Source organism: Eleutherodactylus coqui, chromosome 3 (genome assembly GCF_035609145.1).
Source record: "Eleutherodactylus coqui strain aEleCoq1 chromosome 3, aEleCoq1.hap1, whole genome shotgun sequence".
Taxonomy (NCBI): domain Eukaryota; kingdom Metazoa; phylum Chordata; class Amphibia; order Anura; family Eleutherodactylidae; genus Eleutherodactylus; species Eleutherodactylus coqui.
The window spans coordinates 258953602-259097780 of NC_089839.1; the positions used below are offsets into that span (position 1 = coordinate 258953602).

Sequence of the window (144179 nt, forward strand, 5' to 3'; positions counted from 1 at the left end):
AGGTCTGAGTTTTCTCAGGTCTTCCTCCCCTTTTTATCCAAAATTCAAGGATAGCATGATCACTGCCTCCTAAGGTCCCAGCCACCTTTACTTCCTCAGCCATTCCCTCCCTGTTGGTAAGAATTAGGTCCAAGATAGCAGATCCCCTTGTTTTCTCTTCTACGTTTTGGAAGATAAAGTTGTCAGCAAGAGCGGATAAAAATTTTTTGGATCCATTACTTTTACCTGAGAGAGATTCCCAACAAACGTCTGGATAGTTAAAATCTCCCATAATCACTATGTCATGCTTGTTTGAAAGCTTGGCCATCTGATGTAGAAAGAGTTCATCAATATCTTCTGCTTGTCCAAGCGGCCTATAGTAAATGCCTACAATGGTGTCCTTTCTGTTGTTCTCTCCTCGTATTCTTACCCAAACAGTTTCTACAGAACTACCATGCTCTGAAGCTTGAATCTCTGTGGAGAGTAATGTTTTTCTAACATACAATGCAATAACCGCAATATTGTATCCTTCAAGCCTTGTATTCCAATCATGTGTATCATTCCACCAAGTTTCCGTGATGCCTAAGACATCATATTTCTCTTCCTGTGTTAGGACCTCCAATTCTCCTGGTTTCCCATACTCTGTGCATTTGTGTAAAAACATTTTAGTTTGTGATCGGTGTCTCTTGCTCCTCTACTTTCCTTCAGATTTTTTTGGCTTTGTTCTTTATTTCCACTTCTAATAGGAAGGTTCTCAAATGTATTAATCAGCTGTGTATTTTACCTGGCCTTTCACTTCCCTTTCCATGTTGTTCTATTTTAAAGCTTTCCTAATGAGTGAAGCAAAGCGCCCACCAAATATATGCTTACCAATTTTTGTAAGGTGCAACCCGTCTCTAGCAAGTAGTCCATCATATAGGTAATTCACTCCATGGTCTAGAAATCTAAATATTTGCTGGTGGCACCATGGACGTAGCCAGTTGTTCACCTCTAGAATCCTGTTCCATCCATCCTTATTCCATGGCCATCCACTGGGAGGATGGATGAGAAGACCACCTGTGCTCCTAGTTCCTTCACCTTCTTTCTGAGATCTTCAAAGTCTCTGCAGAAAGTTGCAAGATCCTTTTTTGCAGTGTCACTTGCCCCTAAATGTTTTAGTAGTAATGCGTGGTGTTCTGTAGGACTGAAGAGTCTTGACAGCCTATCAGACACATTTGATTTGTGCACCTGGAAGACAGCACACCTCTCGTTACGTGTCAGGTCTGCAGACAGCCGCCTATATTCCTCTTAATAGGGAATCCCCCACAACCACCACTTTCCTTTTCTTCTTCACAACAGTACTTCTTTTTCTCCATTGAATAGGACTCTGTGTGCTTACTACACAGTTCTTTGTGGGTAGAGTCATTTCTTGCTGTACCTCTCTGTCCTCTCCTCTGTTCTTTTGAAAGATTTTGAATGATCATTGGTCATTAATAGAGATGAGCGAACGTACTTGTTTCGAGTAATTACTCGATCGAGCACCGCGATTTTTGAGTACTTCCGTACTTGGGTGAAAAGATTCAGGGGGCGCGGGGAGGCATGGCGGAGCGGGGGAGCGGAGGGGTAGCAGCGGGGAACAGGGTGGGAACCCTCTCTCTCTCCCTTTCCCCCCCCACTCCCCGCTGCAACCCCCCACTCACCCATGGCACCCCCCGAATCTTTTCGCCCGAGTACGGAAGTACTCGAAAATCGCGGCGCTCGGGCGAAAAAGGGGCGTGGCTGAGTAGGTTCGCTCATCTCTAGTCATTAATTATTGTGACATTGCTGGTATTTAAAGGTGATGTTAACGAGGCAGATGCCAATTGGTTGCCTCAGTTTTGTGATGTGTTATTACTATGCATGACATCATAGTCGATTGTTGTATGGGACTCTGGAAACTGGTAAACCAAAAATTATTTAGGATAGGCAAGTTAATGATTTTAGTATCTTTTAAATTCTGGAAATTCCTTATAAGCTCATGACCATGAGTCATTGATTCTCCAGTGTTTAAATTAGGTCACATTCTACAGTTCTGGTATCCCCACTTTCAAAAAATCATAACTTTTTTTTTTCTGGCAACATAGCTACATGACAGCTCATTTTTTGAGGAATAACCTGTAATTTTTGTTAGTACCATTTCGCTTTACATATGACTTTCTTTTAGTGTTTTTTATCTTCATATTTTTCTTGGAGATAGGGTAGCCAAAAAAGCGCAATTCTACCATCGTGTATTTTTTTCTGAAGGGGTTCATAATTTAGAATTAATAATGTGATATCACTTTATGGACAAAGCAATAGCAACTTTTTTTTATTTTCCTGATGTGATGACTGGGAAAAGTGTTTCTTTTTTTACTTTTATTTTTTGTACATAATTAAAGAATCTTTATTTTACTTTCTTTCAGTTTTCATAGAGGACTTGAACTTACAACTGTTTGATCGATAGTACAGTATAATTTAATAATCTGGTGTTGCATTATAGTATATTTAAACAGGCAACTTATTAAGACGTGTTACAGGCACCTCTTGATAGACAAACAAATACTATGGTATTTCATTGTACTGTATTTTAACAGGTATCCTAGTATGATATGCCACAGGCACGTCTTAATAGGCAAACAATTACAGTAACCTTGGGAGCCTTCAGAAGACCTGAAGCCACCATGATAACTGGACAGTGCCCTGTAATCTCATTTGAGACATTTAAATCCCAAATCAATCAGGACATTTACATGCTGCTGTCAGAATCTTACAGTGGCATTGAAAGAGTCTACGGCCACAATCAGAGTTACCTCCAATCGCAACTGTTGTAAGAGGATATTGGCTGTTGAATATATCCCAAACCCACCATGTATGGAGTGGACGCGGCGCCTGAGCCTGCTCCATGTACCTCACATACAGCAGATGTTAATATACGTCCTAACTGTACAGGGTATAGGCAGTTAGCATGAATATAGCTACGTATATGTGTGTTGATAAGAAGTTAAGTGTTTTGTCTTTTAAAATATAGAACATAAGATTGTTTCTAATGATTATTAAAAAGAGTTGTATAGTCAGCGGCCATCTTTAGCAACTATACACAGGTGACAACAGCTCTCACTAGATGGAATTGAAAGCTACAGCTTCATAGAATATCTGATTATGGGAAGACAAGAGAAGTCAATACGTTCTCATGATCTAGCAGTATACCCTCACATGCCATCAGTGCACTCTGTACATTCTATATGTTTATAAATGACCACTGTCCTTTCGCCAACATTGTATTGTGATATTATAATTCCACAATATGGAACAATGGATACTTTAAACAATGTATCCACTATTGTTGTGGTCACAATTATTAATTGCACTTCTGTGACATGTCGGATTTTAACTGGTAGATACATGTAAAAGCACGACAGCAGGTGTTATAAGATCCGTTAATTGACAGGTCTGATATGTACACCCACAGGGTTCAACAAGAATTTCATTTTTATTCAACCTCTACATTAATCCACTTACTTATATACTCAGGGGACGGGAATGCAGCGTTATCTCAATTATTAACAGAAAGGTTGACCTTCTTTTATACCGAGATGATGCGTACGTTTTTTTCCGTTTGCAGTTGCATCCTGGTCCCCTGAGATAGTTATTTGTGTATTCCTCAGTGAGGGGCTGATTAGACCTCAAAGAGTATTTGGACTGGACAATGGCTCCTGGATTTGGCATTAGGGGGATTATCCGCCTTTTTCAGTAAAGTCAGAATAGATATTATAGAGATTTTTGGAATCTTTGAAATGGTAATCCTTACTTTATTATTACTGTAGTTACAAATAAAATACTCACACGTTTAGGTGTTTTAATTACTTTTATGTTGATGTTGTGTTTTACTTTAGCAAATTGTTTTCTCGCGGTTTAAAAAAAAACATTTCAGAGATTTTGGAAAATTCTGCTTATTTAGACACAGCCACATAATGATTGAGATGTGGTGAAGGCAATTTAGTGCACATGGTCACTGGTAACTATGAGGAATGCCGTTTTTTACTCTATAAGGGATTTGGCAATAGAAATATTCCCATATTTTGTTTGATTTTTTTATATAGTGCATTAAAATGTTATGTACAGCTGCAAGAAAAACTAAGTGAACCCTTTGGAATTACCTGGATGTCTTTTATTGAGCACAATGAATAAATATCCACAGTTCAGGGAGAATAGAAAGGGAACCCTTGAATTTCATAACTTGCTCATCCCTGAATACCAACAATCGCCATTTTATTTAGCTAGAAATACTGTAAGATTTGCACAGAGTTGGGGAAGGAGTTTGCAATCATTCCTTCTGCAAGTGTGTTTCAGTTCATCATGGGATGTCATAGCATGTCTTGTATGTACCGCATACATTCAGGTAATGCCACAGTGTTCGATAGGGTTAAGGTCAGGACTCTGAACTGGCCACTCTGAAACAGGCTTAAAATCTGCAGCGTTTTTCATGCACGCGGATCCGCGCCCTATAGGGATGCATTGGACACCCCCAGGTAGTTAAATACCTGTGGATGTTATTTCTCCCTTCAGGCGCAGATCCGCGTGTGGGAAAAAAATGGACATGCTCCATTTTAATGCGGGGCTCCCGCAGGGACGGCTCCCGCAGGCTTCTATTGAAGCCTATGGAAGCTGTCCAGATCCGCGGAACACCCGTACAATAATTAAACTCACCTGTCCTGGACGCTGCAGGTCTCCCTTCTGTTGCGGCCAGATCTTCTTTCTTCTGGCCGAAGAAAGAAGATCCGGCCGCGACGGAGGTGAGTTTATTCTTATTTTCAGGCCTCATGTCCCCAGGAAAGGAGGGACCCACTGCGGATTCCGCATGGAGAATCCGCGGCGGGCCTGATTTTCCCCGTGGACATGAGGCCTAAAGCACAAATATGGTTTTCAATCCTACTTTACTTCTGTACTTTGGGTTATTGTCTAGTTGCATCACCCAGAATCTCTTTAGCTTGAGGTCATAGACTGCTGCCCCTACATTATCCTGTAAAATGTTTTGCTACACCTTAGAATTCATTGTTCATTGAATGATCACAGGGCGTCCAGGCGCTGGGGTAGCAAAACAGCCAGAAAGCATAATGCTGCCTCCACTATACTTCACTGAAATTTATATTTAGTGGCTAATCAATATTTACTAATATTCTTCTCCACTATGCTTCAAAGTTAAGATGAGGTTTTGGAGTTGGTGTGTGGTGATTTTCCCTCCAAACGTAGCTAACATTTTTGTTTCATCTGTCCATAGATCCTTTTTCTGTGAGGTAATTAGGTGGTCTTTGACAAACTTGGCATGTGCTGCAATGGTTTCTTTAGACAGCATTGACTTTCTTCATGGTTTCCTTCCATGAACACCATTATTGTTCAGTGTGTTTCTGATAGTGGACACATGAACAGAAGTTTTTGTAGTGTCTTCTGTAGGACTTTTGCCATTACTCTTGGGTTCTTTCTCATCTCTTTCAGGATTGTCTGTAATTCTCTTGGAGTGAGAGTGATTTTGACAAGATACCAACTCCTAGGGGGTGTAGAAACAGTCCAGAATTTTCTCCATTTGTAGATAATTTATCTAACTGTGGATTGACATACACCCAGGTCTTTGACAATGTTTTTGTAGCTTTTTCCAGCTCCATGCATCTCTATAATATGCCTTCAGAAAGTTGTTTGCATAGGAGAATGGTTCACACAAACCAATCTTTCTTCAGAAAAACAGATATATCAGTAACCAGACTTTGTGTGCCTTTTTTTAATGGGTAAAGCACTTGTGAAACCCAAACTTCCAATTTTGTCTTCTTACTTGAAACTTTTTTTTGCCAATTAGCTCTTGGAGAAGTAATTATGAAGATTTTCATGGACAGCTCTAGTGCTGAAATGTGCAGAGCACTGAGCTAACATCTGAAATCTTCCGGGGTTTTCATTTTTCTTTTTCAAAATTGTTACAATGCATTCTTTCATTACAAAAAGTTGCAATGTGATTGTTCCATTCCTTAATAAATACTTGCAAGATTAAATTGTATTGTTGACTAATTTAAAAAACCTGCCCTGTGAGGCATGACATGGTAATAATAAACCTGCCCCTGAAGGGGTTAAACTTAACGACAAGCGAATCAATGACAATTTTTATATGCAGGCTGAAACTCAGCAATAAATGACAAGTGAGCGAATAGTGCACAACGGCTTCGCATTTACACGTAACGATTATCGCTCACTTTTGCTTGTTTGAATGAATTTTGAGCAATAATTGTTGCGTGTAAATGGGCCTTAACTGTTTGTGTGTTATTAGTTTAGGTGTTTGTTTATAATTGTGACTTAGATAACAATGAGAAAACATTTTATTGGCAATTAATGCAGAATTCCTGGTAGTTCGAAAGGGTTCATTTACTTTTTCTTGCAACTGTATGCATATCTTCTTTACCTACAATAGGTCCAAGTTTTATCCTCTGTGGAAACAGCAAACTGTAAGTATATCCTTGATCCTCAACATCCACTACCCTGGCATGATAGATTATATTTGCTTAGGAAAAATCTTTATTTACACTGCTGAAAGGAGTGCTATGCATTAATCAAAATGACTCTTTTTTCTAGAAACAATGCAATTCTTGTCCAAGGGCTAAATCTGGTGTTGCAGCTTAGCCTCTTTCACGAGGCTGAGCTGTAATTGTAGACACATCCCATGGACGAGACTGGTGCTAGTTTTGAGTAAAAGTGTAAAAAATCCTTGTTATTTCCACTTCTTCATAGAAACACTGGACACACTATGTAAACTAAAATTCCCCATATAGATATTCTTATAAGGCGGGATGTCAACAATACTTTCTTAAAATTTAAAGAAGTTCTTTTAGGTAACTTAGAAATCACTCCTTTGGTTTGATTACTGATCTTTGGTATGTTAATGGCTTGGATACAGTAGGGTATATTTATTATATCACTTGCGCCAGAATTGTGGCAACATAAAGTTGTAATTTTGGCGCAAGTGACCAAATTTCCACTGTTAATATGTATCTCAGGTCCTGCCTGTTTTCTTTTAAAAAAAAAGTGGACAGGGCTTTGTGTTAGGGATGGGTGACTATGTATGGGCAAACTGATTTACTATACTTTATGTCAGAATCTGGCATAAGTTATAGTTGAAACCTACACCAGCAACTAGTTGGCATAGATTTCAGCATTGATACACAAGTGGCTTGAAAGATGCATCAAATGTACTAAAAGGCTTGTGCCTCTTAATATATTTGGCACTCATCATGACAGCACCACCTTTACTTAGACCAGAGTGTAACACCAGTCTAAATATACCCTATAGTACGTCTCAGAAAGATAATGCAGCCAATAGTGGCGGCACTGAGTGTATCACTCTGCCGTTTGTGGTTGGGGAATAGCTACCCTCACCCATCCTCTTGTCTGAAGGAGCCACCAGTGAAATACATTACACTGCTTCTGTTTTTATTCATTGGAATTAATAATTTTTTTGACTTACCTTGGAGTCTTCCTGTTCTGGCGCCTAGAAAGCCCCCATTTCTATTTAACATCTGTATCCCCCTGAAGAGTCCTGGGAACAAGGCAATCACCAGTATAATCACCTATTGAATAATGTGTGATACCTCAGCGAGATGAGATGAGCAGCATTCACTATTCCACCAACCTTTGTAATACAGAGACACACATGAGGCTCTTCTCTTCCCTGTTTTATTAGTGGCTCTTCCCCGATCAGCAGAGATGGTTATGTGACCGGCAACAATGACGTTTGTCACAAGTGGCCAATCCCCAACCACAAAAAGTAGAATAATACACTCAATGTCAACACTATCGACTGCATTTTCTTTGTGAGACAGTCTATAGTAAGCTAGATGATTTAAAGAAATAACCATCGTTCCCTACACATGCATCCCAAACACTACTTTTCCTGGTGTGTTTATTCTGGCTCATATATTGTTATATGAAGTGAACTGGAATGAGCCTTGAAATGCTTTCCTAATACACTAATAAAATAAAGCAATTGTATCTGAAGCTCTAGGCCAATGGATGCTAAATATTGGAAGATTTCAAAAACTCCCTGGCCATTTTGTTTTCTTTGCACTAGAATGAAAAATTGACATGTTACAGTCAATCTTCTACAAACACATGCAAAAAAAAAAAAAAACAAAAACAAAGGGAAAATGCAAGCCGTGGAAATTTTAGTTGGACAGCTGTTAAATTAGACATTCTTGTCGTGATATGTTTATATAAATAGAATAATGCTGTAAGATAGATAGATAGATAGATAGATAGATAGATAGATAGATAGATAGATAGATAGATAGATAGATAGATAGATATTCTTATAGCATGGGGTGACTCTGCTACCTCCTTCGAGAACTGTTGTATGCTAGGAGTTCATATTGGTAAATGGAAGGGTCAATACCAAGTCTTCTTTTCTAAGAAAGGAAAATTGGTCTTCCCCCAGAGACAAGAGGAAGAAAAGAGTTCTTTCTGTAGCTGCTTAAGGGAACATTTTACATCTAGCTTTGGCCTCTGGCTCTTGACCTGACATGATTTCTCAATGTGAACCAGTTGTCAGAGCTATCATTAATCCACTATATTCTTTTATCAGCATACATATCTAAATATATGCCACCAGAAAGAATGAGATAGACAGTCAGAAAGAAAGATAGATAGATGACATATACATACATAGATGGATAGATAGATAGATGGATAGATATGAGATAGATAGATGACATATACATACATAGATAGATAGATAGATAGATAGGAGAGTTTAGTTTTAAAATAGGCAATTGATAATGATGATTGATTGAAGACACTCACTTTAATTGAATTGCTTTCTATTTTTGAGGTTTAATTTAAGAATGTATTGAAGTTCTACTTGCAAAAGGAGGTGGTGATATAAGAAAGAGGTATTTCCCACTGGGCTATGTGAATAGTGCTTGGAGCATGTAAGCCAGATGGCTGATGCAGAATCTTCTGCCGAAAAACATCTCTATTCAAGATGATGTTGCACTCTATTTTCTATCCAGGCTGTCAATATAACTCTTCCATGGTATTTAAATCACATTAAGCTTTCTTTTATTCATGTACCCCCATGTGACTTTGTCTGGCTACAATGAATGTGCTTGCTTACGACCAGTTGTAGGATATGCTAGAATTAGTAGGTGATTTTAATCCCTTTGGGGACCCTAGCTCCATCTCATGCATATAATGTCCAAAATTCTGTTTTATGTACAATGATTGATCACATAAATAATCTTTCTGATTGCTAAATTCAATTTATATTCTTTTACTTCAGTGTTAGCAATCAGTGCATTCTTCAGCGCTCTAGCTTGACAAGTAGAGAATCTGTAACCTTATTTAAATGAGGAAGCACCATGTTTTTATGAACTATATGATGCATAATTAGACCCTTTGTGCATGATAAAAACACCAGACCTTATGATAAGCATGTGTCTGCTGTACATGGCCTACATGAATGACAGAAATTCATTGCTTCGAGGCATTCTTAAAAAGACAGGCTTTTCTAAATACTTTTTTTAAACACTGCTTATTTTTAGTATGCTGCAATGAGACAATACTCATCCATATTGAAAATGCTATGCAGAAAAAACAGCAACTATTAATTAGTCAATGGGGTAGTGGTGTACAACTATCTTAAATGTTGAACACACCTTTTCACTTTTTTTTTTTTAAATCAATGTGTTTTTTTGAAAATGAATTATTTTGTGGTTGGTTTTCATTTGTGGTTGTTTGTATTCTATGCTTGCATTGCTTTTCCCGGAATGCTGCAGCCAAGTAGTGTTTAAGTTCATCACCAAATTTTGAGTGAAAAGCATACAGTGCTTTTTCTTTCAGCTAAAAGCCAGACAGCTGAGCAGAAAGCCAACTTACCCCATTATAGTCAATCGGGTCTGTTCAACATTGTTCGGTTCTGTCCTAAGACCATGGGGATTCCCCCATTCCTGCTCCTTGAACGAAGCCAGAAATCCCGAGGGCAGATGTGAACCCACTAGAGATGAGCGAACGTACTCGGTAAGGCCAATTTCACAATCGAGCACCGCGATTTTCGAGTACTTCACTACTCGGGTGAAAAGAATCGGGGGTCGCCGGGGGGCGGGGCGTGGCATGGTGGAGCGGGGGGTAGCAGCGCAGAACAGAGGGGAGCTCTCTCTCTCCCCCCCCCCCCTCTCCCCTCTGCAACCCCCCGCTCACCCACGGCACCCCCCGAATCTTTTCACCCGAGTAGTGAAGTACTCGAAAATCGCGGTGCTCGATTGCGAAATCGGCCTTACAGAGTACGTTCGCTCATCTCTAGAACCCACCCTTTGCGTTAGAAATGCATACATTTGAGTAGAAAGATGTTAGGATCCTATTTTAGGCTTGAAGAATGTTTATGCTAAAATATCTTTTTTCAATCGCTTGCGCTAAAATTGAGATAATGTGCATAGCACTTCGCGGATGTTAGGAGAGGAGTGTTTGTGACTTAAGATCAAAAGCGTTAGTGGCAAAACTCGGGTGACAACTGCGCTTTCATCATTTGGGCCCTGCAGGGAGCACAGTCGAAAAGTGCTGGGCACTCATCGCGTTAAGTGGTCAATCGCAGCAGCAATCGGGAAAATTAAATGTCTATACTGTAACTGAGTATATGGATAGTATTACACATTTATCTAATGTTACAGTAATGTTTTTTTTTTTGCAGATTTCTTAGAATCCATCACACCACATTTTCCTTTCCATTTATGTCACACGCTGCGCAGTATCCTTGAGAAAAACTAAAATGAAATCCTTTTATTTATAGTTAAAAAATGTTCTCTGATGCTTTTCTTGGCTTGGGACAAATGTCGCCAAAAGTACTGAATCTTAGCTTTTTAGTTACCTTATGTCGTTTTGATGATAGTGAAGGAAATAGGACGGGAGTTTCTGCAAACTGGAGGGCACAGCATAGCACCATAAATTACGTTTGGCAGCCTCCCTGGCTTCAATACCTCTGTTCTTGTCAGCGTTGTCATCGTGAATCCATGTCCTTGCGAAAGGCTTGTTTAGGCTTTGTTTTTATGAATTGAAGTATGAGCGTTTCAGTGTTGAATAAAGGAAAAACCAGCAAGAAAGTGGAATAAGAGAAAAAATACTAAATTATTAGAAAACTTCTGCCGCTAATTTAGGGTATCCTCAAACTTTTTATCATATGTAGTCATATGAATTCAGCAAAAACACTAATTACTAAAAGCAAAAAAACACAACATAGTTTTCAAGGTTGTCAAAGATGTGGAATTAAAATGAACTGCATATTTCATAGTCTTTGTCTACCGCCATGAACAGGAAATATTTTATGAGCAGCCAGATTTATTATCTTTCTAAATAAAATTGTATTGAATCTGTGGTCAAGAATAAATCCCATAATCATTGATAGGATGTCACATGATTAGCGCCTAGTTTAAGCCACATCATGTTCATCTTTTTTTTGCAGTCAAGAGATATAACTTGAAGTTTATATTACCGTTCAATAAATACATGTTGTCTCAAAAGTGTAGAAACACCCACATAGAAAAGAAATGGTTAGGCAGATGGTGATCCAATTTTGCATGCAAGCCGCTTGGGAAGGGGAACCTATTCGGCCTTATTAACAACAATATGGCTATTTCAAATGCCACCATCTTGGATTCAGCTCCAATTTTTCCAGTTAGTAAATTTCTCCGATTTATTGAAAGTCTTAACAATCATTTAATAATGTTTATCAACTTATTGTCCAAGTCTTCATTTGCTATACCAGCGTTTCCAATCTTTTCAGCCTTGGCGCAACCCCTAGCAAAAAATTTTTTACAGCGGGATCTGGACACCCCTACCAAATAGGGGGTGCGGCCAGGGGACATGACTTATCATGACATATGCTTTTTTACCTCCAATATTCCGGGCACCCAGTGGCCTCTAGTGAGTGGTGATAATGGCCATGTCCGCATTACCTAATCAGTGGCGCTGCACACACTAGGGACCACCAGGTGACCAATGAAGGAGGCACCTAGAACACAAAGACTTTTAAGGTAATAAGGAGCATGGTACCTTATGAAATCAGCTGCGGAAGCACAGCTGATTTCGAGTCAAAATGCACTCCGATTTGTGGAAATGCTGCAGAAAATCCACAGCAGTTTTGCTATGCTTAAAGATACCTAAAGGCTGGGTCCGCATGGGGCTGATTTGCTGCGGAAGAGCTAAAATGTGATATAACAAGGATACTGTCTCTGCATTCCAGATTGGTTTAGCCAATGATGCAACAAATTTCTACTGTGCCACAAGAGTGCGAAATTGAATGCGATTCCAAAAGCATACCTTGAGTCGGTGTAGACAATAACAGTCTTACCTTTAGCCAGTGCCATTAGCTCAGCCTGCTAATAAGGGAGATGGAATTAAACCTCCACAGTGCCACCTATTGGAAGGCAGCATTCCTTCAAGCCAAAGTCAGACTCTTTTTACAAGCCCTGTAACAATGACTGGGAATTAAAAGCAAAGCCAGAGTCTCTCTAAAGTAATAGCTAGTATGTATCTCAAACTGTTTTTTTGGAATGTCAGGGGCCTGAATTCTAAATTTAAAAGAGCGATGGTCTTCAATTTTCTCAAAATTCACTCCCCAAATATAGTACCCCCAGGGATAAAAAACACTGGCACTCAAGCGGGCCGCTATAGGTTCTGCGTACCACGCTACTTATTTTATTATGCTTGAGGGGTCAGTATTTTGGTGGTTAATTCGGCCCAGTTTGTTTTCCGACAAATACATATTGACCCTGGAGGACGGTTCCTGATGCTTCAGGGCACCTTTCATGGACGTCCACTCACGATGAATAATGTTTATCTACCACCCCCTGCTAATATTGAGATTCTTCACGAAGTGATGGCATGGGAGGTTCAGTTTGAGTCAGCTCCAATAGTATTTATGGGGGACTTTAACCTGATTTTGGACAAATAAATGAGACAAATAAATGAATCAGGAAATCACAATGAGGTAATTATTATGGGAGACTAGTTATTCAGATATAAACTGGAAAGCCAAAACCTGTGGACCTCCTAAAGGTAACAAGTTTCTGTGAATAACTAAAGATAATTACTAGAGATGAGCGAACATACTCGTTTAGGGCGATTTCGCAATCGAGCACTGCTTTTTTCGAGTAACTGACTACTCGGGCGAAAAGATTCGGGGGGCGGCGTGGTAAAGCGGGGGTAGCAGTGGGGAGCTCTCTCTCTTTCTCTCCCCCCCCCCACTCCCCTCTGCAACCCCCCGCTCACCCCCGGTACCCCCCGATTCTTTTTGTCCGAGTAGTCAGTTACTCGAAAAAACCTCTGCTCGATTGCAAGCTCGCCTCAAACGAGTACGTTCGCTCATCTCTAATAATTACCTTACCCAATCTGAACAGGACCCAACTAGTAGGACAGCAATTTTGGACTTAATATTAACTGACAGACCTGAAAGAATAGCAGCAGTGCAGATCGGGGGCATCAAGGAAATAGTGACCATAATATAGAAAACTTGAACTTGTCTTTCAAAAGAGTTTTATAGGCCAGCTATGAAAATGCTAAACTTTAGGAAGTCAAAGTTCTACCGTGCTTCCCCCAAAATAGGTCCTACCCTGGTTTTCAGAGGAGGCTTGAAATATAAGACCTCTCTCGAAAATAAGACCTAGCTAACCTGCATAATTACAGTCACTCAGTGAATAACATCACTGAAATTTTTCCCAGCACAGCATCCAGCTGTCCCCATCCCAGAGGGGGTAATGCGCACTAAGTAGGCCACAGCGTACTGAAATTTTTCCCAGCGCAGCGTTCAGCTGTCCTCATGCCACACGGTCGCTTGATAGCCACACCTCCCTCGTGTCTATTTATAAGTGCGTATTGGATGAGGAGGAACAGGAACAGGAGACACACACTGGATAGGGTTGGCAGGGCCTGACCGCGACCCTCTTTGAAATTGTGGGCGACAGCCCACAATGCTGATGAGAATTGCTGATAAATTAACGTATGATTATAATTCCAATCCCATGCCACCTCCGTCACAAAATTTCATGAGCCACAAACGTGGGCATAAAGGGGTCTCAGATGCCAGTACTTCTACACATCTTCACAATTCAACAACCCATTCTAAAGCAAAAGATTTTTTTACCCAGAGTGCAGATGAACCCCTGAAAGATTTGTTTACCAAGAGTATAGGTGAACCCCTGAAACATTTCTTTATCAAGAGTATAGGCGAACACCTGAAAAATTTGTGTACCAAGAGTATAGGCGAACCCCTGAAAGATTTGTGTACCAAGAGTATAGGTGTACCCCTGAAAGATTTGTTTACCCAGAGTGCAGGTGAACCCCTGAAATTTTTTTTTAACATAGAGCTCGTACTTGCTTAATGGGATCTAGGTAGCGGTCCACCGACAGGCAAGCTACCGCCTATCCCAGCCCCTGCCTCTCCCCGAGGGGCTTTTTAACCCTTTTTAACAAATACCTCTTGAGACACTACTTGGAAGTCCCCACCCTCATCACTCTGAAACTGTGAAAGGTCCAAATTTTTGGCATCGGTCACAACAAACTCCTCAGGTGGCTCATGAACCGTTGTTTGCGACTCAGGGAAGGGACCTGAGAACAGTTCCTGTGAGTATACCTGTTCTGAATCTCTCCTTTTCCTGGAGTGAGCAGGCTGGGAGGAAGGTCGGATCAGAGTGAGGATTCACAGGTCCAGTCCCTGGCTAGCGTGAGTGGACTGCGTGGAAGACTGGGTGGTGGATAAATTACTGGATGCGTTATCCGCTATCCACATCATCACCTGATCGCACAGTTGTGGTTTTAATAATGGTGCATCACGCGGACCTGCAAACTGTGAGATAAAGCTAGGGAGCGTAGATACGCAGCATTCTACTTCTCCCTCAGCAGCAGGCAGTGTTTCACCCCGCCCACGTCCTCGACCCTTACCCCTAGTGTTGATCATTTTATATAATGTATTGCGTCAAAATGCCATGCAAACTGCGAGATATTTTGCGTACGCTTTAAGCCAAAAATAGACAGTGTAAAATGTGTACAGTCTTGTTATATAGTGTGGATGGACAGGACACACACTTGGGCCTATTATGCAAAAGCTTTCAGCCAAAAACAAATAGAAAAATGAAAAACAAGAGTTTTGTTAGTTCTTATATAGTCTGTGTACACGAGTAGCAGTATACTGTATAGAACCGGCAACAGTATGCAGTATACAGCCAGGATGCTTGTGAATGCTTTGTGCGCACTACTGTTCCCAGGCAGTCAAACTTATGATGCACAAAAGTGGAGCTGTAGTCTTTAAAAGGACTCTTGGGTTCTTTGTAGATGGATCCCTGCCTAAACGCTCCTTCTAACCTACACTAACACTCTCCCTCATTTCCAGCAGCTCTGTCGCTTAGCTAATCCAGCCTCAGTGTGAGGCAAGCATCAGGTGACTTGAGTTTTTATGATCCTAGGTCACCTGATCCGGCCAGCCAATCACTGCTATAGACATGCACAGGGTTGGCATGTCATAGCAGGAGGTGCCAAAGCCTTCCCTGCATGTTTATTGGCTAAAAAAGCCACTAAACATGTGGGGAGGAGAGGGTGAAATTTTCTCGAACACCGCGTGGTACTCGCTCGAGTCACGAGTACTTTCGAGTATGCTAATGCTCAAACAAGCATCAAGCTCCGATGAGCATGCTCGCAATCAACAGCAAAAACAAAATGGTTAAACTACTTAAACAAGAATGCAGCGATGAAGCACTAAAGACCTATAAAGAAGAAAAAAACTATGTAAAAAGCAGATAAAAACAAAGCTGGAGACAGAGACTTATTGCCAAAGAGTAAAACTATCCCTAAACTGTTCTTCAGTTACATAAATAGTAAAAAGATTAATACTGAACCTGTTGGCCCTTAAATAATGTAGGAAAAATTGGAGAGTGTGGTGAGGGGAAAGCAAATTAAATATTTTTTTCTCCAGTGTATTCACAGAGAAAAATGGAATGTCAGATGAGATGCACAATTACAAACTCTCCACTAAGTATCACCAGTTTAATCCAGAAAGAAGTACAGAGCTGCCTTTAAAAGATTAAAATAGACATACCCTTTTTTCTTATATTTATGGATTCAATAGTGACAGGACACTGTTCCAATGGATCGCACATAGGGGTCAAAAAGAGAACCTGAAAGCTACAGGCCGGTACGCCTTACTTCTATTGTGGGTAAAATATGTGAAGGGTTTCTAGGAGATGTCATCTTGGAGTACCTCATGGAAAATAGCTGTATAACTCTATAACAGCATGGGTTTATGAAAGATCGTTCCTGTGAAACAAATCTGTTCAGCTTCTGTGAGGAGGCAATTTTTAGACTGGATCTGGCAGAGTCATTGGATCTTGTGTATCTGGACTTTTCTAAAGCATTTCATACTGTGCAGCAAAAAAAACGGTTAATATATAAAATGAGAATGCTTGGTCTGGGTGAGAATGCGTGTAAAGTGGGTAAATAACTGGTTCAATGATAGAAAGCAGAGACTTGTTATTAATGGTACATACTCTGATTGGGTCACCATAACTAGTGGAGCACCATAGGTGTCAGTACTGGGCCATATTCTATTAAATACATTTATTAATAACCTGGTAGAAGGATTGCACAGTAAAATAGCAATATTTGCAGATGATACAAAACTATGTAAAGTAATTACACAAGAGAGGACAGAATGCAGTTATAAATGGATCTGGATAAACTAGAGGATTGGGCAGAAAAGTGGCAAATGAGGCTCAACACTGGTCAATGTAAGGTTCTGCACATGGGCAGGGGAAATACATATCACCATTACACACTAAATGGGAAACTACTGGGCAAAACAGACATTGAAAAAGAATTGTGGATTTTAGTTAAATGTAAGCTTAACTGGAGCAATCAGTGTCAGGCAGCTACTGCCAAGGCAAACAGGATCAGGGGGTGCATCAAAAGAGGTCTATGGGCACATGACAAGAACATTATTCTTCTCTTTTCAAGTCATTCGTCAGACCACACATGGACATTGTGGACAGTTTTGAGCACCAGTATCCAAGAATGACATATTGGATATTGAGCAGGTTCAAAGGCAAACAGCTAAAGTAAAAAACAGAATGGGTGGACTACAATACCCAGAGAGGTTATCAAAATTGGGGTTATTTAGTTTAGAAAAAAAGACGACTGAAGGGCAACCTAATAACTATGTATAAATATATCAGGGGACAATATTGAGATCTCTCCCATCATCTATTTATACCTAGGACTGTGACTGTAACAATGGAGAATCCTCTGCGTCTAGAGGAAAGAAAGTTTCTACACCAACATAGAAGAGGATTCTTTACTGTTAGAGCAGTGAGCCTATGGAGTTTTCTGCCCGAGGATGTGGTGATGGTGAACTAGATAAAAGAGTTTAAGAGTGGCCTGGACACCTTTCTTGAACATTACAATATCACATATTACAGTCATCAATTACTTCAGAAGGGTTGTTGATCCACTGATTTTTCCGATAGCCAGATCGGAGTTGGGAAGCAATTTTTCCCTTAAATACGGAAAATTGGCTTCTACCTCATAGGTGTTTTTTTGCCTTCCTCTGGATCAACATTGGGGAAAAAATTGGCTGAACTGGATGGACACGTTTTTTTTTCAGCCTAACATACTATGTTACTATGCCCGAGATGTACCCGCATGCTGAGTTTTGTAGCAAAACAACAACTTCTTCTAGGTGCTTATTATTTTTTTCCACAATGAATGTAACTACAAAAAAAGTTCACTTATGTTTTCTCCCTGCACTGTGGAGGTTTATTCAGTGTGCTCAATAAAAGACATGAAATACACAACTCTTTGTATGTTACTAACGTACTTAGATGTGTTTGTCTATACTTGTGACTTCAACAGACCACATTTTATTAATAACCAATGCAAGTGGAGAGATTGAGTCTTGTGTTCAAAGCATTGAACATTTGTATTCCTATACTCTGATGCATAATGAAGAGCCCTAAGTAGTCCCACAAGCTTGTGCTATTAACAATTTCTTCTTGCCAGGTAAAAGGTATCATAACTGCAAGATTGTTTTGTTACTCTTACTAAAAGAAAGTAACATTTTGGTCTATTGGCTAACACAGTACCAAAGTTTTTCCTTTTTCCCCATGGGAAAACACTGCCATATCGAAAACAACATGTCAAACCTGTACATGTGATTGTTCCAGTAAGAAAATCTGTAAATGTGGCATAAAGGAGTATGCCCATTTCATAAAGTGATGGCATATTATTGGGATATGCCATCACTTTATGATTGAGGGAGATTTTGACTCGTTAGACGCCACCAATCCCAACAGTAAAGGGACTACAGCGCTAATTCAGGTGAATGGGGCCATGAATCTGAGGCTAGATGCCTGGTTAGCACATTAACATTGCACCACATAGTTATTACCTTCACGGTTACAGGTAAGTTGTTAATCAAATCTTACTTTTGTATGGATTAACTCTTGATTTTATAGTTTGGGGTTTTGGGGGGAAAGTGTATAACTCTGCAAGGGTTACAAACTGTCCCAAAATAATTACATAGAGCAGTAGAGGTTCACCCTGTGTGGGCATCTCATAAGCTATATTGAGCCATTTTTGCTGTTGCTGCTTTGTTACTTTGGGCCTTGGGCTTTTGGGGTTATTAGGGCAAGCAGTCTTTTGATGCATCATCGATAGCCACTTCAGCTAACCTCATCTAAACTTAGACAGCTAGCTACAGGTTAGGCTGGTAGCTATTTAGCACCTGGGGCAGCTATCAGAGATTAACCCCATTTATACCTAGCTAGCTAGCCATAGTACAGAGCAGTAGAGGTTCGCCCCGTGTGGGCATCTCATAGGCTATATTGAGCCATTTTTGGTGTCCATTTCTCATGACCAGTTCCGTTTCTGAAACCAATTTTGGTTCCTGATGAGTCATACATGACGAAACGCGTAGAACTTGTTATATAAAACGACATATTCAGAGAACAGAGCTACGTGTACAACAGCCGTTGTGCTAAGAGTATACACAATTTTACCCGAATATCAGTACTCTATATGGCAACCGGCATATTTCTATCGCAGCATCATAGACAAAGAACTATCACTAATGGGTATTAGTCTGGTCGTGCTCTATAGTGACTTAAATTGACACACGTTTATCACTCTAATACTAATCCAAATACACAGGACCGCTTTGCCCTGGGCGGTTCCATTGTGTATTTTTGGACATTTCTTACTGTCTTGTAACTTAAATTGGAGAAGTATATTTGTTTGTGGTCTTTTTATGTTTGTCCCAATATAGGACCTTGTAATCGTTAAATAAAATCAATAAAAGTTACTTTTTTAGGGGTCCCAACCAGTGATTATTTAATTCCCCCCCTGGGGCCTTTCCGCTTCAGTGACCAGTTAAATAAAATTTAGGTAGTATATCACATTTATGTCTACAGCTCAGATCAAATCACTGATAATCAAAGGACTTACTTTTGAACTTGCAAATATGGAAAAGGAAACAAAGCGATGGTGTGCAGTATGCTCTGTCTTGATACAAGTACACTAATGTAATCCATTATAAACGTAGAGTAGTCACATAAAATAGGCTTATTAATGCACAAAACAATAAAAATAATATAGAATGGTAATTATTTTGGAATGCATTTATCTATTCAAGTGACTCTGAGATTGATTTTACGTGACACGTAATTTATGTTAGTGATGAATCTCGGTTGACATGTTTTGTGTTTAGTTATAAGGAAAATGCTACAGTTACAGAAAAATTTTAAAAAATTTGCAATTTTCAAACTTTGAATTTTTCTGCTAGTAAAACAGATACTCCTAACTGGACATTAGTTTGCAAAAAAAAAATCCTAAACGCCTGATTTCAGTAAAAATTATCTCCCCTCTCCATCTCTTTCTGGTGACTTAAGGCCCATTTACACGTAACGATTATCGCTCAAAATTAATTCAAAAGAACGAATTTGAGCGATAATCGTTCAGTGTGGGGAAAAAAAAGCTTACTTGTCGTTTGCGGTTGTTTAAGCTGACTTTTCATTCAACTTAAGAAACCTTGTTGGCTCATTAGCTTGTCGTTCCGTGTAAATGCTCTCCACTTCCTATAGGAGGTGAAGCGCTGAGCGAGAAGCCCCTGAGCTGGTGAAAGTCTTTCTTCTTGAATACTCCGCATGAGCGCTGATGACATTACTGGTGACATCAGCACTCGTGCAATTGTTAAAAAGACTATCGGCCCGTGTAAAAGGGCTTTAAACCCTCTCTATACCAAGCTGAGGTGTCTTCCTGGTGCAACTCCTGAAAATGCTTGGAAACTGCTGATGCATTAACTGCACCAGTGTGAATACTGCCTGACAGATGTTTTACAGATCCAAACCTTAAAGGAACATGTTCTACAAACTACATAATGTATCTTGCAGATCCCACTTGTGATTAAATAAACAACAAATGTGGTGTTACAATTAATATAAGAAGTTATTTTATAAGTCATACCATCACTACAGGATAAAAAAAGTGTCAGTCTTTCCCACATGCTTGCACGCTTTACAAATTTTATGTCCGCACTTATAACATTATTTCTTTGATATTAATCAAGCTTTATTTTTTCATTCCCAGAAAATAGCCGGCGTCTGGAATTACGTTAGTACGACATGCGTTTGTGCTCCTGCTCTTTAGATTTAACCCGGATTATGGATCTAGTATCTAGAGCTGCTACAGGGGTATCAGGAATACAACTAGATCATCTTCCAGAATTTCAGGTGGGCTACAGTTAAATACACAAAAGAAAGATGTAGAAGATTGCATAGGTTTTTAATATTGACTCACCTGATGCTCAGAGTGAAATATTTTTTTAAAAGTTTGATGGACTTGGAAAAATATTTGGTTAAGGAAACTAAATTTGGTTGATCTTATGAGTCTGAAGAAGTATGTGGAACGGAGTATGATTCCCAGGGATTAAGAGTTAAAAACAAATTGCCTACAACAGTTTATTCTGAGTACTTTTTAAAAACTTGTAATGGTATTTTATCTTGTTCTATTGTATTCATGGAATTGATTAATCAACAGGAGGAGAAAGTGTTAATTGATTTGCATGAGATTACAAACATCCAGGATTTGTTGAAGCCATATGCGGATAAACAATCATTTCAGGACTTGAATGCTCGTATTAAAGAGAAAATCAAGCTGTTGGAGGCAACTATTATGGAAATAAAATGTTCTGAATTTAAGAGAGATTTGGATGACTATCCAAGAATGGTAATAAATCAACACCAAAATCAATATTAAAAAAGATTAAAGTCATCAAGGCACAAAATCACGTTTCAACTAAGGGGGAAAATCAGCTTCTTTGTCTGTGACATCGGAACGAACGGTTTATAATTCATATGATAATTTTGATGGGGAAATATTCTGCTGGAATTGGTAATAGGTAGAGATGAGCGAGCACCCAAATGCTCGGGTCCGCGTTATTAGAGTCGAGCTTTTCGGAAAATTCGAGAGCTCTACTCGAGTAACGAACCCCATTGACTACAATGGGAGACTCGAGCATTTTTGTATGTGGGACGCCGGGTGCCGAGCTTTTTTCCCCCCTTGGTTCATGTGTGTTCGTTCTCTCTCTCTCCTGCCAGACAAAAAATTTGCCAATGACGCGCGCTGCATCGTGACAGGGAGGGGCCAAAACAGGCACATCACAGTGGGGAGGAGCCAAAAACTGGGGCGGGGTCGAACACGATTTGATGCTCGTTCGAGTAACGAGCATCAAGCTCGGCAGAGTATGTTCGCTCAACTCTAGTAATAGGCAAAAAGACTGGGATAAAGGAATTCAAAAATTATGACAAAAAAAGCCGTGGCAGAGGCCATTATTCGCAATTTAACTTTTTTTTTTTTTTTTTTTTTTTACTGTTCATTCATCAATGGTAAAAAAAAACTTTTGGAAGATGGATCAGATATTGAGGAAACTATTCATATATTGAAAATGCAATTAACTATTTGCTTTTTTTTCCAGGATGAAAAAGCTCAATGTAATTTGCAAGATCTGAGTGCTCAGTCTGCACTGCAGAGTGGAAATATACAGGAATCTAATGTGAAGTTTAGCCGTAACGATCATCATTAAAACAAACAAACAAAGCGATTTAACAAGTAAAATTGCCGACGGACGGATTATCGCTGCGGAAATTGGTCAGACACCCTCTGCGATGTCTGCAGCAATGTCCATCCATAGACATGCTGTGTAAAATGATTCTCCCCATGAGTGGAAATCAGCTGTGATTTTACACTTGCGGGGAGGATTTGCAGCATGTTCTAATTTATGCGAAAAAATGCACGGACGGTTTCCATTGCAGTCAATCCACACCAGAATCCACGTCATACCCCAGCACCGGCGCATGATGCGCTGCACTGCGCGCCTGCCAACACTCTCACGGCGGATCCGGACAGTTGAGTATAGGGTCTCTGGGGGGTGCCGGGTCTGATTCCGCTGCGAGATTTCGGAATTTGACCCGGCCATGCGCATTATGCCTAACATGAGGAACGAAAACAATTTTTTTTTCATGGTGCCTGGAATTTTAGACCTTATTCTGAGTATTTTTATGCCGCTAATTCCAAAAAAAACCATCATCTATTTCTCTCTAGCTCTAGTTTTTTAGATATTCCTGACGTCATTATCTATTTTTGTTATATTTACTGTATTTTCCCACCAGCATTTGCTTACTATTAGTACATACGATACATATTGCTACGACTGCACATCACACTTGGGTTGATGAAACAATGTGTAAAGACATTAAAAGACAGATGGAATGTGTTTCGGCTGCAAATGTAGAAAATTTCCTGCAATGAGTATGGAGAAGCTAAAAGCAGGTAAATTCGATGGACCACAAATCAGGAAACTCATGAAAAACAAGCGTTTCCAAGATTCAATGGACAACTTTGAGGCACGTGTGGTTCTTGTTTTGTATGGTTATAGAGCATTTCCTTGGGAACTATAAGGCCACAAACTACGCTGAACTTATGGGGAATATGCTTAAGTGTTTTGGCCAAAATGCAAACGAACACCTGCATTTATGAGGGTTTTTTGCATGAAGAAAGCTATAGATGCTGGCGGAGCTCGGGATGCCCTTCCAGTGTGGCGCACTGTGGTTATACAGGGCAATCCACTGCTTTGCCAGTAAGGGTTGTATTCCTGTATGGTGTGTAGCACTTATATATGGCTGGCATCCTTGGTATCAGTTCACATGTGCAGACTATGTTTTCTGCAATCACCCCACCCTAATCTTGGGATGATTTGAGTGGCTGCATAGGAGTCTGCCCTGTACAGTTAGCTCCCTCATATTGCAATCTGCCTGTCTGCATGCGACTAGGGGATGTGGTGAGTGGGCCTGCCCTGTAGTATCAGGTGATATTTGGCTTCTTATTCTGTGAGTTATGGAGAATATGCTCACTTGTTTTTGAACACTTGGTTGTAATATGAGCATCAAATTGCAAGACCTGCGCAGTCATTTTGGATCAATTTCTCGATGGTCTTGGTGATGTAAGTGATGAACAGGGTGAATGATTTGACCAAGAAATAAGGACGATGGGATTCACATATGATGGCAGACTGATTCACATATGATTCATCCAGCGTGAATGGCCAGGAATATCTCATTGTAGGAAGTGACAAAAATGTAGTTTTATCAACATGTCTCACTGGAGAAACTTGTTTTATTTATGTTCTAGGCTTTTTAGGAGTTCTCTTTGTACCTCCAGCTTTTGATTGGCAGTTATTACATGTCTAATACAATACAACATGTGTACATGCATACATTTATATGGACATACATCATATCTTGATAAGCAGACATGATGGAGAAAAACGATCCTTTTAAGAATCTAGGACCTCAAAATGTTCCAACAGCTTAGTCATAAAAAATTGTGTTCCCCAGCGTAATTGTTTAGTTTAGACGCAAGTCAGTGACCGAACAACAAATAAAAATCATTCACTAGTTGGTCATCGTTCATTTTCAGCCTGCACAAAGATCATGGTTGGCCCGTGCACTTATCGTTACGTCAAAACAATCCCCCACAGACAGGCAGATCATTTTCAACGATGATCTGCCTATCTAGATTGTGCAAATGAGTTAGTGGTGACATCACTTGCTCGTTCAAACAAGAAGCGGCTCGTCTGAGAGGCATTTCCTTTTTTTTAAAGATTAAAAAATCTGTATTTTTATCTACTGCAGTCCCGCATGGAAATTTTAGATACTTTTCAAGATGTATATGAGCAGGATCTTATTATTTAGCAAAATGATTGACACACATCTGTTTGTAAATATAATCTGGCCATTAATCAGAATAAAGCAATTGAGGAGTTACAATGCAATGATATTATCATTAGACTGGCAGATACAGATAGTCCCCGACTTGCGAACATTCGAGTTACGAATTTCGCTAGATACGAACTATCTGTCCTGCACAGTATGATGTAATGCTATGGCATTACATCATACTGTGCAGGGACCGGACAAGCTTCTATCAAGCCTGATAGAAGCCTGTCCGGTCAGATCGCGGCTGCTAGGCAGCCGGGGACCTCCTGAAAGGCCCTAGGGCGGTCTATGCAGAGCGCCTATCAAGCCGTGCGCTTGATGGGCACTCTGCATAGGCAGCCATGGGGCCTTTAAGGAGGTCCCCGGCTGCCTAGCAACCACACAGGGCCCCGCGATCTCATCGTGGGACGCAGTAGGAGCCCCCTGAACGTCGGGTGCGGGCTGTTTCTTACAGCGGGCACCCAGCGGCAGCAGTTCCGACGAGCCGCGTCGCTCGTCAGAACTGTTAACACTTTAAATACCGCTGTCAGAGCGGTATTTAAAGTGTTAACAGTTCAGACGAGCGGTGCAGCTCGTCGGAACTGCTGCCGCCGGGTGCCCGCTGTAAGAAACAGCCTGCACCCGACGTTGTATGGAGCGGGATCCACCCGCGATCCCGCTCCATACTACCATATGTTCGACTTGCGAACAAATCAACTTGCGAACAGGCTCCTGGAACGGAACCTGTTCGCAAGTCGGGGACCATCTGTAAAAGGTTTATACAAACTCCAAAATGACTTATTAAAATTAGACTCTACTTACGGTAAATTAATAAGTAACCCCATTAAGAAAAAATATATATTAATTTGGGCTTGTAAATAGAAGAGGAGATATGGGAGTTTTGAGTGATAGTCAACCTGAGCTGACGGTACCGGAATTTCCTGTGACTCCAATATTCCATCCTTTGCTAAAAATGCACACGCTCCAATTTCCTCCACCTAGGAGACCGATAGTGGCTGGAATAGGCTCACTGAATGAGAACTTAGGTGCTTGGGTAGACGGCATGCTACAACCACTACGGAAGGAAATTCCTGTTTAGGTTAGGGACTCCGCGCACATTTGTCCTTATTACCAGAAATCAAGTGGATGTCCACCTATTTGTGGATTGTAGGTGATGTTTAATCACTCTACAAATCCACACCTCATTATTTGGCATTAGTACAGTTTTGGTGGGTTGCAGTGAAATATTTTCTTACCCAGGATTTTTTTTTTTGTATTTAATGGGCAATTTTTTATTCAATTAACCAGAGCCTTAATAGGTGCAAAGTTTCACCGTCCCTAGTAATTATCTGGATGAGCTATTGGGAACAGAATATGTTTGTTTCTAATTCTTGGTTTGCGGAGGCTCTGGTCTGGCTGTTTTAACTGACAACCTCATTATAATTTGGGGCGGCGTTGTGACGGCCATACGAGATTTAATCGAGTACATAAACCAAAATTATTTAAATCTCAGTTTCCCAGCAAAGGTGCAAAAATAGGCTTTCAGGATTTGTATTTTGTGAGGAATGCTGCTTCGGGTGTAGTGGTTTCTTCATGCCAAGTTGTGTCATTCAATGCGTGTAAAAAGAGTGTTACCCTTAGGGACATTTATAAGAAAAAGAAGAAATTGTTCCATTGAACCCACATAGAATAAAAAAAGGAAATAGTGAGCGAACATTTAAGGGAACGAGGATAGCCTAAGGGGTTAACAGAACAAGCAAAAGTTAAGGCTACAATGAGAGATAAAAAACCCTCTTTACTATTCAGTAAAGTATTTCTGAGCAAAAAAAAAAAATACTAAAATCAGGGTTAATTTTTTCAACTGCATAGAGTTTGGCAGAAAAATTGATTCAAAGTTTATATTTTGTGAAGAAAAGACGACACGGTTATCAGTGAAAGGATGTTATAAGGCTAGTTTCCCCATGAGTGATTGTGATATCGCCACAAGAAAATCGCGGCAGTATCACAATTTTGCTTATGAGAGGTCTGAGAGTCAGCGCTACTTTTTCTCGCAAAAACATTGCTGGCGCTTGTGATTTTCCCACGAAGACACTCAGGAAAGACATATCAGAGCTTGAGCGGGTACAAAGGCGGCAACTAAAGTAATAAACTCGTAGTTCACCAATTCGGTTTATCAAAATTGGGATTATTTAGTTGGGGGGAAAAAAAAAAAAATACGGCTGAGAGGCGACATAATAACGATGTATAAATACCGTGTTTCCCCAAAAATAAGGCAGTGTTTTATATTAATTTTTGTTCAAAAAGGTTTCCCTTTTTTTTTACATGTATCGCTGCTTGGACACTATTTAAATTGACTTTTTTAATTAACTGTTAGCAAGGCTTAATTTTGGAGTAGGGCTTATATTTCAAGCATCCTGAAAAATCATTTTGCATCGTCAAAAATTCTGGAAAATCATGCTAGGTCTTATTTTCAGGATGTCTTATGTTCAGGGAAACAGGGTATATCAGGGGACAATACAGAGATCTCTGCCAACATCTATTTATACCCAGGACTGTGACTGTAACAAGGAGGCATCCTCTAAGTCTAGGGGGGGAAAAAAACGGTTTCTACACCAACTTAGAAGGGGGTTCTTAACGGTAAGAGCAGTGAGACTATGGAAGTTTCTGCTGGAGGATGTGGTCAAGGTGAATTTGATGAACAGTTTAAGAGAGGGGCCTGGATTTGCAATATGTGGGTTGCCCAACATGTCCTATTAAGGTTTGGATCCGTAAACATCTGGCAGAGAATATTCACACTAGTACAGTTAATGGAGTAACAGTTTTGAAGCATTTTCAGGAGGTACATAGGGGAGACAAATTAGCTTGTCAAATAATTGGTATAGAGAGGGTTAAGTCACCAGAGAGAGGTGGTGACAGGACAGTTTCCCAACTCGCTTGCAAGGCACCCTAAAAGGTCAGGTTTTTCAGGATATTCTATAGTATAAACCCCTGCGGCAATTTCTGAGGCACTAACAATTACATCACCTGTACCATACTGTGGAAATCCAAAAAACCTGACCTGTTGGGGTGCCTCGAGGACTGAAGTTGGGAAACACTGATTTAGAAGATTTTTACTGAAAAGAGAGGCCTTTTGAATATTCACTTTGGAAAGTATCTGTCCAGCGGAATTTAATCAACAGGTATGAATTGTTATAGTATTAATCTGGTGACTTAAAGGGGTTGTCCCGCGCCGAAACGGGTTTTTTTTTTTCAACAGCCCCCCCGTTCGGCGCGAGACAACCCCGATGCAGGGGTTAAACAAGAACACCGGACAGCGCTTACCTGAATCCCCGCGCTCCAGTGACTTCTTACTTACCTGCTGAAGATGGCCGCCGGGATCTTCTCCCTCGGTGGACCGCAGGGCTTCTGTGCGGTCCATTGCCGATTCCAGCCTCCTGATTGGCTGGAATCGGCACGTCACGGGGCGGAGCTACAAGGAGTCGCTCTCCGGCACGAGCGGCCCCATTCAGAAAAGAAGAAGACCCGGACTGCGCAAGCGCGTCTAATCTGGCGATTAGACGCTGAAAATTAGACGGCTCCATGGAAACGAGGACGCCAGCAACGGAACAGGTAAGTGAAAATTTTCTTATAACTTCTGTATGGCTCATAATTAATGCACAATGTACATTTCAAAGTGCATTAATATGGCCATACAGAAGTGTATAGACCCACTTGCTGCCGCAGGACAACCCCTTTAAATCTCTCTTGAATAACTCTTGGATTTTAAATGTCTTGCGGTTCGCAAATGTAGCAAAATGAATGGCACGGTTATTGGATGTGATTTGTGTTACATCATTGCTTCTTTTTTGCATTAAAACGAGTCAAATGTGAAGGCACACATTTTTGGCTGTGTAACCAAAGTCATAGCTTTGACCTTACCTGATTTTCTTCATTTTCAACGGAAAAAAATCAAATGCATCATGGTGGGATCACATTATGAAATTCAGTGTATCAAGATAAAATAGACCTTTGGCCTGTACACAATACTATTAAAGAGGTAGATACATCTTCAAAGGATTAGTTTATCAACACACGGCTTCTTTTAACCATTTTGTGTTTGGAAGGCAAATGGACTTGGAATGTAGCAAACCATAGAGTTTTGGTCAGAGGGGGACGATGCAAGGAACAGTATGGAAATCAGGGCATCCATAGTACTTAAGTCAATCTCCCCACTCAATATCATCAATACAGCACATTAGTGGACTTTAATCTGTGACTTGCTGTAATAGGTTGCTTTAGACTTTAGTACTATAAACCCATTGATCTACAGATTTCCCCTAGTATCTGCTCAATAATTTCCAAAAAGCTGGCAATTCAGGTATATATTACCAATTCTTAAGATAGGTCGTAAATTTCAGATTGTTGGGAGACCGACTACATGAACCCTAGATTAGCTGTCTGAGACTGGTTCTTTTGTACCTTGTTTTTCAGTACCCCCTTCAATTTCAAACTGTTAAGTGACGTGATAGACGGCTATTTCTTATATTTAAGGACTCTACTGAGATCGGGGTTGTACCACTGGATCGGTGGATTGCTAATGTGATTCCAATATACAAAAAAGGGTCAAGAAAAGAGCCTGGTAACTAACGGCTGGTGAGTTTCACTTCAATAATCGGAGAAATATTCGAGGGGTTTCTGAGAGATGAAATTCTGGAATACCTCAAGGAAAACAACAGACTCATCATCAGCACGGGTTGTTGAGGGGGTCAATCATGTCTGACCAATCTGATCAGCTTCGACAATGAACTAAGCTCTAGGCTGGACCTGAGAGAGTCTATTGATCCTGTATATCTGGATTTCTCTAAAGCATTTGACAACCGCAGAATAGGCTGATATATAAAATGAGACAGCTCGGACTGGGTGAAAACGTGCGTATCTGTGTAAAGAACTGGCTCGGAGCAGAGGGTGGTAATAAATGGTTCACATGCCGATTGGACCACCGTTGCTAGTGGTTCAGTATTAGGCCCCATTCTGTTAAATTTATCAATAACCTGATAGAGGAAATACAGAGTAAAATATCAATATTTGCAGATGATACGAAATTATACAAGATAATTAATACAACAAAAGGACAATGTGAGGATGCAAATGGACCTAGATAAGCCGGGGACTTGGGTAGAAAAAAGGAAACTGAAGTTCAACATTGATAGATGTAAGGTTATGCACATGGGCAGGAGAAAGGGATGTCACCGATATACACTAAATGGAGTACAGCTAGGGAAAAGTGAGAGGGGAAAAAAACTTGGGGTACTAGTTGACTGTAGACTTAACTGGAGCAATCAATGCCAGTCAGCTGCTGCAAACGAAACTAAAGTCTTGGGGCGCATTAACCCTTTAAGGACCAGGCCGTTTTGTACCTTACGGATTTTACTAGAGATGAGCGAACCTACTCGTTTCGAGTGCTTCAGCACTCAGGTGAAAAGATTCGGGGGGCGGCGTGGAGGAGCGGGGGGGTAGCAGTGGGGAACAGAGGGGAGCCCTCTCTCTCCCCCCCACTCCCCGCTGCAACCCCCCACTCACCCACGGCGACCCCCGAATCTTTTCGCCCGAGTACGGAAGTACTCGAAAATCGCGGCGCTCGGGCGAAAAAGGGGCGTGGCCGAGTAGGTTCGCTCATCTCTAGATTTTACCCATGTGGTGGTTTTACTGCCCTATTTTGTTTTCTTTAGCTAACAAAATTATTTTTGCTGCACTTTTTTTTTCCTGTGACATATAGGGTGATTTTTTTTTTAAACCTTTTTTTACTTTTTTTTTGTTTTTTTGTTTTATTGGGGGTAAAAAGTTAAAAAAATAATTTAACATTTGTAGTTGGTTTTTTTTTAAAAATCGTATACTTATGCTAAAATAAAGTATGGGAATGGATTCCTCATTTTGTTTTGGGCGTTTTGATATATAATATGTAGGGTTTTGGTTTACAGGGCGCATACGGTGACGGTTTGGGTTGGAGTCTGCTTTGGGTTATTTTCTTATGTATATATTGTTGGTTTATTCTGTAATTTTTATTTACTTATGTATGTAATTATGTTTTTTACTATCTATATCCCCCATGAAGTCATAAGACCTCTGGGAGACATTCCCGTTTGTTTTTTATTTTACACTTTTCCACTGTAGCTGGGGCATCCATAGGAGCCACAGTTACAGGGGAAAACAAACCCTGTAGTGACATTAGTCACTAGCAGAGCTAATCAGGGTCACCTGGGACCCTGTAGCAGGGAATCCCGGCGGTCAAGTGACCCACCCCGGCTTCCGTAGTGGAAGTTACACTTCCACTTTCTAGTACACAGAGCTCATTAAGCGCTGTGTACTTGGTGAAGGAAAAGGCAGAAAGGGTTAAAAAAAAAACCTTCCTGCTTTCTCCTCCGGGTTATCAGCAGTCACTAACAGCTGATAACCCGTCCTGCCTCTGATTGATTACAGAGCAGGAGGCTTGAATCCCCACCGTAATTTTACTATTGGCGGGGCTTGAAGCCTACGCCAGGCGCCATATATTTACCGCGCTTGGTCCTTAATGGGTTAAAAGAGGCATAGGAGCAAGGGACGAGAACATTATTCTTCCACTATATAAAGGCATTTGTCAGGCCTTACATGAAATATTGTGTACAGTTCTGGACACCGGTGCTCAGGAAAGATGTTGCAGTGCTCGAGGGGGTTCAAGGAAGGGTGACTAAATTAATAAGCGAAATGGGAGGACTGGAATCTGTTTATACCCAGGACTGTGATGTAACAAGATGGCATCATCTACATTTAGAGGAAAGAAGGTTTAATCACAAACATAGAAGGGATTCTTTACTGCAAGAGCAGTGAGACTGTGGAACTCTCTGCCCGAGGACGTGGTGAGGGAAAAAAATCAATAGAGGAATTTAAGAGGGGACTAGACATCTTTTTACAGCGCTATATTACAGGATATAGACATTAAATAACCATAAGGGTTATTGATGTGCGTATCTTCCGACTGACTGTGGACTGATTACAAACTAAATTCTTTGGGTTTTTGGCTTCGAGTAGCCGATTATTGGATATGCAGGTTTTTGCACGCTCCACAAGTTTCACTGCCAGAGCTCTTCCTCCAGGCCAGCACAAGGAACACAATACACACTTCTGTCTGGTGGGTGGTGGCTGGGTTTCTCCCTCCCTCAGGCTCTACTTAGCTTCTCTTCCCTCCCTATTCCTCTCTCTGGTCAGCTATTGTTTTTCTTTGCCGAGTACTGATAAAAAGGATCCCTTTAACAATGAAAGCAGACGGAAGCCCCACAGTTTGCTTCCCTCTGTCATTCACTAATGCAAAAATCAAAAACAGAGGCGATTTCCTTTTTTTTTTGGACGGAAACCATGACTCTGCAAGCTGCATTTTTTTTCCCATTCAGAACGTGAACTGAACGTGAACAGAACAAAGTCAAACTGAACCAAAACTGAACAAAAAAATGTATTGTTCTTTAAAGGGCCAGTTTGCTTCAGTTTTTCAATTAAAAGACTGTTGGACAGACGCAGATATAAAACCAGCCCAACCTTGTTACTCTACTGCTGTTCTAACCCATCCACCTTAATCTAGGTTTGATGTGATATACATTCATGGTACCAATATTGCAATGCATGCTGTTTTGACATTTGTTGCCTTCATCAGTTTGGACCATGCTGGCTTTTCTCCCTTTATATCCATTATCCAAGAGTTGTTTTACTCAATCCTTGTAAACTCTATAGAGGCTTTTGTGGCTTAAAATAAGTTTTTGCAGGTTTGTACAATTTCAAAACATCCGAAACCACCATTCATTCCAAGAAACAAAAAGCATTTAGATCACGTTGTCCTCATTCTGGTGTTTAGGTTGAACTGAACCTTTTTAATATAAATGGGGAGAGGGTGTGGCAACAAAAATACATAGAAATAGGTCAGATGCAACAGAAAAATGAGCAAACCAAGAATAAAAACACAAAAACAGATCAATAGTTTTTAGCTATACTACATCTTAAATGTATAAGCTACTATAAGTGATTAACTCCTTAAAAGGAAGGCTTGGTAGTGATCTAAGCAACTACTGTTTCCACAATTAGGAGAGTGGGTATTTATTAATGTTTACGGTTAAAAAAAAAAAAATCAAGGTGAAAATGGATGTGACTTTTAGAACAGTATAACACGCCAGGTCATCAAAGGTACGATAGAAGCGTAAAATCATTTACATTCAGAGAAAAAAAAATTAGCTGATGTTGAAAGTACCTTATGGAGTGACCTAGTTTCTTGCGTATGAAGGCATTTGAATGACAAAATTCCATCCTCACAAAACATTTATTTCAATATTTCTGTAAGTAGGCCCTTAGCACGAGCATAGTGTTACACAATTTCATACACAATCACATCCAAAACGAATTCTAAATTTCATTTGTAAACATTCTCATATGTTGAAATATTAAAACGTTTGCTAAAATGCTCAAGTGTGGAGCTAAAACTGAAAAAAAAATAATTTTTTTTCTTAAATGAAATAAAAACAATAAAAACAGTGTGGTGAGAAAGCTACGTGTACATAAAACAGGTTTAATAAAACACTAGGGAGAAGAAATGACTTAACGTTAATAAGAGAAAATCAACAGGTGACTTATCGCTATTTAAAAAAAACAAAAAACAAAAAATTAATATACTGAAAATCTACCTTTTAAAGAAATGTCATCGGGTAAATACATCTTTGTTGACGAAGTAGGAGGTAGCATGGATGCACCAGTTAGTGAAAAACGCAACTGAAATAAAGAGTTTCTTTCCTTACAACAAATAATTTCCAGTACTATTTACACTTTTCAGAAATATCAGTTAAAACAAGCCACCCTCCAACTTTTTAGTACAAAAGCATTGTGTAATAAAAACAAAAACAAAAAAAACACATCGTCTGTACAGTAACGTACTGAGTGCCCTATAGTGAATGGAACAGTCTTCGGAACTCCGCGGATTATGGTAATACGTAATGCCCTAAATTAACCAATACAATTTCAGGAACTGTCCTTGATCTTGTAGAAAATGCACTGTATAAATATATTTCTCATATGAATGGTCTGATGAGGATGATGGACTTGTTTCTCGAATCTTATCTAACAAGTGGAAAAAGGCATGTGTGCAAGGATTACGTTGTGCTTCTTAGAAGAAGCAGAGTGTAAAGACAGTGATATCTGCAGGAGTTCGCGCTAACATTACGGCACATCAGTATTTTGAATTTGTCCTTGGAACTATAAACAGGTGTAGCAATGTGGTCTTTAAAAAGGAGAAAGGAAAAAAAAACAAAAAAACAGGAAAAACAAAAATTAAAACACAAGAGAAAATTGTCCAATGTACATCCAAATAACCATTTTTTTTTTTGTTTTTTTGCATGGCCTCTGCTCTTATGAAGCCGCCTCGGTCATTATTAAAGAGAAGTTTGTTTCAGTGATTGAGGGAGTCTTCTTTAGTAAAGGTTCCACTTCAACCATGCCTGCTCCTGTCCGTGGAAGATTTGCATTGACAATGTGACGTTGCAAGTGCTTTATCCAATCTTCTTGTACAGACAAAGGCCCTCGGAAAACCAGCCCACAAAACCTGTTCAAAGGGAAGGAGCAGAAATAAAATGGAGACTGAAACTTTTAAAGGAAGGTTAGCAAAAGATATGCCATCAGTTTCTAGTCGGCAGGGTCTTACCACGGCGGCCATGGCCAATCATTAGAAATGCTGCGGAATTTCAGCGGCAAATTCCGCATCCAAAACAGAGTTTAAATCCGCCCCATCGGTTTAACTAAGTATACAGGAATACAGTGAAGGGCGCTTTCTAATAGCACCATATGGGTAGGTTCCCACGGGACAAAGATGCTGCAGAATTTCAGAACATACGGTGCTCCCCCTCACCTCCATAGTCTTTGCACTGTCAGCGCATCCCGACCCCCAGCAGCCTGTAGTGAGCGCTGTGTGGGTGATGGAACTTTCAATTGCAGAGAGGACGAGGTCCGTCGTATCTCCTGAAATCAGCAGCAGACTATTTAGAGTCAAAATCAGTACTGATCGTATGGATTTTGACTCTGTTTTGCATACGGAAATGCTGTGGAGATTCTGTAGCATCTTCGTCCCGTGGGAACCTACCCTTGTGATGCTAAAAAAAAGCGCCATACACCCTGTAAAACTAAAGTGTTGTTTGTTACACTGACAGTGAATGGTTCCATCACACTGCTGTTTTTTGGCACCTGTGACGTAACCCCACAAGATAGTAAAAAGCGCTGTGGGAACACTCCCTAATAGAAAAATATTCTACCAGAAGGACCCCATTATATATAGTCAATGGGGTCCATTTGTTGCTGTTCAAGTTCATCATATGCCAGATCCGGTGGTTCAAGTATTTTCATTGTTCATCTCCAGGGAGCGAGCTGAACAACAGAAATACAAGTGCAAGTGTCAAAGGGGCCTTAGTTTACTTGCATATATAAAGAGGAAATTCAAACCATACCTGCATCTCAAGATATAAACTTCCTCAGCGCTGTGTGGCAATGGCAATACTTTCTTCTTACTCCCAGATCTCGATCTGGACTTCTTTTGCTTGCAGTCTAATACTAATATACAAAAAGGAAAGAGATCATACAGATTGCACTATATATAACAGGTAATAATGTTAATGCAGAATTAATGAATTTACCTTTTTTTCCTGTTCACAATAATATTTTAGTTCATCAGAAAACCATAAAGTTATCTAAACGATAAAATGGTTCACTGCACGTGTTCTTCCTAATCACCTGCTTGAAGTAGGTTCAGTTTTCTAAGCCTCAACAATCAGCTGTTATTATTGGTCTGAGCTCGCGGTGGCCACTCATTACTCCGGCAGCGGTCTCTGCACGGGATATGTAGTGGCTCTTCTACTATGGTTCTCACGGTAGCATATGGCAAAGGTTTGTTTAGATGGGGCTGTTGTATTGTACATATTTAAAGGGTATTCAGTCATCAGGTTCATGCTGCCCAAACCCCAGACAGCCTGATCCCGGGACAGCTAAGCCTATTGTCCCTGTGTAGGTTTTATCATGAAAAGCTGTAGAGTTTCAGAAAGAACATACTTCAAAGTCTGACTTGGAAACAGAGTTTAGCGTTATGAGTTACCGCGCCAGCTTCTCCCAGTCTGCATTATGCAGATTGACAGCTTTCTCTCCCCTTCTGGGAGAGAGTGGTCAGTCTACATGCTGCAGGTGGGTGGTCAGTCTACATGCTGCAGGTGGGGAGAGTCCAGAATGGCCCGCCTCCATGGGCTCCATTTCTGAGTCAAACTTCAAAGTATGCTTTTTCTGAAGCGAAGCCATACGCATACCAGTGTTCTCGGTTCATGCTGACCATAGTTTGGGCAGCATGAAAGTGATGACAGAATTCCTTTATTATATACATATACCTGAAATAAACATTGTATTTTTACAAGATCAGTTTGTGCCATACATTAAGATGAGCTGCAAACAAATGACCTGGGACCACGGCGAACAACAAAACTATGCTCAGAAATCTACATTTAAAAATTTTTTTATTTATTTATTTTTTTTAAATGGACAAACCTACACATAGACGGTCTATAGTAAGCGTTTGCACAGTACTATTTAAAAGTAATGGATATCTTTGGGGGCAAAATTCTTTTTCACTTTAATTAATTTTGGGCTGACAATTAATAGGGCTTAAAAAAATTAAGCAGTTTGCCTCCTGCAGCTTCAGCCAACCAGTGTATATAGACACTTCAGCCTACTGCAAGTGCAGAAACAGATCAGCCTGTCTAAACTCATGAACGATTGCCTGCTTACTGTGAATGGAGGCAGGCGAGAATGATCCCCGGTCCCTACTCCTCCATTCACTAGTGATGCTCGTTCCTGCGCCAGACAAGTTGTCTCGTGTAAAAGGACCCTTAGTTTCCCTCTCCTCTCCCACACTTCTTAGCAGCCAATTTATGACCACAATAAAGCTTTTAATCTTTGTTGTGGTCGTAAATTAGCAGATAAGAATGCGCAAGAGGGAAACAATAAGAAAAGCTAAGCAGTAGAGCCTCACTGATGGATCTCCTATTAATACTTAAGGCCCATTTGCACAGAAAGATAATCTTTCAAACGTTTGAAAAATTGAAAGCTTTAGCGATCTTTTCACATAAACCGCTAATGGCCATTAACACTTAATCATCTGTATTTGCATGTAAAAGGGCCTTCAGGAGCTGTTTGCAGAGCCCAGCATGTAATTAAACTCCCACCAAGCTGTGCACACAGCTGCAATGTTCTCCTCACGTCTGACGGCAAATTACAATGTAATCTCCCATGGAGAACACAGCATGTGGTCTATTGAGAGACACTTTATCTCTCTGAGGCTGAAGGATGGATTTTAAGTTCACCTTAAAATTATCATTTAGACGAAAAGTGCACAATGCCCAGCGTTTTTTGCATGTAATGGTCACTGCTTATTTTTGGTCGTTTTAACGAATCTTGAGCGATAATCATTAGATGTAAATGGGCCTTTAGGCAGAAGTTTCTATACATTGTTTTCTGTGGCTTCCACATTTTACTAATAATGCAAAGTCCGTTAGCTTAAAACATGTGCATTTAAATTGAAAGAATATATATCTATATAAAGTATATAAAAGGTGTCCAAAGCTTTTAACTTAATAGCAGTTTATATTGGATACATGTGGTCCTTCAAACTAATGGTCAGAACAGTTCTCATTACCATAATATGGAAATGAGTTGTCAGAAGCAGACAATCCTATTTTATTATATAAAACAAGAGGACTGACGAAGACTGGCTGCACATGACCGGGTTGGATCAGGCAGCAGAATCCGACCCTGTGCCCAGTTGGCATCTGCGCATACCTAACATTTTCTTGCGGGTGGTCTGCACAGCTCGCTTTTGGATATGTGCAGTACAGTTGTGTTTTTTTTTTTTCAATCCCTGTTTTCCCATGTCATTACAAGGCGATGATGCGGGTACCTGTGACCTATCTGCAAATTTCATTGCGGAAGGGCCACGGTTGGACGGCTTCCACTGACTTCCAACGGAAGCCGTCCGTGCGGAATTTTCACTGAAATACAGCATACAGATTCCGTGATGCAAATCCTCGGACTCTGCAGCCGGCCTTAAGCTTTAATGTGTTAACTAATGGGAAACTGTGGCCACGCAGAAATCATAGCTGTATGAAAAAAAAGTAAGCTTGCTTCCTTTGTAAAGACATACCTGTCCCAGTCAAAAGTCCAGCGCTCTTTTTCCTCGAATAAGCTCTCATATGGTTCGACAGACTAACAGCACTTGAAAACGTCGTATTGCAATTCACACAAGTCTTGTGCTTCGCAGACATACCTAACAGAAAGAAATAACAATGAACCTTCAGATTTGGCGCCAAAAGAAAAATCAATTCCGAAATACCCGATTGTGAGATAAACACAATATTAGATGTAACCCTCGCTTGAGCTTGAAGCCACTGAAGGTGCGACTACGTAAGCCATTCATATTCACATACTTTAATGTGATCCTGCCAGTAAATACACAGGCGGTTCAATGCTCATGCAGAGAATTAAAAGTCTAGTTGACAAAGCGGTAATTAAAGTGTTTTACCCACAAGACTGTAAAAAGGCGCAGCACTAAATTAGGTTGCTGATGAAGACTGGGAGAAAAGGTGGTATAACACACCACCAAGCAGCTGTTAGACAAAACATTTTATTCAGTGCCTTTTATGTTCATTACTCTGGATGCGCAACCAATAATGAAAGTTAATGATTTGAAGTTTCTTGCAAAAATCTTTGTGCTAAGCAAATGATCAACAAACCACCATGTTTTCTTCTGCTATGAGCAAAAACTGTAAACTATGAAATTGACATAAGATTAGACATTACACCCACTTAGCATGCAAACCGAATGGTTAAACAAGCACATGTGCAACAGAATCACTTCTCAGCAAGGTGCGGATGCGCTACTACGTGGAATAGCATGTAACAACCTGCCTTCCCTGTAGCAGACAATGCGGCCCGGACCTCTTCAGAAACGCCTAACTTTAGCCTCTACTGGTATTAGTGTTTCTTGACACCACCGGAAGCTAGGGGTTTGACAGGAGTAACGCCCCTCTCACACCCTTAGCTCCCGATAGGTTCAAGAAGCTAAAGAGAATTGCGGGGGAGGCGATTCGGAACCCATGCAGCCGGAGGAGTGCGACCCAGTCACAACACTGCCGTCTGCTTTGGCTGCAGGGGGACATGAAGAGGAAGCATTGAGTGCAAGTCTACGGGGACACCTGTCACAGCGCTGCTGTCTGCTTGGCCCCGCTGTGGGAGTGGAAGCGCCGTGCATCTATCCAAGTGCTGCAGGAGTGGGACCCAGGGACAACAGCGCCGACCACACTACAACCTCTCCCAGACGCTGTGGCCGCAGGTGGAGCAGCAGCTCAAGAGTACTGTGGCCGTGCTGCGTGAGCAAGGCACAGCAGCGGGTTCGGCAGTCGCAGTGGTCCCTGAGCGGGAGCAGGGCACAGCAGCGGATATGCTAGTTCACAGCGCTCCCGGCTGCTTCAGCCGCATGGGGAGCGGCCACGGGACTATACTGTGGCGGGGAGGAACATGGGGGACCTGTCTGGTGTGAGGTAAAGCAGCATCTGAACATTTGGGCCAGGGAGGGAGGGTTAGGGTGAGGGGTACGTCTAACAGTTAGTCTTAAATATATAAGGCTAACTGTTACACTTTGCCCTCATCCTAACCCTCCATCCCTGTCAGAAATCACTGGAGCTGCTGCATTACTTTAGTGGGCTGCCAGGACCTGCGGCCCATTGACCTCTGCAGCCAATCAGCTACAGACGACATCACCCCCTGTCAAATCTTGACTCCACCAGTTCTTCCTGGTGGAGTCAAGAAACACGAATACCGCCTCTACTTTTGCTGTTCTATAGGAGTTCTGGTGTTATTGATGCAAGAACAGCAAAGTCTGCAGCGCCATTCTTGTCAAAAACCTGACAAAGCCAGTTTTGAATCAATAGGATCCATCAGGACTAGTTGGGATCTGCCACCCTCGTTATGACTGTAGTAAACCCTTCATTACAACGATCAAGCCAAATTTTGGGCCTCAGGTGTGCTCCATTCTCTACTAAAATAATTCTGGAAAGGCTTTACGCATCCAAGTAAGGCTAATTTCACACGGACGAGTGCGACATCAGGCCGTGAAACTTAGCCCGATAGAGCGCTCAGAACCATGCTATTTACCGTGGATGCAAGGCGTTTGTGGCCAAAACACCTTGCATTCCTTCAGGGAAGTAGGGATTCTCCAATGCAGTTGTCAGACGCACCGGAGGATCAGCAAATGTTCCCCATTCTTTTCAATGAGAAACCCGTAATGTATTTCCCGACCCCATTGAAAACAATGAGCGAGGTGTTCCAAGGGGAACGCCGAAAAATAGAACATGCTGCGATCTTTCTGCATCGGGAACAAAAAAAATTGCTCATGTGTATGACCACATTCAAAAGAGTGGGGTTCGTATTTGTGCGTCTCACAATGCACAAATCCCACACGATTTTCTCGGCCGTGTGAAAGCGGCCAAAGGCTGCTTTCACATTTGCAGCAGGGGTTGTTTTCCTGCTCCATTCAGGAAAGGGGAAGCTGAACAGATCTGTCTTATGACAGAACCGACTATACTGGGGTCCATTTGGTTTCTTCTCATCTGCCTGGCATTTTAACAGAAGAAAAAGCACGGCCTGCATACTTCTGGTATTTTGTGCTGGATCTATGACAGAAACCGGCCTCATTCTGACATTTTTCGCCACACGCTGTACTTTATTTAGGTGATAAAAGTAGACCAATATAATTTTTAAATAATTTAATTGAAACGGCCAAAACTGAATTTTTTCATTTTTTTTAATTGTTGTTTTTTTTCCTATTGTCAGCTACAGTTGAATATAAATATCCGATAAAATTTTCTACAGGACATATTTCCAGCTGTTTATTTTGAAAGCACATTTGAAAAACCTTTTTACTTTTTTGAACAATTTAGGAGATGTACAAATTTTACATTATGAACATTCGGAAGTTCATTTTGTCTTCCTACACCAAATCCAGTTTGTGGGGGCTCATACGTGTCAGAATGATTCATACACTTTAGAAAGAACCCGATTTAAAGAAGAAAAAAAATACACCCCTAAAAAAGGTATTTATTGAGTGGGTGTTGTGTATTGAGACGTACTGGCTCTAGTTGGTCATGTGATACATCATGAGATTAATAGCATAGAACCGAGGAAGAAAAAGCATGGGGAAATGTAAAAATCAAGATGGTGTCTGATAGATATCAGACAGGAGGCTGCACTGAATAGAAAGGAATGCAATATACATGAATGAAGTCCAGAATGTTCCAGACAATCAGGTGACCGATGCATTGATGTCAAAATGTGTTTTTGCTGAAGTGCTTCTTTAAGAAAACCATGTTTAGAATAAGAATCTGCAAGGTTCAGGTCGTACTACTAAGACAGTACATACAAAACACAAGATCTCCAGTCTCACCTGAATGTAAGGCGAAGTCCATGCCTCTGTGGGAATTGCACATCAAAGAACAGTCTTCATTCAGTGGATGAAGGCATTTTTGGATGAACCTCTTTCTTGCGGTTTGATTGACCCTTTGAGAAGACTCCATGTTCTTCTCTTCACCTGATTTTTTATATTTAAGTAGTTCGATTAAGGAAAGAGGTTTATCCTTCTCGCCGTATTCCCGAGCTTCATCACATTCACTTAGATGGACCCCTTCCCCCATCTGCCCAAATCCAGTATCAGTTTTTAGGCCATTGCGGTGTGCTTCATGATGTACAGCATTGGACTTTGAAGAGTCATTACTGGAAGTTTTGTGAGTGGAGTAAGGCCTGTGAACAGTGCGCCTGTTATTAAGAACTTTGAGGAGTTGCTCGTACTTTTCTTCACTTTGCAGCATCTCATTCAGGACGCAGATAGGCGATTTGTGTGCGTCCCACTTATTTTTGCCTAGTCTTTTCAGGTGACCTCGAACGTGATTCGACAATCCAATTTTTGTATCAAACCAGCCTCCACAGAGTGCACACGTGTGCTCAGAAGGACTCTCCGACTTCTCTACAACTAGTGTCATCAAAAAAACAGAAGAATTATTCGGAATCATACAGTAACAAAACATTTTAGAAAGAAAGGACTTCATTATGAAAACAAATTAGGAACAAGATACAATATTACCATTAATTGCATTTTCAATTTGACCCACAAGAGGTTAATTTTTCCTCACTAGAGATGAGCGAGCACGCTCGGTAAGGTCAGTTACTCGAGCGAGCCTCGCTCATGTAATACGTGGTGAAAGGAGTCAATGAAAGTAAATGGCCTTTCACTGATCCGTTCACATTAGCGCATAGATACACACAGGAAATAGATTGCAGCATGCTATATTTCTTGGTGTACCAAAGCGTTACACTGTGCATGACCGTGTGCGAGAGATATGCGGTCATACGCAGTACACTCGCTAAGCATATGTGGTCTCTGTCAGCATCAAACACACTGGTAAGACACTGTAGGACATCTACATCATTTTACCGATAACGCCCGTGGACATGAGCCCTAATTCTTTCAGAAGGATATCTGTCACTGATCAGTTGCTTCTACAATGCAAAGGAGCATAACCAATTAATGCCAAATAACCAGATAACATGGTAAAAATTGGACACTTCTCATCTAACATGTATTGTAAGCTTAAAAATGGGTATTCTGGCAACATTAAGGATAGGGAGTAACTAACTGATCGGTGGTGGTCTGACTGCTGGGACCCCACTGATGGCCAGAACAGGAGTCCTGTGTCCCCCAGAAGACTGACAAAATGAACGGCGTGGCAGCGACCATGTTCAGGAACCGTTTAAATTATGCCAATGGGAGTACCGAAAATAGCCAAGTTCAAGAGCTCGGAACTCTCCGGTTATCTCATTGAAATGCATGCAGCAGCGGCACACTGGACCCCCATTCTGGCAATTGGTGGGGGTCTCAGCTGTCTGACTGCCAATGATCAGCTAGTTATCCCCTATCCTGCTGATAGGGAATACTTAATGTCACCTTTAACCCTTTCCAGTCCAATGTCGGGCCTGCCCCGACATCATCATTTTCCTCCACAGCTCCGATGTCGGGGCAGGCCCGACACTGCAGTGCAGGAGTGGATCTGCACCCGATCGTCAGGCACATCGGGTGCAGATACACTCCTGCACTGGTCCTCATCGAGGACCCCCGAGGAGAAGGCAGAAAGGGTTTTTAACCCTTTCTGCCCACTCCTTTACACATTACATAGCGCTCAATTAGCGCTATGCAATGCATAGATTCCGGCCGGCGATCATGTGACCGCCGGTGTTACCTGACCCCCGGCGGTCACATGAACGCCGAGCCGGGAGCCTGCACCGTGCAAGGACCTGCTTACCTGACCGGCGTCTTGTGCATTCTCCTTCTGTCTCCCGACCCGGCGATCATGTGACCGCCAGGTGTCACCTGACCCCAGCGGTCACATGATCGCCGAGCCGGGAGGCAGAAGGAGAATGCACAAGACGCCGGTCAGGTAAGCAGGTCCCTCCCTGCACCCTCCTGAACTCTGTCAGATCAGGAGGGTGCAGGGAAAATGTATTTTTTCTCACCCATTCTCCCAGCTCCAATTTATTTGCAGCTGGGGAGAATGGGTGAGAAAAAATAAATGGATTGGAAAGGGTTAAGGCAACAAGGGCAACACTGTCAAATATGATTGAGATTGTGGCTCAGGTCATCAGTCACAAAAGTAGATGCAAACTTTATTGCAGAGTCCTTAAAAGGGGTTGTCCCGCAATAAATAGCAAGTGGGGTTAAGCACTTCTGTATGGCCATATTAATGCACTTTGTAATACACATCGTGCATTAAATATGAGCCATACAGAAGTTATTCACTTACCCCCTCTGGTGCTGGCGTCCCCGTCTCCATGGCGCCGACCAAAGCTGCCTTCTCCCTGGATTAGACGCGCTTGCGCTGAAGGGGCACCCCGGCGCGCTCGCGCCGCACAGGTCTTCTGCACTTTGGTCGGCACCATGAAGACGGGGACGCCAACACCGGAGGGGGTAAGTGTATAACTTTTGTATGGCCAATATTTAATGCACGATGTATATTACAAAGTGCATTAATATGGCCATACAGAAGTACTTAACCCCACTTGCTATTGCAGGACAACCCCTTTAACTAAATGGGGAAGCAGCTTGTTGTATCCGAACATGGTGGAATCCAAGACAGCAAGAAAAAGGGAAACATTGCCCAGTGATTCCAGCAACACCGCCGCTACGAATGTTGGATGGATCAATTAATCTAGAACTGCTCTATAAAGTCACAACACTACATGGCTGAACAAGAGCTCATATGGTTAAATCAGAGATTGTGTATTAAAATGCTGGCAAATAACTCGAAACAGAGCAATCGCCTGCTTGAAATGTATCCTATCACCTTGTCAACACGATTATTTGGCCAGTTACACACGGATCTCAGGTAAACTGTCCAGCATTGACTGCGATCTCACAGCCTGCCACTTCGCTTGTAGTCATGCTTTACTTCCATGAGATAATCTGTGTTGGCCATGTGATGGAGGCGCTGCTGCTCGGCCCATTACAAGGCACAGCTTAATATAGATCTGCCAAGCAGTACTATAGTGGGGTGATCACATGACCGGAACAGAAGTAAACAACATTGGCTTATAGTCAACAGCTACAAGCAGAGATCCTGAAAAGCCACGAGCCATGGACACAGAAAGCATATAGGGAATACTGAATATGTAACTTTGCAATATGAAATTAACATTTTGCTGAAACCAAAAATAATTCCCCTTTAACGTGTAGGTCCATTTTAAGCAAGATTTTCCACATCTGCTCCCCCTTACAACAGACTACAAACTGACACTTTTATAGTTCGGTACATGCTGACTACTTGTAACCTGTTTTAACTATTAATCCGTAATGACCTGTGGAAAATATCGGTGCAGGTATTTACGCTTTAAAGGGAACCTGTCAGCAGGTTGGAGCTGGTGAAAGCAGTGTGAAAAAGGGACCTTCAATCCTTCCGGCGCTGTATGGTAATGAGCGGGCCTGAACAGTTTCCGCTGCCCATAGTGCCCTTCACTTCCATGACACAGAGGACGTCTTCCACAGACCAAGTCTTAAGTAGACTGGTGTATGCGCAGATGGACTGGCCTTATTACAGGCAGGCCACTCTTCTGCACATACACCAGTCCACTGTTGCGCAGTGCATGTGCGTGATTTGGTTAGGACTTAGAATAATCTGCTTCACCTGTCAATTACATGGAGACGGCTGTGGATTGGACAGTTCAGAATCCATTACTATACATGGTGGGAAGGATTAAAAGTCACTTTTACAAGCTATCTGGGCATTACGGGCTTTATTAAACCATTGCCATACTCTGTAACCATACATGACACTGGGGTTCACCAGCTCTTAGTTAATGATAGCTTCACTTTAACCCCTCAGTGATCAGCCTATTGTGTACCTTAATGATCACACCATTGTCTTAGTTTTTTTCTTTGTGGTTTTGAAAAGGCCATAAAAAAAATTGATATATTATATTATTTAATTTAGACTATAAAGTCATCTATAGAGCAAGTTATATATTTTTTAATGCCACCACTTTGGGGTACGCATAATGTGTTGTAAACAGTTCATAAATTTTTTTTAGGAGACATTAAACAAAATCCAAAAAACTGTGGTATAATCTAGGTCTTTGTTGTTTTTTGTTTTTTTTTAATTGGCGTTCGCCATGCGGTAAGAAAAAAAAAAGCACGTCATTCTCGTCATCAGCACGATAATGGCAATAGCCCAAGTGTACATAGTTTTTTTTTTTTTATGTGTTACTGCTTACTGCACAGTAAAAACATTTCAAAAATAAAATATAGTTTCTCTGCTGCCACATTATAAGACACAGGACATTTTTATTTTTTGATTAAACGAGCAGTATAGAAGGACTTCTTTTTTGTGGGACAACCTGTACTTTTTATTGGTACCATTTTGGGCTAAGATGATCTTCGTGCAAAGCTTTTTTAGGAAATAGGAGCAGCAAAAAACAGCAGCAACTCTAGAATAGTTTAAGTTTTGTTTACAGCATTCACTGTGCAGCATAAATACACTTTTCTGTGGATCAATACGATTAGAACCATACCAAATGTGTAGTTTTTTACATTTTTCACTACTATTAGACTATGAAAAATTGAATTTGCATCAACTCATTCCAAGACGCATAACTTTTTTAATTTTCCACCTATGGGAGCTAGGTCAGGTCTTTTTTTGCGGGAAGAGTTGTACTCTTTTACTTCTATCGTTTTGGGTACATGCGACTTTTTGACTTCTTTTTATTGGATTTTTTTGAGACAAATGGATGAAAAATAGCATTTCTGACATTTTCTCCAAGTTTTTTTAGCATGCGGGATAAATAACAAAAAAAATTGTTTAGGTCATAAAGAGCACTGTGATACCGATTATATGTTTTGTTTTTTAAATTTATAGTTGTTTTTTTTTATTTATAAACTTTATTAAACTTTCTTATGGACACTATTTTTTAGTCTCCAAGGCCACTTGAAGATGTGATGATTTGAGCATTAGCATAATACACTGCATTACTTCTGTAATGCAGTATATTATGCATTTGCCCTCAGCTAATCATACACTGGCAGAGACGGGGCCTGATAGGCTAAGATAGCAGGCAGACGCAGAGGCCTTTGTAAGGCCACCTGAAGCCATGGTAACCAATAAGCATATTGCAATCACATTTCAGGATGCCAATGGGTAACAGTGAAAGCCTCCTTCCCAGTCACCAGCTTCCATGCTGCGATCACTATTGATCGCGGCATGGGAGGGATTAAACAGTCTGGAATAAAAGTCTCTCTGCTCCCAGTTGTTACAGTAGGTGCTTGGGTGTCAGTAGACAGACGAGCACCAGACCTGCTCCTGCTATATCGCAGGAGCTTTAAACCTGCATATATTTACTATAGCATGGGTTTAAAGCCCAGCACAAAGTGCTGTATATTTATGGCTCTTGGTCACTAACGGGTTTAACAAATTTTTCTGCCACAGATCTTGCTGAAAATCCCCATAGATTCCACTACAAAATCTAAATGTGTTACATGCAGATTTTACTATGGATTTTGCTCTTATACTTGGAACGGGGTGAAAGCCACAGTGAAAAGCTGAGGTATTTCCGCAATAGAATGAGTGTGCTGTGGATTTAAAAACCTGCAGTATACTAGTATTTCCACGCAAAACATTCCTGCTACATTTAAATGGCATTTTCAAAACCCATCCACATCTACTCTACTTTGCTGAAGATTTGTAGTCTGGAATTCACCCCACAAATGTACTACATTGGAACCTGCACATCATATAAACAGAGATCAGTGAAGAGGGATGACAAAGCATCAAAACTGCTCACCTTTTCTTACGCGCTTCGTTGGCGTTCCAGTTCTCTTGAAGTGCTGCATTTTATCACTAGAGGCTATCTGTTCCGCGGACACTACATGGCGCGCTTCATAAGTTAATCCGGCTCTATGCAAATGTCCACGAACGTGATTTGATAACCCGACCCCAGTTTCAAAAGTTGCAGGGCAGTATGGACAGGACTTCTTTTCGAGAGTCAAGTCACTCCAGTGGAATATAGAACTATTTCTTGGCAATGCAGAGTCTGCATTTTCTGCATCAGCACCAGACATTTCATGTAAATAATCCTCCTCCTCAATATCTTCATAATACTCAAAATAAAAGCCATCATCTTCGTTAAAATGCAAGTTTTCGCCGTGTTGATTATCTTTCGATTTATCCTTAAAAATTGGATAAACTGCCTTTTTTGGTGGACTGTTGTAAGAATCATCTTGCGATTCGGTGCTATAGTCACAAAGCTCACTGGTTTCCCACGATTCATAATCTTCCTTTTTTTCGGAGGAGTCAAGTTTCTTGAGTACAACATAAGTCATTTTCTGGAGGAAATCGGGGTAATTATCCATGTCTTCTTCTGCGACTTGCCTTTCGAGATCAGATTTACGCACCCTTTTGACCGCTACCCGATCTTTGAAGCCGACAAGCCTACCGGGATGGCGGTTATGAGGATCCATGATTAGGCATTCTTCTTGAAGGTTAGGGGATTTTGAAACCAGGTGTAAAGAACTAGGCGAGCCATCATCATCTTCCTTTTTTAAATTCAGCGGGTAGAGCTCATTGGATTTCTTTAAAGTTTTGTAGCCATCCCATTTTTGACTGTATCTGTAAGTATGGTTCGCCTTCGAATGTTTTTGCTTCATCGGAAAATTATATCGATGTTTTTGGTCATTGCTACTGAAAAGCAGGGATTTATTTGGAGAAATGGCTGGACTACAGGCAATAGATTGGGCAGCACTTTTCCGAGCTTTTTGTATTTTGTGTTTTCTATACAGCCTTGTAAAAGTGTTGCTCTGGCCAAGAGAGCCGTGCGGCCTTTTCATATCCTGCTTTAAGACAGAATTCTTTGGAAAAGAGTGGGGCTGCTTAACGAACTCTTTAGCCTCCGCATCGCTATCTACAATCTCATTATCTGAGAAACGTTCTTGTTTAACGACGACAGGACCATTAAACTGGTCCATAGGCGATGACGAATGTGCATATTCAATGTGTTTCTTTAAAATGTTACGGGCATACGTGGTAAATGGACACATCTTACAAATATAAGTTGTAGGCTTTTTGGACGAAAGGTAATAGGAGTTTTTCAATGTTTTTTTCTGATATTTCCTTTGGGGAAGCTCTGCATTCAGAACGGAACATTTTACCACTGCCCCATGAGCGATTCCTCTATGACACTCCAATTCATTTTCGGTAACGGCCATGAAGTTGCATTCTTCACAACAGTAGTATCTTTTGTCTTTCTCATGGGTTTTGGCATGTTGAACAAAAGTCTTTGGACAGTTGGTTCCAAATACACACTGTGGACATTGCAACCGCGCGCTTCTACCTTCGTCTTGGAGCTCTTTCAATTCGCGGATCTCTTCCATCAGTTTCTGTCGGCGTTCCTGGTGAATAATCATATGTTTAAGAAGTGAATTACGGTCTCTAAATGTTCGCCCACACTCCCTACAAGCATACGGTCTTGGAACATTAAGGTGGCGAAAGTGATTATTACCATCCAAATGATACATCATATGCCTATGCAGGTGTTTCTTCTCCCTAAAATTCACATTGCACTTTGTGCAGGGATAGAACGATGGCTCTTGATCACTAGTGCACGTCGGTGGCGACTGAGAATCACAACTTCGCACATCACCGGGGAAGAAGGACTCAACATGAACAGGTGAAGTTTCATCCGAGTAGTCACAGACTGGACTATACATATAATGATTGATCGCTTCTATAGCTTCTTTTGGAAGATGTTCTTCCGATTCATCGATAGAAGATTCGGACTTGATCTTAATTAATTCATACTTGTGGGGAGCGACCACTTGCTCTTCGTCACTCTGTTCCATCATTTCTATATTTAATAGCTTCGACTTCTTGGAAATATAATTAACATCATTATAAGCATCTTCCGAATAGCAACGGGTTATCTTACTACCGTCCATTTTTCGTTTGCGCTTTTTCTCTACCTTTACGACGCAATTCTTTTCAGTCTCGTCTGTCTTTTCGTTATTGACCAAGTCTTTCTCGGTACTCAAATTAGCTTCTTTTCCTGCGACAGAATCACCGCCACCACCAGCAGCAGAACAACCTTGGGTCTGATTATATACCTCATTCTCCGGTAACATTTTCCCGTCGTTACACACATCATCTACAGGCCCTACTAAAGTGCTATCCAATCTGAAACTATTCCCATTAGATGTTTCACACCCAATAGAAGAGGAGGTAGGAGGTTTATGTATGGAATGAGTTTCTTTCTTGGCATGTGCTACATCAGGTAACAAGAACAAAACTTGCTGACTTGACATCTGTAAAGTGTTCTTTGCAGGTTGCTGAAGATCATAAACCACCTTCAAAGGTGAACACAAACTGGTTTGCGGTCCCACAGGTTGGTCTGTGGTTAAAGAAATACTGTCTGCATTCAGGTTGGAAGTCTTACTTGAGGGGTGAGAAACTGGTCCATTAATAGTTCCTTTAGGCAAGTTACGATTTTCACTAGAGACAGTGGCAGCACCATCGTGTGTTAATAAAGAACCCTGGACTTTGCTTAAGGCTTTTTCAGACCTGTCTCTCGATAGCTCTTCAGGCACAGTCAATGAACTAGCTGTCTGAAAGGAGGTTTGATTTTCTTGTATTTTCTTAAAGGTTTGATCATGTTCAGAGTTGAAATTGGCATCCTCTTTGAGACGTTCATTTGCATCAGTACTTTCAGCACTTATCTGGGACTCCTCCATATTGTTATTCTTCCCATTAAACAGTTTCTAAAAAGAAAAAAAAAAAGGCAAGGATAAAGCACATCACTTTTGGGAAATATTCAAGCAAATACTTCACAATTACTTAAAAGGAGTTGTACCAGAATTGCAGGTTATTCCCTATTTACAGGATAGGGGATGAATTGCTGTTTGGCAAGACTCTCACTGCCAAGACCCCCGCCGATCTCGATAACAAGGTATCCATTCCCCCCTCTGCCCGTCACTACATGGTCAGCGCCCCATTCATTTCAGAGGGGCTGACGGAAATTGGAAATTAATGGAATGTTTGCGCAACCAGCACTCCATCTAGTCTCGGGGGGGGGGGGGGGGGGGGGTACAGCAAGCCCGCAGTGAGGAGGACAAGGAAAATGGGACCCCATTTCTCAAAATCGGCAGGGGTCTCAACAGTGAGAACCTACAATCAGCAAGTTATTCCCTATCCTGTGGAAAGTGGATGACTTGTTATTCTCATACAACCTCTTTAAGTTAATACATCCAACTTATCAATGCAACATTTAAAAGCATTCAAATGAATGGGCACCAAATCTTAAATGGAAGGACATGCATGTTATTTAGATACAGTCAAGGAATACAAAGAGTTGCCAGACGGCTCGAACATCGCTCATCTCCAGGGTAAACAACCGGACTGGACAGTTAAAACCCAACTTTTCCAGTCCAAGTGCAGAAAATGAAGAAAACCACTGAGATCACTGTATGACCAAGTGTGCTCAATGAGTCTTTACTATACAGTTCTGCATAGAAGGGCTTTTACCAGAACAAGTTATCCCCTATGTACAGGATAGGGGATAACATGCTGATCGGTGGAGGTCTCACCGCCATGACCTCTGCCGATCCCGAGAACAGTACTCCCGTGTCAGTTGTCCTGTCATTGTAGCAGTTGCCTCTTCCCTAGCAGTGACATAACTCTGAATGGAGCGTTGGTCACTGCTCCATTCACTTCCAATGGGACTGCCGAGATACCCGATCGGCACCTGTCAGGTATTTCCATCACTCCCTATGAAATCAATTGTGTTTTCTGTAACAATCACCCGCGCCATAAAATCCCACCTAGTCACCCCATTTCTCACCCGAAAATGATAAACATAATAGACATCTACGAACACACATTAAGAGACTCACATGCAATTAAAAAAACTAGCAAGGAGCACTGGCCTAAGCCTAATGAAAAATAACAGAAATGGCATAAAGAAATCATTTTGCTGGGTAAGCCCTGGAGCACGACATACATTGCATTTCACTTAATAAAAAAAAAAAAATCATCAGCGTAATGCGTTGATTAAAGATATTTAGAATCTAACCCTAATTAAATGTGCTAAAGGCACAAAGGAATTAATTTCTAGTGTGTGACTACCGTTGAATATTTCAGGGCGCCCAGCAGTCTACCAACGGCATGTTTCCACAGTGACCAAAAACTAAAATTATAGTCAGTTTTAGCACCACAAAATGGTGCTAAAGCAGCGCCCAGCAGGACCGAAATGCGTTCGGCGGCTCGCAGGGAGAGTGGAAACATTTTCACAAAGAACTTAATTAAAACTCCCTCCCCCCAAAAACCAAACTGTACAATGGAAAGTCTGTGGAGCGGAGACTATAGAGTCGATGTCAGAACTTATTATGAAGCGGAGGTAGACAAATGTATGCTCCTCCATTTGAGATGATATATTAGCGTTTCTCAACAGGAAGCAATGTTGCTAACGAAGTGGTAAATTCAGTGTTAATGAGTGGCTGCACGGTTACCACCTCAGAGGTAAAACCTTACATGCTCCATCCATCTGTTCGAGTGTTAGAGGTTGCAAGAGAGAACAGACGCTTCTCCCATCTAAAACAAGTTTCCTGGCGCCCCTGAACAGCAGGGTGACTGACTGGAGGTTTTCTTTCAAGACGCACTTAGCAAACTTGCCGAATGAGAAAAAGATGATTACCGTCAGCTATATAAGCAGGTAAAGAGGCTTAAATCTTTTAGAATCTTGGCATGACTCCACAATGGCATCACCAAATATTGGTTTACATAAACCTTCACTGGTATAGCACCCTGTCTTACAGAACAGCAGCGTACGGTCATTCAGCCTTCTCACGACTGCTCTGCCCGCTGCCAGCACTACAATGTTGGTGCCATCTACAAGGTCCTGCACCAATTCTCATCCTTTCACTACTCTCTCTACTCTCTGCACTGGAGAGAGATGCCATAGAGGGACCAATTGTACCAGTAGGCATTAGAGATGAGTGAGCATACTCATTAGGGACAATACTCGAGCAAGTATCGTCCTTATCAAGTACCTGCCTGCTTGTCAGAGAAGATTCGGGTGCCGGCGGGGGAGATCTCTCCCTCCCCCTACCCCTCTTCCCCCTGCTTACTCCCGCAACCCACCGCTCACCCCCGACGGCACCCGAATGTTTTTTGACGAGCAGGCAGGTACTCGAAAAGGACGATACTCGCTTAAGTATTGTCCCTTAACGAGTATGCTCGCTCATCTCTAGTAGGCATGTATTGGGGGACTGGTGGGAAAGCAGTCCTCCAATGTCCACCTTTAATACGCAAGCAAACGTTAAGCAAAGACATCTGCAGGGTGAAAAAAAAATGTTGACACGTGACACATGCAGCTAATCAGCAGCTTATGCCTCTGGTTGTGGCGATGTCACCGTCTTGGAAGTGAAGATCAGCGAGGGACCGGGTGCCGGTGGAATGGGAGAAGCAGGCATACCGGTAGCTTTTTTTTGTTTTGCAGCAGACTAAATAGGTTTACAAAACCCCTCTAATTGTATGTAAAACTTTTTTTTTTTCTTCTTTCTGTGCTGTAACTGTGCTACAAACGATCAAACAAAAAGCTACAAATAGTTCAGTAGTAATGAAAGTAAAGCCCCATTTACACGCAAAATTTGTTCAAAAGCTTGAATGACAGTTTGAGCGATCATTTTGCATAAGCAACTAATGGGCATTAATGTTTATTAGTAACTTATTAGCTTCATTTGCATGCAAATGAGGCTTCCTCCGCTGCATGCAGATAACAGTTGCTTGTCTGTTATCTGCATACAGTTCCATTGTTCTCTCGCAGGACAGAGGCTGAAAATAATGTTAGCAGCACTCCCATGGAGAATCACAGTGTGTGTGGTCTCTGCTATCAGCTGGCCGGCCGAACGATTGTTTTTATGCTGAACTAAAAATCATTGTTCGGCCGAAAAGCAAAACGATGGTAGCATTTACATGCAACGTGCTTGGGCTTTAAATGCACCGCTGACTTCAAATCAATGAAAAGATTACAGTGCCTCCATAGTGGCATGAAAAACAACTAGCTCTTCCAATGTTTACAGTTAGGCAAAGTACGACCAGAGCATAAGGCCGGCTGCACACGGCATATTTACATTGCGGAATCCAGAGCAGGCGACTGCCTCCGGATTCCGCAGCAAATACCACCCATAACATGCTATGGAAACCGCTTTTTTCCTGCACACAAACAGAAATCAATTGCAATTTTCCGCTCATGGAGGAAAAAGAATCGCAGAATGTTCTATGTTTTTCTGTGCTCCGCACAAATGGCTTCCATTGAAGTCTGACCTGTGGCCCTTCTGCAATTGACATTGTGGAAAGGTCATGGATTCCGAGCCATCGCTAGGTGATGATGTGGTGGGGAAAAAAAGGGATTAAAAAAAAAATTTCTGTACTGTGCATGTCCAACGGCATGCCATGCGGACCATCCACAGAAAAAAAAGAAGATGATATGAAAGGCACATGAGTATGCTGGCTGCATACAGGGTCGGATTCTGCTGCGGGCTCCTGCATGCGGAATCCGATCGGGTCGTGTGCAGCCAGCCTAATACTGAGGAAGGCACCTGAGCCACAAACTTGCTGCTCACGTGGGCAGCATTGGCCAATCAAAGCAGTTGTAGTATCTTAGACTAATGATGCATACTAATACACAGTGTAGCAGAGAAGCAGTAGGGTCATCTTTGCTTGTCCAGGACTGGAGGGTCGCTTTATACCAAACATCTGCTATACTGGGAGAATCAGGGAAACCCTCAAACACATTGGGTAGTTGGGTTTACCCGACATTTACCCAATGGGTATGGACAGCATTAAGGCCCTCATATACTGTACGTAAAAGAAAAATTCAAAGAACTTTCCATTTCAGCCGAACTGTCCACCTATTGTGTGTATGGGAGCCTCGCAACTCTTAGGCAGAAGAATCAGGCATGTTGAATTGCAAAACCTGATACTTTTGTTTTCAGGGGAGATAAGCTGCCAACAGCTTACTCTCCTCTCCTCATTAAAGGGGCATTCCGGGACTTTTTAAAAATGATTTTTGTTATTGGTAGACAGACAGGTGATCAATAGGATTGTTGATGGGGACTCGCCACTCGGATCCCCACCGTTCAGCTGATTCCCTGGCCTGCCGTCACTGACAATAGTGCAGCAGCCCGGGTTCGTATTGCAGGTGCCACTCCCACGGAATTCAACGGGAGCTGAGCCTGCAGTACCAACTGAGGCCACTGCACTATGGTCAGTGCTTTGTGCGCTGACGGCAGTGAAAACAGCCTCAGGAATCAGCTGAGTGGTAGATCCCCAACCGTCATAAATAGAAAAATATATATATTTTTTTAAAGTCCCAAAATACCCCTTTACGAGCTCAACCAAACCAAATGGCCATGTGCATAGGGGAGTAATTTGCGAAAGATGTTCATCCACTGCTATTGAAGGTGCGGGAGCAACTTTGAAGTCAGAAAAACTAAACTCACTTCTCCTATATAGCCAATTACATTTATTTGATCATTTACTCCCCTGAACTGCTCTTTACACCCTCTAAAATACATGATGCAAGGCAAAACAGATGGGAAATGCCAGTCGCACATAAAAATAGATTGAAATCGCAATTCAATTTACAGGAGAACTTTTAACTGTATGTATTTCAGTGAGAAATGTGACCTTTCCTCCCCCTTAATTATAGCAGAGATCATAAGAACGCCTCAAGCTCTCCGCATTTTTTACAAAATTTTCTACATCAGTATTTTTGAAAACTTCTAGCACTTGTTCTAACACTTCTGTAAACTCCACCCGAGGTTACCAGAGAGGAAAATTAGGTGATAATTGCATATTAATTATTCCAGAATTCCTCAAAAGAAACGGACTAGTTTGCTTAAAGGGGGTTGCTGTCTTTCAGCCAGATCTCCTTCACATGTCCATTATGGTGCGTTTAGGAATCAGAAGAGCTTTCCCCTTTTGTTAGCCAAGCTAAGGATCAAGGGTGACCAACAGTCAGAAATTTGGCCGACTTCAACTAGACTATTCTCCACCATAGACCATTAACTTGCCAACCTATTGCAATATATGTTCTGGAAGTCTGCAGCCAGGGTTTACAGGAAATCTGTCACCTGTTGGCCCTAAAGCTAAGCTTATGGGCTGAAAGCAGGTGACCCGCTGGGTCCGGAAATGTAAGGGTTATACTTACCTCCCCCCCATTCCAATTTTATAGTGAGCGGACTACTTAACAGCACTGCTCAATACACTGGAGCGGTGGCTTTCAGGGGGAACAACAGAGGAGGCAAATATAACTTACATCCCCGGACTCCACAGGCCACCTACTTTTAGCCCATAAGCTTAGCTAACAGGGCTAAAAGTCTGTACAGTCTTTTAAAACACATTTCTCCCAAAAATGCTTTTTAAGGGCTTATTCAGACGTCTGTATATCGGCCAGTTTTTCACGCCCGGCCGATATACGGTGTCCCTTTCTGCAGGGGAGGAGGCGGGCCGGGCACAGTGCACCGAGCTCCCGCCCCCTGCCACTATTTGCACTATTTGGAGAGGGCAGGGCGGGGTGGAACTTAGCTTTGCCCCTCCCATTGCAAACAGTGGTAAGGGGCGGCCGAAGTTCAGTGCGCTGTGCCCAGCCTGCCTCCTCCCCCTGCAGAAAGAGACACCGTATATCGGCTGGGCGTGAAAACCTGGCCAATATACGGATGTCTGAATAAGCCCTTCATATGGGCATTTGCAAGACACCCTTAAAATGTTACTAAAGTGTTTATAGGAGTAATTTGCACAGCACTATTAATAGAAACAGATTACCCCCGCCCCCGCTTCCCTAAATCTGATAAGGGTTTAAAGAGCACATGCTAGTTCTCCCAATATGTTAGTTAAAGGGGTTGTCTCACGCCGAAACGTTTTTTTTTTTATTCAATAGGCCCCCCGTTCGGCGCGAGACAAACCCAAGGGGATGGGTTAAAAAAAAAAAAAGTTTATTACTTAACCGAATCCCCGCGCTGCGGCGACTTCTTTCTTCCTTTACCAAGATGGCCGCCGGGATCTTCACCCACGATGCACCGCGGGTCTTCTCCCATGGTGCACCGTGGGCTCTGTGCGGTCCATTGCCGATTCCAGCCTCCTGATTGGCTGGAATCAGCACACGTGACGGGGCGGAGCTACGAGGACCAGCTCTCCGGCACGAGCGGCCCCATTCACCAGGGAGAAGACCGGACTGCGCAAGCGCGTCTAAAAACGCCAGAAGACAGCGGATTTAGACGGATCCATGGCGACGGGGACGCTAGCAACGGAGCAGGTAAGTGAATAACTTCTGTATGGCTCATAATTAATGCACGATGTATATTACAAAGTGCATTAATATGGCCATACAGAAGTGTATAGACCCACTTGATTTCACGAGACAACCCCTTTAAGGCCTTGTTCTCACGGGCTACAAAGTTATCACTAGGTTTTGTAGCCTAAAAGAACCCATTGGAAACCCTGGGGCTCACATACAGGCGGTTAGTAGAGATGATTTTGTGGCCCGTGTGAAAGAGGCCTAATGCTTGTATTCCCAATTAAATAATTCTGAAGTTTTTTTGTTTTTTTTTTTGTTTTTTTTTATAAAGACCACCTTGTTGTGATTCCCATTTTTCCACTTGGAAATGAATAAATTGCTAACTATGTGTTGTCCGATCCCTTTTCAGTGGGACCCATCAGAAGGCTTAGGGACACAATCCCTTGACAAGAGGATTGGCAACAGGTAGCAAAGGTTATTAACCAGTAACAGTTATAAAGTTGTAATACATTTCCAAGAAGAATAGAATTGCACAAAACAAAAAAGTTCTAACTAAAGCTGCTCCAGAATTGTTATTGTACAGGGATAGCAAGTACTGTATGTACTAAAAGACATGGAGAGTTAACAAGCCCTCCTTATGATGGCCACGATTATGCCACAATACAGTGGGCATCTCATACTGCTGGCTGGGAAGGGCACATACATGACTACATACAAACTACATATTCCCCAGGATGATAAATAATGGTACACTGTGCACTTACATCGTCTCAACGCTACGATTACTGCGCTTACCACTAGAGGGCGAGCAAAGAAGAAATATAAATGCATGAACAATAAGGTGCTTTCACATGGGCAGAATATTTCTGCACGTCATTGCAGAATTTGCTGAACTGTGGAAAACTTAAAACCAGTATATATGACGAGAATGGGGATTTTGATGCAGAATTGAAAAACGATTAATTCTGCATCAAAAATACACATTAAGAAGTGCAAAATTTGGTGGAAAATCTTTTGCACAGCAAATTCCGCTACATGGGGTGGAAATATTCCCCGAGTGTTCTGACAAATACCGCACATTTCTATAAGTCACATTAAAATGTTTAAGCACCATAGACTCAGCATTAACCATTAAAAAAAAAATGCTGAATTTTTAAAGGGTTTGTCTGGACAATTAAAATTGTGTTTTTTCTTTTAAAAAGGCTCAGAATGGTGTAAACATTTACCCTACTGACTTCCCACCGCTCCCCAGTACCCTGTTGGTCCCTATGCCTCGTCCCTTCAACATGGACAAGTGACCGCTGCCGACTCCACACAAGTCACTGCTGCTTGTCATATTCCAAAGTTATTTTCTTTATTAAAATTGGCTTCTACTTCATTGGTTTATTTTTTGCCTTCCTCTGGATCAACACTGGGGAGGGGGTTAACAGGCTGAACTACTCTGTTTCCCCCAAAATAGAACCCTTATATTGCCTTTTTTTAAATGTAGTGTAGCTAGGGCTTATTTTTAGGTAAACGGGGCAGATGGACATCGTATGCAAGTCTGAAAAAAGACCTATGTATGTTAACGTTATCTTATGCTTGGTTCACAAATACTGTGTTCCCCAAAAATAAGGCCTACCCCGATTTTCGATGGAGCATCTTTTGCTAGTGACTGAGCTTGAATACCCCGCCTCCAGCAAGCGATTGCTCTTATTAGCTCAGGCAGCGCTCCTAAACCAATAAGAGCCGGCGCTCGATGAACCAACCACAGCCATTCATTGAATGACATCCTTGAATGGCAGTGATCGATTCATCGAGTGCCGACTTTGATTGGTTGAGGTGCCTCAGCCAATCAAAGCAATGGCTTGCTAGAGGCGGGCAATTCAAGCTTCGCCACCAGCAAGAGATGCTATATCGGCGTTGAGGACTACACGGAAGCCTGCCAGAGCACTGTAGCCCAGCGGTAGGGACCTAAATGGCGCCTGCTAGGTAAGTATAAGACACCCCTTTGAAAACAAGACCCTGTGCCTCTTTTGGGTCAAAAAAAACCAAAACACCAAGATAAGATAGGGTCTTATTTTTAGGAAAACACGGTATCATCACATGCCCGTTTTCCTGTTACTTCTCAGAAAGAGGACAGCAGTGCAGAATCAATACGTGACAGACACTAATGGTGGATGACAACCCCAATTACTATAATGGGGTCCGTCAGGTTCCGTGATGTTGTCATTTACTCGAAAAAAAGATAAGCGTGCTGCACTATTTTTTCCACCATTTTGACAGCAACTCCACAGCTGTGTGTGAAGCATAAAATGTGGGAAGCAAATAAATAGAATTAGATTTTTTTTAAAACCCGATTTTTTTTTTTTTTTTTTTACAGGCCTAAGAGTTTAAAAAAACAAAAAACTAGATCTAAGGTTGGTTTCACATCGCACGATGCGAGAGCGAGTAAAAACGCAGAATGCTGGAACCAATGATTTTCAGTGGTTTCCTTCACATTTGCAATGTTTTCATGGCATGCCCCTTCTTTCTGCGATGTGAAATTTTTTATCTCCCATGTTTCCCTATGGAGCCTCCTTTTTATCGCAGCGCAAAGCACGAACTTGCGATTTTTGCGCAATGCATTTTTAACATAAGTATTATTGACTTTCACACTAAAAAAAATCAAAATCCCGCAAAAAAAATGTTGAAATCACAACTTACCAAATGAATACATTTTTGCAGTTGCAAAAACCAGCGGTTTCTTCTAGCCGTGATTCAACACTCATTAAAGCTGCTAACAAGTTTTTGCTTATTACTACTTACAATTTTAAAGTGACATTTACCAGTACAGAGACATTCGCTAAGAATACGCTTCAATAATTACCAAATCACACATTTGCTTGAAAAAGGTCTTGTACTCCCCCAAAACTCCAAAAGATTTCTATTTGTACTTACGCTTTCATCGTGTCCATACAGGTTGTGCCATAGATCTAATCTTCAAATGAGTCCAATTGTTAGTCAATGACTTAAAGCCTATACATACCTTTGGGGGCAAGTTTTTTATTTTATTATTACTTAAAGGGGTATTCCCAAGATGACATTGGTTACTCAGTGTATTCTAGACCTAGGTATTATTGTATCTGGTCACCACCAGGAAACTAGGGCTTTGACAGGGCTTGGATGCAGGAACGCCCCTGTCACACCCCTAGCTCCTGATTAGTGACTTCTGCAAGGTCCTTGAAGGTCCTATAGCTGCCGCCTCTGTACTGCTTGTTGCCTGCCGTGGAGGGTTAGGGTAAGGGGTTAGTGTTCCAGTTAGGCTTACATTATTAAATGTAAGCCTAATAGGAAAACTAACCCCTAACCCTCCACGGCAGGCAAAAAGCAGTACAGAGGCTGCAGCTGTCCCTGGGCTACCTAAGTGCTCCATGCGGCCATTGATTACCAGCCGCTGTGGAGGCTGTGAGCTCCCTCCCTGCCTGCAATAGGCCTGGTGAGTAACACATGGGGTTCTTTGTCCGTGTGTGTGAGGCGCCGCTTCTGCCTCACCCCGCTGCTTGCGTTGTTGCCGCGGTTGTCCTCCAGTCTGAGGACGCGACCTGCAGTATAGAAAAGGCCGGCGCTTCCAGGCTTGCCGGTCGCCTCTGTGTGTTCCAGCACTCCCTGCCTGTCTTCATGCCGTGGCAGTGCCCCTCTGCATGTGGCTGTGTTGCCCGCTCCCTGGCTCGGCATAGTCCTCCTGCAATCAGAAGCTGGGGGCGTTAATAATTTGTTTGACAGCTTCTACCTTGTCACAACCCCTAACTTCAGGTGGTGACAAGGTACAATAATACCCTAGATCTTTTGATCGCTTTTTATTGCGTTTTTTCTGGGAGACAGGGTGACTGAAAAAGTGCATTTCTGGCGTTCTTTATTTATTTTTTTTTTCGGACGACATTCACCGTGCGGGGTAAATAATGTGCTACTTTAATAGAGCGGACTTCTACGGACGCAGTGTTAACAAATATGTATTTTTATTTTAATTTAGACTTTTTAATTATAGATACAGCAAAAAGGGGGGTGATTTAAATTTTTTTTTTTTTTTTACAATTAAAAAACTTTATTGCTCTTTTTTTACTTTACTTTTAAGTCCCCTTTGATCGCTCCTGCAGTATGACGTAATGCTATAGCATTACGTCATACTGCATTCTGACAGGCAGCCTATCAAGCCACCCCATGGTGATGGCTTGATAGGCAGTCTCTCAAGGCAGCCCTGGGGCCTTTCAGAAGACTCCTGGCAGCCATGACACCTGCACGGCTCCCCCGATCTCACCGCGGGAGGGCCGTATGGGACCCCCGAACAGCGGCATTTAAAGGGTTAATAGTCGCGATCGGCCGATAGCGGCTATTGCCTGCGGGTGTCAGCTGTAATAAACAGCTGACGCCCATGCTGTATGCAGAGAGTTGCATTCTGTTATGCAACCAAGGGAGATGGAACAATACCTGGCAGAAACACTGCCATCCAATAGGTGGCGCTGCAGAGGTATTGTTCCATCTTCCTTATTTGCATATTACCCAGAGGAGCATGCATGGCTTTATAAGTCTCCTTCCAGGTGTCTCCTCAAGGAGACACAATACCCCTGCCGACAGGATGAAAACGCCAGAAGCCAAAAGAACCCAACTATAGTTCACGGGGTCCATTCGGTTCCATAATATGATGGTTCCGTTAGGCCACGGGGTGCAGTTTTCCTTCGGAAACTGAGCAGAAAAGAATTCAAAAGCACCGATGTGAACGAGCCCTTATTTAACTTTTTATGAAAATGCAAGAATTCCCTACGAAAGGGGTCAGGCCAGCTAGATCTGTCAATACCACAATGCCATCATAGTAGAACATAAGGTTTTGTTCTGCTTCCTCAGCTGTAGGCTATTTTCCAAGCAAAACAAAGGATGTCTTGGTGGAACCCAACGGACTTAATCATAAGTCAATGGGGTCAGTTGGTCACTGCTGGGGTCTGTCATGTGACAGATCAGGCTTACTGCTGTGGTTTCTGTCAACCTGCCATCTGACAGCTTTACAACAGAATCTGACAATCAATCTCAGTTATACAAAGCTTTTCAAATATCGCAGCCTACAGTGCCACCAAGTGGACAATGTAAGGCAGGACAGAAGTCCATTATTACCTGCGTATCTTCCTGCTTATGAAGGACAAAACGTACGGCACTAGACTATGCAGATGTCAAACACTCACACCAAGTCCTGAGAATTAGAGTCCGGAGGCACACTGGGGGAGGGAGGGGGGATTTCAGCCATGGATTTTGCTACAACTGCACCACAAAATCTGCAGGTTACATGTGGATTTTGCTGCAAGGTTGCAGCAGTATTCACACTGGAGTGAAAACCCACAGCATACAAAAGGCATGTTGTAGATTTAAAGTCTGCACAACGGGTCACACACAGCGCTGCGGACACAATACTTTTTAATTGTCGCTGGATACTCTGGTCATCAGTAGAACGGTATGAGGTCAGATGGCTTGTAATGCAGACACTACAATGTGCAGTACTAGGGCCATCCAAAAACAGGAAAGGGGTTGTCCAGTTAGATTCGCCCTATAGCGCCCACTGTGCTAAAACAACAAAAAGGAGCTGTATTTAACCGTCCTCGGTCATTGCAATCCAGCATTGCAGCCCCGCTGTAGTCCCAGTATTTGTCCTGGAAGAGGATTTCACGGGAAGTCACCTGACCACTGCAGCGTCAGTGTTCCGAATAACTGGCATAATGGCACTTGGCACCATGTGAGTGCTGATGCCAGGCAAACTGGCAGTGACTCCATAGCCACCGATTCACTGCAGTGGTTAGGGGACTTCCGGTGGCCTAATCTTTCCTAACAAAGGCCACGACCACAGGGACTACAGTGCTGGATCACAGTGGCAGAGGACAGGCAAGTACTGCTCTTTTTGTAATTTTATCACAGTGGATGCTATAAGGAAAAATGTTGTCAAGTAACCGGACAAGCCCTTTAACCCCTTAAAGGGGTTATCCCGCGGCAGCAAGTGGGTCTATACACTTCTGTATGGCCATATTAATGCACTTTGTAATGTACATTGTGCATTAATTATGAGCCATACAGAAGTTATCAGAAGTTTTTCACTTACCTGCTCCGTTGCTAGCGTCCTCGTTTCCATGGAGTTCGCCTAATTTTCGGCGTCTAATGGCCAAATTAGACGCGCTTGCGCAGTCCGGGTCTTCTTCTTTTCTCAATGGGGCCGCTCGTGCAGGATGCCGGCTCTGTGTAGCTCCGCCCCGTCACGTGCCGATTCCAGCCAATCAGGAGGCTGGAATCGGCAATGGACCGCACAGAAGCCCTGCGGTCCACCGAGGGAGAAGATCCCGGCGGCCATCTTCAGCAGGTAAGTAAGAAGTCACCGGAGCGCGGGGATTCAGGTAAGCGCTGTGCGGTGTTCTTTTTTAACCCCTGCATCGGGGTTGTCTCGTGCCGAACGGGGGGGAGGGTTGGAAAAAAAAAAACGTTTCGGCGCGGGACAACCCCTTTAAGCTTGACAAAGACCTTGTCATAGGTCGAAACGTTGCTTTTACGGAGGAATAAAGAAGATACCCATTTTTGCACCTTATATGCGGTCACTACTCTTTTTGATATTGTGGACTTTAGATTTGGGTCAGTGGCTCTGACTCTCTGGCACTACATATGGACTTTTAGGCTGGGTTCACACAGGGCGGAATCCCGCCAGAAATTTTGCGGTTTTGCTGCAGCGAAAAAAAAAAACGCAAGATTTCTGCCAGGAAAGCGCAGCTTCAATACCCGCGGCACTTAGCCGGGGGTTTTGAAGCGGCTTGGCCCATGCTTTTCCATTACGGACGGCGCTCCCATAGAGAGAAGCATGGCCGCAACGGAAAATAATTAAAAAAATAAGACATACTGCAGCCAAGAAATGCACCACAGCGCTGGCTACTGCCGGCTATGCCGCAATGGACTGGCCGTCCTGTATGGACGAGATTTTTGACAAATCTTGTCCACATGGCTGGCGAATCTCAGGATTAGTGGCCGCAGGCGGATTTGCCACAGCAGAATTCCGCACAGACTTTCCACGGCAAATCTGCCCTGTGTGAACCCAGCCTTATATGTCCCTTATTTCAGATATGTGGTTGGAGTACTGCTGACAAACATTTCTGTGATAAGTTAGGCATGAGGCAAGCAACTACTAATAGCGGAATTTAGAAGCACTAACGGGGTTATCCACTGCTACATGGAGAAGGTTCCCCAGGAACGTTAGCATCTTTTTATGGTTTCATCAATATTTAGGTTGGGAATCACATACTAAAGAGGTAACTAAGAGGTAAGTGAGAAGTTCCAGATAGAGGTTCTCATGGGGATCTCATGATTAGACTCTCTCCCCTACATGGTTTATGCACAGGGGGATTCTACAGGTTTTCCCCAGTGATACATTCTGGCCAAGATTTGTATGGTTTTGTGCTCCCACACACATCATTTTTGAATTACTTAAAAATGGAAGTGATGGCTCTTGCAGCTGCAGTCTTCTAGGAAATCCCCAACTACTCCCAGGGGAACCCCACTAAGTAAAACAACATTTTCTCCTCATATCTATGGCAAGTTACATACGTTTATCGGCCCGATTAGCACCATGTGATGGCATGCATTGTACATCTAACGACGCAGCCACATTATTCAGGATCCCGGTATGGATCTCGCTGGATTTTTATGCAATTGTTAGATCACAGCAACCAACCGATCACAACACAAGCAAATTAACTTCCATTAGTTAGATACCAGGGTCTGTTGTGGCGTCATGTAAGTCATGGCCAATGTTGTTGCCTTACAGAGGACTAGTCAGGGCTCACAAGCTGTCTTACCACCTAGGGGCAGCGTGCAACACAAACACTGTCACATTGGCCAACTTGAGGTTTTGGCCTTTTCGATTATTTTAGTTGGATATTCTATCAGGCTTTTCTATCCTCCTAGAATGCCAGAAACCTTGTAAAAAGAAGACCAAAGTGATCATTTCACATACGAAAGCCTGCGATTCTGCCCAGGTTGCCGTCTGGATGCAGTTTTCTGAGATGGAACGATGACACCAAGACCCACAAAAACTTACTTTAATCATAACCTGCCATATAAGTCACCCGTTTGGAGTGCAGAATGGATCCCAAGTCACCGACTAATCTTAAGCTTCACCGCCCAGCTTTGGAACGCTGACTGCGCCCCGGCTTCCGAGTTCAGTCCTGGCCGTGTGGAAATAGTGTGCATACACCATTCACAGCCCTTGATCCATATACTAGACCGATGCACCATGAACAGAGCTGCATACACCCTGACTTCACCAGCGCATTGCATATGTGCCGAAAGCTGGCGGTAGACGGGTTATCATGCCGAGCTATGTGAGCTTGGACTACAGCAATTCTAACGAAAAACGTATCACTAATGCTTTTGATAACTGGAATTGCACCTTACTGGCAGTTTTATAGCCCAAAAAATAGTAACAGGTTTATTTTAACAATGGCTGACAACAGTTAAGGGGGCATGTTCTATTGTGAATGTAAAGGAAATACTACCGAGTACCTATCCTCAGGATCGGTCCTCAATATTTGATTGGCTGGAGTCTGGAGCAACGAATCCTAGCCAATTGGGTGCCATCTGGGATATGGAGTGGAAGTTGCTGCTCCGACCTGTGCAGTGGCTGGTGCTTGTAACGGCGCTCATTGATTTTGACAAGAGCTGTGCCTGCAGTACACCGGCCACAACACAGGGGTCAGAGCAGCAGTTCCACTCTGTACCCCAGTGCGTAGCAGCAAAGACCGTGCGCACCCCGTTAGTGGATCATCCAGAGTGACGGACCCCAGCCGATCAACTATTGATGACCATGAGGATAGGTCATCAATAGTATTTAGTATTCCCCTGGAAAACCCCATAAGAGATTCAAAAAGGAGATAACGTACTTAGCTGAAAAGTGAAGATTTTGTCAAAATACTTCTAAAAAAAAATAAATAAATAAAAAAAAAAAAATCAAGCACCTAGAAGGAGTTATCAGAAATCAAACCTAACTTTCTATGTGAGATTATAACGCTGAAATAAGCAATTCCAGTATCAGAGCAAAAGGATCATTGGGTGAAGAAAACTGAGTACTTGCATGAAGGCTCTAGTACCCTGTTGTACTGCCTCTAGCTTGGGTACAAGATATGATACAGGTGGGCATGGAGGCTCTAGTACCGTGTTGTACCACCTCTAGTTTGGATACAAGATGTTATACCTGAGGACATGGAGGCTCTAGTACCCTGTAGTACTCCCTCTAGCTTGGATACAAGATATGATACAGGAGGACATGAAGGCTCTAGTACCCTGTTGTACTGTCTCTAGCTTGGATACAAGATGTGATATGGGCGGGCATGGAGGCTCTAGTACCCTGTTGTACTACCTCTAGCTTGGATACAAGATGTGATACAGGAGGATATGAAGGCTCTAGTTCCCTGTTGTATCCAAGCTAGAGGCAGTGCAAGATATGATACAGGAGGACATGAAGGCTCTAGTACCCTGTTGTACTGTCTCTAGCTTGAATACAAGATGTGATACGGGCAGGCATGGAGGCTCTAGTACCCTGTTGTACCGCCTCTAGCTTGGATACAAGATGTTATACCTGAGGACATGGAGGCTCTAGTACCCTGTAGTACTCCCTCTAGCTTGGATACAAGATGTGATACAGGAGGACATGGAGGCTCTAGTACCCTGTTGTACTACCTCTAACTTGGATACAAGATGTGATACAGGAGGACATGGAGGCTCTAGTACCCCGTTGTACTGTCTCTAGCTTGGATACAAGATGTGATATGGGCGGGCATGGAGGCTCTAGTACCCTGATGGGTTACCTCTAGCTTGGATACAAGATGTGATACAGGAGGACATGGAGGCTCTAGTTCCCTGTTGTACTGCCTCTAGCTTGGATACAAGATGTGATACAGGAGGACATGGAGGCTCTAGTACCCTGTTGTACTGTCTCTAGCTTGGATACAAGATGTGATATGGGCGGGCATGGAGGCTCTAGTACCCTGTTGTACTACTGCCTCTAGCTTGGATACAAGATGTGATACGTGCGGGTATAAAGGCTCTAGTACCCTATTGTACCGCCTCTAGCTTGGATACAAGATGTGATATGGGCGGGCATGGAGTAGAGTACCCTGTTGTACCGCCTCTAGCTTGGATACAAGATGTGATATGGGCGGGCATGGAGGCTCTAGTACCCTGTTGTACTGCCTCTAGCTTGGATACAAGATGTGATACGTGCGGGTATGAAGGCTCTAGTACCCTATTGTATCCAAGCTAGAGGCGGTACAAGATGATATATGGGCGGGCATGGATGTGCTAATACCCTGTTGTACCGCCTCTAGCTTGGGTACAAGCTGTGATACAGGCAGGCATGGGGGCTCTAGTACCCTGTTGTACTACTTCTGGCTTGGATACAAGATGTGATACAGGCAGGCATGGAGGCTCTAGTACCCTGTTGTACCACCTCTAGCTTGGATATAAGATGTGATACAAGCTCTAGTAGCCTGTTGTACTGCTTCTGGCTTGGATACAAGATTTGATTCGGGCGGTCATGGAGGCTCTAGTACTCTGTTGTACCACCTCTAGCTTGAATACAAGATATAATATGGGCAAGCATGGAGGCATACAGGCTCCATATGGCATCCTGCAGCATATTAGTCCGCATTTGCTGTAACTGAGCCTCTAGATTGTGCAAACTCATCCCAGATGGTCCTATACATGATCTATTGGTGATAAATCTGTGACAGGGCAGCCACAGAAGTGTGACAATGTTGTGGAGACATTCCTGTGACACCCTTGTGTGTGCGGCCGAGCATTATCCTGCTGCCTCTTGGAAGCCGCCATAAGATGAACACATGTGGCTGTAGGATGTCCTGAACATATAGTAGGGCTGTCATTGTCCCTCGTACCACTACTAGGGGTGATTGACTATCGTATGCAATAACCCCAGACCACCACACCAGCAGGGGGCAGAGTGCCACTCCACATCAAAGCCAGAATTGAGGTGCTCACTGCTAAGTCTCCAGACAAGACCAACATCAGTGCCCAAACCTGCATTTGTCTCTGAAGACAACCCCGTTCCACATTATGATTAAAGGGGTTGTACGGCCACTTAAAGTATTCTGAGAGGTTTTAAAAAAATGTTTTATGAGAATAAAAAGTAATGTTACTGACTCTTCCGATGCTTTCCGCATCTGTGCTTCCTAGTCTCTATAACTAGCTGCAGAAGTCATGTGTCAGTCAGGAAGCATCAGAACGGGAGTCGCCGCGGATCGGCAACATAAATGCTACTTCTTTCATGACATCAAAGTATTTTAAGTGGACATACAACATCCTTAAATGTGGTATTTGCCATAACAGGATGATCAGTGAGGACCAGCTTTCTGTGACCCCACTGATCCTGATAGTGAAGGGGCCAACCTTCCACAGCAATACTTCTGCAGAGCAGGAAGAGGCCAAAGTGTTTCAGTAGAGCCCTATTGGAACGGGGGAGTTTAAAGTTGAGTCCCATTTAAATTTGCAACAGACAACTCGGACAGAACCCGAGCCTATTAGAGTAAACGCAGTCATTCACGCATGCAATTTTTTTCCCCCTAACGATGGTCTGTGTTAGAAATACCGTATATTCCGGCGTATAAGGAGACAGGGCGTATAAGACGACCCCCCAACTGTCACCTTATACGCCGGGAATACAGCGGAGCAAAAAGAAAAAATCATTACTCACTTCACTGGGCGTTCTGCGGCGCTGCTGCAGGCTGTCGCTCACTCCTGGTCCCCGGCAGAGCATTGCTTTCTGGACGCAGGGCCGTCAGCCAATCACAGCCATTCAATGACATCACTGAATGGCTGTGATTGGCTGACAGCGTATGTTAGCCAATCACAGTATTAGCTTTCAGGAGGTGGGGATTTCAAGCCCTGCGTCCAGAAAGCAATGCTCTGCCGGGGACCAGGAAGGAGCGACAACCTGCAGCAGCGCCGCAGAAGGCCGGGGGAGGTGAGTAATGATTTTTTTTTGACACTTTCTTTTTTTTGTATTACCGGCGTATAAGACGACCCCCGATTTCAGAGCAGATTTTTCGGTGTTCAAAAGTCATCTTATACGCCGGTATATACGGTACATTTTTGTAAAAAGCAATAGAAATGGAATTGGAACATTTTTTTTTGGAAGGACCTGAAAAACAGATTAAACTAGGATGACACGTCCACGTTACAAATAGAGATGAGCGAGCACCAAAATGCTCGGGTGCTCGTTACTCGGGAGGAAATTATCGCAATGCTCGAGTTTTCGTTTCGAGTAACGAACCCCATTGAAGTCAATGGGCGACCCGAGCATTTTTGTATATCGCCGATGCTCGCTAAGGTTTCCATTATTATCTTGCCACAATAGCGGCAAGAGTGCCCCCCCCCCAACTTTTACTTCTGAAAAGCCCTCATTAGCATGGCATACCTTAGCTAAGCACCACACTACCTCCAACAAAGCACAATCACTGCCTGCATGACACTCCGCTGCCACTTCTCCTGGATTACATGCTGCCCAACCCCCCTGCACGACCCAGTGTCCACAGCGCACACCAAATTGTCCCTGCGCAGCCTTCAGCTGCCCTCATGCCACACCACCCTCATGTCTATTTATAGGTGCGTCTGCCATGAGGAGGAACCGCAGGCACACACTGCAGAGGGGTTGGCACGGCTAGGCAGCGACCCTCTTTAAAAGGGGCGGGGCAATAGCCCACAATGCTGTACAGAAGCAATGAGCAATATAATCCTGTGCCACCGCCATCAGGAGCTGCACACGTGGGCATAGCAATGGGGAACCTATGTGCCACACACTATTCATTCTGTCAAGGTGTCTGCATGCCCCAGTCAGACCGCGGTTTTTTATAAATAGTCACAGGCAGGTACAACTGGGAATCCCCAACTCCGCAATGGGAATTTCGTGTGCACCCACAGCATGGGTGGCTCCCTGGAACCCACCCGCTGTACATAAATGTATCCCATTGCAGTGCACTGGACAGCAGAGCTAACGTCAGATTAAATGCAGGTGGGCTTCGGCCCACACTGCATGCCCCAGTCAGACTGGGGTTCTTTAGAAGTGGACACATGTAGTTACAACTCCGTGTGGACCGACAGCATGGGTGGCTTCCTGGAACCCACCGGCGGTAGATAAATATATCCCATTGCAGTGCCCAGCACAGCTGATGTTACGTCAGCTGTAATGCAGGTGGGCAAAAAATTAATTGGATTACACTGTAGGCGAGGGCCCCAAAAAATTGGTGTACCAACAGTACTAATGTACCTCAGAAAAATTGCCCATGCCCAACCAAGAGGGCAGGTGAAACCCATTAATCGCTTTGGTTAATGTGGCTTAATTGGTAACTAGGCCTGGAGGCAGAGCAGTTAAAATAAAGATTGGTTCAGGTGAAAGTTTCAACGCTTTAATGAGCATTGAACGTATAAAAATTGTTTACAAAAATTATATGAGTGAGCCTTGTGGCCCTAAGAAAAATTGCCCGTTCGGCGTGATTATGTGAGGTTTCAGGAGGAGGAGCAGGAGGAGGAGGATGAATATTATACACAGATTGATGAAGCGAAAAGGTCCCCGTTTTTGATGGGGATACAGAACAACACTTCCATCCGCGGGTGCAGCCTACTTGTTTATGTATCGCTGCTGTCCGCTGGTGGAGAAGAGAAGTCTGGGGAAATCCAGGCTTTGTTCATCTTGATGAGTGTAAGCCTGTCGGCACTGTCGGTTGACAGGCGGGTACGCTTATCTGTGATGATTCCCCCAGCCGCACTAAACACCCTCTCTGACAAGACGCTAGCCGCAGGACAAGCAAGCACCTCCAGGGCATACAGTTCAGGCCACGTGTCCAGCTTCGACACCCAGTAGTTGTAGGGGGCAGAGGCGTCACGGAGGACGGTCGTGCGATCGGCTACGTACTCCCTCACCATCCTTTTACAGTGCTCCCGCCGACTCAGCCGTGACTGGGGAGCCGTGACACAGTCTTGCTGGGGAGCCAGAAAGCTGTCAAAGGCCTTAGAGAGTGTTCCCCTGCCTGTGCTGTACATGCTGCCTGATCTCTGCGCCTCCCCTGCTACCTGGCCCTCGGAACTGCGCCTTTAGCCACTAGCGCTGTCGGATGGGAATTTTACCATCAGCTTGTCCGCCAGGGTCCTGTGGTATAGCATCACTCTCGAACCCCTTTCCTCTTCGGGAATGAGAGTGGAAAGGTTCTCCTTATACCGTGGGTCGAGCAGTGTGTACACCCAGTAATCCGTAGTGGCCAGAATGCGTGTAACGCGAGGGTCACGAGAAAGGCATCCTAACATGAAGTCAGCCATGTGTGCCAGGGTACCTGTACGCAACACATGGCTGTCCTCACTCGGAAGATCACTTTCAGGATCCTCCTCCTCCTCCTCCTCAGGCCATACACGCTGAAAGGATGACAGGCAAGCAGCATGGGTACCCTCAGCAGTGGGCCAAGCTGTCTCTTCCCCCTCCTCCTCATCCTCATCCTCCTCATGCTCCTCCTCCTCCTCCTCCTCAACGCGCTGAGATATAGACAGGAGGGTGCTCTGACTATCCAGCGACATACTGTCTTCCCCGCCTCTGTTTCCGAGCGCAAAGCGTCTGCCTTTATGCTTTGCGGGGAACTTCTCAAGAGGCATAGCAGAGGAATGGTGACGCTAATGATTGCAGCATCGCAAAGTTTCCAAGGACCTGGCAGATGTCTGCCAACCAGGGCCACTCTTCTGTAAATAATTGAGGAGGCTGACTCCCACTACGCCGCCCATGTTGGAGTTGGTATTCCACTATAGCTCTACGCTGCTCATAGAGCCTGGCCAACATGTGGAGCGTAGAGTTCCACCGTGTGGGCACGTCGCAAAGCAGTCGGTGCACTGGCAGATGAAGCCGATGTTGCAGGGTGCGCAGGGTGGCAGCGTCCGTGTGGGACTTGCGGAAATGTGCGCAGAGCCGGCGCACCTTTCCGAGCAGGTCTGACAAGCGTGGGTAGCTTTTCAGAAAGCGCTGAACCACCAAATTAAAGACGTGGGCCAGGCATGGCACGTGCGTGAGGCTGCCGAGCTGCAGAGCCGCCACCAGGTTACGGCCGTTGTCACACACGACCATGCCCGGTTGGAGGCTCAGCGGCGCAAGCCAGCGGTCGGTCTGCTCTGTCAGACCCTGCAGCAGTTCGTGGGCCGTGAGCCTCTTCTCTCCTAAGCTGAGTAGTTTCAGCACGGCCTGCTGACGCTTGCCCACCGCTGTGCTGCCGTGCCGCGAGACACCGACTGCTGGCGACGTGCTGCTGCTGACACATCTTGATTGCGAGACAGAGGTTGCGTAGGAGGAGGAGGAGGAGGATGGTTTAGTAGAGGAAGCATACACCGCCGCAGATACCACCACCGAGCTGGGGCCCGCAATTCTGGGGGTGGGTAGGACGTGAGCGGTCCCAGGCTCTGACTCTGTCCCAGCCTCCACTAAATTAACCCAATGTGCCGTCAGGGAGATATAGTGGCCCTGCCCGCCTGTGCTTATCCACGTGTCCGTTGTTAAGTGGACCTTGGCAGTAACCGCGTTGGTGAGGGCTGGGACGGCACATCGGGAAAAGTAGTGGCGACTGGGAACTGAGTAGCGCGGGGCCGCCATCATACTTTTGAAAGCCTCCGTTTCCACAACCCTATACGGCAGCATCTCCAGGCTGATAAATTTGGCTATGTGCACGTTTAACGCTTGAGCGTGCGGGTGCGTGGCGGCGTACTTGCGCTCCAACACTTGCGCTAGCGACGGCTGGACGGTGCACTGACAGACATCGGTGGATGGGGCCGAGGACAGCGGAGGTGAGGGTGTGGGTGCAGGCCAGGAGACGGTAGTGCCTGTGTCCTAAGAGGGGGGTTGGATCTCAGTGGCAGGTTGGGGCACAGGGGAAGAGGCAGCGGTGCAAACCGGAGGCGGTGAACGGCCTTCGTCCCACCTTGTGGGGTGCTTGGCCATCATATGTCTGCGCATGCTGGCGGTGGTGAGGCTGGTGGTGGTGGCTCCCCGGCTGATCTTGGCGCGACAAAGGTTGCACACCACTGTTCGTCGGTCGTCTGCACTCTCAGTGAAAAACTGCCAGACCTTTGAGCACCTCGGCCTCTGCAGGGTGGCATGGCGCGAGGGGGCGCTTTGGGAAACAGTTGGTGGATTATTCGGTCTGGCCCTGCCTCTACCCCTGGACACCGCACTGCCTCTTCCAACCTGCCCTGCTGCTGCCCTTGCCTCCCCCTCTGAAGACCTGTCCTCAGTAGGCGTAGCAAACCAGGTGGGGTCAGTCACCTCATCATCCTGCTGCTCTTCCTCCAAATCCTCTGTGCGCTCCTCCCTCGGACTTACTGCCCTTACTACTACCTCACTGATAGACAACTGTGTCTCATCGTCATCGTCCTCCTCACCCACTGAAAGCTCTTGAGACAGTTGCCGGAAGTCCCCAGCCTCATCCCCCGGACCTCGGGAACTTTCCAAAGGTTGGGCATCGGTCACGACAAACTTCTCCAGTGGGAGAGGATTCGGAACCCTTGCTGGCCATTCTGGGCAGGGGCCCGGGAACAGTTCCTGGGAGTCTGCCTGCTCCTCAGAATGTGTCATTGTAATGGAGTGAGGAGGCTGGGAGGAAGGAGGAGCAGCAGCCAGAGGATTCAGAGTTGCAGCAGTGGACGGCGCAGAACTCTGGGTGTTCGATAGATTGCTGGATGCACTTTCTGCCATCCACGACAGGACCTGCTCACACTGCTCATTTTCTAATAAAGGTCTACCGCGTGGACCCATTAATTGTGTGATGAATGTGGGGACGCCAGAAACGTGTCTCTCTCCTAATCCCGCAGCAGTCGGCTGCGATACACCTGGATCAGGAGCTCGGCCTGTGCCCACACCCTGACTTGGGCCTCCGCGTCCTCGGCTGCGTCCACGTCCTCTAGGCCTACCCCTACCCCTCAGCATGCTGTATTACCAGTAGTGCAGAAACAGAACGCTGTAATTAAATGTGCCGCTTATTGGCCTGTGGTTGGAGGCCGACTTCGCTTACGGAACGCACAGCAGAGCCAGGAAATAATTTTGCGCACGCCTGCTGTAACACTTAGCTGGCTGCGTATGAATTAGGAGGACAACTACCCCCAGCACAGACCCAGTAGACTGAGGACAGTCACAGGCAGCCCAAATAGATTTTTTTTCCCAAATGTTTTTGGAAAGGCCCACTGCCTATATTCAATAAATATATCTTCTGTCCCTGCCTCACCACTACTGGCCCTGGAGTATGTAAAATAACTGCAGACTGTTGCACTGTGGACTGGAATACAGCGGTAATGTAACAGCCAACACAGAGCCAGGAAATAATTTTGCGCAAGCCTGCTGTAACACTTAGCTGGCTGCGTATGAATTAGGAGGACAACTACACCCAGCACAGATCCAGTACACTGAGGACAGTCACAGGCAGCCCAAATAGATTTTTTTTTCCAAATGTTTTTGGAAAGGCCCACTGTCTATATTCAATAAATATATGTCTTCTGTCCCTGCCTCACCACTACTGGCCCTGGACTATGTATAATTACTGCAGGGCGCAATGCTCTGCACGGCCGATATACAAAAAAAAAAAAAATGTGCAACACTGCAAAAAGCAGCCTCCACACTACTGCACACGGTTAGATGTGGCCCTAAGAAGGACCGTTGGGGTTCTTGAAGCCTAAAATACTCCTAACGCTCTCCCTATAGCAGCTCCGGCACCAACAGCACTGTCCCTGAACTATGTCAGAATGCATGTGTGGCGAGCCGCGGGAGGGGCTGATTTATATACTCGGGTGACACCTGATCTCGCCAGCCACTCACTGCAGGGGGGTGGTATAGGGCTTGAACGTCGCAGGGGGAAGTTGTAATGCCTTCCCTGTCTTTCTATTGGCCAGAAAAGCGCGCTAACGTCTCAGAGATGAAAGTGAAAGTAACTCGAACATAGTGTGGTACTCGTCACGAGTAACGAGCATCTCGAACACGCTAATACTCGAACGAGTATCAAGCTCGGACGAGTACGCTCGCTCATCTCTAGTTACAAACCGAAGCAAAATGCACACTCACAGTGAAATCTATGCGTTTTTCACTGACTGCAATTGCCCGTGTGTATAAGGCCACTCTCACACTAAGCGTTGGCAAAACGTAGAGATTTTACCCCCGTAATCTGTATTCCACAGGGTTTGTTTTTGTTTTTTTATACACACCCCATCATTGCGATGGGCGACGAGATGCGTTAAAAAGAGAAAACACGCTGGGAAAAAATAAAGCAGACAGCGCTAGAAAATTGCGGTGTTCAAGCGCATGTCTGTGAAGCCCCATTGAAATAGGAGTGTTACACCGCAGTTAACGCGGTGTTCACAACGCCGCGGCAATCACGATAAAAAGCGCATGTGCGATAGTTGCCCAAGGCCTAAAGGTCGTAGCATGAGGCTCCTCGACGATCAGAAAGTTAAGGGGAACCTGTCACCACCTTCATGCTGCCCGAACCCGGGACAGGTGAATGCACTGTGCCTGCGTATGTGTTACTCTGAATCACTGCACGTACTGTGAATTTAACAATTTTTAGTGTGCGTAGGTTTTATTTATTTTTTTCACTTTTGGTAACAGTTTGTTTTTTTTAATCCTAAAATCATGCATTTTTAACACGGAGCACAATAATAGGCTGATAGATATTTCCTGATCTGTAGAGAAAACTTTGCAGCAGTCATCTCACTAAGGCCTCATGTCCGCGGCCATACAGGCCAAGTGCTGCGGGTCTCTTTATGCCGTTTTACAGATTTTGTAAACAGCAGGTCTGCTGGCAGAGACCGCGGACGGCCGCAAGTGTACTGTGCAGGCCCGTGTATCACACGCACATGGACATGCTCAGTGTGCAACACATGCATAATATGCGGTGAAATACAAGTCGTGGACATGAACCCTAACATCACAGGCAGGATTACACCGAAAGGGAAACCCCTGTATGTAGCGAACACAGAATCCACCATTCACAACAGGCGATGAGCTGTGACTATCTACTCCCCTCCGTACAGGTCACAGAGCAGGTCTAGATCAATCTCCATATAAGTCAGTGGGTCAGCTCCTGTCCATTGTGTGATGGCCCATGAAGCTTCTGTAAGGCATATTATCTGAACGCTCTCAAGGCTGTTAAAATGTAGCTCAGGAAAGATGGCTGCCCAAATCATCATGTATAGACAGCAGAATAAAAAAATTCTACAGTCAGAAAATAAAAACAGATTAGAAAAATATATTATCTTTATCTGGTTTTAATTAACAAAAAACAAATGTTGGCGATGTAGCCCCTTTAACGACGGGATAAATTTCAAGATTCTATTCTATGTTGAAAAAAAAAAAGAAAAAGAAAAACCAAGCGTAAAGGTTATAAGAGGGTTTGTCATTAAAATAAAACCCCATCCCCAGGCTGGGCCCTGCCTGAAATAAAAAACTAAGGTATATACACCACTCTATGAGCCCCGAAACGCAGCTGTCAGCCGAAGTTGGAAGCACATGACTGCTGTGGCCACTCAGAATCCACAGCGTCACCATCGGCGCTGTTGCCATCAGATCTTATATTCTGGGCGCCATACCACCAGGAGTTCGGAGATGTGACGCTGTGGCCTCTGATTGGTCGCAGCAGTCAGATGCTTCCGCCCAGATGTCACTTATGATACCCGCGGCGGCTGTTAGCTGCGTCTCGGGGCGAGTTGGTCCTCAGCTGGACCCTACCTAAAATAAAAAAGTAAGGGTAATCATTTTATTTGGATGGCAAAACCCCCTTATTCAAGTGTATATATTGTACACGCAGTCAAACACACAACCCAGGTATAGATCTGTCCATTCTGTAATATTAGACAGACTTCACCCTTTTTCATCGCAGGTTACAGAAGACTCGTCTGTTATAAAGTCTGAATTTATGTGAAAATTGGGGGAGATTGAAAAATGATCAACACAGGAACTGATCACAAGTTATTAAGGTGCAGTATAAGTGGTAATACAGGTAAATTAGGGATGAAGGCTACTTACAATGGTTTACTTTGAAGTCTACCAAATTCGGATGGCTTCTTTCAAATCCTGAAAACAAATAAATAGTAACATTGAGTTGTGCAGATTAGTCAGTGATTGGGCATTCTCAGACATTAGATCACTACTGATCAATATCCGTTTATAATAAAATATATAATACATAATACCCCGACAAACATACTGCGTGGCCATTAACTACTGACGGTTGTGCTATTTCGTCCTGTAAACTCGACAAAATGCTCGACTGCTACCTGGAAATGGAATGGACCCCATTCTAGTCAATGAGGGTCCGTGTGGTTCAGTCACAAGACGGTTCTGGTCAGCCAAGGAGTGTTTCCTGCTGTGTAAACGGAGCTCCCTAAGGCGGATGTGAATGGGGGTTCCCATCTATTACTGCAGCCTGGACTGGTAGGGAGGAGTTTTTGGTATGGATACCTACCTTCCAACACATCATTAAGGTTTGTATTGTTGATGTGCACTTGGATGTAGCCTATGAATATTGGTTCTTTGGCATCCATCCCCTTTTACTTTGCTCCTCCATACTGCCTGTTCCAATATTTGGGGGTAAATACCTGTAGTGTCTTATTATGGCTTTCTGTCTGTATATACAGTATAAATGTAGTCTTTTTAACTGCTTTCAATTTTGTGTGCTTCGTTCCGGTGGCTTTTGTGTTAGAGATTTATTGACCTTTCACTACTGGGGTGTGTTATAGTCTTTGATGTGGCTGGTGTCTACTACTGCTGCTCCTCCAGGATAGCACATCCATGTGTTGTTCCAAGACTGTTTGAGGAGTCTTCAAGTACAGTCTTGAGCGCGTCCAGCACTCCGGCTGTTACACAAGAAAGGCTAGAAGACACCAAGCCACCATCAGGACTAATATCTGTTCCTTTGTCCGAGGAGGACCACTGCCAGAGTCCTACAAAATAACCTCCAGTGGGCTACCGGTCTGCAGGTTTCTGACCAAACTGTCTAAAACAGACTGCATGAGGGCTGTGCTGCTGCGCCACTTTGGATTAATGTACACGGGCGGGTTTGATTTGCTGAATCCACACCGGTCACCCGCGCGGAAGATCCACAAATCATAGGGAGACGTGGGCGTCCGCAAATGAAATAAAGCATGCAGATTTGATTTGCGGACCTTGCTCCATTTTAGTGCGGATCCCGCACGGACGGCTTCCATTGAAGTCAATGGAAGCCAACCAATCCGCAGGAAAGCGGTTCAAAAGCAAAAAACTCCACTGAACGTGTGCAGCAGCGTGACAGCCGGCGCTTCCACGCACATTGGCAGTGAAGAAAATGAAGACCCGGACGGATAAGCAGAAGACCTGCAGTGTCCTCAGCCGTGAGCAGGGTCGGATTCCGCTGCGGGCTCCCGCATGTGGAATCCGATCCGCCTGTGGACATGAGGTCTCACCTTGATGGGAAAACAGCTGAATGCATTATTCAGCATCCCCCATAAACAGAGAATGGTGCGGTGGTCATGCATGCAAACCACAGCTTCATATATCTGGTATGGGGGAGGTGGAAAAATAAGATGTGCCCTGCATCCATCCTGTGTTCTCCCTATAAGCATCTTCCTTGCAGGCTTATTCACGGCGCTGCTGGAAGTTTCCGAAAACTTTTAGAAGACGTATCTCTTACTAAGTATGTCTGCTAGAAGTCCTGCTCTCCGACAACACATTGCCCACCTGGAACAGAGGAGACTGCTACTTCTGTGTCCTCCTTAACGCTGGCGGGTCACACACTAGTCACCAACTAAATAAGTTAGGCCCTCATGCACACGGGCGGAAATTCTGCAGCAGGATTTCTCTCGGAATTTCCAACCATGGAAGCTGCCATAGGATTGCGTTAGAAAACGCAATGCTATGCAGACGGCCGCGAGAGAACAGGTTGCGGCATGCTCTATTGTCACTCCCCAGCCGCTGGCTCCGCTCTGCACATGTGCCAGCTGGCCGGCAGCCGGCACATCACAGAGCCAGAGCTGCTGGAGCAGGCGAGTGCCGCGCTAGTCCCTGCAGTGGCTCGGGTCAGGCCCCGCTGCGAGAATTCTCCAGCGGGATCCGACCCGGCAGTCTGCAGGCGGTCTAAATGGGTAATGGGAGCTAGGGCTGAGCGACATGCCTGCCACTTTTATGTTCATGGGCAGGAAGTATGAGCAGTCTTGCCCCAGACTATTGTGAATGTAACAATATTGTATTGAGTCTTTGAGTGTAGTTATACTGCCAGGTGGTAGTGGGCGGCTTTCGAAAATGGATAATTGGATCCAAAACCCCCAAAATGTCAACTAAAATCAACATAGATTGTAGAATAAGCAAATCCCAGCCCGCCCCACCTCCATTCTCTGCCGGACTATTGTTGCTGAGTAAAAGTATATGCATTCGACAATTGTTCAGTGTTTGGAGCAGGAAGCAGATAGTGCCCTGTATTGTACAGTGGCTCATTGTGGTACTGCAGGCACAACTTCCACTTAAATGAATGAGAGCAGTGCCGGCAATACCACACTGGAGGTTAAGTACAATATATCCTTGTATACAGCCCATACGTTTAGCTGATGAGGCTCATTGGAGCTGACAGACTCCCTTTAAAAGCAGGTGTGAATATAGAATAGCCTTAGAACTTAATGTCTAACTATAAAACAACGAGAAAGAGAGCATGTAAACTGGATCATCTATGTTCCATGTACAGAAGCTGCTCGCTTCCAGAACTCTGGGGATCTTAATGCTGTTGATATAAAAGCAGAAGAGACCTTATTAGGTATAAGATGAGCGCTGAGGACCAAGTATAGAGAACAGCAAAGGCAGCTCTGGAAGGAATATATAGATCTGGATTCTATTCAGATGTGTCCACAGAGTTTGGAATACACTTCAGCACAGATAATCAGGACTTCGAAAGGCCTAAGAGAAGGGGTAAAGCAAACTAAAAAAAGGATTTAGATCAGGAAAACTAATCAGATCAAAAACTGGAGTTGCTAATTTTAAAACCACATTGCAAGTTCGTGCAATACGATAAAATGGAGGTTCCATAAGGAAACATGGGCAAGGGCAAAAAAAAAAGTTAAAGTCACAAAACTCAGAAAGAGGGCAGGCAGCGATTTTCCAAATCTCCCAAATCTTGCAACATCGTATGAGAGGGAAAGAAGGAAAAAATCACAAATGGGAATCAAGCCATTGAAAATCACGTGTTTCATAATTCTGCGTTTCCTCGTGCCGGTGTATGGCATTTTTCCATATATTCTTTGTCACTTTATTTTAGTCAAAACCACCTCAGATAGATGTTGGCCGCATGTCAATAGGAAAATGTTAAAATGGGGCAGAAAGTACCACAAAAAGAAAAAAAAAAAAAAGGGTTTGTGAAAAAATACTTTGTCTAACATGCTTTTGGGGATGTGGGGGGCGAGTGACAGGTCACAAAAACTGTACGTCAACAGCAGCTTATATTAAAAGGCGAAAAACAAGAATAATTTGCTTTGCACCAGCACAAAGAGGAGTGAGGGCTTATTTTTATTGCTACCATTTTGGGGTACAGACAGCCTTCTGAGCATTTTTCCCCCTTTTACTGAATCAATAGGAAAAGATTTTTTGCTTTTATTTTATTTTCTTTTTAATTGATTATTTAATAGAGATGAGCGAACGTACTCGTTAAGGGCGATTTCGCAATCGAGCATCGCTATTTTCAAGTACCTGACTACTCGGGTGAGAAGATTCAGGGGGCGCCGGGGGGGTCTTTTCACCCGAGTAGCCAGGTACTCGAAAATAGCGATGCTCGATTGCGAAATCGCCCTTAACGAGTAAGTTCGCTCATCTCTATTAAACATTTTTAAGGTAAGCACTTGAACGCGTGTTCACCTGAGCACCACATGATACTTCCGTTTGGCATGTTTTTGCGCTGTCAGCATTGTCCTATGGCAGACCTGAGGTCCTTCCGATAACCCCTCACTAGGCAGAGGCTAATCAGGTGACAGATGGAGGCCACTCCTTTAGTCTAAGGCCTCATGTCCACGGGGAAAATCAGGCACGCTACGGATTCTCCATGGAGAATCCATAGCGGGTTCCTCCTGCTCCATGGACATGTAGGCTGAAAATAAGAATAAACTCACCTGCTGCGGTCCGTGCGTGTCTTTCTTCCTTCCTTCGCGGCCGAATCCTCTTTCTCCGGCCTGGCGGATGTGCTCAGCACGCCGGCTGCGTGCAGCGCGCATGCATCGGGCACATCCGCCGGGCCGAACAAAAAAAGGAAGGAAGACCTGCATCGCCCGGAGCAGGTGAGTTTAATTCAGGCGCGGGTCTCCTGCGGATCCGGACGGCTTCCATAGGCCTCAATAGAAGCCTGCGGGAGCCGCCCCTGCGGGAGACCCGCACCTAAATGTAGCATGTCCGGATTTTTTCCTGCACGCGGGACCCGCGCCTGCAGGGAAAAATGACATCCACAGGTATTTAACTACCTGCGGGTGTCTAATGCATCCCTGTGGGGCGCGGATCCGTGTGCAGGAAAAATGCTGCAGATTTAAAATCCGAATTTGCCCGTGGACATGAGGCCTAACTGGTTAGATGCTGCGGTCACTACTACACAGCTGGCAGCGGAAGCACATGGGGCAGGCTTCAGCTCCTGAGCCCATCTCATACACTACCCTGCAACATGATGCGCACGTTTGTCACATTGTAGAGGGGTTAAAGGTAATCCCTTACCACCTTTACACTTCCCTCTCTGAGGCTGCCTGAGGTGGCGACAGGCCGTGACTACAGAAATAGGTCCATTTTATGTATCTGAAGTACAAGTTTCTGACAAACTATCAATATCATCGCACTCAGAAAAACAAAAACTGTCCTTGATATTCATGAGCTTTAGCCTTGTCCCACTCTCCCTCCTGCTGACTAACAGCGGTCTCCCTACAGGGGCCCTCCTATACGAGCCAATGAATCAGGGTTTCTCAAAGTGGGCTCCGCGAGTGATTGTCAGGGGCTCCGACTGAGGGCCTAGGTCCCTGCTCTCCTCACCGCTGTAGCCGTGTCCAGAAAGCCTGTATTGAGGAAAGGAGCATGCAGGACCTGTGTTCAGCATAGCAACGCGGATCACATGAGCCAGCTCCGGTCATGTGATCCACATTACTATGCCGACCACAGGTCCTGCATGCTTATTTCCTCAGTACAGGCTTTCTGGACACGGCTACGGGGGTGAGTAGAGTGGGGACCAATGGCAGATTATAGCAGGGACGACTGCTCTGGGCCCAAGACTCCAAGGTGGCCCACGGCCTTTCCAATCACCCCTATTGTAATCTGCACTGCTAAATCTCTCCCTGCATCTGAAGAGCATAGCGGCTATGAAAGACGCCATTACTACGGGGGCCACCAATACAGGGCTCGCTATCCCCACTGGGGCCACCAATGCAGGGCTCGCTATCCCCACTGGGGCCACCAATGCAGGGCTCGCTATCCCCACTGGGGCCACCAATGCAGGGCTCGCTATCCCCACTGGGGCCACCAATACAGGGCTCGCTATCCCCACTGGGGCCACCAATACAGGGCTCGCTATCCCCACTGGGGCCACCAATACAGGGCTCGCTATCCCCACTGGGGCCACCAATACAGGGCTCGCTATCACCACTGGGGCCACCAATACAGGGCTCGCTATCACCACTGGGGCCACCAATACAGGGCTCGCTATCACCACTGGGGCCAGCAATACCGGGCTCGCTATCACCACTGGGGCCAGCAATACCGGGCTCGCTATCACCACTGGGGCCAGCAATACCGGGCTCGCTATCACCACTGGGGCCAGCAATACCGGGCTCGCTATCACCACTGGGGCCAGCAATACCGGGCTCGCTATCACCACTGGGGCCAGCAATACCGGGCTCGCTATCACCACTGGGGCCAGCAATACCGGGCTCGCTATCACCACTGGGGCCAGCAATACCGGGCTCGCTATCACCACTGGGGCCAGCAATACCGGGCTCGCTATCACCACTGGGGCCAGCAATACCGGGCTCGCTATCACCACTGGGGCCAGCAATACCGGGCTCGCTATCACCACTGGGGCTAGCAATACCGGGCTCGCTATCACCACTGGGGCTAGCAATACCGGGCTCGCTATCACCACTGGGGCTAGCAATACCGGGGTCGCTATCACCACTGGGGCTAGCAATACCGGGGTCGCTATCACCACTGGGGCTAGCAATACCGGGGTCGCTATCACCACTGGGGCTAGCAATACCGGGGTCGCTATCACCACTGGGGCTAGCAATACCGGGGTCGCTATCACCACTGGGGCTAGCAATACCGGGGTCGCTATCACCACTGGGGCTAGCAATACCGGGGTCGCTATCACCACTGGGGCTAGCAATACCGGGGTCGCTATCACCACTGGGGCTAGCAATACCGGGGTCGCTATCACCACTGGGGCTAGCAATACCGGGGTCGCTATCACCACTGGGGCTAGCAATACAGGGGTCGCTATCACCACTGGGGCTAGCAATACAGGGGTCGCTATCACCACTGGGGCTAGCAATACAGGGGTCGCTATCACCACTGGGGCTAGCAATACAGGGGTCGCTATCACCACTGGGGCTAGCAATACAGGGGTCGCCATCACCACTGGAGCTAGCAATACAGGGGTCGCCATCACCACTGGGGCTAGCAATACAGGCAGAAAATAGAGATGGAGGGGAGCTGCTACCGTTAAAATCTCTCATACACAGGTATCTCTCCTTTGATTTTAATTTGTATTTGGTCTATAAATGTCTTATGTACTCCATACCTCATAGCTGTTGACAAAGGCTTTTGCCGAAACGCGTTCAGCGTGCACTTGTGAGCTGTATGCTTTATTTTATTCAATAAAGAAGGAAATTTTTAACGGTAGCAGCTCCCCTCCATCTCTATTTTCTGCTCATATGGAATCTGGCCGTTTGCCGTCGGCTACTCGAGGATGGAGCTCCTGTTGGATCCCAGATCTTCCTGCAACATTGAAAGTTACTGCTGGTGAGGTGAGCCCACATCTCTCTTTTTTGGCTTATTCACTAGCACTATAGGGGGTCGCCATCACCACTGGGGCTAGCACTATATAGGGGGGTCGCCATCACCACTGGGGCTAGCACTATATAGGGGGGTCGCCATCACCACTGGGGCTAGCACTATATAGGGGGGTCGCCATCACCACTGGGGCTAGCACTATATAGGGGGGGTCGCCATCACCACTGGGGCTAGCACTATATAGGGGGGGGTCGCCATCACCACTGGGGCTAGCACTATATAGGGGGGGGTCGCCATCACCACTGGGGCTAGCACTATATAGGGGGGGGTCGCCATCACCACTGGGGCTAGCACTATATAGGGGGGGGTCGCCATCACCACTGGGGCTAGCACTATATAGGGGGGTCGCCATCACCACTGGGGCTAGCACTATATAGGGGGGTCGCCATCACCACTGGGGCTAGCACTATATAGGGGGGTCGCCATCACCACTGGGGCTAGCACTATATAGGGGGGTCGCCATCACCACTGGGGCTAGCACTATATAGGGGGGTCGCCATCACCACTGGGGCTAGCACTATATAGGGGGGTCGCCATCACCACTGGGGCTAGCACTATATAGGGGGGTCGCCATCACCACTGGGGCTAGCACTATATAGGGGGGTCGCCATCACCACTGGGGCTAGCACTATATAGGGGGGTCGCCATCACCACTGGGGCTAGCACTATATAGGGGGGTCGCCATCACCACTGGGGCTAGCACTATATAGGGGGGTCGCCATCACCACTGGGGCTAGCACTATATAGGGGGGGTCGCCATCACCACTGGGGCTAGCACTATATAGGGGGGTCGCCATCACCACTGGGGCTAGCACTATATAGGGGGGTCGCCATCACCACTGGGGCTAGCACTATATAGGGGGGTCGCCATCACCACTGGGGCTAGCACTATATAGGGGGGGTCGCCATCACCACTGGGGCTAGCACTATATAGGGGGGGTCGCCATCACCACTGGGGCTAGCACTATATAGGGGGGGGTCGCCATCACCACTGGGGCTAGCACTATATAGGGGGGTCGCCATCACCACTGGGGCTAGCACTATATAGGGGGGTCGCCATCACCACTGGGGCTAGCACTATATAGGGGGGTCGCCATCACCACTGGGGCTAGCACTATATAGGGGGGTCGCCATCACCACTGGGGCTAGCACTATATAGGGGGGGTCGCCATCACCACTGGGGCTAGCACTATATAGGGGGGGGGGGGTCGCCATCACCACTGGGGCTAGCACTATATAGGGGGGTCGCCATCACCACTGGGGCTAGCACTATATAGGGGGGGTCGCCATCACCACTGGGGCTAGCACTATATAGGGGGGTCGCCATCACCACTGGGGCTAGCACTATATAGGGGGGTCGCCATCACCACTGGGGCTAGCACTATATAGGGGGGTCGCCATCACCACTGGGGCTAGCACTATATAGGGGGTCGCCATCACCACTGGGGCTAGCACTATATAGGGGGTCGCCATCACCACTGGGGCTAGCACTATATAGGGGGTCGCCATCACCACTGGGGCTAGCACTATATAGGGGGTCGCCATCACCACTGGGGCTAGCACTATATAGGGGGTCGCCATCACCACTGGGGCTAGCACTATATAGGGGGTCGCCATCACCACTGGGGCTAGCACTATATAGGGGGTCGCCATCACCACTGGGGCTAGCACTATATAGGGGGTCGCCATCACCACTGGGGCTAGCACTATATAGGGGGTCGCAATCACCACTGGGGCTAGCACTATATAGGGGGTCGCCATCACCACTGGGGCTAGCACTATATAGGGGGTCACTATTACTACACGTGGCGGATTTGTTGCAAAATTTACAGTAGCAGCAAAGTGGATGAGATTTTAAAAATGTCATCTACACGCTGTGGAAAAAAAATCTGCACAAAACCCGTGCGGCTATTGACATGTCAATCCTCATTAGAGGGACGGTGGTCAGAGCTGAAGCTCATGAATAGTAGAGGACTACCTACTTATACTATATACTCTTGTATGTACTTATTAATAAAACTACAGATACACCAGACAGACAGCATAAAAGTGGGGTCAGATTTCCTTTAGGACCCATTGCAAAGTTACTTTATTCTAGATCTATTGAAACAAGGCGGTCCTTTCACATTCCCCAGCCTGTCACTTCTACCGGCCACCTCCCGTGTTCCATCATTCAGCCACCTCCCGTGTTCCATCATTCAGCCACCTCCCGTGTTCCATCATTCAGCCACCTCCCGTGTTCCATCATTCAGCCACCTCCCGTGTTCCATCATTCCTCAGAACGCTTCATTCTACAGCATCATCCTTATGGCTCGGAGTACGCAGATATTGGCTCGTGAAGGCTCATACAGCTGACATGACCAGATCTTGGTACACAATAAGCACTTTTTACATTTTGAATCATTTACGCTCTCTTCATAGATTGCAAGTTTTTGTAGGAAGGTCCTTTGTTTGAATTGCTCCCTAGTCTGTTACTATGGTAATGTGTGTATAGGTCATTAGAGATCTACAGCCCCAAAACATCTTTAGGTTTTTTTTCTCGTTTGAAGTCATGTGTGACCCTCCACGCCGGGACCTTTGGGACCACCGGTCTCATGATTGGTGAGGTCCCAGTAGTCAGCTAGGTTATGTCCTACCCTGTGGCTAGGGATAACTTGTATTGTGAAATAACCCCTTTTAACAAGGTATATAAAGCCAGAGGACCTCTTCGAGTAATTACAGAGAATCCTGACAGCACAAAAAGCACAAAACTCAGGTTAACATCACACAGAAAAACAAAAGACCTGAAATAAAAGATAAACATGGTCCATACAGTACAAGAGATCAGACATAATGCCAACTGTCGGAGAGACGGGCGCCGTGTAAATCCCACCATGTAACTGCTGGAAGTTAAAGCGACCGTTGCTTAGAAACAAATTAGGATTGCTATTTAAGAGAAGATGTTTGAAGATATTCTTGTTAGTACAATTTGATAAGAAAAGTGGTTGCCATCTTGTGTGTATATGCCTAACCCCCGTGTGGGCCTACGGCATGTGTAATACTGCATGCATTCATCTTTAGAACTTCTTTCTATATGAGGGATTACATGATGCAAGTGTGTATATGTATATTACCGCGTTTCCCCGCTTAAAAAAAAAAAAAAAAAGACCCTGTCTTATATTAATTTTTGCCCCCAAAAGGGGCACTAGGGCCTATTGTCGGCTCGGTCCAGGTTCTCACGCTGCTCTCTGGTGCTCCTGCAGTCATCTTCGCTCACATCACCACTTCCTGGTTACGAGATTCATAAATCCCACCTCCAGAAAGCAATGGCTGTGATTGGTTCTCGAGCTCAATGCAGCACTCGATAAACCAACGCGATGGCTGCGATTGGTTCTTTGACTGGTGCTCAGCCAATCAGTCATCACATTGTGGAGGCGGGATTTATGAATTGACTGAGCTGCGGCATATATTGGCCAACTCATAAATCCTGCCTCCACAACGTAACGGCTGTGATTGGTTCTTTAGCCGCTGCTCAGCCAATCAATGCAGCGCTGGATGAACCAATCACAGCCATCGCAATGGTTTATCCAGTGCTGCATTGATTGCCTGAGCGGCACTCAAGAACCAATCAGCGCCTGTAAAAAGCATCGATTATGGAGGTGGGATTTATGAATCCAGTAACCAGGAAATGATCTTCCGTGGGCGGCTGAGGACTGCAGGACATGCGGCGGAGCTCCAGGGAGTAGCGGGAGGACACTGGTCGAGCCTACTAGGTAATGTATTCTTTTTTTTCCTATACTTCAAGCCTCCAGAAAAATCAGGGTTGGGCTTATTTTTCAGGGAAACATGGTATGCACGTCCTGATACCCTTTCTTGTACTTACAAGAGGCATCTATCCAGAGCCTGCTCTCACAGAGGCATTAGCAAAACGCTGCATTTTAATAGATCACATTTTCACACGTTTTTGAACACATTCTGCCTTTTTTTTTTTTTTAAAACACCCCATCATTGGACTGGATGATGAGGAACTTTAAAAAGCACAAAAATAGAGCAGACAGCGTTAGAAAATCGCGACGTTAAACGCGATTCAAACGCTAGTGTGCGGAGACCAATAAAAATCAACTGAGGCGTCGTACAAAGTTTAGCGCAGCATTTGAAATGCCGCGCTGAACCTTGTAAAAAGCACCAAGTGTGAGAGTGGGCTTAGGCCGGCTTCCTACGACTGGGTAGGATTCCGCATGTGGAATTGTGCAGTGTATTCAGGCTGTGAAGCCGCATGGTGACCCGACAAACCTGTGGCTTCTGCATTGTGTATGACCACAGCTGCTCGCTGTCAGTCATGCACAGTACAGGTTTTTTTCAATATTTGTATTTCTCACACCGTCACTTAGCAATGAAGCGGGTACCATTGGTACCCATATAATCGATAGGAAGTTTAAAGAGACTGCCAGCTCCTATGAACCCCATTAAGCAAAAAAAGTATTGGCCCCAAGGAGTTGGAGCGCTGAGCCAGGTCATAGATACAAGTGCATATAAAAATGCATTGGCGCTACGTCCATAAGAGCACGGACATTTTTTTTATTCATGTGCAGCTCTGTATGCCAGTTTTGTGTTTACTGCATTAGGTCACCTGTTTTTCACAAAAATCAAAACTACTAACGACCACTTATCCATCCATGCGTTACTTGCTCAGCCCCTGATCACATGATGGTGAAATCAAAAGATCCTTCATCCTTAGTCAAGTTAGTTTTATGCCCCGCCCCTGATCACGACAGCGACATCAAAGGTCCTTCATTCCAAGTGAGTTACATGCTCCGCCCCTAATCATATGAGAGTGACATCACAAGTCCTGTAAGCACACGGCTGCTGTCCGGCTAGGTATTCCATAGCAACTGAGGCCGCTGGGTTTTGTAGGGGATGGAATACTAACGAACACCTACAGTAGCCGTGTGCCTACAGGACCTGTCATAGTCATGTGATCAGTCACCTCTGTGAGAGGAGTCCAGGGGGTGATCAGTGTGTGCAGGACTCTGCTGTGCTGTTTTTCATCCCTGTTGTATGGAGAATGTATGTAGCAGTGCAGTGGGTGTGATGTGCATGTAGCAGAGCTGTGTGCCGTATTGCACCACCAGAAACACTGGTACTATATAATTTCCTAATTACTAGTATATGATAAAAGTAGTGCAGTATCTTCAAGTGCCTTGTGGGATGAATAACTATTGAAAAGAAAGAAAATTATTACATAAAAAAACAAAAAAACACAAACATTTTCACGCTTCAAACCCTCCCACAAAAATGTTGCAATACCGATTAAGTACCTCCATCCGCTTTTGGGGCTAAACCGGAGAAAACTTTCATAGCCAAAACACCTGTGGGATGAAAATGCTCACTATGCCCCCTGGTGCATTTCTTGATGGACATAGCTTTCAGAATGGAGTCACTTTCAGGGAGTTCTCAGTGGTACCTAGGGGGAGCGCTCTGAAAATGCGACACGGTATCCAAAAATTATTTTAGGCAAATCTGCGCGCTCTCCTTTCTGAGCCCTTATGTGCATCACTTCATCAGCTTGCAAATGTGACATGTCGTCCAAAAAACTATTCCAGCAAAATCTGCGCTCCAAAAGCTGTGGCACGCCTTCCCTTCTGAACCCTCCCGTGTGCCCAAACAGCAGGTCCCACCCACATATCAGCCGTTCAGTACCCAGGAGAAATCTGGTAAACAAAAATGATGGGGTGATATTTCTCCTATTACCTTTGTTACCAAGCCCAATTCTAAAAACACCCGTGGGGGCAAAACCCTCAGGCTGGGGTTACACAGGACTGAAATCCAGCGGACGTCTCGCGGAATGACCGCACGGAAATATTTCCGCAAGATTTCCACGGAAGAAATGTAGCATCAAAACTCGCATCCTTTTGCCGCTGCGGCCATCCCTCCTCAGCGAGGAGAGCGGCCGCCACAGAAACAAGGAAAGAACTGACAGGCTTTGAATTCCACGTGGCATGTCATTTTCAGTGCGGCTTGGCCGCGATGGATACGGCCGCAGCATGTGGACGAGATTTTTGCAAATCTCGTCTACTTTGCTGCTTTATCCCGGATAAAAAGCCACGGGCGGCATTTCCATACAGAAAATCTGCACTGAAATTCCGCGGCAATTATGCCCAGTGGGAACCCAGCCTCACTATCCACCTTTAGGAATTTTTAAAAACATGTCGTTCCCAAAATTAAGTCTTCAGAGTGGCGTTTCTTATGCCTTGGCACTTGAAGGCTTCTGCAAAGCTGAATGGTGCCTGGAAAACATCCCAATAAAAAGGAAGGCCCTTAAAATCCATAAAGTTCTCCTTCATTCTGAGGTGTCTGAGTTATGTGGTCACCGACTGCCCCCCCCCCCCCAAACCCTTCCCTTTTCGGGAGATGCATTGTAGAGGCAACACAGCTGTTGTCATTTTCTTTTGTACCAAAGCAGCTGACATTGATGCACAATCGCTTAGGCGACTCTCACAAATGCGGTTTTTCCAGCGTTTAATGCTTTGTCTTCTGCGCAGCACTAAACGCTGTCAAACGCTGCCATTGATCTCAATGGGGCTTCTCTGGAATGCGTTAAAGCATTAAAGGGGTTGTCCCGCGCCGAAATGTTTTTTTTTTTTTCAATAGCCCCCCCGTTTGGCGCGAGACAAACCCGATGCATGTGTTGAAAAAAAAAACCGGATAGTACTTACCCGAATCCCCGCGCTCCGGTGACTTCTTACTTACCTTGCGAAGATGGCCGCCGGGATCTTCACCCTCGGTGGACCGCAGGTCTTCTGTGCGGTCCATTGCCGATTCCAGCCTCCTGATTGGCTGGAATCAGCACACGTGACGGGGCGGAGCTACGAGGAGCAGCTCTCCAGCACGAGCAGCCCCATTCAACAAGGAGAAGACCGGACTGCGCAAGTGCGTCTAATCGGGCGATTAGACGCTGAAAATTAGACGGCACCATGCAGACGGGGACGCTAGCAATGGAACAGGTAAGTGAATAACTTCTGTATGGCTCATAATTAATGCACAATGTACATTACAAAGTGCATTAATATGGCCATACAGAAGTGTATACTCCAACTTTGTTTCGCGGGACAACCCCTTTAACGCTGCAACTTTCAAGCATTTCAAAATGCAACGCTATTCCCATAGAAATGAATGGGGTGCGTTTTCAGCAGCGGTAGAACGAGTTACCCTATTTTTGACAGCGTTTTTCAGTTCTGGCCTTATCAGCTTGCTTGGCTATGTTCAGAACTATGTTAAAACCGCAGCCAAAAGCGCATGTCAACGTAGCTGAAAACGCACTAAACGCTGCATTAAAAAAAATAAAAAAAATGCATCTTTTGTTTCTTTTACAAGCGCCTGTGTGAGTGGCCTTATACTGCATATCTGGACAGACTGATATTACTGACCTTTAAGTTACAATGTGATACTTCCATGTTCCCCTAACTTTTAGAGTATATATGCCTCTGTATTGCGATCAGTTTGCCTACAATGTCATCCTGAAACCCGTATAATACAATGGCTGACCTGAAAGCCGTCACCGGGCCTCCAGCTACCACAATAATTGTTCGTACCATGGGGGCCAGTAAAGGGACAGAGGTCATCTAATAATGCTAGAGGCAAGCAACACAGGGTCACTGCATTGACAATAGGTAATGGGAAAAAGCTCAACTTTTGCCACTTCCAGCAGTATGACCTCTGCATGAGTCGTAGAGTAGGCCAAAAACCCTTTCTCAGAAACGGAGACTGATTCTCAGCATGAAAAAAAAATAACCTAACATGTTCTATTCTGGTCCAATTCACAGGCTCTCTCACTAACTATTCAGATGTCCCCATCAATGCTGACCGTGGCATCTAAGGGGTTTAACCTCCAGGATCGGAGTTCCCACAAAATCCAATCTGCTGCAGGCGATGTGACACAGACCATACCCTCTGCATATCCAGGGAGCTTGGCTACTAAGCCTGCTCCATACACCCCTTCCAACAATATGATATACATAGAAGCCAAATGTCAGAGTGCAACTGTAATCTATGAATAACACGGCAAAACTGCTCAGCTGAGCGCTGGACCGCTTAAGGCCCTTTTAGACCACGATTATCGCTCTAAAGATGTCGCTCAAGCGACTTTTGAGTGAAAATCGTTGCGTCATTTACAGCGCAAGATGAGCGATCACCTCGCACTCTGAGCGGAGGATGCAGAAGACAAGCGGGGTGTCCCCGCTTGTCTTCTGCATCCAGATGTTTTCTGCACGGAGCACCCGGCTGTTATAAAGAGCTGGACCGCTGTGTTCTTCATACCCCACCCGTCATCAGGGAGCAGGATACAGCTGAAACAATAGTATTAGCTGTATCCCGCTGTGAATCCCTGATAAGGCTCATCGTTTTCTTCAGCACGCTGAAAGACAATGATGAGCGACGGGATAACGAAAACTGCATGATGTCAGTGCAGTTACACACAATGATTATCGATCAAAAGACGGCTTTTGAGCGATCATCAGTGTCTAAATGGGCTTTTACATTTTGATCGGCTCTGTTCGAAAAGTTTGGCATACAAACCCCAACTTTCTGAGCAGATCCAAAGAAATGTAATCAAAGCCTTTTGTACCGGTTCAAGATCATAGACTTCATCATTGTGATCATCTAAGTGTATTTTCAAAAGATGCTACCACTAAAAACGTATTCAGGCATCCATAGGCGGTTTTAGGTGGGAGGGGGGTTTGGCAACTTTTTTTTTTTTTTTCAGAAACATTTGAAAAAGGCAGGCGAGCAAAAGCAAGCCTGGCCTCAGTCCAAATTAACACATGTCAATTAGGCACATTTATCATGGCATTTCTTTTTCCTCCTAAAGGCTAAAATGATGTGGAGAGAGGTCTTCTGGGAGTCTATAGGAAATTATGAAAAGGTCTATTCACAGTGTTCTGATTCATGCAGCTCCTATGGGGGAGGTAGTATGGTAACAGTATGGCATTTTCTCCAGAAACTGTTAGAGGCTTTCCAAATGCCTCAAGAACACATGCACAAAGTAAGAAGAGACTGCGGGTGGGAAAAAAATGGCAGTTTTTATTTAGGCCTCCTGCACACGGGCTGATTTGCATTGCGAAATCCGGAGCCTCTGGATTCTGCAACTAATCCAGCCCATAGCATGCTATGAGAAAACATGATTTCCTGACAATGAGCAAAAAAACTATTGCAATTTTCCGCTCGTGGGGAAGAGATCGCAGCATGCTGCGATTTTGTGTGGGCCAAGCATGGCAGGCTTCCATTGAAGTCAATGGAAGCCGTCCATCCTGCAGACATTCTGCAATCATCATTGCAGTATGGTCGCAGGAGCCGCGCCATCGCCATAGCGAAGGCACGGTGTCCTCTCAACTGCGCATGTGCCGGACGGAACATACGCAGCAGAGGAGAAGACGTCAGACAGATGAGCAGGGGTAACCATCCAAACACCGAGTCGAACTCAGTTGTGGGAATCCCGCATGCGGGGTCCGACATGCCCATTTGCAGGCAGCCTAAAAGGCCATAAAATGCAGGTGTTTTTGAATGGAGCCAAACACATGAGCGATAGTTTCCTTCACAGCGATGTGAGGCAAAAAAAAAATAAAAAGGAATTGCTGCATGTCCTATTGTGTGGCGTTCCTCAGAATGCCTGGCCCATTGCTTTCACAAAGCCCCCAAAATCAAGTAAAACATAAAGTCATAGTTCTGGAGGACTAATTAGGTCCCATTCAGAAGGTCGATTTTGCCGTCTATGTATTTCACAGACAGCACTCAGACCAAGTATAGGCTCTTCAGAGTTTTTCTTTCCCCGCACAGACTGATAGGCAGCATGGAAAAAGGAAAAAAAAAAACCTCACAACCTGTCCTATCCTGGTGGGATCACAGAGCAGAATCAGTAGTGCCACGTCCAGTGCCCACAAATCCGTGTGCTATCCCATGCAGGCTGCACCCAAGAATCTCGGGTGCAACTCACAGTAAGCCGTTTGTGATTTGTTAACCCTGCGAAGCCACAATGGACTCTTTCCAAATGGCAGGATTTTGCATTCATACTTAGAAGCCAAGACAAGGAGAAAAATGGCAAAAAAGTGGCTTCATTTGACCAATAAGGATGTATCCACGAGTCATTATTGCATTCGAGTTCTGTCCAAGTCTGAGATGGACAGAACTCACAAAAGAGGAACCCAATAATTAAAATGGGTTCATTCACACGAGTGATTTTTCACTCAGACCAATAGTCTTATTCTCAGACAACGGTACATGTAATGTGTGGAGCCCTGCACATCGGAGGGTACACAGCCAGTGAGTCCATGTGTTGTCCGATGCGAGTTGCACCCAAGGATCTTGGGCTGTATTTACATAACCAATAGTAAGTTGCACCCAAGGCCAATTTCACACGGGCGAGTGCTATATCGCGGATTTCCCCGCGGATGTGGGGCATTTGTGCAGCAGGAACGCCTCGCATCACTTCAGTGTAGTAGTGATCCTCCGCCACAGTGGAGTGTTTCGCATTGCTTTCAATGGGAAACCTCGGATAGCAGTCACATGGACCTCAGACACCATACCATGCTTTGCCGGCCCCACTAAAAAAAGAATAAAATAAAAATCGGTGATGCAATTCCGAGGGAACGCCCAAAGTTAGAACATGATGCTTATGTGTATGGCCCCATTCAACAGAATGGGGTTCATATTCGTACGCGATGTGTATCTCTCAACGCACAAATCTCGCGTGATTTTCTCGGCTTTGTTAAAAGCGGCCTAAGGCCACTCTCACACGGGCCAATTTTTACAGCGTTTAGTGCGGCATTTGAAACGCCATGGTAAACGCTGTAAAACATCTCCATCGATTTCAATGGGGCTTCCCAAACGAGCGTGGTGTTTCTAACACCGTGATTTTCAAATGCTGTCGGCTCTATTTTAGTGCGTTTCAGTGGTTAACACACCTCATAAAACCACTTTTAAATTCAGTGTTTTTACAGACGCCTGTGTGAGAGCAGCCTAGGGCTGCATTCAGACGACCGTATATCGGCTAAGTTTCCACGCCCAGCCGATATACGGCGTCTCGTTCTGCAGGGGGAGGAGGCTGGAAGAGCCGGGAGCAGGAACTGAGCTCCCACCCCTTCTGCCTCCTCTCCACCCCCCTGCACTATTTTCAATGAGAGGCGGGACGGGGGCAGAGCTAATTCCCGAAACGCAGCCCAACCCCTGTCCTGCCTCGTCTCATTGCAAATAGTGCAGGGGGGTAGAGAGGAGGCAGAGAGGGGGCGGGAGCTCAGAGCACTGCTCCAGGCTCTTCCAGCCTCCTCCCCCTGCAGAGAGACGCCGTATATCGGCTGGGCGTGAAAAGTGGCCGATATACGGTCGTCTGAATGCAGCCTTACAGTGCTAGAAGAATCTAGTTAGGATATCGCTGTATGCACTAGTGGAGCGTTCCTCCAGACTGTCGCCTGCTACATATACGGACCTACAGATTTAATAAACTACCTTCACATACAAGAGCGCACTCAGCAGACAGATCTGTGATAAAAAATTTAAAAAAAAGACCTAATTTGTAAAAAATTCACCAATGTCCCTCATTCTATAGCATTGTCTGTTTCATTGGAGATGTTCGCTCATCATTTTCATGATCCGTCTTATCTGTATATGTACAGTATGAATAACGGATTGTCACTAATTTCTATTAATATGATGTAGTTTCTGCTTTTCCAATTGATGCATTCATTCCATATCAGTTTGACAGGCTGAGATTTCACATTTGACCGGCCCAATACGTTAAAGGAACAGCAATGATAGTTTGGCCCACTTTGCTATAATCATGTCTTTTCCCAAACTGGGGGAGTGTTAAATTTTCATATATAATCCACTGTCTCCCATCTATGCTGTAACCAGCACAGCTCTGTACATTGTGTAATGGGCATGGATTGGTACTGGAAGCTCAGTCTCATTCAAGTGAATGGAATAGAGCTGCAGTTCTATTCTTAACCACTGCAGTGTACAGAGCAGTGCCGATTACAGTACACAGTAGGCCTGCCACACACTGGACCTCAACCAATCTGATATTGATAACCTAGCCTAAAGAACAAGGCATCAATATTATAATCCTGAAATACCCATTTAATTTTGTGTCAGATTTCCAGCAACAGCAGGTTTTATCACTCTACAGAGCTCTTTGTTTCATGAAATCAGGGCCAGGCATAGTTGTATGTAGAAGATCCTACTGATGAACTCTGATCTCATATCACATGAGTTCAATGTGTATCTATTAGGGCAGTGGAGTTGGTAAAAATGTACTGATTCCAGGCTTATGGCCCCCTGCACACGGGCGGAAATTCCGCGGCAGGATTTCCCACAGAATTACCGCCCGTGGCCGCTGCCATAGGATTGCATTAGATAACTCAATTCTAGGCAGACGGCCGTGATTTGTTCGTGTGAAAACACACATGGAAAACAAATCGCGGCGTCTGCCATTTCTGTGCGGGTGACAAAAATGTCAGTGGTGACATGCCGGCTCCTCTCTGCGCATGCGCCGCCTGGCCGGCACACAGCGCAGAGGGCAGACGCCAAAAGTGGGTAAGCCACAGAGCTGTGCAGGGGCACAGGTCCGCATCCCGCTGCGAGAAGTCTCTCAGCGGTATCCGACCTATAAAAGAGAAAATAAAATTAAAAAAAAAAAAAAATTACATTATATATATATATATATATATATATATATATATATATATATATATATACATACATACATACATATACATATACATACACACATACACACACACATTTCCTATTTTGTATCAGTTTTCTCTCAGAAAGTAGATGTAACATCAACTGATCTTCCTTGTGCTATTGAAGGAATAAAAGAATGCAGGATGGATGGATGGAGATATATATATATATATATATATATATATATTTGCGCAGAGAGGTGGTAAGGGAACACTTAGCTAACTTAAATGAATCCAACTCTCCAGGTCCAGATGAATTACATCCTAGGATACAAAAAGAAGTAATTACTGAACCACTCGCCATAAACTTTGAATATTCCTGGAGAACAGAAGAAGTTCCAGAGAATTGAAGAAGGGCGAATGTTGGCTCTATCTTCAAAAAATGGGAAGGTGGTAGATCCAGGAAACTACAGGCCTACCAGCCGGAATCTATACCCGAAAAGTACACGCAGTTATTAAACAGCATGCATGCAAGTACTTGGATGAGAATGGAGTAATTTAAGGGGTTGTCTCGCGAAAGCAAGTGGGGTTAAGCACTTCTGTATGGCCATATTAATGCACTTTGTAATATACATCGTGCATTAAATATGAGCCATACAGAAGTTATACACTTACCTTCCCTGCGCTGGCGTCCCCGTCTAACGTCAGCGTCTAATCGCCCGATTAGACGCGCTTGCGCAGAAGGGTCTTCTGCCTTCGGGTCTGTCCGGCAGCAGCGGCGTTCTGGCTCCGCCCCTTCTACGCGTCATTGCGTAGCTCCGCCCCGTCACGTGTGCCGATTCCAGCCAATCAGGAGGCTGGAATCGGCACACGTGACGGGGCGGGGCTACGTGATGACGCGTAGAAGGGGGCGGAGCCAGAACGCCGCTGCTGCCGGACAGACCCGAAGGCAGAAGACCCTTCTGCGCAAGCGCGTCTAATCGGGCGATTAGACGCTGAAGTTAGACGGAGCCATGGAGACAGGGACGCCAGCGCAGGGAAGGTAAGTGTATAACTTCTGTATGGCTCATATTTAAAGGGGTTCTGACACAAATAATGTTTTTATGCTTTAGCAGCCATTGTTCCCTGGTGTGCCTAATGGACCCAGGGAACCCATGGTTTAATGGCTGCTAAAGCATAAAAAGATAACACTTACCTGTTCTTCTGTTGTTGTTGACATCGGAGGGGTCATCTCCCAGCAGGCGCTGTTCCTCCTCTTCTGTCTGCATGAGCCGCGCCGCTCCGGGATCGCGCGCATGCGCAGTGGAGAGGTGCCCTCTGATAGGAGTCAGGACGGGCTGCGTCTCCACTGCGCATGCGCAGCACTCCGGAGTTCAGCAGGACGGACGGGCCGCCCACAGTAAGCACTGTGCGGTCCGTCCGTTCACCTCGGAAGTGCCTGACGGACGGACCAGAGCAGGAAGCGGTCTTCTTGACCGCTCCTGCTCTGCTTTAAAGGCACAGAAGAAGATGCCGGCTGGAGGGGACATGCCTGGCGATCAGGCCAGGCCAGGCAAGGTGAGTACAAATTTTTTTTTTTTATGTCAGAACCCCTTTAATGCACTATGTATATTACAAAGTGCAATAATATAGCCATACAGAAGTGCTTCAAGTGGTTGTCCCGCGCCGGAACAGGTTTTTTTTTTTTTTCAATAGCCCCCCCGTTCGGCGCGAGACAAACCCGATGCAGGGATAAAAAAAAAAACAAAAAAAAACGGGTAGTACTTACCCGAATCCCCGCGCTCCGGTGACTTCTTACTTACCTTGTGAAGATGGCCGCCGGGATCTTCACCCTCGGTGGACCGCAGGTCTTCTGTGCGGTCCATTGCCGATTCCAGCCTCCTGATTGGCTGGAATCGGCACACGTGACGGGGCGGAGCTACGAGGAGCCGCTCTCTGGCACGAGCGGCCCCATTCAGAAGGGAGAAGACCGGACTGCGCAAGCGCGTCTAATCGGGCGATTAGACGCTGAAGATTAGACGGCACCATGGAGACGGGGACGCCAGCAACGGAACAGGTAAGTGAATAACTTCTGTATGGCTCATAATTAATGCACGATGTACATTACAAAGTGCATTAATATGGCCATACTGAAGTGTATACCCCCACTTGCTTTCGCGGGACAACCCCTTTAACCCCACTTGCTTTCGCGAGACAACCCCTTTAACCAGAGCCAGAATGAGTTTGTAAGAAACAAGTCATGCCAGACAAATCTAATTTCCTTCTGACAGAATCACCGACTGGGTTGATCAGGGAAATGCAGTAAATATAGCTTTACTTCAGCAAAGTATCTCATATCATCCTTATTGATAAAAAAATGACCAAATATGGGATTAACAAGGCAACTATTATGTGGATTCACAACTGGCTGAGTGATCGTACTCAAAGAGTGGTTATAAATGGCTGCACATCCAAGTGGGAGAATGTATCAAGTGGGGTACCACAAGGCTCTGTCCTAGGCCCAGTGTTGTTCAACATTTTTATAAATGACCCAGTGGAGGGAATTAAGGGGAAACTGATCAAGTTTGGCGACGATACAAAGCTAGGAGGGATAGCTAACACTAGGGAAGAGAGGATTCTCTCTTCAAAAATATCTGGACAAGCTTGAACAGGGGGCGGCGACTAATAGGATGGTATTTAACAAGGAGAAATGCAAAGTTCTACATCTGTGCAAGAAAAATGAAAAAAAAAAAAAAGCACATACAGAATGGGAGGAATTGGGCTGAGCAGCAGCACTTGTTAAAAAGACTTGGGAATACTAATAGATCACAGACTGAACATGAGTCAACAGTGTGATGCAGTAGTAAAAAAGGGCAAGCACAATTTTGGAATCTATTGAGAAGCAGAGAGTCTAGATCACGTAAGGTAATTATTCCCCACTAGGCTGGGGTCACACAGGGCGGATTTGCCACGGAAATTCCGTCTGAAAAATCTCGTCCACATGGGACGGCCAATCCGTCGCGACAAAGCTGGCAGAAGCCAGCGCTGCGGCACGCATTCCCCAGCAGCAAGTCCATTTTTTTTTCCATTGCAACCACACTCTCCTCTATGGGAGCGCCGACCCCAACAGATAAGTGTGCGGCCAAACCGCTCCAAAACCCACGGCTAAGTGCCACGAGTTTTAAAGCAGCGCTTTCCCAACGGAAATCAGTTTTTTTTTTGCTGCAGCAAAACCGTGAGATTTCCGTCGGGAATACGTCTCGCGTGACCCCCAGCCCTACTCTTTCTTAGTCAGAACCTCATCTGGAATACTGTCCCCAGTTCTGGGCACCCCAAAAAAAAAAAGAAAGAAAGAAATTGACAAACTGGAGCAAGTTCAGAGAAGAGTTACCAAGATGGTGAGCGGTCTGCAAATCATGTCCTATGAGGAAAAGTTAAAGGCTGAGAGGAGACTTAATAGCGGTGTACAAATATCTGAATGGCTGTCACAGGGCAGAGAGATCAGCCCTATTCTCATTTGCACAAGGAAAGACTAGAAGATATTAGAAAAGAGAAAAAAAAACTGACAGTGAGGTCAATCAATAAGTGGAACAGGTTGCCACAGAAGGTGGTGTTTTCCTTCAATGGAAGTCTAGAAGTTTGACCGAACTATTATTGTTCATTTTCACTTAATTGAACGATAATCGTTTAGTCTAAAAGCACCTTTAGGCCTCTTTCTCATGGGTGGTAGGGATATCGCAGCTGCGTTCTGTGCGATATTGTTGTGTTTTCTTGCGGCGATATGGCAATTTTGTGTCACTACAAAGTTGCGCTACTTTTGCTTGTATTTCAGGGAGGCTTGAAATATAAGCCCTATCCCGAAAATAAACTGCTGAGCCATGCAGACCATCCGCACTGCAGATAATCCAGAAGGAGGAGGAGTCTGGGTTATCTGCACGCACAGGTAAGCAAGGTCTCCCGCAGCGGTCACGGGCCGGATTCAGTGCAGAATCCAACATGCCCGAGTAAATGAGGCCTTACACTTCTAATTTGTCATTTTGTGGACAGCGAGATCCGTTTTCCATTTCATAAGCCCCTAATGTCCCCCTAGGTGTGGTAATGCACCGACTTCCAATAGCTGTGCCTTATTTATACACTCACCTAGGCCTCATACACACGGTCTATGAAGAGTCTGTAAGGATGGACTCACAAGAGCGTGTTTGCATGCGCTATAGGCCGGGAATAGAACCTACTGTTTTCAATGAGTTCATTCTCACTTTTTTGCGTGCAAAAAAAAAAAAAAAACGCAACATGCTCGATTTGACCCCATTGGAGTCTATGGATGGTGCGCGGGGGAGCAGAACACATCGGGAACTAATTAGGCCAAATAGTGATTTAATAAAGAAAAAGTGACCCAGCCAGCGCAAAAAGTACTGTAATATGCACAAAAACAGACTTGATCAGAGCTTAAACACGCTGCATCACGGCCCGGCCACAACCATGACTAAAAAATCGCTAGCGATATTCTGCCACGGGGGAAGAGGGGGGGGGGGGGCGTGCTGTCAGGTCTCTGCAGTGAGCCCGACAGCTAGGCTCACCGTGGAGAATCGCAGCATGCCGCGATTTGAAACCCGCGAGCAGATTATCGCCATAGGCTGCCTTTACACGGGTGTCAAAAAGCGTGTAAGATGTGTATTGCAATACTGGACTCTATTCTTTTGAATGGAGTCATACACATGAGCGATGTTTTCCTGCATGGCAATGCGAGAAACGAATCGCGACATGTTCCATCTTGTGCATGCTGTCACGTTGCAGTGCCCATTGTTTTCAATGGGGCCGGCAGAAGCATCGCACCACGTGTTGCAATGCAGGATCTCCCATTGATAACAAGGGAAGAAACTCTGCAAACTTCCACTGCGGCTGCGGATAGAGTCTTCCCCAAAGTGAGGAGTCTGTTTTGACATAAAAATGCCCCACATCCTTGTGGAATTGACATGGTTGGGAGCATGATATGCGGGAAGGATTCACTGCCCCATATTACGCTCGCCCATGTGAAGTTAGCCCTACCGAGGCATTCTTCCCTAGAAGAAGTAATTTTAGGGGAGAATACGGTGCCCCCCGGGCAGACTGTAAGGCTATGTAAAAGCGGGTGGAATGTCAGACTTCTTTGCACGAGTTCTATCTCAATATTTGTGGATGATGCACAGATCTGCCCATCAGTTTACTGCAGGTCCATACATGGATTTAGCCATTTTCAATGGGCAAATCCACATGTGGTTCCCCAGCAGATTCCACATCATGAAGTGACGTCACCTTTCTTCTGTATGTGAATTTCAAACCCACACCGTATGGACAACAGCGCAGACTCGCAGAAGCAATGGGAAACTTTTCTAAGTCTTTTAATGCATTAATATATGCGAAATTAAACCAATTTTCAAAGGAATCCTCACAAGAATGGGAATGCCCATCACTCCCAATCACCACCTTCAGGGTACATCTTTAGGCTGGGTTCACACAGGGCGGATTTGCCGCGGTTTTGCCGCGCGGAATTCAGCCGCAGCAAAACCGCCCGCGGCCGCTAATCTCGGGATTAGCCAGCCATGTGGACGAGATTTCTCAGAAACCTCGTCCACACGGGACGGCCAATCCGCTGCGGTAACTCCGGCTGAAACCGCGGCTGCGGCTTCAAAAGATGCAGCATGTCGATTTATGGTTTACTTTCGTCGCGGCCGCGCTCTCCTCTATGGGAGCGCCGGATGCAACGGAAAAGCGAGCAGCCGGGCCACTTCAAAGCCTCCGCGGCGCTTCTCCCGGCCGAAATCTCACGGTTTTTGCTGCGGCCAAACCACGGGATTTCCGGCGGGAATACGCCCTGTGTGAACCCAGCCTTACCATGTCTGACCATCTCTTTTTTCCCGCCATTGCATGTTTTGGCCACATGTCCATTATAAAGGAATTTTATAGTGGTTTTGAAAGTTTTTTTCCCCTCAATTTCATCCTCTCTAACAAGGATTTCACAAGCACCCGCTCTATACATCTTTGTGTCTAACAATCCAACGACGGCATGATAGATTTGACCATTTAAAAAATAAAATAGTAAAAATTTCCGAGTAAGGCCGGGCGCCCACGAGTGGCAACATGGCCACCAATTTTATATCACTACATTTGAAATAGCGTTAGAGAGTGATATACTCATATTCCTGGTTTTCGTCTCAAGAAACCCCAATTAAAACTGAACTCTGTCAGTCGGACATTGTTGAATAAAGTTTGTTCAAAATTTAGTAGCTCTCCATAAATTGCACCACTTACGTAGGGATTCCCCTCCCCGCGGATGACGACAGATAAGAGTTTCTTGGCGTCCTCCGCTAACAGATCTATCGTGCTCTTATGTTTACTCTTTCAAGCTTGAAAAAGGCATTTATTTTTGCCGAAACGCGTAGCTGTTACTCTTATGGTTAATGAACTACATGTTCATTCCTATATGTGAACGGAGCCTATACTCGTATCCACACGAGCGCGGAGATCTTTTCTTTCTAGGGTGACCTATAGCAGATTGGTACAGCGTATTACACGCACAAGACCGGCAGGCAAAATACGCTGCACCAACATGCTCATGTGAGTCGGGCTTAAACCGCACTCCTCCCCGAGACTCAACACCGTTGAAGGCTGATCTGCACTGATAACGGAGACCGTACCATATTATTATGGTGCCAAATAGGTGAACGGACACTAAGCGCAATTAACAAAAAATAAATAAATCTTAATCCAAAGCCATGTTTCATTGAATGTCTAACAGTGAATAGCTATTAAAATGCACGTTGATCAATTGTTGTGACTCAAGAACTTGTAAAAAGTAGTTTGGAGCGCTTCACAACATTTTCCATTCTAAGTGGGACACCTTGGGACGCAGATTTTGCCACAGATTTTATGCAGATTCCACGTCTAATCCACGTCGAAAAGCCACCATATGAAAATACCCTGAAGTGACGTCTTGGACAGAAGGGAACTGTGCACCACAGCACAGGGTCCATGCACATGGCAATGCCATACAGATGAGCCCTTGGGGCAATGCCACACATGGTAGCATTATGGAAAGGTTACACCTTCTTTGAACTATTTTTTAGGCAAAAAATGCTGCGATCAGATGCTTGCTGTGAGTCAACAGGTAAATATCAAACACATAGTACGGGTGGGATTATCTCTCGCCTCTGTTTTACAAGGACAGTCATGCAATACAACAGTTACCCAGGCCTGGCTGCCCAAGGGCTAACCGGTAAAATAAACCGTTTTTCAGAAGTTGTTTCAGGACACGATGAGCTGCCCTCTTGAGGGGGGTGGGGGTGTCACACTCTGAAAGACGGCATCACTAATGTGACAATCCCTTTAAAGCCTTTTATACCCAAGCACTCTAGTTTCCTCCAAACACTCCAAAAACATAAATTAATTTAGAATTTAGATTATGGGCCTCTATGGCAGTGTTCTCCAACTCCAGTCCTCAGGGACCACCAACCGGTCTTGTTTTCAGGATATCCCATGGTACGAACACCTGTGGCAATGTCTGAGGCACTGATAATAACTACATCACCTGTGCAACACTGAGGAAATCCTGAAAACATGACCTGTTGGGTCCCTGAGGACTGGAGTTGGGGGGGGGGGGGGGGAATACTGCTCAATGGGACAGGGGCCGATTTAAAAAGGTTGCGCCAGAATTTCAAGTTCGGAAATAACTAGCTGATCGTTGAGGGAACTCGGCACCAAGACCCCCACCAGTCGTGAGAGCAGGACCCCCAAGCGTGGTCTGCACTCAATTTCAATGGGGCTGACGGAAATACCCAAACAGGTGCTGCTTGGGGACCATGGCAGTCCCACTGAAAGTAAATGGTGTACTTGTACAATTAAAAGCCCAATTACACCTAACGATTATCGCTCAAAATTTGTTTAACCAACCAAAAACTAGCGATAATCGTTACATGTAAACGCGCACATCGGGCACTTTTTGTTTGAACAATGATTTTAAGGTGAACCTAAAATCCATCGTTCAGCTACTGGAGATAAAGCAAACACATCTCCGCGGGGAGCCAGCAGATAACATTGTAACCTACAGCAGCTGCCATGAGAACAATACAGCTCTGGGCACAGCTGGGCCTGTGATTAATCCAAAGCTGGGCTCTGCAAACAGCAACTGGAGGCCCTTTTACATGCAAATGATGATTAAGGGTTAATGGCCATTAACACTATGCAAAAAGATCTCTAAAGGTGCATTTACACACACAGATCGCTCAAAATTCATCAGAAACTGACACTTTAGAGCGGTCATTTTGCATTAGTTACTAATGGGTTAATCAGCCCATTAGAAGCCAAGTAGCTTCATTTGCATGTCTTTAGAGAACAGTGGGTGGTCTGTTCTCTAAATACATCACTATTGTTCTCCAGTAGGACAGTAGCTGAAAGAACGCCATCAGCATTGCCAGCAGAGAACTTAGCGTAGGTCCCTTTTAGCAATCCTGATGGATTTTAAGCTGAGCTGAACTCAGCGATGGACGAAAAGTGCATGGTAAGCGCACAATGGGCACACATTTACACACAAAGATTACTGCTCAAAAGATGGCTTTGAGCGATCGTGTGTAAATGTACCTTTAATCTTTCAATCATTTGAAAGATTATCTTTGTGTGTAAAAGGGACTCAACACTCCATTCAATCTCCTCTACACTTCGGGAGGTGTAGCAACTCAGCAATGAGGAGATCGGGGAAACAGAACGCCTCCCCTCCCCCCGTGGATAGGGGTTAATTTTAAATTTTGGTACAACCCCTTTAACTAAAAACGATCTCAGTACAACATTGTGGAATATGTAGGTGCTATATAGTACCAGTAATATAAATAAGGTTTATTTAAATCTATGCAGTCTCACCTAGGAATCGTTAGGCCTCATGTCCGCGGTCAGATCTGATTTGTGTAAAAAGCCAGGCGCACCCACGTGGGAGATCTACAAATCAAGCCACCCAATAAGGATGCACTGGCATTTGCGAATTAATTGAAGCATGCGATTTGAGGACTTCTCTGTCCGGAAAACAAATCCCAGCATGCTCCATTTTTCTGCAGATCCACACTGACTGCTTCCACTGAAGTCAATGGGAACCGTTCGATGCGCAGCACACCCGCAGCCAACACTGCGGACATGCCGCATCTGCTGTGCAGAAGAAGTTGCAGCCAGGATGGAGAAGACCCTCATCACATCCAGACAGGTAAGAAAATGTCCATGGCCGCAGGCAGGGTAGGATCCCGCTGCATGTTCCCACAAGTAGAATCCGACCTACCCCTGGACATGAGGCCTTAGCCTCCCCTGTGTGATGTATGTACAGAGATAGCTGTCCACTGATTGGACCACCCACATAACTACTAGTCCCAGAAAGAGCAGGTGCTTAAATGAATATAACTCCCCCCATCCCTTCAGCTGCTCTAGAACAAGCTGCATTGTCAATGCCACAGGTTCCCTTTAAAGAGACCGCCGCCAACTTTTTGGAGTGTAAGGTACGATAAGCAACTAAAAGGGTCCATGTGACTAAGAATTGGTGTTTTGTATGTGTGTACTCCCAGTCCGCACCCCACTGTGAAGTTTGCTCATACAGAATCCCATTATCAGCCCGTTTTGAGTAGTTCACAGTATGCCAAGGTAATCCAAGAGATGACCACCCATCTCCCTTCAGTGAGTTGCCAGGCCGACTACATTACCAGCATTGACGCTACACATCCTGCGCATGCGTGGCTGCGCTCCCCTCCTGAGTGGACACAGCGAGTCCTCAGCTCCGTATCACTGCGCGTGCGTATTCACAGATTGACCAACAAATGCACATACATATTATTACAGTGAATTACGCATGCGGGTATTTGCACGCGTTATACGCTGTACCTATCTGCGATACTCATGTTGTTGCTCCAACATATTGTGCAAAATACACATGCAATAAAAATCGCAGCGTGTTCTATCTTGGCGAGTTATACATACACCAAGATAGTTCATGGCAATCGGCGGCACGCAGCAATTATGCAATTTTATTGTGTACTTGCCATGCAACTGATATGTGTGGCACATACCATGTGAAGCCGCCCCAAGTCTAACTGCGCATGTGCAAGATTTGAAGACAGACCTCACACTGAGACCAGGCTCATGTAAACGGGTCTGATTCTGCACGCGGGAGGCCAGCAGCGGATTCTGTCCGGAGACCCTGTGTACAGCACTTTACTGTAATATAGACGGCCGCAGGCGGTCAGGCACTGTACGGTTCTCTTTGTTTGCATGTCCTGCGCTGTCACTTAGCAAGGACACAGGGACCCACAGCACATACACAACGTTAACTGCATACTGCAACTGGGAGGTGGGGTTGTGGACCTTTTCCGTGCGGATGATCAACAGTGCATCAACTTACATCCACGCGGGGGAGGGGGGGGGGGGAATCTGCGATCTTTCACAAGGAGGGGGGGGGGGGAAATCAATTTTAAGATGACCCACAGTACATCCGCTGCGGAAATCCGCATGAAATATCTGCACATGCCGCGGACATGAGGCCTGAGGCCCAATTCACATGGGCGGGTTTGATTTGCAGCACCCGCGAATCAAGCTGCCCATAGGGATGCATTAGCATCTGCAAGGCAATTTAAAGCAAGAAGTGGAAGCATGCTCTATTCTCCTGCGGATCCCACAGGGATAGCTTTCATTCAAGTCATAGCGCCCCAACCGCAGATGTCACTGTGGACGTGCCGCGAATCCACAGGAAAGCAGGAGATTTAAAAAAAAAAATAAAAATGAAAAAGAAGTACCTGCGCATGAACTGGCACGTCGGCCGGCATGCCTGGACGCATCCACTGTGCTGAAGAAAGAAGATCCGGCCACAATGGAGGAGACCAGCACGGCAGCAGGGGAGTTAAGAACCTGTCTTTTAATGCCCATGTCTGCGGGCATGGGCAGATTCAGCGGTGGAATTCGTGCGTGCCCGTGTGCACGAGTCCTGGGGCCTCATGTCCACGGCACATGCAGATTTTTCATGCAAGTTTCCGCAGCGGATGCACTGCGGGTCATCATTAGATTTAATTTTTATTGCTTGCGGGTGATCGTGGATTACGTTTTTTCTCCACGCGGATGCACTGCGGATCATCTGCACGGGGAAAAAAATCCTCAACCCCACAGCCCAGCCTTTAACCTTTAAATTTGCAGTGAATCTGCAAGTGTATTTGTGGATGCACTGTGGATCGAAGGCTCCCATAGAGATGAATAGAGCACACCCGCGCAGGATCCGCGGTAAAATGGAGCATGCTGCGATTTATTATTAGTGCGTGGCATCCGCAAATCAGATAAAAACAAATCCGCAGGTGTTAAACAAAAGTGCGGACGCCCAATGCTTACCTATGGGCGGCTTGATTTGCGGATCCCAGGTGCAGATTCCGCAAATCAAATCAGCTTGTGGACATTTGGCCTTATGGGGAAAAGTCACATCAAAAGTAAGGGCACGCACGTACATTTTTTTAACGCTGTGATCTCGCTGCGTTTTTTTAACACGATTGTCAATGGGACTGTCTAATGTTAAAAACACATCGCACAAAAACACAAACGCGCAATGCGTTTTTAACGTTGGAAAAAGTCCCATTGACATTCGCGTTAAAAAAAAAACGCAGCGATATCGCAGCGTTAAAAGATTGCAGGTGTGTGGAGCCCTAACTGTGGATTTTTATTTATTTCTCTCGGTGACATGTGAACGAGGATTCTGTAATTATCACCCCTTTTCGTGCTGCTGTAAGGCTTTCCGTCTCTGTTTCGTTTTTGGAGCAAAGAAACAAAAGTAAAAAACGGAAACAAACACTTCCATTAGGTTTTTTGCTTTTTTTAACAGAACAAAGTGCCGCAGACTGCGCCATTTCTTCCATTAAAAATGGAAAACCTAACGAAATGGAAGTTAATTTTTTTTTTTTTTTTTTTTTTAAAGCAAGAGGATTTTTTTCCTATTTCTCTGCTCCAAAACCTGAAAGTCCCAATGCTAGTGTGAACGGAGACCAATATGCCTTGTACTCGCCACACGCACCATGCGGTGTATCTGACCCATGTGGACACGAGGAAGCGCTCACACGGCATTTTTGTACACTGGGGACCCGTCACCAATGCCGAAAACTCACACAGAAGTAGTCTGCAGCCGGCCGGCAAATTTCTGCTGCAGTTTATAGAGGTGGGCTGGGGAAGGCAACGGCAGACCACCCCGCAAACAGTCTGCCAAGAAAGCAGTCACCCGAGGACTCAGTCGTGACTCGGTGCTCGCACCAGGGGACTTTACCTTTTACCTTAGGCCTCCTATTTACTTGTGGTTTTTTTAACGCTGTTTTTTAACGCAGGTGTCAATGGGATTTTCTAATGCTAAAAACGCATTGCACAAAAATCACAAAGCACCAACTTGGGATGCGTTTTTAACATTAGAAAGTCCCATTGACAATCACATGAAAAAAAAAAAAAATACGCAGCGTTACCTGCAGTAGGGCAAGTGGGTAGGAGCCCTTAGAGGTGGAATATTCCACATTGGATTCTGCGGCTTGAACATGTTGTCAGCGAGCACAAACATCTCTAGGGGACATGAGGAGGCTCTCACACAGCATTTTTGAACACTGGGGGACCCGTCATAGATGCCGAAAACTGCACCCGGTCAGAACCCCTGAACGCAACCATTCACTGCCTTTATGCCATCAGCACACAACCGGGTCGGATTCTGCATGCGGCAGCTCACAGCGGAATATGACCCTGTGCCCAGCCGGCATCCGCACGTACCTGGCCGGCTATACCGCGCATGGTCTGCATGGCGAGCCGTCAGACATGTGCAATACAGGTTTGCTTGTTTTTAATCCCAGCCTTTCCCGTGTCGTTGCTAGGCGATGACCCAGGTACCCACGACCTTTTGTAATTTCATTGTAGAAGGGCCGCGGGGCGGACAGCTACCATTGACTTGAAAGGAAGCCGTCCGTGCAGAATCCGCACAGAAATAGAGCATGCTCCAGATTCCGCAATGGACATCCGCCTGTGTGCAGCCGGCCTTACTGACATGTATACCGCTCTGTGTCCATGCGGCCAGGAGTCAGCTGCTTTCCACTACGTTTGCAGTGCAGATTGGTGTAGTTGACCGTGGTATTATATACTCCATATATAGCGGAAGCAAACAGAACCCTCATCCCAGGGACACCAGAGGGGTATCCACTTGATGAAAGGCAGTGAGTGGTTGGTTCTGACGGGGTGTAGTTTACGGTACTGGTGACAGCTCCCCCTAGTGTTCACACTGTGTGAGCGCCTCCTCATGTCCACCAGACGTGTGTGCGCTCCCTAACACGCAAGTATGTGCAAACCGCATAATCCACCTCTAAATTGTAGCAAAACTTCACGGTTAAGGCCGGGTGCAAACTTGGTGAATGGGAAGCCCACGGGTAAATGCCCGATACACAGGCGGCACACCGAGGTGCATCAGCAGGTCCTGTTTACCATCTGTGCCAAGAACAGGACTGGCAATCCGTTCTCTCATGTGGCCCATCGATCTCGTGATAAAATAAGGCAATGTGCCTCATGGGCTATAATGGGGCCGCGTGCTGCCAACACAGCCCAGACTCGCCAGGGTGCCCGCTGCACACGTTTCTTCCACCTACTTTACTATAAATCCACGCGTGGATTTAGCCACATCAACGGGGAGTGTGTGTGTGTGTGTGTGTGTGTGTGTGTGTGTGTGTGTGTGTGTGTGTGTGTGTGTGTGTGTGTGTGTGTGTGGGATCCACATGCAAAACCCCCAACGTTTCCTGCAGACCCGCGTGAAGCGACATCACTTCTCCGCAGAGAAACGCGCCAGGCATCCTGCAGAAGACTTCTCCCCATTGACAGAGCTGAATCTGCATGCGGATCCACAGGAAAAAAACGCGCCGGAATAACCTCAGATTTAAGCCGTGGTTTTAGCGGTCGAATCCGCACATAAAAATTCCGCCTTGCTTTGCACGGTGCGAACGTAGCGCCAGGTTACATCCCTTAGCAGCGGGTTCAGTGCGGACGCAGACCATGTTTTGCGCTACGAATTTCGGTGTGGATCTACACCTTCCGCTGTGTATTTTGTCGCACATCCGCCGCAGATTTCACCCTTTCAGTGGCAGGCGTGACGTCCGCTGAGGACCGGCGCCAAACATCCACACTGCTGGTCGTTTTGGTTGTGCCGAAATCTGTACAGATTCTCCACCGAGGAAAATCTGCACCATTTCCGCTCATCCTCAGAACGCGACAAGACCTTCAATCGCTACTGTTGTGCGCACAGCAATAACGTAGACGTAGCGCAGAACTCCCAGCTGTACCGTGCAGTCTATTGTTCTCTGTGAGCAGCCATGCAGCTTCACCCCATAGTATGACTGCCATGAAGCCCATTAGACATGTCTGCCCCTTCCCATCTGCAGGTGGAGATCACTGTCCTCCATATTGGATACTCACTGCTGTAGGTACTCCAGCAGGTAGGTGCCCAGTATGGCCAGTGACAGGCTGCCATATTGGCCTATGCACAGGCCTGCAGAGCAGCCACAATGTCACCCACCACTAATCCGCCCTCCCCGGCTGGCTGGGCCGGTGCAGGCCACACACACACACACTAGGCCGCACACCCGGCTGGAGTCAGACCCAGCCGGGACTCTAGTAAACCAACAGCCACCGTAACCCACCGAGCGGAGCGCTCACACGGCGCGACATTCCCCCGCAGCACTTACTTCTCAGTCCCCAGGCGTCCCCCCAAATCTATGCAGCAATGGCGGCCGCCTGGCTCCCCGTCCGCCTGGTATTTCTACCCTTCTTTCCCAACGTGCGTGCGGATTGGCTGCGCGGGGTCACGTGACTAAACAAAACCGTCACAGCTAAACCTAAAATGAACCCTTTGTCCACAGATAATTGCGGCCGCCGCTTTGTGGCGAGAGGCCCCCGCCGGGACTGCCCGTAGCCACCCCGGGAGAGAGAGAGGAGCGGGGCCGTCGCCGCCATATGGGAGGGCATCACCTCCTCCTCTTCATCTCCTCACACCTCATCCTCCCGCGGCACTGGCTCCCACAGACGCCATGTTGCCCCGTCCGGCAAATATGCGTCAATTTTAAGAGCTCATTCTAAAGAAAAAAAAAGGATGCGCGCGGCCGACCGACTGTGAGGAGCCGTTAGCCGGCCGCCGGAGTTAACCCCTTCGTTTCTAAAGAGAGCTGACAGGCGACGCGGCAAACTATACAGAGTGAAGCGGCCGCCTCACGGAGGGCTGCCGCCACCTGCGGTCACTCACCTGCCGGCGCCGCTCCGCGCACACCGCCCGCCCGACACACTTTTTTTTTTCTCTTTTCTTCAGTTTAAACCTGAGGACTAGACGTGGAGGCAACGTCCCCCCACGTGACCCGCGCAGATCACGCCCACAGTGATTGACGGGCGCGCCGGCCGGTGGGGAGGGCTGATGTGGGGGCAGTCAGTCTGGTCCTCAAGTCACCTAGCTGTGGCCATGACTGGCCTGGTTAGTTATAGCCTACTGTGGGGATAGTCTGGTCCTCAGGTCAGATAGCTGTGGCCTCGGCTGGCCTGGTTAGCTGTAGGTGGATATTACTGGTTAGCTTTAGGTAAATAATACTGGTTAGCTTTAGGTAAATAATACTGGTTAGCTGTAGGTGGATATTACTGGTTAACTATAGGTAGATATTACTGGTTACCTGTAAGTGGATATCACTGGTTAGCTGTAGGTGGATAATGCTGGTTAGCTGTAGGTGGATATTACAGGTTAGCTGTAGGTGGATATTGCTGGTTAACTGTAGGTGGATATTACTGGTTAGCTATAGGTGGATATTACAGGTTAGCTGTAGGTGGATATTACAGGTTAGCTGTATGTGGATATTGCTGGTTAACTGTAGGTGGATATTACTGGTTAGCTGTAGGTGGATATTACAGGTTAGCTGTAGGTGGATATTACTGGTTAGCTGTAGGTAGATATCACTGGTTAGCTATAGGTGGATATTACAGGTTAGCTGTAGGTGGATATTGCTGGTTAACTGTAGGTGGATATTACTGGTTAGCTGTAGGTAGATATTACTGGTTAGCTGTAGGTGGATATCACTGGTTAGCTGTAGGTGGATATCACTGGTTAGCTATAGGTGGATATTACAGGTTAGCTGTAGGTGGATATTGCTGGTTAACTGTAGGTGGATATTACTGGTTAGCTGTAGGTAGATATTACTGGTTAGCTGTAGGTGGATATCACTGGTTAGCTATAGGTGGATATTACAGGTTAGCTGTAGGTAGATATTACTGGTTAGCAGTAGGTGGATATCACTGGTTAGCTATAGGTGGATATTACAGGTTAGCTGTAGGTGGATATTGCTGGTTAGCTGTAGGTGGATATTACTGGTTAGCTGTAGGTGGATATCACTGTTTAGCTATAGGTGGATATTACAGGTTAGCTGTAGGTGGATATTGCTGGTTAACCGTAGGTGGATATTACTGGTTAGCTGTAGGTAGATATTACTGGTTACCTGTAAGTGGATATCACTGGTTAGCTATAGGTGGATATTACAGGTTAGGTGTAGGTGGATATTACTGGTTACCTGTAGGTGGATATTACTGGTTACCTGTAGGTGGATATTACTGGTTAGCTGTAGGTGGAAATTACAGGTTAACTATAGGTGGATATTACTGGCTAGCTATAGGTGGATACTGCTGGTTAGCTGTAGGTAGATAATACCAGTTAGCTGTAGGTGGATATTACTGGTTAGCTGTAGGTGGATATCACTGTTAAGCTGTAGGTGGATATTACTGGTTATCTGTAGTTGGATATTACTGTTTAGCTGTAGTTGGATATTACTGGTTAGCTGTAGGTGGATATTACTGGTTAGCTGTAGGTGGATAATACTGGTTAGCTGTAGGTGGATAATACTGGTTAGCTGTAGGTGGATAATACTGGTTAGCTGTAGGCGTATATGACTGGTTAGCTGTAGGTGGATATTACTGGTTAGCTGTAGATGGATATTGCTGGTTAACTATTAGTGGATATTGCTGGTTAGCTGTAGGTGGATATTCTTGGTTAGCTGTAGGTGGATAATACTTGTTAGCTGTAGGTGGATATTACAGGTTAGCTGTAGTGGATATTACTGGTTAGCTGTAGGTGGATATTACTGGTTAGCTGTAGGTGGATAATACTGGTTAGCTGTAGGTGGATAATACTGGTTAGCTGTAGGTGGATAATACTGGTTAGCTGTAGGCGTATATGACTGGTTAGCTGTAGGTGGATATTACTGGTTAGCTGTAGATGGATATTGCTGGTTAACTATTAGTGGATATTACTGGTTAGCTGTAGTAGATATTACTGGTTAGCTATAGGTGGATATTACTAGTTAGCTGTAGGTAGATATTACTGATTAGCTGTAGGTGGATATTGCTGGTTAACTATTAGTGGATATTGCTGGTTAGCTGTAGGTGGATATTCTTGGTTAGCTGTAGGTGGATAATACTTGTTAGCTGTAGGTGGATATTACAGGTTAGCTGTAGTGGATATTACTGGTTAGCTGTAGGTGGATATTACTGGTTAACTATTAGTGGATATTACTAGTTAGCTGTAGGTGGATAACACTTGTTAGCTGTAGGTGGTATCACTGGTAAGCTGTAGTTGGATATTACAGGTTAGCTGTAGGTGGATATTACAGGTTAGCTGTAGGTGGATATTACAGGTTAGCTGTAGGTGGATATTACTGGTTAGCTGTAGGTGGATATCACTGGTTAGCTGTAGGTGGATATTACTGCTTAGCTGTACGTGGATATTACTGCTTAGCTGTACGTGGATATTACTGGTTAGCTTTAGGTGGATAATACTGGTTAGCTGTGGGTGGATATTACTGGTTAGGTGTAAGTGGATATCACTAGTTAGCTGTAGGTGGATATTACTGGTTAGCTGTAGGTGTATATTACTGGTTAGCTGTAGGTGGATATTACTGGTTAGCTGTAGGTGGATATTACTGGTTAGCAGTAGGTAGATATTACTGGTTAGCAGTAGGTGGATATTACTGGTTAGCAGTAGGTAGATAATACTGGTTAGCTGTAGTTGGATATTACTGGTTAGCTTTAGGTAGATATCACTGGTTAGCTGTTGGTGGATATTACTGGTTAGCTGTAGGTGGATATTACTGGTTAGCTTTAGGTAGATATTACTGGTTAGGTGTAGGTGGATATCACTGGTTAGCTGTAGGTGGATATTACTGGTTAGCTGTAGGTGGATATTACTGGTTAGCAGCAGGTAGATAATACTGGTTAGCTGTAGTTGGATATCACTGGTTAGCTAGTTGGATATTACTGGTTAGCTGTAGGTGGATATTACTGGTTAGCTTTAGATGGATAATACTGGTTAGCTGTAGGTGGATATTACTGGTTAGCTTTAGGTAGATATTACTGGTTAGGTGTAGGTGGATATTAATGGTTAGGTGTAGGTGGATATCACTGGTTAGCTGTAGGTGGATATTACTGGTTAGCAGTAGGTAGATAATACTGGTTAGCTGTAGGTGGATATTACTGGTTAGCAGTAGGTAGATAATACTGGTTAGCTAGTTGGGTATTACTGGTTAGCTAGTTGGATATTACTGGTTAGCTGTAGGTGGATATTACTGGTTAGCTTTGGGTAGATATCACTGGTTAGCTGTAGGTGGATATTACTGGTTAGCTGTAGGTGGATATTACTGGTTAGGTGTAGGTGGATATCACTGGTTAGCTGTAGGTGGATATTACTGGTTAGCAGTAGGTAGATAATACTGGTTAGCTGTAGGTGGATATTACTGGTTAGCAGTAGGTAGATAATACTGGTTAGCTGTAGTTGGATATTACTGGTTAGCTGTAGGTGGATATTACTGGTTAGCTTTAGGTAGATATCACTGGTTAGCTGTTGGTGGATATTACTGGTTAGTTGTAGGTGGATATCACTGGTTAGCTGTAGGTGGATATCACAAATTTCCCCACAGCAGGTTGTGGAAAACCAGTCAGTAAACAAAATACATATACATATGTTTTTATGGTGAGTTCATACTTTGCATTGAGACGGACTGAGAGCATAAATGTGGTGTTAATGGACAGTACAATATACCTGACGGGGTTTAGCAGACATCAGTCATATACAGCAGAGGAAGCTAGTCAAGTAGTAGTTAAACCTGCGCTGTTTGTGGCCGAAGCACCGTGGATTTGTATGACAATGTATTCGTTGCAGTGTGCATTTACTTCACGATGGGTGACCGCACCCTTAGAGGGGTAGTCCTGGCATTTAAAGGGTTTGTCCAACTATTCTTTTTTAACGAGTGGCTCCATAGTACGTCATACATCTACTTAGAGTGGCGCTGGAGTATTGCTGTTGTGATTCGACCTGTGACGTCACCAGGACGTCCCTATGAGGCTAATTTTACACGGGCGAGTGCGATATCGGACTTAAACTAGTGCAATATCACTCTCGGGAACGTGTGATGTCCCCACAGATGTGAGGCATTTATGTGTCACAAACGTCTCCCATCACCTCAGGGAAGTAGTGATCATCCGGGGCGGCTATCAGCCATGTCAGATAATCGACAAGTGTGCTCCTTCCTGCTGGGTCAGTGAAGGTCACATCCCTGTGCTGTAGCTTCACTGCCTAGGAAGGAATTGTAATCTATTTCAGAGACAGCTCGCATGTGCAATCTCTGAAGAAGATAGGCAGTCCCCCTGCTGGCCTGTGAGCTGTGACGTAACGTACATTGGTTGGCAAGCAAAAGACTATAAGCTCACAGGAACGGGAAGAATCAGGCAGCTGAAGGTGAAGTGACCCCCTGGACTGCAGGAGACAGGAGAAGATGGGGGAGGTGAAGATCTGATAAGTAGACTGACGAGGGAAGAATAGATAAGTATAGATTTTTTCTTTTTAGTGACAGAACCTCTTTAACATCTGAAAAAAACTATGCAGTCAAGATACACGTCAATGAATAAATCAAGGGGTGTGTTTTTTTTTTTTTAATGGGGTCATTTTTGGGGGTATCTATCATTCTGACACCTATGATCCTTTGCGATCTTGGCTTGGTTTGGAAAACAAAATGTTCCTGTCACTGCTTGTTGGTGGCACAGCGTTGTGGCATGGTGACCCGATGCAGGCCAAGACATGTCGCCTTGTTATGTAGGACAAGGGTTAATGCAGCATGTGCAGAGACTGCTGGGTGCTGTCTCTCTTTGCTGCATGGATGCATGCTGGATTAGTCATGCCTGGGAGAAGGTTGGAGGTGGGGTTCTCTAATTGTTCTGCCAGTCCTCAGATGTAGAGTAGCTTTATATCCTCACCCCTCTCTGCTCAGTGCTGCTTATTCAGCTCCATAGAGGAGAAGTGGAGATTGGAGTTCCTCTATGCTTGGTGTACTGCTGCGTCCAGATAAGTGGCTGCGGTTTATTTGACATACTGCAGTTGAAAATATGAAGAATATGAATTTTTTTTTTAATTCTCCGCTATTTTGGCATTTTTAATAAATATACACAAATTCTGTCAGTCTACTTTTACCATCTAAATGAAGTACAATATATGGCGAAAAAACCATGTCAGAAATATTTGGATATGCAAAACCTTTACAGAATTATTCAATGCTAATAGGGCACCTATCAGATTTCCATAATTTGGCCTGGTCATTAAGGCTGCTCCCACACATGCGTTCACAAAATGCCATGTTCAAAATTGGTAACTGTGTTGTGACACACTTTACAGCATTTTTAACACGCCCCATCATTGTGATGGGTGCTGAGGTGCGTTAAAAAGTGCTAAAACGTGCGAAAATAGAGCAGACAGTGCTCGAAAATTGTGGCATTAGAAACGCTGTGTTCAAGCGCCCGTTTGCAAAGCCCCATTGAAATCAATGGAGGCATTGCATCGCGATTAGCAGCCTTAGGCACAAACAGGCTTCATCACTAAGGGGTTAATATTCCTATCTTTGGACCCTTTTCACTTGTCAAAAGATTGCGCCGTCAAAGTTTTTTTTCCTTCACCCTCTAAGTGGTTCACATCATGCCCAGAGCCTCCTTCCACAACATTTATGCCAGCTGGCAGCACCTTCTTAATAAACCGCCCTTAACCCCTTCCCGCTGCAGGGCGTAAGTTTACGTCCTGGCAGCCTGGTACTTCCCGCAACAAGGCGTAAACTTACGTCCTGGAGATAGCGCGGGATCACATATGATCCAGCGCTATCCCGCAGCGGGAGCCGGCTGTCAGTCACAGCCGGCGTCTCGCTGCAACAGCGGGGGGGACATCGGAGATGCACCCGCCACTGTTAACCCCTTCCCTGCCGCGATCTAAGTAGATCGCGGCAGGGAAAGAGTTCACAGAGAGAGCGCGGCTCCCTCTGTGTCTCTGGCCGGAACTCGCGATGTCATCGCGAGAGCCCGGCCTGTCACCATGGCAACAGGACGCCAGACACTGGCGTCCTGTATTGCCTATGCCTGAGATCGCTGTATGAGCGATAAGGCATGGGAGAGCAGTAGCTCTGCCATGCCTTATGACAGCGATCATCAGGGCAGTGGTTAAAGTCCCTCAGAGGGACACAAACAGTGTAAAAAAAAGAAAGATTGAAAAAAATGAATTAAAAAAATGTAAAAAAAAGAGTAAAAAAAACATTTTTTATGCTTTTTCTCAGATTAGCATAAAAAAGGTAAAAAAAAATAAAACCCCACATATTTGGTATTGTCGCGTCCGTAATGATGCGTACAATAAGTTGCACATGCTTTTGACTGTGCACGGAAAAAAACGCTAAAAAAAAAGCTAAAAAACTGAGGCAAAATGCTCATTTTTAGCATTTTGCCTCACTAAAAACGCAATAAAAGTGATCAAAAAAGCCGTATGTACGCCAAAATGGTACCAATAAAATCTACAGCTCGTCTCGCAAAAAATAAGCCCTCATAGAGCTCTGTACTTTAAAAAATAAAAAAGTTACGGGACTTTGAATGCAGCAATTTAGAATAGAAAAAAGATTTTAAAAAAAAGGGTTTTTATTGCAGAAAAGTGGGAAAACCTAAAAAAAAATGTTAGAATTTTGGTATCGTTGTAACCGTACCGGTCTGCAGAAAAAATGGAAAGTCTCATTTATGCTGCATGATTAACGGTGTAAAAAAAAAAAAAAAAAATCTATGGCAGAATTGATGCGTTTTCTCTCTCTATCATTAAAAAAAAAATAAAAAAATTTTACAATATAGTCTATGTACCCAAAATTGGCATCGATAAAAACTACAGTTCGCCACGCAAAAAACAAGCCCTCATACGGCCGCGTCGACGGAAAAATAAAAAAGTTATGGCTTTTGATAAACGGAGAAGAAAATCCGCCAAAAATTGTTGCGTCCTTAAGCCCAAAATAGGCCATGTCATGAAGGGGTTAATATTGTCTGGACACTGAAACATTCCAACCCTCGGGAGACTTCTCCAATATACAGGGGAGCTCCACCCACACTTTTCTATGCTTCACACTGATCTTAGGATAGTTCAAGTGCCAGCCGTTCTTCCTCAACAACATCCACAGTACTCCAAGTAACAGTCACACTGCCTCAACACTATCCACAGTACCACATAGTGCCCCTTTTAATAGAGTGCTTCAATGCTGTTCGCAGAACTCCAAGTAATAACTATAGTGTCTCAGCTCCATCCACAGTGCCCCTTGTAACAGTCATAGTGCCTCAGCATCATCCATAGTACCACTGGTCACAGCCACAGTAGCTCAGCACCATCTGCAGAAGGGGTGCACAACATACAGCCTGGGGACATGTGAATTGCTTTCATGAGTGCAACAAATTTTTCACATGTTCCCTACCTGGCTGATTAACCCCTTAAGGACATGGCTTATTTTGGCGTTGAGGACCAAACGATTTTTGGTATTTTTTCATCTCGATTTTTAAAAAAACTTTTTTCTTTTTCCGTCGACGCGGACGTATAAGGGCTTGTTTTTTGCATAGCGAACTGTAGTTTTTATTGGTACTATTTTTGGGTACATAGACTATATTGTAAAACTTTTATTATTTTTTTTTATGATCGTAGGGGAGAAAACGCATCAATTCTGCCATAGATTTTTTGGGTTTTTTTTAAAACCTTAATAATGCAGCATAAATGATACAGTACATTTTTTTCTGTGGGTTGGTACGGTTACAATGATACCATAATCCTTATATTTCTTTTAGGTTTTTCCACTTTTCCACAATAAAAACCCTTTTTTTGGGGATTTTTTTTTTTTTCCAAACTCACTGCATTTAAAGTGCTATACCTTTTTTATTTTTCCATGGACAGATCTCTCTGAGGGCTTATTTTTTGCAAGACGAGCTGTAGTTTTTATTGGTAGCATTTTGGGGTACACACTTTTTTTATCACTTTTATTGCGTTTTTTGGGAGGCAAAATGCTAAAAATTAGCATTTTGCCTCAGTTTTTTAGCATTTTTTTTAAAGCTTTTTGACGTGCAGGATAAAAAGCATGTTCAATTTATTGTACGCGTCGTTACGGACGCGTCAGTACTAGAGATGAGCGAACGTACTCGTCCGAGCTTGATACTCGTTCCAGTATTAGCGTGTTCGAGATGCTCGTTACTAGAGGCGAGCACCACGCGATGTTCGAGTTACTTTCACTTTCATCTCTGAGACGTTAGCGCGCTTTTCTGGCCAATAGAAAGACAGGGAAGGCATTACAACTTCCCCCTGCGACGTTCAAGCCCTATACCACCCCCCTGCAGTGAGAGGCTGGCGAGATCAGGTGTCACCCGAGTATATAAATCGGCCCCTCCCGCGGCTCGCCACAGATGCATTCTGACAGAGATCAGGGAAAGTGCTGCTGATGCCGGAGCTGCTATAGGGAGAGCGTTAGGAGTGATTTTAGGCTTCAAGAACCCCAACGGTCCTTCTTAGGGCCACATCTGACCGTGTGCAGTACTGTTGAGGCTGCTTTTTGCAGTGTTGCACATTTTTTTTTTTTTTTGCATATCGGCCATGCAGAGCATTGCGTCCACAGTCTGCAGTCATTGTACAGAGTAGGGCCAGTACTGGTGAGGCAGGGAAAGAGATATTCAGGCTATATAGGCAGTGGGCTTTTTCCAAAAAATTGGGGGAAAATACTATATTTGGGCTGCCTGTGACCGTCTTGAGTTTACTGCGTGTCTGCTGGGGGTAGTAGTCCTAATTAATACGCAGCTAAGCGTTACAGCAGGCTGGCGCAAAATTGTTTCCTGGATCTGCTGTCTCTGTTACATCAGCGCTGTCATCCCGCCAGAGGGAAACAGTATACATAATATTACACGCTGCCTACAGTATCTATCTGCTGGGGGTAGTAGTCCTAATTAATACGCAGCTAAGCGTTACAGCAGGCTGGCGCAAAATTGTTTCCTGGATCTGCTGTGTGTTAAGTAAGGGAAGTCAGCCTCCAACCACAGGCCAATAAGCGGCACATTTAATTACAGCATTCTGTTTCTGCACTACTGGTAATACAGCATGCTGAGGGGTAGGGATAGGCCTAGAGGACGTGGACACGGGCGAGGATGCAGAGGCCCAAGTCAGGGTGTGGGCACAGGCCGAGCTCCTGATCCAGGTGTATCGCAGCCGACTGCTGCGGGATTAGGAGAGAGGCACGTTTCTGGCGTCCCCACATTCATCTCACAATTAATGGGTCCGCGTGGTAGACCTTTATTAGAAAATGAGCAGTGTGAGCAGGTCCTGTCGTGGATGGCAGAAAGTGCATCCAGCAATCTATCGACCACCCAGAATTCTGCGCCGTCCACTGCTGCAACTCTGAATCCTCTGGCTGCTGCTCCTCCTTCCTCCCAGCCTCCTCACTCCATTACAATGACACATTCTGAGGAGCAGGCAGACTCCCAGGAACTGTTCTCGGGGCCCCTGCCCAGAATGGGCAGCAATGGTTCCGAATCCTCTCCCACTGGAGGAGTTTGTCGTGACCGATGCCCAACCTTTGGAAAGTTCCCGGGGTCCGGGGGATGAGGCTGGGGACTTCCGGCAACTGTCTCAAGAGCTTTCAGTGGGTGAGGAGGACGATGACGATGAGACACAGTTGTCTATCACTCAGGTAGTAGTAATTGGAGTAAGTCCGAGGGAGGAGCGCACAGAGGATTCGGAGGAAGAGCAGCAGGACGATGAGGTGACTGACCCCACCTGGTTTGCTACGCCTACTGAGGACAGGTCTTCAGAGGGGGAGGCAAGTGCAGCAGCAGGGCAGGTTGGAAGAGGCAGTGCGGTGGCCAGGGGTAGAGGCAGGGCCAGACCGAATAATCCATCAAATGTTTCCCAAAGCGCCCCCTCGCGCCATGCCACCCTGCAGAGGCCGAGGTGCTCAAAGGTCTGGCAGTTTTTCACTAAGAGTGCAGACGACCGACGAACAGTGGTGTGCAACCTTTGTCGCGCCAAGATCAGCCGGGAAGCCACCACCACCAGCCTCACCACCACCAGCATGCGCAGACATATGATGGCCAAGCACCCCACAAGGTGGGACGAAGGCCGTTCACCGCCTCCGGTTTGCACCACTGCCTCTCCCCCTGTGCCCCAACCTGCCACTGAGATCCAACCCCCCTCTCAGGACACAGGCACTACCGTCTCCTGGCCTGCACCCACACCCTCACCTCCGCTGTGCTCGGCCCCATCCACCAATGTCTCTCAGTGCACCGTCCAGCCGTCGCTAGCGCAAGTGTTGGAGCGCAAGCGCAAGTACACCGCCACACACCCGCACGCTCATGCGTTAAACGTGCAAATAGCCAAATTTATCAGCCTGGAGATGCTGCCGTATAGGGTTGTGGAAACGGAGGCTTTCAAAGGTATGATGGCGGCCGCGGCCCCGCGCTACTCAGTTCCCAGTCGCCACTACTTTTCCCGATGTGTCGTCCCAGCCCTGCACGACCGCGTCTCCCGCAACATTGTACGCGCCCTCACCAACGCGGTTACTGGCAAGGTCCACTTAACAACGGACACGTGGACAAGCACAGGCGGGCAGGGCCACTATATCTCCCTGACGGCACATTGGGTGAATTTAGTGGAGGCTGGGACAGAGTCAGAGCCTGGGACCGCTCACGTCCTACCCACCCCCAGAATTGCGGGCCCCAGCTTGGTGGTGGTATCTGCGGTGGTGTATGCTTCCTCCACTAAACCACCCTCCTCCTCCTCCTCCTCCTACGCAACCTCTGTCTCGCAATCAAGATGTGTCAGCAGCAGCACGTCGCCAGCAGTCAGTGTCGCGCATCGTGGCAGCACAGCGGTGGGCAAGCGTCAGCAGGCCGTGCTGAAACTACTCAGCTTAGGAGAGAAGAGGCACACGGCCCACAAACTGCTGCAGGGTCTGACAGAGCAAACCGACTGCTGGCTTGCGCCGCTGAGCCTCCAACCAGGCATGGTCGTGTGTGACAACGGCCGTAACCTGGTGGCAGCTCGGCAGCCTCACGCACGTGCCATGCCTGGCCCACGTCTTTAATTTGGTGGTTCAGCGCTTTCTGAAAAGCTACCCACGCTTGTCAGACCTGCTCAGAAAGGTGCTCCGGCTCTGCGCACATTTCCGCAAGCCCCACACAGACGCTGCCACCCTGCGCACCCTGCAACATCGGTTTCATCTGCCAGTGCACCGACTGCTGTGCGACGTGCCCACACGGTGGAACTCTACGCTCCACATGTTGGCCAGGCTCTATGAGCAGCGTAGAGCTATAGTGGAATACCAACTCCAACATGGGCGGCGCAGTGGGAGTCAGCCTCCTCAATTCTTTACAGAAGAGTGGGCCTGGTTGGCAGACATCTGCCAGGTCCTTGGAAACTTTGAGGAATCTACCCAGATGGTGAGCGGCGATGCTGCAATCATTAGCGTCACCATTCCTCTGCTATGCCTCTTGAGAAGTTCCCTGCAAAGCATAAAGGCAGACGCTTTGCGCTCGGAAACAGAGCCGGGGGAAGACAGTATGTCGCTGGATAGTCAGAGCACCCTCCTGTCTATATCTCAGCGCGTTGAGGAGGAGGAGGAGGAAGATGAGGAGGAGGGGGAAGAGACAGCTCGGCCCACTGCTGAGGGTACCCATGCTGCTTGCCTGTTATCCTTTCAGCGTGTATGGCCTGAGGAGGAGGAGGATCCTGAAAGTGATCTGATCTTCCTAGTGAGGACAGCCATGTGTTGCGTACAGGTACCCTGGCACACATGGCTGACTTCATGTTAGGATGCCTTTCTCGTGACCCTCGCGTTACATGTATTCTGGCCACTACGGATTACTGGATGTACACACTGCTCGACCCACGGTATAAGGAGAACCTTTCCACTCTCATACCCGAAGAGGAAAGGGGTTCGAAAGTGATGCTATACCACAGGACCCTGGCGGACAAACTGATGGTAAATTCCTATCTGACAGCGCTAGTGGCCGAAGACTCAGTTCCGAGGGCCAGGTAGCAGGGGAGGCGCAGAGATCAGGCAGCATGTACCGCACAGGCAGGGGAACACTCTCTAAGGCCTTTGACAGCTTTCTGGCCCCCCAGCAAGACTGTGTCACCGCTCCCCAGTCAAGGCTGAGTCGGCGGGAGCACTGTAAAAGGATGGTGAGGGAGTACGTAGCCGATCGCACGACCGTCCTCCGTGACGCCTCTGCCCCCTACAACTACTGGGTGTCGAAGCTGGACACGTGGCCTGAACTCGCGCTGTATGCCCTGGAGGTGCTTGCTTGTCCTGCGGCTAGCGTCTTGTCAGAGAGGGTGTTTAGTGCGGCTGGGGGAATCATCACAGATAAGCGACCCGCCTGTCAACTGACAGTGCCGACAGGCTTACACTCATCAAGATGAACAAAGCCTGGATTTCCCCAGACTTCTCTTCTCCACCAGCGGACAGCAGCGATACCTAATCAATATGTAGGCTGCACCCGCGGATGGAAGCATTGTTCTCTATCACCATCAAAAACGTGGACCTTTTAGCTTCATCAATCTGTGTATAATATTCATCCTCCTGCTCCTCCTCCTGAAACCTGACGTAATCACGCCATACAGGCAATTTTTCTTAGGCCCACAAGGCTCAGTCATATAATTTTTGTAAACAATTTTTATACGTTTCAATGCTCATTAAAGCGTTGAAACTTGCACCTGAACCAATTTTTATTTTAACTGGGCTGCCTCCAGGCCTAGTTACAAATTAAGCCACATTAACCAAAGCGATTAATGGGATTCACCTGCCCTCTTAGTTGGGCATGGGCAATTTTTCTGACGTAGATTAGTACTGTTGGTACACCAATTTTTTTGGGCCCTCGCCTACAGTGTAATCCAATTAATTTTTTGCCCACCTGCATTAAAGCTGACGTTACATCAGCTGTGATGGGCACTGCAATGGGATACATTTATGTACAGCCGGTGGGTTCCAGGAAGCCACCCATGCTGTGGGTCCACACGGAGTTGTAACTGCATGTGTCCACTTCTAAAGAACCCCAGTCTGACTGGGGCATGCAGTGTGGACCGAAGCCCACCTGCATTAAACATGACATTACCTCAGCTGTGATGGGCAATGCAATGGGATATATTTATGTACCGCCGGTGGCTTCCTGGCACCCACCCATGCTGTCGGCCCACAGGGAGTTGTAACTGTATGTGTCCACTTCTAAAGAACCCCAGTCTGACTGGGGCATGCAGTGTGGGCCGAAGCCCACCTGAATTTAATCGGACGTTACCTCAGCTGTGATGGGCACTGCAATGGGATACATTTATGTACCGCCGGTGGGTTCCAGGGAGCCACCCATGCTGTGGGTGAACACGGAATTCCCATTGCGGAGTTGTACCTGCCTGTGACTATTTATAAAAAACCGCGGTCTGCCTGGGGCATGCAGACACCTTGACAGAATGAATAGTGTGTGGCACATAGGTTCCCCATTGCTATGCCCACGTGTGCAGCTCCTGATGGCGGTGGCACAGGATTATATTTCTCATTGCTTCTGTACAGCATTGTGGGCTATCGCCCCGTCCCTTTTAAAGAGGGTCGCTGCCTAGCCGTGCCAACCCTCTGCAGTGTGTGCCTGCGGTTCCTCTCATGGCAGACGCACTTATAAATAGACATGAAGGTGGTGTGGCATGAGGGCAGCTGAAGGCTGCGCAGGGACAATTTGGTGAGCGCTGTGGACACTGGGTCGTGCAGGGGGGGTTGGGCAGCATGTAACCCAGGAGAAGTGGCAGCGGAGTGTCATGCAGGCAGTGATTGTGCTTTGTTGGAGGTAGTGTGGTGCTTAGCTAAGGTATGCATTGCTAATGAGGGCTTTTCAGAAGTAAAAGTTGTTGGGAGGGGGGGGGCCACTCTTGCCGCTATTGTGGCTTAATAGTGGGACCTGGGAACTTGAGATGCAGCCCAACATGTAGCCCCTCGCCTGCCCTATCCGTTGCTGTGTCGTTCCCATCACTTTCTTGAATTGCCCAGATTTTCACAAATGGAAACCTTAGCGAGCATCGGCGATATACAAAAATGCTCGGGTCGCCCATTGACTTAAATGGGGTTCGTTACTCGAAACGAACCCTCGAGCATCGCGAAAATTTCGTCCCAAGTAACGAGCACCCGAGCATTTTGGTGCTCGCTCATCTCTAGTCAGTACCAAAAATGTGGGATTTTTTTTTAATGCTAATATGAGAAAAGCATTAAAAAAAAGTTTTTTTTTAACTTTTTTTTTTACATTTTTATTTTTTGTACTTTATTTTTATCTTTTTTTTTTACACTATCTGTGTCCCTCTGAGGGACCTACACAGCAGGACTAATGATCGCTATGATAAGGCATGGCAGGACTTTTCTCCTGCCATGCCTTATCGCTTATTATAGCGATCACAGGCTATGGCAATACAGGATACCGGTATCTGGCGTCCTGTTGCCATAGCAACCAGCCGGGCTCTCGTGATGAACCCTTTCTATTTAGATCGCGGCAGGGAAGGGGTTAACAGCGGGGGGCGCTATCATTGACAGCCGTCTCCCACTGCGAGATAGCGCAAAAACAATTATGATCTCACGCTATCCCTATGACGTAAGGGTAAGTCATTTTGCGGGAAGTACCACCCTGCCATGACATACCCTTGCGTCATGGGGAGGGAAGGGGTTAAATTATGCGTTCAAAATGCCCTCAATGTAGCATGCCACAGAAAATGTTCACTAATAACACCATTACAATAATCAAAAAATATATTATTGTAATCATTAATACTAGAACAGTTCATTAAAAAATATAGCCCAAGAACCAAGTTCTATACACAAATAGAGCGTCAGTATCAAGCGCAGTAAATACAGCACCAGAACCAACCCAGTACATAGATATAGCACCAGAACCAAACCCAGTACATAGATACAGCACCAGAACCAAACCCAGTACATAGATACAGCACTAGAGATAAAGGTAAAGCCCCCTGGTGCAAGCATCGATTCATGACTGACTCATAGGATGACGTCACATCGTGATGTTTTCTTGGCAGACTGTTTTTGCTGGGTGGTTTGTCTTTGCCTTCCCCAGTCATCTTATACCGCCCAGCAAGCCCCTAGGTCGTGAGTGAGAGCTTAGTACTGTTTTAATGCTGCCCTAACACCCTGCGCCACACGAGGCTCTTGTACAGCACGAGAACCAAGATCAATTAAAGGATAAACTGTAAAGCAAATTAAGCCACTGCTATTTAATTTTGGACATCTTCATATGACTCAAACAATGGTAAAGTATGATGGGAGTTGTCAGTTCGCAAACAAGAATGCTACTACCCATCATCACTCTATAGACCATACACTGACTACAGGACTGATCAAAGACAGCCAGTGATAAAATAAACAATGACATTGTGATTCACACATAACATCATTGAGTTCTCCTTCAATAGAAGTGTTTAAACAAAGACTGGACAAATATCTGTCTGGGATGATTTAGTGAATCCTGCACTGAGTAGAGGGTTGGACCAGATGGCCCTGGAGGTTCCTTCCAACTCTACCAGTCTATGATTCTGTGATCATTGTTTTCTTGTCCATCCAGTCCAGACCAACATGACAACTTCTAGACACAACTTGTCTCTTCAGGACTTGCCACACAGATGCCTGTGCTTTTTCATGTCTGTAATCCCTATATTAATATAAACCTTTAATAGTTCCACACATGGTTTCCCCTAAATGCTATATAACAGTGCAGCTCACAGCACCTCCTGAGTAATGAATAACAAGCCACATTATCCGCCCGTAGTAAATTAGTAGTCATACTGTCCCCCTGTAGTAATAGCCGTATTGTTCCCCTGCAGTAATATATAGCCATACTGTCCGCTGTAGTAATAAAATGCCATAATGTGCCCTTGTAGTAATAAATAGCTGCGCTGTCCCCCTGTAGTAATAGATAGCCATACTGTCCTCTTGTAATATATAGCCATAAAGTCTCCTACTTTAATAACCAGTGAAAAAGAACTGTAGTGGGTAATCACTAGAGATGAGCGAGCACCAAAGTGCTCGGGTGCTCGTTACTCGGGACGAAAATTTCGCGATGCTCGAGGGTTCGTTTCAAATAACGAACCCCATTGAAGTCAATGGGCGACCCGAGCATTTTTGTATATCGCCGATGCTCGCTAAGGTTTCCATTTGTGAAAATCTGGGCAATTCAAGAAAGTGATGGGAACAACACAGCAACGGATAGGGCAGGCGAGGGGCTACATGTTGGGCTGCATCTCAAGTTCCCAGGTCCCACTATTAAGCCACAATAACGGCAAGAGTGGGCCCCCCCCCTCCCAACAATTTTTACTTCTGAAAAGCCCTAATTAGCAATGCATACCTTAGCTAAGCACCACACTACCTCCAACAAAGCACAATCACTGCCTGCATGACACTGCGCTGCCACTTCTCCTGGGTTATATGCTGCCCAACCCCCCCCCCCCCCCCCCCCCGCACGACCCAGTGTCCACAGCACACACCAAAGTGTCCCTGCGCAGCCTTCAGCTGCCCTCATGCCACGCCACCCTCATGTCTATTTATAAGTGCGTCTGCCATGAGGAGGAACCGCAGGCACATACTGCAGAGGGTTGGCACAGCTAGGCAGTGACCCTCTTTAAAAGGGGCAGGACGATAGCCCACAATGCTGTACAGAAGCAGTGAGAAATATAATCCTGTGCCACCGCCATCAGGAGCTGCACACGTGGGCATAGCAATGGGGAACCTATGTGCCACACACTATTCATTCTGTCAAGGTGTCTGCATGCCCCAGTCAGACAGCGTTTTTTTTATAAATAGTCACAGGCAAGTACAACTCCGCAATGGGAATTCCGTGTTCACCCACAGCATGGGTGGCTCCCTGGAACCCACCGGCTGTACATAAATGTATCCCATTGCAGTGCCCTGGACAGCAGAGCTAACGTCAGATTAAATGCAGGTGGGCTTCAGCCCACACTGCATGCCCCAACCTGACCGGGGTTTTTAATTCATAGACACAGGCAGGTACAACTCCCTATTGTGAAGTCCCTGTGGACCGACAGCATGGGTGGGTGCCAGGAAGCCACCGGCGGCACATAAATATATCCCATTGCATTGCCCATCACAGCTGAGGTAATGTCATGTTTAATGCAGGTGGGCTTCGGCCCACACTGCATGCCCCAGTCAGACTGGGGTTCTTTAGAAGTGGACACATGCAGTTACAACTCCGTGTGGACCGACAGCATGGGTGGCTCCCTGGAACCTACTGGCGGTACATAAATATATCCCATTGCAGTGCCCATCACAGCTGAGGTAACGTCAGCTTTAATGCAGGTGGGCAAAAAATTAATTGGATTACACTGTAGGCGAGGGCCCCAAAAAATTGGTGTACCAACAGTACTAATGTACGTCAGAAAAATTGCCCATGCCCAACCAAGAGGGCAGGTGAAACCCATTAATCGCTTTGGTTAATGTGGCTTAATTTGTAACTAGGCCTGGAGGCAGCCCAGTTAAAATAAAAATTGGTTCAGGTGCAAGTTTCAACGCTTTAATGAGCATTGAAACGTATAAAAATTGTTTACAAAAATTATATGACTGAGCCTTGTGGGCCTAAGAAAAATTGCCCGTTCGGCGTGATTATGTCAGGTTTCAGGAGGAGGAGCAGGAGGAAGAGGATGAATATTATACACAGATTGATGAAGCAAAAATGTCCCCGTTTTTGATGGTGATAGAGAACGATGCTTCCATCCGCGGGTGCAGCCTACGTATTGCTTAGGTATCGCTGCTGTCCGCTGGTGGAAAAGAGAAGTCTGGGGAAATCCAGGCTTTGTTCATCTTGATGAGTGTAAGCCTGTCGGCACTGTCGGTTGACAGGCGGGTACGCTTATCTGTGATGATTCCCCCAGCCGCACTAAACACCCTCTCTGACAAGACACTAGCCGCAGAACAAGCAAGCACCTCCAGGGCATACAGGGCGAGTTCAGGCCACGTGTCCAGCTTCGACACCCAGTAGTTGTAGGGGGCAGAGGCGTCATGGAGGACGGTCGTGCGATCGGCTACGTACTCCCTCACCATCCTTTTACAGTGCTCCCGCTGACTCAGCCTTGACTGGGGAGCGGTGACACAGTCTTGCTGGGGAGCCAGAAAGCTGTCAAAGGCCTTAGAGAGTGTTCCCCTGCCTGTGCTGTACATGCTGCCTGATCTCCGCGCCTCCCCTGCTACCTGGCCCTCGGAAATGCGCCTTCTTCCACTAGCGCTGTCGGATGGGAATTTTACCATCAGCTTGTCCGCCAGGGTCCTGTGGTATAGCATCACTCTCGAACCCCTTTCCTCTTCAGGTATCAGAGTGGAAAGGTTCTCCTTATATCATGGGTTGAGCAGTGTGTACACCCAGTAATCCATAGTGGCCAGAATGCGTGTAACGCGAGGGTCATGAGAAAGGCATCCTAACATGAAGTCCGCCATGTGTGCCAGGGTACCTGTACGCAACATATGGCTGTCCTCACTAGGAAGATCACTTTCAGGATCCTCCTCCTCCTCAGGCCATACATGCTGAAAGGATGACAGGCAAGCAACATGGGTACCCTCAGCAGTGGGCCAAGCTGTCTCTTCCCCCTCCTCCTCATCCTCCTCATGCTCCTCCTCCTCAACGCGCTGAGCTATAGACAGGAGGGTGCTCTGACTATCCAGCGACATACTGTCTTCCCCCGGCTCTGTTTCCGAGCGCAAAGCGTCTGCCTTTATGCTTTGCAGGGAACTTCTCAAGAGGCATAGCAGAGGAATGGTGACGCTAATGATTGCAGCATCCCCGCTCACCATCTGGGTAGACTCCTCAAAGTTTCCAAGGACCTGGCAGATGTCTGCCAACCAGGCCCACTCTTCTGTAAAGAATTGAGGAGGCTGACTCCCACTGCGCCGCCCATGTTTGAGTTGGTTTTCCACTATAGCTCTACGCTGCTCATAGAGCCTGGCCAACATGTGGAGCGTAGAGTTCCACCGTGTGGGCACATTGCACAGCAGTCTGTGCACTGGCAGATTAAACCGATGTTGCAGGGTGCGCAGGGTGGCAGCGTCCGTGTGGGACTTGCGGAAATGTGCGCAGAGCCGGCGCACCTTTCCGAGCAGGTCTGACAAGCATGGGTAGCTTTTCAGAAAGCGCTGAACCACCAAATTAAAGACGTGGGCCAGGTATGGCACGTGCGTGAGGCTGCCGAGCTGCAGAGCCGCCACCAGGTTACGGCCGTTGTCACACACGACCATGCCCGGTTGGAGGCTCAGCGGCACAAGCCAGCGGTCGGTCTGCTCTGTCAGACCCTGCAGCAGTTCGTGGGCCGTGTGCCTCTTATCTCCTAAGCTGAGTAGTTTCAGCACGGCCTGCTGACGCTTGCCCACCGCTGTGCTGCCACGCCGCGCGACACCGACTGCTGCCGACGTGCTGCTGCTGACACATCTTGATTGCGAGACAGAGGTTGCGGAGGAGGAGGAGGGTGGTTTAGTGGAGGAAGCATACACCGCCGCAGATACCACCACCGAGCTGGGGCCCGCAATTCTGGGGGTGGGTAGGACGTGAGCGGTCCCAGGCTCTGACTCTGTCCCAGCCTACACTAAATTCACCCAATGTGCCGTCAGGGAGATATAGTGGCCCTGCCCGCCTGTGCTTGTCCACGTGTCCGTTGTTAAGTGGACCTTGGCAGTAACCGCGTTGGTGAGGGCGCGTACAATGTTGCAGGAGACGTGGTCGTGTAGGGCTGGGACGGCACATCGGGAAAAGTAGTGGCGACTGGGAACTGAGTAGCGTGGGGCCGCCGCCGCCATCATACCTTTGAAAGCCTCCATTTCCACAACCCTATACGGCAGCATCTCCAGGCTGATAAATTTGGCTATGTGCACATTTAACGCTTGAGCGTGCGGGTGCGTGGCGGCTTACTTGCGCTCCAACACTTGCGCTAGAGACGGCTGGACGGTGCGCTGACAGACATTGGTGGATGGGGCCGAGCACAGCGGAGGTGAGGGTGTGGGTGCAGGCCAGGAGACGGTAGTGCCTGTGTCCTGAGAGGGGGATTGGATCTCAGTGGCAGGTTGGGGCACAGGGGGAGAGGCAGCGGTGCAAACCGGAGGCGGTGAACGGCCTTCGTCCCACCTTGTGGGGTGCTTGGCCATCATATGTCTGCGCATGCTGGTGGTGGTGAGGCTGGTTGTGGTGGCTCCCCGGCTGATCTTGGCGCGACACAGGTTGCACACCACTGTTCGTCGGTCGTCTGCACTCTCAGTGAAAAACTGCCAGACCTTTGAGCACCTCGGCCTCTGCAGGGTGGCATGGCGCGAGGGGGCACTTTGAGAAACAGTTGGTGGATTATTCGGTCTGGCCCTGCCTCTACCCCTGGCCACCGCACTGCCTCTTCCAACCTGCCCTGCTGCTGCCCTTGCCTCCCCCTCTGAAGACCTGTCCTCAGTAGGCATAGCAAACCAGGTGGGGTCAGTCACCTCTTCGTCCTGCTGCTCTTCCTCTGAATCCTCTGTGCGCTCCTCCCTCGGACTTACTGCCCTTACTACTACCCCACTGATAGACAACTGTGTCTCATCGTCATCGTCCTCCTCACCCACTGAAAGCTCTTGAGACAGTTGCCGGAAGTCCCCAGCCTCATCCCCCGGACCCCGGGAACTTTCCAAAGGTTGGGCATTGGTCACGACAAACTCCTCCAGTGGGAGAGGATTCGGAACCATTGCTGCCCATTCTGGGCAGGGGCCCGAGAACAGTTCCTGGGAGTCTGCCTGCTCCTCAGAATGTGTCATTGTAATGGAGTGAGGAGGCTGGGAGGAAGGAGGAGCAGCAGCCAGAGGATTCAGAGTTGCAGCAGTGGACGGTGCAGAAGTCTGGGTGGTCGATAGATTGCTGGATGCACTTTCTGCCATCCACGACAGGACCTGCTCACACTGCTCATTTTCTAATAAAGGTCTACCGTGTGGACTCATTAATTGTGAGATGAATGTGGGGACGCCAGAAACGTGCCTCTCTCCTAATCTCGCAGCAGTCGGCTGCGATACACCTGGATCAGGAGCTCGGCCTGTGCCCACACCCTGACTTGGGCCTCCGCGTCCTCGGCCACGTCCACGTCCTCTAGGCCTACCCCTACCCCTCAGCATGGTGTATTACCAGTAGTTCAGAAACAGAACGCTGTAATTAAATGTGCCGCTTATTGGCCTGTGGTTGGAGGCTGACTTCGCTTACGGAATGCACAGCAGAGCCAGGAAAGAATTTTGCGCAAGCCTGCTGTAACACTTAGCTGGCTGCGAATGAATTAGGACAACTACCCCCAGCAGAGCCCCAGTACACTGAGGATGGTCACAGGCAGCCCAAATTGATTTTTTTTCCCAAATGTTTTTGGAAAGGCCCACTGCCTATATACACTAAATATGTCTTCTGTCCCTGCCTCACCACTACTGGCCCTGGACAATGTAAAATTACTGCAGAGTGTTTCACTGTGGACAGGAATACAGCGGTGATGTAACAGGCAACACAGAGCCAGGAAAGAATTTTGCGCAAGCCTGCTGTAACACTTAGCTGGCTGCGTATGAATTAGGACAACTACCCCCAGCAGAGACCCAGTACACTGAGGACAGTCACAGGCAGCTCAAATAGATTTTTTTTCCCAAATGTTTTTGGAAAGGCCCACTGCCTATATACACTAAATATGTCTTCTGTCCCTGCCTCACCACTACTGGCCCTGGACAATGTAAAATTACTGCAGGACGCAATGCTCTGCACGCCCGATATACAAAAAAAAAAAAAAAAGTGCAACACTGCAAAAAGCAGCCTCCACACTACTGCACACGGTTAGATGTGGCCCTAAGAAGGACCGTTGGGGTTCTTGAAGCCTAAAATAACTCCTAACACTCTCCCTATAGCAGCTCCAGCAAGACAGCACTTTCCCTGAACTATGTCAGAATGCATCTGTGGCGAGCCGCGGGAGGGTCCGATTTTTATACTCGGGTGACACCTGATCTCGCCAGCCACTCACTGCAGGGGGGTGGTATAGGGCTTGAACGTCGCAGGGGGAAGTTGTAATGCCTTCCCTGTCTTTTTATTGGCCAGAAAAGCGCGCTAACGTCTCAGAGATCAAAGTGAAAGTAACTCGAACATCGCGTGGTACTCGTTACGAGTAACGAGCATCTCGAACACGCTAATACTCGAACGAGTATCAAGCTCGGACGAGTACGTTCGCTCATCTCTAGTAATCACCCTTATAATAGCCTTAATGTTTCCTGTAGTAGTAGCCAAAATGTTCCATGTAGCAGCCATACTGTCCCCTGCTTTAGCCATAATTCCCCCTGCAATAGCAGCCATATTGTCCTTTCCCACACGTTCCCATGGCACCCTTTGTCCACTACCAGGCCTCTTCTGTTCAACATCCTGTGAAATTACGCAGTTACTTCATCCCGCTGCCTGCATTACACAGAAGACCAGTGTCATTTCTAGCATCTGTGCTGCCTCTGTCAATTGTATCCGCATAGTAAAGACGCAGATACAACTAACTTCAAATTCAGTCAGAGGATCACTGATCCCAGGCAGCAGTGCGGCCCACTGGGAATCTGCTCATTCGGACAGATTGTTAGTAGGCAGTAAAATACAGGCAACAGAATTGCCAACCTCTGCATTTGAGAATGGGTGCCACTTGAGGCAGAGTACTCAACTCACCTCATAGATGGGGAGCATTATTGAAAAATACCGGAAGAAAAGGCGTTGCATGCAGCAGTTTTTTGTTCCGGTAAAATTCTGGGCAGCTGATCGGAAACTGAATGGGCCCCATTATAGTCATGTGTCTCATAATTAAGAGGTTAACCGATGTGGCAAAATGGCTACTCTACTAGCATGTTTTGGTCACTAGAGGGCCAAAGAATAAAAAAAAATGTCCAGCATGAAAAGGGTTTCCCTGTGCTCTTGACTGTTAATGAATTTATTAGCAGCCAGGTGAGAGGGCTCAATTAGAGCAGTCAGAATCCTTCCAAAAATGACTGGGGAAAGACAGGCACTGCAAAAGCCTGTGGGAGGCAGTATGGCAAGTGTGTCTATGTAGTACACAGAATAGCATTCTGTATGTAGTCAGCGGGGATGACTGTATTGGTGTTTCTGCAGAAGATAAAACCTACAGACACACTGAACCACAAGGCTGCTGATAGAGAAGCTGACAGGAGGCTGAAAGCCTAAGGTCTGTGGGCAGACCAGGCTGTGGTACAGCCACGAGTCTGACAGGGAAGGATGCCTCTAGACTGACACCCTAGTTGGGTATGCTGTTGGATAGTGCTGTGATGTGAAGTGGTCCGGTCTTAGATAGGAGAGCATCCTATGTGAGTTAGTAGCCAGAGGACTAGGATTTCAGTTGCTAATGCATGTATGTACTGTGACTAAACAGTGTGAAGAGTTGTTTTACCTTTGTGCAGCACTCCATAGCCAGAATGGGGGCATTGGTTGTTTTTGCAGACGATGTGAGTGGTGGCCTCAGGCCAGATACTCATTCATGGTGGCTACCATCCGCTCTTTCCCCAAAATGGTGGCGATGGACAATTGGCAAAAAATACAATTCGTAGTTGAGTAGGCATGATGATGATGATGATGATAATTGTCATGATGCTAGTCCATAGCAAGGTCTGAGCGATGAGCAACCATATAGTCACACTCCCACCCTGGTCCTGCTACAAACAAAGTTTTTAAGAGAGTGGGTTGTTGCAGGTTGTAGTCTCTTCCCCTGGAGGGCGGTATAGTACTCAATGCACTACAGGTGCACCACTAGGTGGTCTTATATGAGAAGGAAACTCAAGGAGTCAGGGTAACACAGTATAACTCACTTTTATTTACAGTTCTCTTCAAGCAGTTGCCTGTAATAGATGTCTTTTGTGGATTGGAGAAGTTCATTTTTCTTTCTTTAATAAATAGTTTTTTTCTCCATTCACAACTCATTCTCTATCTTTCTTTGTATGTATAATCACTTTTCACGTGTCTTTCTTCATAAAATCTTCTTTTTATTCTTGTACTAAACTGCACCTTTTCCTTCTCACAGCACTATCTTATCCTCTATTTTCTTCCTGCTCTATCTAGCTCCTCACTCTCCAACTCCAACCGACTGACTACTCTCCAACTGCTATCCCATGAGGGACTTTCCCTTTTTCGCACCCAATCACGGGCAGTCACCCCACTGTCTACCAGGCAATCCCACAGCTGTTTCCATACGGTAGAATGGCCAATGGGGAACAGGGCAGCTGACAGCCAATGGGGAAATTGAGAGGTTCTCAGGCAGATCATAATCAACCTTTTGTTCTCCAATTACCAAATCCTATCAACATAAACACACATTTAAAGATACATACACACATAAAAAACGTAACCACACAAAATCTTTATGCCACTCCGGGCTACTACATCTGTATATATTATTTGCTGCCAAAATAAAATGGACTTCTTGAATTTTAACATCTACTCTGGATGAAGCAAAGGTGGTAAACCTTTCAATGTGACTAATCCCCTGTTGTAACACAAGATAAAGATGCACCTTGTAAGAAGTTGTTCTTCTCTGCTGCTCCTCCGATCTGCCAGTTTCAAGTTCTCTTTTCATCTGTCTCTTTTCAAGATGGCGGCAGCTGCTTTCTGATTGGCCAGTGCTGATTATATGAGCAGCTCTGGCTAATCAGATAGCAGGTATAGAGTATTAGTAGTCTGACACTAGCAATGCACTGTGGAGATTAACTAGTCTCAAGATTGCATTGACCATCTTGAATGCCCCAAAACGGGACTCAGAACCAATGGATCAGAGGGACGGGAGGAAAGAACAACTGCAAGTATTACACCCCTCTCCTCCTCCAGTCCTAGTACAGAATTCTGTCCCAAAACAAATGGGATTTTCCAGGGAAATACTATTGATGACCTATCTTCAGGATAGTTGATCAACTGGAGTCCACCCATCAGGACACCAGCCAATAAGATGATCAGCTGCCCACTGTCAATGCCGCTACATACAAGAGATGACACTTGTAACTACAGGTGATTTTAATGAAAACTGCAATTACAAGTGTTAGCCACTACACAGGTTGGCACCCTGTGTGTAGCGGGAGTGACAGCGGGCACCCAATCAGCTGATTGGCCAAGGTCCTGAGAGGTGGACCCCAGCCAATCAACTACTGATGGTCTATCCTAAGGATAGATCATTAATAGTATTTTCTTGGAAAACCTCTTTAAACATATTCATTTGGCGTATAATTTGTGTGTATTCTATCCCTCTTACCAGAAAGATGGTGGTCCTATTGAGCTGACCTTCCCCATGTTGTCGCATTGGGGGCAATTATTTTCAAAAGCTGCTCACCAAGCTGTACCATTATAAAAGAAACCATACCCACCTTCCCTGCTGCTCCCATTTCACTAGTGCCTGGTCCCCTGCTGATCTACATTTTTGACCTCAGTGAGACAGTGATGATGTCATGAACGCTAGGGCCTGTACAGCCTTCTGTAAATGTCCCTCTATATTTCTGAACTAGTTTATTACTGTTTTGCCCTCAATTTGCCTTAGACTACTCTCTGATTTATTGCATCACACCTGCTTTCCCAACGATGAGAGTTCAAAACTGATTCCACACACCAATCACTCCGAGGGGACTACTCTGAGGACCAAATTCTGTGAATCTAACTGGAAGAGACCATAACTCTTTGGATGGTTTTAGAGTAATGAACAAGGAGATTCCACCTCCGTTTAGCCACTGTCAAACCAATTGCGGTTTAAGGAGTTGTCCAGTGAAACAATAATGTTGAATATAGCTCATCTTCTGGGTATGTAAACATAAAAAAGGACATACCCACTTCACCAATCTCCTGCCTGTCCTGCTCCTATGATATCTGGTTCCTCGATGATCTCTGCTTCCTGTTTCAGCAATGACATCCCAAAACAGGGGCATGTGACTGCTGCGGACCTCCCATTTAAGCACATATTACAAAATTCTTACAAAAATTTTAACCAACATACTTGAGTCTGTTATTCTTTCCTTGATAGATTCTGACCTGACCAGCTTCGTGCTGGATGCACTGACCTCAGAAAACATTAGGAGAATACAAACTGTTGTTCAAATCAGTCCGTCATGGCAACAGAATTCCTTGGCATCCTTAAATGCTACTGAGGCTTTCTACTCGAATGGTTTTTCCTGCCTGCAAAAATTGGTCCTGAGCCCAACACTATGTACCATTTATCCCACTCTATGAAGCAGGCTATTGATTACCATGGAGCTGCCATAGTTCGGAGGTACTGTAAATTGCAGGTGGGATGGTATATGATGTCACAGCAGCGACAGACAGAGGAGGAGGCAGTTTAAAGCAACAAATTAAACTTTTACTAAATAGAAATAATTACAGTTCAGCATTCGGTAGGAGGGTTCAGTATACTTAAACGTTGCATAACGTTCTACGATGCAGTCAATTATTTTTCTCCACAGGATGGCGTAATATTTAAACCTTACATTCAACTACTAATTTCCCAAAACAAAGAAAATAGTAACATGGCTAGATGAAAATTGATTAAGCAGCTAATGTTTCCTTTTCTAACCCTTAATGCCGACCCCGTAACCTATGTGGGACCACCTCACAGTCTCTTTGGTAGAAAGATGGGCCTGGCTTAACTCCTAATCACACATCACAGTGCACTGAATAACACAGTGTCTCTCTGTAATTAGGCCTCCATTCTCAAGGATACAAGGATCAATGACCAAAGCTCCCATGACTTTCTTGGTATTGGCTCACTATCTCTCTGGTTCGAATCAGCTGACCTTCTTCTCAGCTGCTTTATCTTTAACTCCCCCCTCAGGTCTCCTTTGCTTGCACACAGGCACTTTGACTAGCTTCTAGTCTTGCTTATGGGAGCAGTTATCTTTTAGTGGCTCTTCCCATCTGACATCAGTTTTGCTTCACTTACAGCAGCTTGTCTCTCCTTTATCAGCACTCACACTTGACTCTTACCTCATCTTGTTCATTTGTCTTTTCTGTTCTTCTCACATATTCCATTTTCTTCATTTTACATATAGGGAATCTAGTGAGGTTCCAGAAGTGGGGTTGCCCTTTTCAGGAGGGGTGCTCCACTTTATTGTCAGGTCTAGTCGGGCAGATTAGGGAAAAGATTTATCACTATCAATTATATTGTCTTGCATATCTAGCGACCCTGTAACTCCCTGTGTTCTACATGTCATTCAGCCTGTCCGAGAATCTGTTGGTCGGGTTCCTCTACAGGACTGTATGAATGTGACACCTAGTGACTTGGGTATTAATATGAGCCCTACAGAAGACAGATTGTGCCTATATGCTGATGATATAATCTTATATAATCTTTACCCCTTCCTCCATCCTACCACACTATAACACTTATTGAAGAATGTGTCTCCTTTTTAGGCTTCCATATTTATTGGACTAAATCAGTTCAAGCTTCATTCACATTCCGTTTCCCTTTTATGTTCCGGGGTCTTGTCCCAGCTTGTGTCTGATATCCTGAAAACATGACTGAGACAGAATCCATAGATGTAAGCTATCTAAATATCCATCAGAAAGTTTTGTGGCCTGTGGTCCCTTTTAGAGAGGAGGGAGAGCAGCTGTCAGTCTTCATTCTGCAGGGCTGGATGTGCCCAGCATGCCCCGCCTCTCTGACTTAAGAGCTCCATTCCCAAGTCAAATAGGCATACCTTTAAATGTGTTTATTCTGAAACGCCACAGCATCTCAGAATAACACTGTGCATATCTATCGCGGGTTCGTACTGCCTGTGGTTTGGCAGCATGAACCCGGTTACTGGTTCTCTCTAAGAAAAATGGACTCTGTGCATGTTTATTTATAAGAAAAAGGGTTGCCTATCTTTAGTAGTTTGATCCACATGACCATTAAGTTAATATTCTAGTGATGCACAATAATTTGCTATCACAGGGAAGCAGCTTAAATTTTCAACTTTTAAAGGAAAGTTGGATATTTTGAGTTCTGCAGAAAAAAATGGAGCCCTAATTCCCTATAACGATACGTAATTAAATTTAATCAGTGATAAATCTGGGTCTATATCAGTTAAACAAAGCAAAATAACAGGAACACTGTAAAAATAAGTAAAGTAACAGCTACACTTCCTGTCTGATTGCATGCAAGCTACTGTGATGAGATGATGAGACCCTCACTTTTGACAGATAAGCTGTTGGGCTTCAAAGGGCCCACATACCTTTCTTTCACAGGGCCTTCTGCTGTCTGTCTGTAAATCCTTCAATGTATTACTTAAGTGAAGGGAAGAAAAAAGTCCCCTTTTAAAATGCTCTGGTTTTGACAATCCTTCTCAGATCACAGCTTCTTCTCCAATAAGCTTCCAACTAGCTTCTATTGATGCCTTGTCACACTGAAAAATGAGGAATTGCATGTAATGTCAAATTCTGTCTATGTACATGGAGAATTCAGAAATCTACTGCATCCTTTTCATTTGTCATATGTTTGGCCACTAGAAGCATCTTTTCAATCACAAATAAATTCGACAATTCTACATTATGAAACGCTGTTCATTATTAGCTGAACATAAATGGTTAGAAACACATGTTGTAAAAGTAGATCAAATATTTCTGTACATCAAAATGGTTTCATCCACTTTGCTGCTACCTTGTTGTTTTATTATTCTGTTTTCTCTAACCTTTCTATCTGGTTTAAAGTAATAGTGACTTAATACTTCTTATTGTTTTACCATGAACTATAACTAAATATAAAGTAAGTTTTTATAATATCTATACCTGTATGAGTTTGCTAATAGAGCAGAAAGACAGGGAGAATCTTTATTCCCAGCGGCAAAGACATAGCATGAAGCTGGGCCTCAGGGCAATATCTGTATTAACACCCCCACTGTCACATATCATTTATATTACTGCAGTCCGCTTATATGACTGAGGAGCCTTTGGTCTCTCTTAGATACCAGGACTCAGCAGCTTTTGCGCGCCCTATAGCTACATCATTATCCAATGGCTTACTTGTCTGCCAGTCAGAAGGCTGCATTCACAGACAAAAGCTATTGCAAAAGCGGCCCATAGACAACTTTAGGATTAATAGAACAGCTGTGAAGAGTTTCAAGATCTAATCAATGCAAAACATAGAAACATTTACAATCTGAATTTCACCTACCCCATAGACACTTTTAACCTATATCTTCAACTTTGATATATGTAAAGGACTCAGAGTAAAGCTGGCTGTATTGTAAGTTGTATTCAGATGGCTGTATTGTAAGTTGCACCTTGGAATAAAAATAGTAGGGATCTACTTAAAAAAAAAATCAAGCACTTACTAGAAGTTGTCGTTTCATTCTTAACTCGGCATGCAGTTACATCTCCAGCAGATATGCAAATAATTAGAGTTGTGGTGTGATGAGATGAATGGTCTTGTCACCTGAGGCTCTAAAAGTGGTTCCACCCTTGGCCTATATAAAGGCTCTCACAGGCTACTTGTGTGTAGTGGACAGCACCCCATTCCAAAATTCATGCAATTTTACACAATTCCAGGCCATATGCATTAAGACTGCTCTCTAAATTGTTCAAAGCTATAAAAAGACCCTAGAATGTACCTATCCTAGAAAGATTACCCCTCTCTTCTCCCATGCCGAAAATTCCTCCAATCTAAGAAACTTTGGCAATTAAGGCTGCCTGTCCACGAGCGTTTTTGAATTGCATTCCCCGTGCCGATAGTCCATTGCTATGGAAAGCGCAGCCCCCCTGTCTACGAGCAGAGAATCATAGCGATTCTCCGCTCGTGGCCAGCAATCCGCAGCATGCTGGGAATTGCCGCGATTCCTCTGTCAGATAGGCTTACCGTGGAGATCCATCTGCAGGCTTCTTCTCCCCGGCGGCGGAGCTGCAGATACAGATAAAGGGGGATTCTCTTTGAATAGAGACCCCCCGGAGAAATATAGACAAGACACTGTTAGAAAAAAGTTGGTATGTGCTTTAAGATGTTGCAATAGTAACAAAAAAAATAAATCCAAGGAGGTGAAATAGATACAGGAACGGCACTTACTGGGGAGGAGTGGGGTATGACCAGTAAATGCCCCCTCCTAGAAGTGTCGACTCCTAAACTAAGGAAGAATCACTGATTCCTACGTGGATGTAAATCCAGTTCTTTATTCCAAAGGCAACGCGTTTCACAGCTCATGGGTACCTTCCTCAAGCCACGGTGTTTGAGCACTGAAACGCGTTGTCTTTGGAATAAAGAACTGGATTTACATCCACTTTGGAATCAGTGATTCTTCCTTCACTTAGGAGTCAACACTTCTAGGAGGGGGCATTTGCTGGTAATACCCCCCTTCTCCCCAGTAAGTGCTGTTCCTGTATCTATTTCACCTCCTTGGATTAATTTATTTTTTTGTTACTGTTGCAATAACTTGAAGCACAGACCAACTTTTTTCTAACAGTGTCTTGTCTATATTTCTTCAGGGTGGCCGCTTTTCAAAGAGAATCCCCCTTCATCTGTATCTGCAGCTCTCCCTGAGTCCAGGGGATTTGATATGTGCAGCATGTAACTAGAAGAGGAACCCTGTGGCGCTTTCCACGCTTGTTTTTATTTACTAAATATAGTATGGAGACTAAAAAAATATATTGTGATGGAATCCAAACTGGAAAGTTTTGAAGGATGTAAAGGAGTTGCGGCATCAAGACCTTTTTTTTTTTTAATAATTCTGTTTTTATTGAAGGCATGGACCTAACAAACAGGTTATATTTACAATCCGATAAACATTTGAGAAATCATGTTCATATAAAATAAGTAAATGTGTAATCAATAAAATGAGAATAATGTGTAAAGGAGAGAAAAAATGCAAAAAAGAAAAACGATAAATGTAAGAAGCGAGGGTTAACTAGATCAAAAAACATAGGCCTACGGATCCGGAGCTGGTAATGCATCTCCAATAAAACGACAAGGTGGTCGAGGTATGGAGGGTTCTTGGCAAGATAGTCTGTCCAAGGTACCCAAGCAGAAAATGTAGAGGCTTTAGTAACATAACTATAAGAGTATTGCTCCTCCAATGGATACGTAAGATTAATGGTATTGATAACTTCGCTCAGGGAAGGTGCCTCCAAGGATTTCCATTTTTTAGCTATTACCAAGCAAGATGGAAGAAAAATGTGGGATATAATAACTGAATAAGAAGGTGTAAGCTTATCTGTATGTAGAAAGCAAAGAGTCAGCGCCAGATCTGGGGCCACAAATATGTTACAGAGTAAGCAAAGTTGAAAATCATGTTCCAAAAGGCGCGAATAACTGGACAAGACCACCACATATGGCAATAAGTACCCTTATGACCACAACCTCTCTAATATAATTCAGTGATTGAATTATTCATCTTGGCAAGTCTAGCGGGGGTTAAGACTCCCCGCTATTGTCTGTGAAGACTTCCAATGTTGGATAGCATGTGAGACGTTTTTAGTCCAAGTGAGAGCTTTTTTCCAATTTAAATGAAATTGTTGTAATTAAAGAAATATCTTTAGATGTTGTGGTGCACAGAGAGAGAAAGATATAAGCAGACCTGGGGGAAAAAAGGCTTATTAACATTCGAAGAATGGAGAGCAAGTTACAATCGTAAAAGGGCAAAAAACAAGCTACTCGGAATCTGAAATCGATTACATAATGTACAAAACTCTAGTATAGAACTATTTTCATGTAAATCGCCAAATTGTTTTTATGTCTATAGATTCCCAAGGTACAAATTCTAAATTGTATTGTCAATCCCAACACTTAATAGTTGAGATTTTGTGTTGTTTATCTTATAATATGAACTTTTTACAAAGTCAGAAAGTAAAGACTGTGCTTGCCTTAAAGAAAAAACAGGATCCATCATTGCCAACATAACATCAACAGCATAAAGCCCTACTTTATGTTCCTGATTACCTATTTTTATTCCCTTGTCATCTTTATCAGATCTAATCCACTCAGCTAAAGTTTCCATCAAGAGCTTCTCTGTGGTATAAATGCCACTTGGTCTGCAGCAATCAGCAGAGGTAAAAAGTCTGTTTGGCCTCAGTCAGGCGAGCGTGTATTTTGACGCATCCATGCTGCGGAAAAATATGTGCTGCACAGATGTGCAAAATACACGTGACTGAAGCTCCATGTCCATTGCTTGCAATGGGGCCGGCACTACAGCAGCCTATGACCAATCACAGGCAGCACTCAGCTGTCATTCAATGAATAGCTGAGTGCTGCCTGTGCTTGGCTGAGCGCTCAGTGAATCAGACACAGTCCTTTCATGAGGTGGGGATTTTAAATCCCCGCCTGCTGAAAGAACTTCAGTACAGTGCCGGGGAGCCAAGTGTCAAGATGCGCCAAGCCACGACAGCGCTGGAGGGGTGAGTATATATTTTATTATTTTACACAAACTAGGGATGATTTTCAGGGAAGGGCTTATATTTCAAGACCTTCCCCAGAAATCACTGCGGGGGATGCCGGCAGCCCATTGCTTTCAATGGGACGGCTGCAGTGTCGGCCCCATTGAAAACAATGGGAGAACATCGCGGTCCTCTGCCACAGCTGTTGCAGGGGGTTCCTTCATCCCCACGGGGAGTCCCTTCATCACTGAACACTGTGACAGTCCTCTCACAGTGTTCAGTAATGAGGGAATTTCCCATAGGGATTCTTGTGGAGCACGGACCTACACGGTGCACGCATGTCCTATCTTTGCAGGTGTGAGTATTTTCACGCCTGTAAAATACGGACTTGTGAACACATCAGAGGAAACCATTGATTCTAATAGGCGCATGGTTCTGTGCGCACATGCACGTCTGACTACGTCC

At 45.2% G+C, this 144179-nt stretch overlaps 1 protein-coding gene across 2 annotated transcripts; it reads right to left on the reverse strand.

The window, feature by feature from the left end:
- Positions 1-32585: 32585 nt before the first annotated feature.
- ZNF644 (zinc finger protein 644) lies at positions 32586-111376 on the reverse strand. Of its 2 annotated transcripts, none has more exons than XM_066597341.1 (7): positions 111262-111376; positions 76315-76362; positions 46734-49698; positions 40801-41382; positions 37504-37626; positions 34772-34874; positions 32586-33876 (listed from the first exon to the last, which is right to left on the reverse strand). In XM_066597341.1, exons 3-7 carry the CDS (start codon positions 49669-49671, stop codon positions 33684-33686), a joined length of 3939 nt encoding a protein of 1312 aa, XP_066453438.1. In that variant the 5' UTR covers positions 49672-49698; positions 76315-76362; positions 111262-111376; the 3' UTR covers positions 32586-33683. The 2 variants fall into 2 exon arrangements, with proteins under 2 accessions (XP_066453438.1, XP_066453437.1); XM_066597340.1 differs by lacking the exon at positions 111262-111376 and adding an exon at positions 110708-110796.
- Positions 111377-144179: the final 32803 nt, after the last annotated feature.

Excerpts from the sequence above, each read along its gene's own strand:
- ZNF644 (XM_066597341.1), bottom strand. The coding sequence starts at position 49,671 with ATGGAGGAGTCCCAGATAAGTGCTGAAAGTACTGATGCAAATGAACGT. Across the intron at positions 41,383-46,733 it reads AACGAAGCGCGTAAGAAAAG|TTGTAGAGAAGTCGGAGAGT; the intron begins GTGAGCAGTTTT and ends TGATGACACTAG. Across the intron at positions 33,877-34,771 it reads GTTTATATCTTGAGATGCAG|GTTTTGTGGGCTGGTTTTCC; the intron begins GTATGGTTTGAA and ends CCCTTTGAACAG.